Source organism: Glycine max, chromosome 9, assembly GCF_000004515.6.
Source record: "Glycine max cultivar Williams 82 chromosome 9, Glycine_max_v4.0, whole genome shotgun sequence".
Classification (NCBI taxonomy): Eukaryota; Viridiplantae; Streptophyta; class Magnoliopsida; order Fabales; family Fabaceae; genus Glycine; species Glycine max.
The window spans coordinates 6,958,731-7,096,484 of record NC_038245.2 but is presented as its reverse complement, the minus strand read 5'-3'; the positions used below and the strand labels follow the sequence as shown (position 1 = coordinate 7,096,484).

The following is a 137,754-nucleotide window of genomic DNA, read 5'->3' as shown; positions in this document are numbered from 1 at the left end:
TATATATATATAAGTAAAAGATAACTAAATATAATTATTAAAATAGTATTTAATTAATGTTATTAATGTAATATATATATATATATATGTAAATAAACTGATATTTTTTTTATATTATTAATTATTATATTTATTGAATATAATTTATATTTACCTTTAATAACATTATCAAATATTATATTTATTAAATATATAATTATTGAATTTCATAAAATTAATAATAATATATGAATGTTAAATGTATAACTTTTTAAATGAATTTATAAACTACAAAATTAATATTAAATCAAATTTAATTATTAAAATTAAATTTATATATTCTAGAATTATATTAGTTAAACATATATTCTAGAGTCTTTTAAAGATTTTTTTTTCATGGTATTAACTAAATGGAGGTAAACTATATATTTCAATGTAAGAGAGGAAAAACAGTGTAATACTCACATTTTAAGGGATAAATATGTAATTTAATTTATATTTGAACATAAAGAGGGAGAGCATTCTAATACATGCATCTCTAAGCGAGGGGATAATAATTTACTTTTACAATGTTAATTCAAATGAAATAAATTATATATTTTAACATAAGAGGGAAGGATAGTGTAATATTCACATTTTTCTGGAGATGAGTATATATATATATATATATATATATATATATATATATATATATATATATATATATATATATATATATATAAATTTGAGACATATTTATATTATTATACATATTTCTTTAAAAAATTAAATTATTATAATTAGTCAATGGAAAGAAATGTAAGTGTGTTTGTTTTGACTTCTAGGAGTGTTTAACATAAGATAATTTTTTATGTAAGTGAATCATGATTCTTAAAGATCACAAATCTTAGATATATTAATTTATTGGAATAATTAAAATATGTTTGATTGATCATAAATATTTTTAGAAATATTTATATAATTTCTTAGAAATTAAATAATAAATTTATATTTTTAAAAAAAACTTTAGTTATTTACCTATCTAATAAAAGTAACATGTCATTTTTACTACAATAAGAGTTTTTTTTCTAACTTGAGAAAGTTAAATTTCCACCCTTTTCCTATCGGAACAATTTTGTGGAAAACATAACTAAAAACATTCTTACGAACACATTGTGCAATAGAAATATTTTTTTAAAAAAAAATAATTAAACATGAAAAACAAACATTTCTAACTTTAAATTCTCGGTAAACTATAAAAAATCTTATACCTAACTCCCCTTTAAGTTAGTTTCTTACTTATTTAATTTGATTAGTTTAATTAAGCTTGTTTAACTAAATTAACTTATTTTGTAAATGAATTTATTTTAGTTGCTTGTGTGGTGTTTTGTAGCTTTCTTTGAAAATTTATCTTATGCAATGGTTTCTTTTATAGAAATTAAATTTAGATATAAAAAATTTATAATAATTACTTAATTAACCCAATTATATATATATATATATATATATATATATATATATATATATATATATATATATATATATATATATATATATATATATATCTTTATTCTTATGAAGTATATATATATATATATATATATATTTTCATTTTTATGTTCACTGTCTTGTTATAATTCGTTCGTTTATGCCTTTTATATTATTTTACCCTTATCAATTAATTTTCTCAAGCATTTCTGATTTAATATGTTAACTTGTCATCTTTTAGCTTTTAAATAGTATGGCCATAATAATAAACTAAATAATATCTTTAATAAAAATATAACATTAGTTATTATTTTTAATCTCTATACCATAATCTTAAACAATATTTTAAAAATCAGGTAATTAATATATAAAAATTAAGATTATTTCATTTGAGTATTATTTGAATTTAATTTTCGATAAAAATAATTTTTTATTAAATTTTATTTATCTTTTAATCAAACTCTTTGAATTAGTCAATATCTTTTTCAGCTGGTCTAATGAACTAAAAGCTTAAGATGAAAAAAAATACTATTTAAAACAGTAAAATAATTATTAAAGATGCATTAAGCAATGTATTAAAGAATGTGGTATTTAACATTTCACTTAAGCCGATTAATCAAAGTGAGCTGTAAACATGTTCCAACAAGGGCAGGAGGCCCAATCAAGCTCCGAAATGACATATACTTTTCAAACATATTTCAGCCAACAATTTCATTTCAGCGATTAGACATCACCTAAATACTTTTCTTAACCCTCTCTCAAAAAAAAAAAAAAAACCTTGTCTTAACAGCTTTGATTCAGTTTGATTTATGACAATTAATTAATTTTTCATATAATTGTATTCGTCTTAATAAAAAAATTGTGGCTGAAATCACAGTTACAAATTATATAACTTGTTTATAAGTTTATTTAATAAAAATAGTTATTATATTTGTTGAATCAACTTATTTTACTAGTTTTAACATTTTTCAAACGTTAATTACTCGGAATAACATTTAAACTTGTAACTTATACCTCATTATAACATTTTCTATTTATACCCTAAATTCCCAATTTACTGCGTTCATTAATATGCCATTATTTACTTTAATAATTTTTTTGTTATATCGCATTATTTTTATTTTTAATCAAATACTAAAAGACTTCAAAAATTAAAATTATATTTACATAAAATATACTTTTATCTATAAAAAATATATAAACATACCAATTTATAAAAAAAAGTATTCATATTTAAAACAAACGAATACTTAATCTCTAAAATTTAGTTTTGTTTGACTAATTACTTTAACAATATATTTTTTTTAACTCTTTAAGATCTAACTAATTCAAATTTCAGTAAAAAAAGAAAATAAAATCTGAAAAAAAAAAAATTTCTGTTAACTATTAAATTTAAATACTATTTAAATGATTTAATTTTAACTTAACACATATTAATGATTGATGTTCAATTATTTCACTTAACCGTACATTGGATGTATATTTACATAGAATCGTGGAGCGGTGATAGTGGCGCAATTCGAGCAGCCAATTACTTTGTTAAAAACATATTCTCCTACCACCGCCATCCAAGCTTCAACTTTTATTTCACCTTTTCATATTGGCCATGCCACCTTTCATCTCCCTCATATGCACACATTATCTCTCTAAAACCTAGAAAAATATTACTAATATACTTATCATGCTATCTTTTTTATGAGATCGATACTTATACACGCGGATCAGAAATTTTTTAGTAGGTAAAAAATAGTTTAATGGTTACATAAATTGTGATCTTTTTATTTATTACACCCAAAGTTTCTTAAAAATATCTAATAGGGGCAATTCTTTTTTACACATTAACAAACAAACAAAATATCTTGCAAGGATAACTGCCCTCACAAGTCATAACCTGCATCCGCCATTGCTTACACACACGTACATGTATGAATATAATGATTATACAATAAAAACTTTTATACTATTAATTAAGTAATTATTGTAAAATTTAACATATATATATAAGTTAATTTTAATTTATGAACAAAATATTTAATTTATTTTCTTTTTTTTACTTTAGAAGTATTTATAAAGAAGTTTAAACTTGTAATATATATATATATATATAATGACCAATATTAGGTTAAATGGCATGCTGTCGTGATTTTATACCGTTGCCTTTTATTTGTCGGCTTTTGTACCTCACTGTTTATTTTAATATTTTTACTGTATTTTTTTGGTTTTTTTGTATTTTATTATACTTTTTTCTTTCCCTTTTTTTAGATACAAGTTTTTTTTTTCCTGTTCGGGCATATGCATGGAACACTACATCTGGTGTATATATATATATATATATGATCATTCATGCAATATACAATTTGTAAAGAGACTTATAATAAGTATTTCTTTGAGAGCTTATAACAATTATTGATATAAACTTTTCAGAAGATTCTTATAAAAGGGCATATCCAGTAGTATTTCTTAAACACAACGGCACGACTAATTAATTTGGGTATTACTATCATCTTATCAACAACCCATAATGTTATGATTTATGGAAGAGCCTATGAAAGCAACAAAAATCAATATTTTGTCACACGCATGCATGTGCTCATCAAACTTTTTGCTCCATTTATGTAATACTAGGATTTATGTACCGCTGGCATAGTCTTGTGCAACCTTCCTCACTGCTTCAGAATATAGAAGCTATTAACATATCTTTGGCAACATTAATTTGTGGCACTACCATATATCTAACTCATTCCTATTGTACCCTTGTTTTTAGTTAAGGTTAAAAGAGTTTATTTCAGTTAGTTAAATAATATATTTGAGTTATTATAAACTCTCTATTTGAGTAATTGAGCACAAGTCATCGAGTAGAAGACTTGAAGGAATAATCCCCACATATAACAGTTTGGCCAAACTCTGGTCAAGATTTTGAGAGAATAATGACTGTGCAAAACAACTTGCAGTTCAATCGCTTGCAAATAATTAATTAATAAAAGCTCGAGTTTAGATTGATACCATGGTGCAAGTTAGCGTAGCAACAGAGAAAATCTACCAGCTGTGAGATAAGCTAAAGATGTGCATAATCTTCAACGACCTATCTGAACTTAATGAATATATATATGCTCAGGTTCATAAAAAAATGAAAACCAAGCCTGAAGCAAACAAAGTTCATACTTGTGTTCATTATAGAAAATTGTAAACCAATGCTCGAGAAGAGAGAGTGAAGTTTAATATTCCCTAACTTTTGGCTGGAAAATAGCCGCATAGCATGGGACATATTTAAAACTGTTTCTTCCAAAATTTCTTGGAAGTTACTACTGTATCTAGGATGAATCGTCAATTTATTAAATATCAATTTTTTAATAGAGAATTTAGTTACAAGAGTTCAATAGGCATACACACTTTTTGGGAAAAAGTTGATATAATTATCAATATGCTCACCATGTTATTTTAAACGATTCAATTTAATTTCTAAATCTTTAAAATATTCATTTTAATTCTCAAATTTATGAAAATAAATTAATTTAACCCCATTTTTTTTAAATGTTAAATTTAATTCTCAAAATTTTAAAAACAAATTAATTTGGTCTCTAAATTATTTTAAATGGTTCAATTTGATCTCAAGTTCTTAATTTTTTTAAAAAAATTAAAAACTAAATTAATTCATTTAAAACTATTAATTTGAGGAGCAGATTGATAATTAATTAATCAGCAAAATTTCTAACAATGTGAATTAATTAGAAATGATTTTTAGTATTAACTTTTATGATAATTATTATAATAATCAATATATTTATTATATATAATAATTTGTAAATAAATAATAACAGAATAAAATCTTTACATTGGATATATTATTTATTCTAATTAGAATATCTTAACAATATAAAATCATTCTAATCATTATCTAATTATATATTATCATATATTATTTATAACACTATTGACTTCTATAATAATTATTTAAAAAACTATCCATACAGGAAAATTGTTTTTTAATAAATCTTTATGAATACATTAAATATAAATAACAATTAAGAAACATTTAACAACTTAAATAAATATTTATGTTTTTTTTAAAAAAGTAAGATTTAATAATTTAAGAGAAAAAAAATAAGGGCATCAAAGCAATCCAATTTCTTCACAAAAAACACAAAAAAGCATCCAACTTCATATGCAAGTTACGGGACATCTGCCTGACTTGTTACCTATTGAAGATGTGAGGAGAGATATTAGGCTGAGAAAAACAAAAAACAAAAACAAACAACTCTAATATAAGTTTAGAACTCTTTTCTTTTCTTTTTTCTTTTGGACTAGAAGAGTCCAAGTTCAACAGAAAAACAATTTACTCAACTGGTTGTCTAATCTCTATTATATGATGAATTACCTTGTATGAAAATGTTAAATAAAAGTAAACTATGCAGTACTGCAAAGTAATATTAGACGAGAATTTTATATAACTTGAAAAAATATAGGTTTAACAAGAAATTTAAAACAGATTAAAACTTTTCAAATGTTAATTATTTTAGAATAAGAATACTTAATTAAAAATTTTGAAGCATCAATTAGAGAACCGATCTTGTTCATGCAATCACGCAACAATATTATCATTATGTGTCTGCTCATTTGAAGGCGTGATAAAAGATTCAATGGCCTCAATGAGTGTGCCTTAAAGGGAAAATAAAAGTACTTTAAAGAATAAAGAGTGTTTGATTGAGGGCGCAAGGGTACAAAACTACAAATCAGAAAGTTCCGTGCATCTGTTTCTTAGCTGCACTACTGCTCATGCTCATTTGCAGTCTACTATTCCAGCAAAAGCATGGGTAATTGCACAATAAAACTGTTCATTGCCCTGACCCCATTGTTTGCGTCCTTTTATTTAAACAATAATTTCAAATTTATAATAATTCACATATACATATAATTAACTTAACTGAGTTAGCTTCGTGAGTAGTTGGATCTCTTAAAAATGTTGAATAGTTTTAATTCTTATTGCGTGTGTAAAAAATGCTTCATTATTAAAGATAGACTTTATTTTGATAATCCTTCCTTATGTTTTAAAAGGGATCATTTCTAACTATTAGTTAGATGATATATTATTTTATGCAAAAAAAGACTTAACTCTCTTTTAATTAAATTTTAGATTCAAGTTTTGTGAATAAAAAAACATATTTACAAGAGATTTGTTTGTTTAAGGGGTCTTCTCTTTCAGTTTCTAATTAAATAACACGAGTTATAATATTATTTTTGGTTATCACGTTAAAAATCACGTTATAATTTATACTATAGTATTTGATTCATTATTCCGGCCATTGAATGATTTGTCCCTTGTCACGGGTCTAGCCTAAGCCGAGTAATGCATGACCTATCCACGTAAAATAAAACTTAGGTGATTGACTTGCAATATGAAAAACGCGTCCTAGATTTTATCGAATCGTACCATGCATGTAGCTACCATAGCAAGGGTTTTGGGCACTATCATAGCCCACACAATAACATGATGCAGTGCAAAATAGAGAAAAGGGAAGAATGAATCAAGTTAATAATACATTATAATTATTTCACACCTAACGTCCATCCTTGGTGTTTCACATCTCAGCATGGGGCTTGCAATTGTACAAATGGAATATGTTGGTGTATATATAAGTGTGAATTAATTTTTTTTATTGGATATAAATAAAAAAAGTTGAATAATATATAAGTAAATAAAAAATTCATAAATGTTGCTTTGGTTTAATGTACAAAACTGCATGGGGCTTTCCCCTCAGAATTAGAGTCCTAGTGTTGATGACATAACTTGCTACTTTATTTGCCACGTTAGATGGCATGAAGAGATCCGAGACAAACGCAATAGGGCAAAGGAATCTTTTCATCATGCTAGTTTATTAGAGATCATGATCTGTGCATCATGTGTACTACCAACAATGGCGGAACTATAAATACAAAAAATGAATTAATCGCCCTTTCAAATGTGATTTATAATAACTTATACGGTTTATCTTGTGTAGTTTGGCCTTTAAACGTAGAATAGTCGCAATGAAGTTTTTAATTAGAATTTCATCTAAACTCCATATTAATTACCAGGGAAGGACCTAGCTAGGTTAAGAGCTGTGGGGGCAGTAGTTCCTACAAGCTTTGCAACTTGTCTTAATATAATATATAGGCTTAATTATGTTTTGATCTCTTAAATTTAGGTTATCATTGTTTTTTTCTTGAAATGTAAATATGTTTTCTTAGTCCCTTAATTTCAAAAACATATTTCTTTTTAGTTTCTCTTGTCTGATTTTTGGTGATTTAAATATATAATTAATTTGTGACAATTTTTTTTATCACAAGAGGAACTACAAAGAATAATTTTTGAAATTAAAGTACTCTAAAAAACAGATTTAAACCCGATAGAAAAAAAATTAAACCCGACAGTTACTCCAATTTAAGTAAAAAAATCATATTTAAGCCTTAAAATATATAAATTGTCCTTATAATTTAAAATGTATTAAGTATAATCAGTGCACAATATGAGGTTTCGTGAAATTATTAGGGCCTTAATGCGTGTTTGGAATGGTGTTGATTGAAAACGCACGTATTGTTTGATTTCCATGTCCAATTCTTGTTTTGATGCAAAATTAATACTAGCTGTTTCACAAAATTCACGTCACATCTGACCCAAAATTTTATCCAAATGTGCTATTAGTGACTTTATCTCATGGCCAAACCTGTTAACATATTTTTAGATTATTTTTTTAGAATAAATTACAGTAATTACTTCTTGGATTTGGAGTTATAAGGTGATTTGGTGGTTGGAGACACATAAGAGTTTGAGCGATAAGGTTAGCTGTTTAAATTTTTCCACTAACATTGTATATTAACGCCGATAAGAAAAATTCAATCATAAAGTTACACAAATACTTTTTTTCAATATTTACAGTAATCTCCTTTATTGGAGAGCATGGTGTAATGTTTTTAAAAATAATTAAGGAAAATTAGTGTAATGTATAAAGGAGTGTCAATGTATATTTCTAAAAAATTAATGAGGGTTATCGTATAAGTAGATAAAAACATAAAGAATTTGTATAATTTCATAAAATCTCATGCATGATTAGTCTACTTTTTTTTTCATTTAAGGAATTCTTTTTGAGAATACTAAGATATTTTTATAAAATTTATTTTAAATATAAATAAACTAGTTTAAACGTATATTTAGTTTTTTTTTTCATGATCAATGTAGCTAGTGAAAAATTTTGTTTGAGTCCATGATGCCATTGTGCATTTGGGAACTGCTATTGACACTCCTACTTTTGCTAATGGCACTACTCATGTGAATGCTTTTTACTAATATTCCAAAACTGTCATCTCAAAAATTACACATCGGAAACATGTTGTTGTATAATTGAAGGTGAAAAAAATACACAATGGAAGTACATTTTCGTCATGTAAGTTGTGTATTTTTTTTTCACCCCCAATTACACAATGAAAGCACATTTTTGTTCTACATTGGTAATAACAATGAAAATGTGTTTACATTGTGTTTTTTTCTCACACCCATTTTCTCAATGGAAACACGTTTCTATTGTGTAACTATCAATGTACAATGGAAATGTGTTTCCATTGTTATTTTTTTTCTGATAAACTTTACAAAATGGAAACATGCTTCCGTTGTATACCTACACAACAAAAACACATTTTCATTTTGTAAATTATTTTGCAAAAGAAAAAACAACAAAAACATGTTTTTGTGATATTATAGAAAATTTTAAAAATACAAAAATATGATTTCATTGTGTAAAAAAATTACCAATGGTCTAAGGGAATGAGAGAGAAGAGAAGTGATGGAGAAATAAGAGAGGGACGAATAAGGGTTGGGTGTGTTATGAAAGAGGAAGGGGAAAGTGAGAGGAAGGGAGAAGAGTTGGGGGTGTAGGAAAAAGGAAGAAGGGTAGAATGGTCAAATTGCAATGGTTGATAATGTCAATAGCAAAATAGGTAGTGAGAATAGTTGTTTCCTATGCATTTTTAAAAGGGCCTTTTCAGCCTAATATCTAATAATGAGTTGCTATTGACCCCAATGACTTTGCTATTGGCCCCTACAATCATTCAAAAAATTTAGAATTATCCTTCCATAAAATGTACAACAAAATCATGATTTTGTTACATTAGAGGGGATGCAAAAAACTTTGTAAAAGGAAATGGTGATTCCATTGTACATGAAAAAATGGATAAAATGAATGAAAAAAGGAAAGGAAAGGATACATAGGGTGGAGTGAGAGAGTATATTTTGATATTTGCTCTTGGCTGGAGCAAGAGCAGTTTAATTGGGACCAATATCTGATCAAATACCCACCCCGTTCGTTAACAGCTGTTATGTACCACAAGAGCAGTCCGTTGGGCCACTAACTGTTTTTGCCTTGAAGGGACTACTTAAAGAAACATGCATAATAATCCGCCCTTGCCTATATAGAGTATTTTTAGATTTTAAAATATAAAATAAATGAGCAAAAAGTTATAATATCTTGTTTTCTTATTTCAAATATCTTCAAAAGGAGATATTTCAATAAAAATAAAGAATACAACTTGTCTTATATTTTTTTTTTATATGTTTAGATTGTCTATTAAGAAAGTCTAACTCAGTTGTTTAAACAAAAATACATAATTTATTATAAATTTCTTGATACATGTTTTTAATTCTTACAGATAAACAAATACATTAAGCTTGCCTTTTATTTTAATCCAAAGATACATGATTCCTATTTTTCAATGAACCAAAATTGAAATATGGGAAACACTAAAAGAAAAATATATAATAAGGAGAAAATGATGGCCACGAGAAGGAAATAAAGAGGCCTTTTAAAAAACAATTGTTCCTTTGTGTTTGGGTAGGGTACATTCTATTCGCTCGTTTTTTTTTCCTTTACGTTCCTTACTTGTATTTTGAAAATTATTTTTTGGAATGTAAAATATACTGCGAAAACTAATTTCAGAAAAATTAAAAAAAAAGGGAGAGGCGCAATGAGTAAAACAAATGTAAAAAGAATTTTCCTTGTATTTTAGTGCCCAAGGCCTTTTAGCTTCTGCAATTTGATTGGTTTATGTTGGACCTTAGTCTTTTTGTTGGAAAATAGGATGTTATGATGGGAAATATGATTTTTTTTATCACTAGTAATTTTGTTAACAAAAGCTTTTAAGTCGATTTTATGCGAAGAACTTTTATATAAAAAAAGAAAGCAATTGTTACATAAAAGATGGAAAAAAGTAACAGATGTTTTTTTTTTTCTCAGAAAACCCTTATACTTTTAGTTGGTTTGAAATCAACTTGAAGGATTGAGGTAAAAAAAATATTTTATAAAAGCCATAATAGTTTGATCCCTTTGATTTTATATCTGTGCAATTTTGGAGTTTGAAGTTTAAATTGTGTGAATTTAGTCTTTCTATATAAAAATTATATGATTTTAGTCTGCGTCAATTCTCCATCAAATATTTAATAGATTTTGTTGACATAATTATTGATATGTTGCTCAACATATCTGACTAACAACACTTTAATTATAACACACATTTTTATCTAGTGTCATGTTAGTAAAATTTGTTAAATATTTAATAGAAGATTAATGGAGAGACTAAAATTTCATTATTACAACAGTACTCAATTTGTGCCATTAAAATCTAAGGACCAAAGTCACACAATTGTGATACAAGAAAAAAAATGTATTTAAATACTACTTATTAAGTATAACCGGTAAATTCTAGTCATCCTTTCATTCCTTTGATAAAATTATAATCTATTTTTCAAACATAAACCGTATAACAACACTAGAGAGAGAGAGAGTAGAGATTTGTTTATCTATACTTCTTTGAGTTCTTTCTATCTCAAGAAAAGAAACATACACCATGCTTCAAGTCAATGACATACATTATAAATATCTCATACACTAAAATATCTATTACTTTTTTTTCGTCAAGAAAATCTATTACCTTAGTCTCTCCCTTATGGCGTTGCTTGTTTGAGTTTTAAATAAATTCTCGCATTTTTTAAATAAGAATACATATTTCATCTAAATTCTCGCATTTTTTACCAAATTCGAAACCAAAGGTCCACTTTACCCTTTTGTTTTTCTGTAGCCAGTTCCTGCAATAGTACTCTCTAGGCAAATTTACATTAGAGAGTCTTTTTTATAAACTATTTACGTAATAAGGTTTGTTTCAAAAGTTTTTTCGAAGGAGATCGGTTTTGCATGGAAGGCGCTAGTGTCAACCGTCATTGTCATTGACAAAAAAGGAGATGACATGGACGGTCCCGTCATCGCGGTTGGCGAGACAGGCTAACGTGGTTGTCCCGTCATTGCTCTTGGCGAGTCTGATGACGTGGAGCGTATCGCCCTTCCCATTGGCGAGACAAGCACAACACGGGCATACTAGGGTTGCAGTTGCAGCAGCAGGTTGCAGAGGCAACAGTAGAAGACCAGCTTTTTTGAACATATATTGCCATTACTAATGGTGAGAATAATGTGACCGTTGCACCACCTTTCTTCCATAAAAAAACTCTCCCATTAGAACGCGTATAATTCTTCTAGACATTAAAAATTATTACTCCAATTAAATAATTTTTGGATAATTCCTTAACTTCAAAAATTGGAAGGGAATCACGTAAATATTTTTAAGGCAGAAAAAACATCAACTAAGGCTTATAAATAATTAATCTAATAAAAATAAATTAAAAATAAAAATTCTAATTACAAAAATTAATACACTTAAATTTCAGCTTAAAATTTTATTCTAACAAAAAAATTATTACTTCAAATAAATAATTTGTGAATGATAAAAATAAAAAAATCTATTTGCTTACTCTATTAAACTTAAACTAGAGATTAAAACTTCATTCTAACAAAAAAATTATTACTCCAATCAAATAATTTGTGAATAATTCTTTAACTTAAAAAACTGGAAGGGTCACACATAAAAATTTCTAAGGCATAAAAACCATCAACAAAGACTTATAAATAATTACTCGTAATAATTTTAAAATAAAAAATCTAATTCCAAAAATTACTACACTTAAACTTCAGCTTCAAATTTGATTCTAACCACACAAATTATTACTTCAAAATAAATAATTTGTAAATGATAAAAATTATTCAAAAACTTAACTTGAAAGAGAATGAATGCAAGACTTGTAAATTATTGACTGAACAACAATAACAATTGTTACTTCAAATAAATACAATTGTGAAGGATGAAATCAGAAACTTCAACGCAAAACTGGCTATTTAAAGAGAATGAATGCAAGATTTATAAATTATTGACTCAACACGCTTTGTGCTTTCTTTCTTTCTCTCTTCGGTAATCACTACAAATTTTCAAGGCAAAAACTATCTATTTAAAGGAAACCAGAATCCCCGACACCAGCCTCACCATTTCAAGTGGTGAGAAACCACTAGCTTGCAACCTATATCGCAAGAAGCATTGGCGCTCCACATCACCAGACTCGCCAGTAGCAATGGTGGGACGGCAACATCAGCCTGTCTCGTCAAGGTGGGACTATCCATGCCATCTCCTTTCTCGCCAATGACAATGACGATTCCTTGTTATCGCTAATGACACTGACGACTTCCATGCAAAACAGACCCCGTTCGTAAAAACTTTCAAAATAGACCCTATTATATAAATAGTTTATAAAAAGGACCTTCTGACGTAAATTTGTCTACTTTCTACTTATCATCATAAGCCTAAAATGAGATAAAAGACAAAAAAAAAAAAAAAAAAACTAAGGACAATAGTACGATTACAAGAAGAAAGCAACAAAAACCAGCCACTTGACTATGATGGCAGCGAACTCCATTCATTGTTTCTTCTTTGGTGACGATGCCTTCGCAATTTGATTGCTTTATCTATACTTTTGTCTCGGTCCATTATTTTTCCTTCAGAAAGGAAAAATCTTCTAATTTTGTTTTGTGAACACTACACAACCCTGAATGAAAATCCCACGTAGGTTTTCTAACTACTAAATAGGTATACAGTAGTGGAGACAAATGTAGGAATTAATAGAGCGCACACATATATATATATATTAATGGGAAAATGGTAGCTTGAATTTTTTATATATATAGATCATCATGAAAACCATTTAATGGGGCAAAACCCCTGATGGTTGTTTCGGTGGCAACAACATAAGAAGTTTCAGGAAGTGATGAAACCACTTAAATCTTCGTTTCTACATAAACCATTTTTGGTTTCACGTTTGAAGAACATACTAGTTTTTGCTGGGGTTTTGGTTCGAACATTTTAAACGGCTCATCCTTTTTATTTATTTAATTCAGACACATAGTAATTTGAATAATCATGTTACATATACCAATTATCTATCAATTTTATTGATGATTAATATCTATCCCAAAAATTAATTAACTCAGTTCTTTTGACAAAGTTTTTCTTTTTAATTATTTTTTTTCTTTTTTCACAATATTCGAATTCAAGATTTTGTTTTAAAAAATCCAAATCCAAAAACATGTTAAACACGGTCTTTAATTGGTATGCAACAAAGTGTTGATAATTTCAATAGGGTAAAGAAGGGTTTGACCGTAGACATTCTAGTTTGTTTGGATGGCTAACACATTTGTTAATACCTGCAAGAAGGATCACTCTAGTTTTGTGCCTTTTGCGTTTGTTCTTTGTAATTTTTCTGAAGATTTTTTTTTTCTGTTAAAAAGTGGGTATAAAAAAATTATAATGATTATATAAATTTGAAAAAGCAAAAATATTAAAATATTTATTTTAATATTTTGAGAAAGCTAAAATATTATTTATTTATTTAAATAGTTTCTAATTTGTAACATTAAATAAACGGAACATTAATATCTATCTTATTTCATTAATTTCTTTTGCATTGGTCGATCGAATACCTTTGTAGGCAATAGAAACTGATACACAAGAAATAAAAATTTAAAATAATATTTGTTAAAGGTATTTCTCACCTTTTTTTTTTTTTTATCATTATTCTTCTTTCTTTCCCGTTTGTATAGCTGGCAAAAGGATTTAGGCCCCGCCCCACTTTTGGTTTAGAAGATATCAAACTTTGAAGGCACACCCTTTGGTTTAGAAAATGTCTAACTTAATTTGAAGGTACATTAAATGCTATAAGAAAATACTCTAAACATGCCTTTTAGTAAGGTTTTGTCGCATTTTATGATACTGTGAGGATTTGTGAATAAATGCATTTCATGATATTAGCACTGTAGAAATTTGCTTATGTATAATGCCACCACAATTGCGGCATTGTGGTTGCCCGCATTTTAAAAAATCTTGACATTCTGGTTGAAATTGTAGTGGTGAACTATTTTTAAAACTTGACCTATAGTAGTGTGTTTGTTTCCTTTTTCTCAACTAAGCATTTTTTTTAAGAAATCAGAAAGATATATTAAAGAAAGGCAAAAAGGGAATACAATAAAACATCTACACAAAGCAGCTAATTTTATGTTCTTATATTAATTTGAGATGAAAAATGACTCTTATGTGTATTTCCAAAGCTGATGCAAACATGTTGATGTAGTGCATATAAGATGAGGTTAATATAAACATAATTATATATTCTTTTTTTTTTTTCCATCTTATTTATATTTCCCTTTTGTGTTCTCTCTTTTATAGCAGCACTAGACCTCCTGCTAAATTATTAAACCGCTAGTCCATCCTTAAAATTGATCATAAACACATTTTAAATAAAAGTATCGCTAGAGCTAAATTGCCATATTATAACTTGGGTGCTGTGATGAATTGTGATCTGAGATACGAACAACCTAAAAGTCATATATAGGTAAAGGGAAAAATAAATGTGTAACCAAATGTACATTCCATTGACGTTCTCTTGGTCTAAAAGAGTTGAGACTAATAGCCTTGAGTCACCAAATCCATTTGGATTAGTTGCCCTAAACATCCATGCAGGCTTTAGAATCCATGGATCACTGATCTAAACACCAATTCGAACCTAGCTAGTTCCGTATTCTCCATCGTTACATAATTTATCTTTTAGAAAATTTTGTGCTTTCAATCTCAAATTTGCATAATATGATGGTTTTGATTAGGACTTGATTCTAACTAGAGAGGCAGTTTTCATAATCAGAGACCAGTCCTTGGAGATATAGCCTTGATGTTAAAACTTTTCTATCTAGATCTATTTCTCTTTATTGGATGTTAAATCACTATTATGGAAAATGGACCGGCTGATTAATTAGAGTGTAAAACTAGTGAACCAATTAAGTATTATTATTATTATTATTATTATTATTATTATTATTATTATTACAAGCAGATTCGATTACACTATTAAAGTTTGAACCAATGCCTTGAATTGTTAAATTAACAATCCAATTTTAAAATTCTTGTGTCGAATAGACTAGTAGGGTACTCCAATTACTTTTGTTTTTCTAAGCATTCCCCCCAACCCCATCATCATCATCATACGTAATGATTATCTTTCTTTTGACGAAAGAGATAATCATAGGTTTAGTTATTTAATCATCAAGTGCGCATACGAGGGAGGCTTTCCTTTCTGTCTCCACTTTGATAAATATTAGTATTAGTACTAGTATATCTAGAATTAGCTTACGTAGTGGCATGTTACTCACCATCATATTCAATATTACGTGTTGTTTGGTCAAATCTCTTAGCTGTAACCCCCTCTCTTGTTGAAAGATCATATCTAAATTTGTTCAACAACTCGTAGTTGGTAATTGTCCAATTATTGAACCAGTCTTTTGATTCGTCCAGAAGAAAACCTCATCACAATATTTATATACACAACTTAAAATAATCGAAGAACTTTCCCTAATCCTTTCCTAATTAATTGAAGAAATTAAATTACTATAGAAAAAAATTAACTCAAGCATGTTTTCCATGTGTGGACCATATATATTCTATATATACTTGCACGCTCACTCTCCTCTTGTGTCTTTGTCTGTTTTTTCTTGGCATGATATATGTATGCATCATTACACGGGGCCTAGTAGCTAGCTAGTTGGTATACAGTACACAAAACTAACCAATTTAGAGGGAAAATATCTCTATGTATGTATATGTACAAAATATAATAAGTTATCAATTTATGCCTCCTAACAAGCAATAACTCCTGGCCTAATTATTTTCACATGTGATGGAGGAGAATTTGGTCCACTTCCTCTTCCATTTCTGTGTTTGTGGTCATTTGGACGTAAATGTGACTGTGATTGTGATTGTGATTGTGACCTTGGGGCCTTGGGGGATTTAAGTGGATGATGCCTGTGGCCATTCCTATGAATATTGTGACCATTATTATTATTTTCCCTCCTCTTAGGTGTCTCACATTGATCCTTATGCTGCACTTCATTATTATTATCTGGTGGAGCTGTGTACACAAATGTTCCAATTGGAATGTCATCAAAATCTTGAAGTGGCTCAAGGGTCTTGACCACTGTGCTCATTGAGGGTCTGCTCCTTGGCCTGTGGCTGAGGCATTGGTATGCCAATGCTGCTGCTTTTTTTGTTCCCATTTCTGAATATTGGCCTTCAAGTCTAGGATCCATTATTCTGCTGAGTTTCCTTGAATCGTTTAGCATTGGCCTTGCCCACTCCACTAGGTTTTGCTCCCTTGGAGGCCGGTTTTTGTCCACTGACCTTCTTCCTGTTAACAGCTCCAATAGCACTACTCCAAAACTATACACATCACTCATTGCTGTCAAGTGACCTATAAAAAAAAAGTATTGTAAATTTGAGTTAGCTACAAGAATTCTAGCTCATCAAGTGCATGATTAACTACTAATTATATATTATATTATTATTTGGATAAAATATATTTTTAATCTTTGTATTTTCAGTAAAAATTAATATTAGTTTTCATACTTTAATCTTGATAAATTTAATTCCTAAATTTCATAAAAGTAATGATTTTTGTCTCTTATCAAATATGATTTTTTATCGTGAATGAAGAATGATAAAAACCATTATTTCTTATAAAATTTAGGTACTAAATTGATTAAAGTTTAAATTCAGGAAAAAAAAATTTCACTAAAAGTACAAACCGAAAGCATATTTGACCTTTATTAATTAATATTACGGCTTTACTTGAGTTAAGAAATAGTTATAAAATTTTATTGGAAATTAGTACATTGTTAAGATTAAATGTTACACTTTTTTTTTTTTATAAGAAAATGACTTATAAATCTTTAATTATCATGATTATGTTATCTTTTGGTATTATTACTATTATTATATGGAAATTGGATTAATTGAAAATTTAAAGTTGTAAGGTTACCTGTCATGACATATTCTGGAGCTGCGTAGCCGTGTGTACCCATAACTCGGGTTGAAACGTGGGTGTCATCTCCTTCGGGACCGTCTTTTGCCAACCCAAAATCAGATAACTTTGCATTGTAATCCTGAAAGAATATTAAATGAGAAGAGTGAGTATTAAGAACAACATTATATCCCATATAAGAGCAATCCTTGAAGAATATAAGAATATCTTATATCTATTTCACATTATTTTTTTTAAAATTCCTTTACACTCCTTATAAGATGTTAAATCAAATGAACACATATAGAAAGGTGATATGAACTTCTCTATACAATGGAACAGTAGAAGTAAAAGTGACACTTACAGAGTCTAACAAGATGTTGGAAGCTTTGAAATCTCTATAGATGACTGGCTTCTCAGCCTCATGAAGAAAGGCTAGGCCCTTCGCAGCTCCAACAGCAATTTTCATTCTCGTTGACCATGGAAGTGATGCTGAGAATCCTGAATTAATTGCCACAATAAAGAATAATATGAGGTTAATTAATTAGTTCTTCAAGAATAATTTAGGCTTATTGCATGAATACATTAATAAGGAGTATTGGGTACTTATTGTCATAACAAAAATCTTACTTCTAAATAATTGATTCTCCAAGCTTCCTCTTGGTAAATATTCATACACCAAAACCCTGTGTTCTTCTTCACAACAGTATCCTATCAGCTTCACGAGATGTGGATGCCTAAGTTGCCCCAGAAAAACAACCTCAGTCTGTCGTCAGCACAAAACCAAAAGGTCAGAACCGATCAAATTAAAGGCGCGTAATCTTAAAGACCTTATTATATAAATTTATAAAATAATCCGTGACATGCATTCATATAAAATATTGTTAACTTATTATTAGTTTAGGGAAAATTATAAAATATAAAATTTATTTCAATAAATTTTACCTTCAACTTGATAGAGTTGTTTCATTTAATGATTGCCTCATCCAATTAAACACTTAATCAAACTATCTATTAAAATATGCATGCCACGTTAATTATTTTAGTAAGCAACTTAATTAAGTGTTTCTACAATAATAACTTGTTGTATGAGAACTTATGCGGTAAACATTTAATTTAATAAAGTATTTGTAATATAAGCTTTACCATTTTTTTGTCACAAGTATTTTTTTTAGTAGACAATTTTGATAAAGGCAAACCTAATTAAATGAAGTAAAAAAAAATGCAAGTATTTCTCTTTACGAAAATTTGAATAGCCAACCCTCTACCTAACCTCCATTTGTTTTTAATAAGCTTTATCATGAATTTATCGAAACATTTTAAAAAATCATGAAAGAATAAGAAGCCACTTTCATCAACTTAACTATGCACGTTCTAATTAAGCAAATGTCTCTAAAGGCACTCATTATTAGACCATGTCTGCATATTTTTGATTAAGACCACAAATATGCTGCACGATCGAAATAGATAGGACCATGATAGTTACGAGAAAGAAAGCAAAGGAGCATACATACCAACCACTCTTTGTGGCCCTGCGAGCCATCCAAGTTCAAGAGCTTAACAGCCACGGGTTGAGCCTTGAGGCCATGCCTAAGCTTGTCATCAATGAACCCCTTATGAACCGGTCCGAACCCACCTTCTCCAAGAAAATTGCTAGAAGAGAATTGTTGAGTGATAATCTTGAGCTCAGCGATTGAGAAAACATGGAGGTTGGTCCCCGCTAGAGAAATAGAGAGATCCTCCGAAAGAGTCGTGCTTGGATAACTCAAATCCGTCACAGAAATCCTGTGTGAAGAATTTGGCTTTGTAGCCACCACTTTCTTTGGCTTTGGAGAGGGATATTCACCCTTGTAACAACCGGGGAAGAGTGATTTCCATAGGATTTTCATAAGGGTCATTGTTGATGAATACTGAGAAAAGAATGAAATGAATGAATTCAAACTTGAAATGGTTCTTTATGATATAGTAATTAGCCTACAATCTCATAGCTATACTTTGCTCCCAAAGTGTTTGTATAGAGATATATACGTACTTGAGGAAGGTTGGACACTTGGTGAGATATTTGTATGTATTAGGTATGAAGAGAGATAGGGTTTGTAGAAATGGAAAATGGGTTTAAGACTTTTGTGGGAATGGTAGAGAGGTTGTATTCAAAATCTTCAACTATGTTTAGAGAGAAAAGAGGCTTTCAGCTCCTTTTTATATACTAACCCAATGTTGATTTTTTTCCTATAAAGTTGTTTTTGATTAATTGTCTAGGTCCTATATGCCATGGATTTTCTTCTTTTTTGTATATAATATATATAGACATAGGAATGAAGGGGTTGTAATTGTTTGGCCAAAGATCTGAACCAATTGTTTAATATTATTTGATTATTTGATAACGGGGAAGCGAGTATCCCAAGTCTAAGGTGTTGGTTAAACGCAAATGACGTAACTACCCCTCTTGACTTTTATGCATTTTTTTGACGTGTTCATGCATTTGTTAAATGGTGACAAATTGGGCAAAGAAACTTTGACTTGTCATATTTCGATCTTTTCAATTGCGAAAGCACCTCAACATTTCCTTTCATTTTCTAATTTCTACTATTTGGTAAAGAATTACACACTGTCACGGTTCCGGAAGCTGCTATGATTTCATACTGCTCTCTTAATTGAACCATATTTTCTTCTTTGTTTTGTTCGGTTTTCGTTGACCTTAATTTCTGAAACTCAAATTAATGTTTGGGTATGCCCTTCTGCTTTTCTCCATTGATCTAGACTACTTTTCGTAGTGCCAGCTGTTTATTTGAAAGCTGAATAAAATTGATTTTGATAGAACTAAATTTGAATTATTTAATATATATAGAGGGCGTTTGTGTTCAAATAAATTGCGATCGATCTTAAATTTTATCATTGAAATTTGTGTCGCTTTAGATGAAAAAAAAAAAGCACGTACGACGTGTTTGTGCACATATAAAATGTTTTACTATGAAGATAGTACAAAAGAGTAATATGTCCCATTCCCGAGTGATCTAGTCAGAGGACAATTCTGTCACACGTACGACGTGTTTGTAGTTGTACTATTTCTTTTTTAGGGAAAAGGTGTGTAAGCAAGTAATTTGTACTTTTTTTATTGTTTTTTCCTGCGTGTTTGTTCTTCAGATATTGAAAATCATACTTGGTTGGCATGCTTACGACCTTAATTGGATTGGTTTCTAGAAGATGTAGATCTTACATGAATTAATTCATCTTGTTGTTTATAAAATGGCAAAACATCATTTAAATGAATTGGACGGATATGCATATTATTAACAACCAACACAAGGACTTATAATATATAGGCCTGGCATATCTATGGGGTTACCATCTGAAAATGCTAGTGAAGGGAAATTGGAATGAAAATATTAGAGGGTCCACCAAATAAAAAAAGCCTAAATAGATATTGCAATTTGAAAGATGATACAATTCTATAAGAGATATATACTAGTCATACTTTTAATAATATATGATTTAGAATTGATGAAGTTAAGGAAATTTCAAATCTTCTAGGACAAACCTCATTCCTATGTTTCTGACTTTTTGGTTTATAGTGTACCAAGAGGGGATTTTATATATCCCTTCCAAATATTTTTTATTAGCAAAATATATATATATATATATATATATATATATATATATATATATATATATATAATAGGGGTATAAGGAATATCCAACCACATACGAAATAAGAAACACTACCCAAGAATAGGTGCAGTGGTTACAGTATATTTGTTTCATCACAGAATAAATATCGTGTAACCACCTTTGTCAAGTTCAAAATACCCATAAGATTACATGGCATAACACCCCAAGACCTTCAAAACAAGCACGAAAACAGATGCAGAAACCCAGCTAAGAATTCTCGAAGAAGCAGATAGAAGAAATTCTATATATCCCTTCCAAATGAAATTTCCATATGTATAGTAAATTTCCCCCTTTTACATTGTTGTTGGAGAGTGGAAACTACAAATAAGTCAACTAATATGGAGGCTAGGAGAAAAAATGTTGAAAATAAAACACTCGTGTGTATCTCTCTCTAGGCTAATACCACCTAGCGCGTAGAGCGGTTGGTATAACCGTACGAAGCAAATTCTTATAATTTAATAAGTGGTTTTGAGTTTACATTTAGAAAATAAAACTACATAAACAGAAATTTTTTGTTCTTGATGGACGATGGTCCAAACTAGTAACTATCTTAACTTAAATAGGTTAATCAGACATAGAAGAGAGCTCGCATCTACTAAGCCTTTTAATTTTAGTTACACACAACATTGCTTTTTTTTTTTTTTTTCCTTCTGTTTTTACACTAATCTTTCTTTATATTTAAAAATATCACATTGACGTTTTCTTATATGTTTTACTAACACTCTTTTAATATTCAAAAAACATTATACTGACATTCTATTAATTTATACGTTACATTAACATCTTCTACAAAAGAAAGTTTTGTAATAATTAAAAAATAAAAAATATTTATGTAATTTTACAAAACCTAACAATATAATTTTATAAAAAAAATGTCTTCGTACGTGGCCAATTGTAAATATAAAAGTACAAAAATAGGATTAATCTCAAATAAGTGGATAACCTTGTTAATTGCATGTGTGGAGATAAACAACTAGATTAGGGTGGGACCAACATGTAAATGGAGGAATCCGTTTTCTATTACTCTTTCCATTGTTTGGTTGAAAAATAAGTAACGAGGTTGGCATCTTCCAAATAACTTGGGCTCTCAAACTTTGTGTGCGTTGCAAGAGAAAATTTAGGTGATGGTGAAAACCGCGGTGTTACATAATACCAATCAAAACGGTGTGCCAAACGAGGACAATTCCGTAAACACGGGGAGTACGTTACGTGGGGCCATTCCACGTGTCATCATTCTGTGCATTATAAAGTCAATGAACATGTTGTGTGGTCGTTTCCTTAAAAATAATATATATAAAAAAAATTGATTAATTAATTAATTCCATAAAAAAAATAAAAAATTGACGACTTTGTCGACACTGACAATTCAGCGTATCACTTGGCATGCAAGGGAAAGTAAACTGAGCGGCGGAATCACAATAACATTAAAGAAGTCCAGAAAAATGGATAATAATATGCCCTAATAATGTCACTGTGTTATTCTATGAAGTAATTAACATCTGATGTGGACAGTTAAACAAACTGTCGCAGAAGCTGAACATCAATTAAACGAGGGTTAATTTAATTAAGCTAGCTTGGATAATGAAAGTATCTAGAAGCCTTTTTCTTTTTTATGAAAATTAAAGTATCTAGAAGCTGAAATTTCCCTATAATGCAATTTGATCTTATGTACCTTTCATAGAAAAAAAATATAGGCAGTGTGTGTATGGATGTATATAATTGATTAACAATTTAAATTTTAAAATTAGTCCAAGATTATACTAATTAGCGGTAATGATCACATTGCGGATTATGATGCATTGGTTTATCTTAATTTTTATTTGATTCAATTAAAACTCATAAATATATATATGAGACCAGATTAACTTGATTTGTTAATGCAATATATACATGTTAATATTATTTATAATTAAATTATAAAATTAAAGAATATAAATTAAATTATAAAATTAAAGAATATAAATTAAATTAGAATATATTTTATACCTTATAGTACTATCTTTATTTTTATTTATAAAACCCAAATTAAAAACAATGTCTTTTTGTATTCCTTTTTCATGAGAATCAAACCATAATGACTTTTTCATTAATTATTTTTAATTTAAAATACTCATATACTAACAAACAATTAGACTACATAAAAAAAAACAATTAGACTGAAGAAACCGGTAATAATGAAAAGAATAGTTTTAAAAAAATAAAATAAAAATTTAAGACAAATTTATTGATCTATAAACTAAATTAAGTATTTCCTTTAATCCTGATAAATAATGTAATTGAATCTTAAAAATAAAAATAAATGTAACATTTTTAAAAAAAATATATCAATATATATCATGTTATACGTAGATTATTATCTATATATATATATATTAACTCGAGAAGTATTCTTATTAACAAATAATTATTAAAAAAGTATAAATTCATCAATATATGCATATAAAGGGGCATACCCCTGCTAGTGCATGATGGGTTATTACTTTTCCCATTTACATATTTTGCTTTCCTTATTTTTTACTGTGACAAATCACTATATAAAGTGGCATACCCCTGCATGATCATCCAACTTTTATGATGAACCTCATAACTTCTAATTGAATATTTATGTATCTGAATGTTGGTTTACATGTGAGACATCAGTATCTTATCATTCGAAAATCCATCCATCGACTACAATTAAGATTAATAGAAGAGGTTCGAGCCATAGTAATAGCTAGTTAGAGCAGTATTTTTTTTTTTATTCCTTTTGGTTTTTATTTATTTTGATTCGTTAATGACACGAGCAGCATGATTCACTAGGTTTCTGATCTACCAATTTCATTTGAGAATAATTTCCAGCTTTTAATAATAAAAAATTATATAACTTTACTTCTTTGTTTTCATTTCTTTACCCTTTGTTCCTTGTTTAAAAACAGATAATAATTTTTCCTTTTAACTTTTATCTTGAAATGAGCCTTTGTTTAATCCCGTTTCTAGGTTCGTTTACGATTTTTTAGGTTTATAATTTAATTTAATATAGGAAGACACATAATATAATAATGAAAATAGTGAAATCATTAAGTAAAAATTAAGAAAAGTCAAAGATATCATAATTTTCTTTTATAAGTATTGTTAAGAAATTAATAAAGCATTTTTATGATCAAGTAAAATAAAATAACATGTTTGATCCATAGATGCTATTCCTCAATGCTCATCGATCAAACAATTTGATTTTCTTTTAATATATAATTAATCTTATAAATAAAAACAAAACAAATATGCAAACAAAATTACCTACTTATGAAGTATCTGTCTTATCTTGACGACTAAGAGGAGAGTAACTTTTGAACATTTTTAAGAGTAATTTTTGAAGACTAATGTATCATAAAATTAAAACAACAATATTATAAGATTTGTTTTCTCATGAGATCAACCACACTTGTAAGATCACCTTCATTTTAATATGGCACACCCTTCACATCATATTTCTTCACCCTTCCTAGATTTGAGCCACCCCTCCCCTCTGACGGCGACAATATTTTTTCTCATTTTTTCATCTCCTTTCCTTATCAACTCATCATTTCCCTTCATTTTCTCCTCTTAATAATTAATAGCACCATAATATATGAAGGAAAGTGTGTGCGGGAGATAGTGTGTTATGAGCAGAGGAAAGAGAGATAACTACACTAAGCTAATATTGGGAAATGATTTCTCTGCATTTTATTCATGAATGAACTTTCCTTTTATACACGGGTCTTACATTGCTAAGGCCTACAATGCCAGCAACTATCTTGCGATAACAGAATAACGACCTAACATAACTGTCTAACGGTCCCTAACTAATTGGTATTCATGCATGCATCTGAAGAGTCTTCCTCCTTCTTCCTGCTGCTGATGCTATCATTATCCCACCCTGGGAAAATCACCTTGTCCTCAAGGTGATGGGATGCAGAAAATAAAACTTGAATCCCAAATGAAAATGGGTGAAGGAATGAGTGGCTGAAAATTGTTACGGAGACAGAGCCATTTGGCAGTTACGAGAATGACGAAGATGATGAGGAGGAAGGGGTGGTCGAGCTCTTTGCAGCAGCTGGAGTGCTCCTTGTGGGCTCGATGATGGTAATCCTGCGGCGGTCAGAGGACACGTGGGAGTTGCTGTTAACAAGGAGGGAAATAATCACAATGGGAAGCGGACCCGACAAGGTTGTGGGGGACGACTGTATGGGTGTAAAAAGTGGAGGTGGCGGCGGAGGCGTCGTGGCTGGTGGAGGTGGCGACGGAGGCATCATGATTGGCGGAGGTGGTACGGTCGTGAATGCGGTGCACATGTGTGATGGAGTTGGCTTGAGCAGGGGAGTCTGCGGCGGAGGCGGCGACGGAAAGGAAGATGAAAAATGTGGAGTGAGATTGCAAGGCAGTCGCTGAAGAAGGTTGTCGATGGTGGTGGCCAGGGTGTCGATGGAAGCGGCGAGGTTGTGTTGGCTGAGGGTAAGTTTGGCTAAGGCAGCCTCAAGGCGGTCCTCGGTGGTGGACAAAAATTCAAGGTGGTGTTGTGGGTGGTAGTGGAGGGTGGTCTTGCAGTTGTGGAGGGCAGCCATGGAGGCTTCGTACGACAGGTAGTGTGGATGGTGGTAGGCGGCCATGGGCGCTTCGTATGGTGAGTGGTATGGGTTGAGGTAGTGGAGGGTGGTATGGCAGCCATGGAAGGAAGTCATGGGCGACAGGTCGGACCAATTGTTATGAGCAGAGGAGAGAGAGAGATAACTACACTAAGCTAATACTGGGAAATGATTTCTCTGCGTTTTATTCATGAATGAGCTTTCCTTTTATACACGGGTCTTACATTGCTAAGGCCTGCAATGGCAGCAACTATCTTGCGATAACAGAATAACGGCCTAGCGTAACTGTCTAACGGTCCCTAACTAACTGGTATCCATGCATGCATCCGAAGAGTCTTCCTCCTTCTTCTTGCTGCTGAAGCTAACTAACTGTCTAACGGCTATTAGTTAGTTAGTTACGAGATGTTAGTTTGTTGTAATGGCACTGCAAAGTAGTTACGCATTGTAGCAGTTCAAGCACAATTGTATATAAAGGCTTGGCTTACATGAATAAAAAGCAGAGAAATATTCCAAGAAAGCTTAGTTTAGTAGGAGGGACCTTGACCTCGAACCAAGGCATTTCATCTTCTTCCTCTCGCTCATAACATAGTGATGAGCAACACCACACTGGATTTTGTGTGCAATCTTCGCTGCAATGAGATGCATAAAATGGTGGTGTCTTTGTACTATCGACTAGGGTGTCTGGTGAATGTGGGGGAGTAGGCAACTCTAAGCATTAGGGGCGGAGTTTCAGGATTTGATTGTGGAGACTGTGAAACTTGTAGGATCAAATGTGAAAGTGAACTAACCAATCGTAAGCCCAACGAAGAATGTGACCTGAATCAATTGATGTGTAAAATATGTTTGCTATGAACAAGTGTAGCTTATGCACTAGTATCGTGAATTTTAAAAGTTCAAATATTGTATCCTAGAGACTAATTATGTTCTCAAATAATTTAATTTACATAAAACTAAACATTTTGGATTTTATGAAAAGTTGAAGGATTTGTGTCAATTATTTTGGCATAAAGCAATATTCTAGAGCAATTAGAGATAGTATAATGAATTTATCAAATAAAAAGGCTTATGGTTATGATAAAATCTTACAATTGAATTCCCTCAATTTTACGTTAATTGAATTCTTAATGTTTATCCATTACTTGTTGAAATTTTAGAGAATCCTTATAAAATATCAATAACTGTTAAGAACACATTACGTTAGATTAGCACGAAGAGTTTTAGGAATACCTGGATTCATAATGATTAATCAACAAACGCAGTGGAATCTGAATTCGTAGGTAACCGGTGGCTTCATGGTTCTTCCTCAATCGAAACTTTATTCCTTAATAGGACTTTCGTAACTCTTCAGATGGGGAGAAGAGAAAAACCATATGTGTTAGCTCGGTATATTGGGGACCATAGCCTTTTTATAGCGTATTAACCTAATAGGATTTTCATTATCTCCTAATGGGCCAACATTGACATCTACTGATTTAAGTTCATATCATCTGATTTGGTTGTCTAACGGACTCACTTAATTTGATCACATAAAATAAAACTCACTAATGATAAATATCTAATATAATTATCTTATAATATTAGCCCACATTAATTGTTGGAATAGAAAATTCCAACATTACTTACTTCTCTTAAGGTTGTTAAAGAGATTTTGGCTAAACACTTTCAAGAGTCTTTCTCTTACTTTAGTTATAATTTGATAAATTAAGAAATAAATTACTAGGAAACATAAGCCCATAGAGAATGATAATAAAAAAATCTCTAAAATGTGTTTGATGAATCATCATTCTAAAAGAATTCATTTGTTCTATAATATTTCATTATGCATACAAAGCTTATCACAAACACACAAATAACTAAAACATAGATTGACAAATTCTAATGAGAAATTAAGCACAATAGAGCAACATAATTGATTAAATAAAGACAATTTCAATTACGTAAATTTGTGATTCATCCGAGAATTATATCATAACCCTAGAAAAGAGAGATTTAGCCAACAATCGGCACAAACAAACAAAATAATAACCTCCAACAATCAGAAGCCCCCACAATTTTTCTCACATTCTTTCCAACCCAAAAGTGCTCTCACTCTATGCCTAGGCCACCGCTGTGTATAATTTTCATGAACAGGACAAAAAAGATCTTGAGAAACTTAATTTCTCTATTTAAGCGCGCCACATGGAGACAAAATTACAACCCATACAAAATAACTGCGCGTGTACAAAGTTGGGATGTGTAAAAAAATACCATGCGCCTACAAAATTACTTAAGTTGTGACAATAATACTCTTTTGTTCCTCCAAAAAATTGAGTTGCTTAAGTCATCCCTGCAAAGGCTCGCTTAAGCCAACTTTGCATCTTCCCAAATCCATCTTTAGAGCTTGAATGACGACTTTAATGCTTTTGAAACATCTCTCCAAATTGTTTTAATTCACATTCTCGATCTTCTCTTAATGATTTTTAGCTCTTTTTCACATGAAACCTCTTAAACACCTCTTGCCTTAGACAAGCCAACCACAATCAATGATTTTTGCCAATAAAAGTGTGCTACAATGAATCAAATTGACATGAAAAATCATTCAAAAACACCATCGAATCTCGATTTATCAGCAATCCAAACTTAAACTTATCTCCACCAATCAAACTCTAATCGAACGCGGTGGAGTCGCGACAACCACCAACCCACTCCCACAACTTTAGGGAGAGCTCCTCTAGTTAGGCTTGCATAGGAAGATGGTGCGCAAGGTGTGGAAGACCAAGTTCCCAAGTTAGGCTCGTGAGGATGAAGTGTTTCAGCTATCATTACTTGGACTCTCTACAATACTTTTGTAGCATATAGAGGATACACAATTTCCTTGTCAATTTACAATAATTATTTTCAAAGAAGAAGAAGATGAAGTTGTTGGAGAGGATGGAGTTGATAAATAATGGATAGGAAAAAAACCTTGAAATCTTGAAGCCGAAATATGACTTGGAAAGAGGGATTATGGAAAGAGGTTAGGAGAAATATGACTTGGAAGGACATATAGTTACAAGATTAATCTAGACGTTTAATATTGTGCTTCATCGTGGACCGCTTGTTAAGATGGTCCATCGTAACATTGCTCTATCATCTATTATACACAAATTAATTTCTTTTCTATCTTTATTTCTAATGAGATGTTAACTAAATAGGTGCTGGGGGTGTCCAAATGAACGGTAGAGATGAAAAATAACTCTATCATTTTGGATTAACTTGATCCCTCATCTTATAAATGAATGGTGAAGATTCCCCTCTTTCACACACACACTTTTACTTAGTTTATGGTAGTTTAAAATTGCTACAAATAATATTTTTGATTAGGGTCCATATTATGATCCATTCATAGAGTGAAAGAATTGAAAAAAAAGAATGAATTGAAATGAAAGTTTTGAATTAAAATAAAGTATAAAAATATGAATTTCACATTATTTTATTATTCATTTCTCTTGTTTTTTACTCGTACAAAAGAATGCACTTTGGATATCACAATTCAACACAACCAAGGACTCTAGCTAGCATCTCTCTAGCAGCAAGGCACTATCTATACAGTCAACTCGTTTACACGTTACCCACATGAGAGAGTGACGAATAAGGCTTGCTACCTCCAAATATGAAATGTCACTGCATCATCTAGGGGTCCATACTGAAATAATTTTCCTTTTTTCCCCAAGTAATATATTCGAGGTTGAAAACTAACAAATACGTAAAGTAAGAAAGTAATATACTCACCATTAATTCTTTTAAAATTAGTTAAGATTATATCAATCGTAAATATATATATATATATATATATATATATATATATATATATATATATATATATATATATAACAATAGATAAATATAAATTGTTATAACCGTTCCTTATTTTTATTTGTCCATTTTCCTCTAAAATGTTTTTACATGTTTAAAAAAAATAACAATAATCATATACAAATGGAGAATTAAAAAATGAAAAATCTTTAATGTGATTTCCATTTTCATCTAATCAATTTTATCTTTTTCTTTCACTTCTACACACTCTCTTTTTTATGCACACTATCTATAAGCATAATTTCATTAGTCCTCAAAGTTCTCATTCAATTTTCGTTTTTAGTTGCTTTCAATTTTTCTCTCTCATGATCCATATTTGTGTTTTTTTCTTTTTCCTATTATTTTAGTGTTGTTGCATTCTCCATTTTTTCTACAATTTTGATCAAAGGTGCTTTCCTTAATGACAATTTTTTTGGTACTAGCACATTTTTCTGTGGTCCTTCTTCTCTTGTCCTTCTCATCACTTTACGTATTTATACTTATTTTTCTTATTCTAACTCATTCTTACACATCTTTCTATATTTTATTTCTTTTGCTTGTTACTAATTATTTTTTTAATTAATTTAACAAGCCTTTCATGGGATATGCAGTTGAAAACTATCATTGTCAACGAGGAGACAATTTATGGAAAAAGGAGAGGGAAAACATTTTTTTAAAGCCCAGATTATTGTGGTTTTCCTATGACCAATTAATTATTTTTATTTTTAGTTGTGCTATTTAGTTTGTTTTTAATTTTTTTCATATGGAGTGTATCATTCATTGAATAGAATTCAAAAATTGTAATTAAATTATTGTAGTATATTAATTTTTGACACAATAGAACAATAAAAATGTGAGCACAAAGACGTGATAGGGCATGTGTTTCCATTAGTATATATAAGAGGAATCTACTTCAAGAGTAACTCTTAGAGTTACTCCTCATCCTCATTATTCATTTTCTTGAGATCTAATGGTTAAAATTAGTTACTTATTATAATTATTAGATCATGGGAAGATGAATGGTGAGGTTGGAATAAGTGAATCCTTCATCTTTCTCATTTTATATATTTACATATTAGTTAAATTTTATTATAATTAAATAATTAATTATCCAAATATTTTATAACTAATGCACTATTTCATATTTGTTATCCCATGCTTTTTAGGGAGATCCCAAACAAGATTAACCTAAGTCCTATTTTGATAAAATTTTCCATAGACATTTACAAGAGAAAGAGAAGAGAACAAAAACATAAAATAAATTGACCTTCTTTCCCAAGCTAAATAAACTTATGCACTTCAATTCTTAGAAAAGTTAAATAAAAGAGTTTTCTTAAAAATTAAATGTATAAATTAATTTTACCTTGAGATAAACTTAATTCATTTTATATTTATATTACTTTGACATTATTACTTATAGAAAAATTTATATAATCTATATGACTGGTACTTCCCAGTACACTTAATTTGGTGAATATTATAGTGGAAGTTATATATCCGGTATTGTATCTTCAATTTCTATGCAATTGTTCATAAATGAAAATGTTGGAGGCTATAACCCACTAAAGGTTTTTCTGTTATGGTTATTAAGGGTTTTTTATTTTTTGGAAACAACATATTCTCATAGTAAAAAATTATGAGATTAATCATCAAGCAGTAAAGATGATCGAAGTGGATTTTGTCTCACCCATCAAAATATTCTTCATATATACAATCAAAAAGTCAAACCTGTGTGAACATACTTAAGAAATTCGGTTAACTGGAGTGATGTTGTTACTAAGGTATTATTAATACCAGGCAAGAAAATCCATTTCAGCATGCACTATTGCGCTTTGCATATTTGCATAAGCCATCAAGTCTCTGGCACCTTATTGCACCGCAGTTGATAAATTTCCGAAGCCTATCCAAGTTGCAAAGGGGGACAACACACTCTTTTTCAACAACTCTTTGTCAATAAATTATAGTCCACTTTGCCGAAGCATTGTTTGAAAAGACATATAACTAAATGTTCCCTATAAATTTTCTATAGAAGCTTTGACCAGAAAGTCAATGTATATTTTTTTACTAGGAAAAAGTCAAAGTTGATATATAAGACCAACGTTTGCTTCTTTCAGAACGCCCATCATTATGTGAGGAATTGGAGAAGACTCGTAGGATAAACAGTTGCTCTTAATTAGGAAAGATATTTGTAGTCTATATAAAAAACTTATTTATTTTTAAAGGAAAATATCATCCACTAATCTTAAATTTAGTCTATATAAAAAACTTATTTATTTTTAATCTCTATAATTAATAAAATCACATTTAACAGTCCCTAGTAAAGGATAGTTGTAGTCTTTTGTAAAAGGCTAAATTAACGTTATTTTTGTAAAATATGGACACTAAAAAAATAAAATCAATACCCGTGATATTTTCAAAAGTCAGACACATATAAACATAGAATTTTTCTTCAAATTCATTGGAAAATTAATTTAATTTAATTTAAATTGGACGAAATTTATTTAAAAGTTAAATTCATTTAAGTCCATTTAATTTCGTTTTATCAAATCTTGTATAAAAGTTAATATAATATCTAGCATCCGACGAATTAGAAATAGAGTGGACCCTTTGCTTGAAGTCCTTGCTCTACCAAGATTCAGCCCAAAACGGGTAGCCCATTAACAACCCACACCACCCAGCAGCTCAGGACCTAAAAGGCTAAAACTAAATGAAAATATTAGGGTTTAGTCTTTGCAAATTTTTAAGTAATTTTTTCGTCCTCGGATGTAATTTAAGTGATTTTTATACCTACTTTCACTTTCTCATTGGCCCATTAGTGAGTTATTATCTTCTTAAGATTTTTAGGGGCTAAAACCCCCATAAAATATAAAAAAAAAATGTCACAAATTTTGCATCTCTTTCCTAACCTTCTTCATCTTCTTTCAAACTCTTAAACCCAATAGCCAAAACATGAAGAGAGGGAGAAACAGTGCGTGGATCTTGAGAGAGAGACCTCTGACCAAGGGCGGAACCATAAATTTGGTTTATGGGGGCCAAAAAAATTTATATAATTTTATTTAAAAAATGAAATTTTTGCATGCAGAAAATGTTAAAGAAATTAATATATTATTATATATATCGAATTTCTTTCATAAATAAAAAATATATATATAACTACATTAAGTACAAAGGTAAAAAAATTAGACAGATAAAATAATATATTTTAATTAATTATATATAGGTACCTCAACATTATTAACATTTTTATTAACACTTATAATTTCTCTTTATCCCTTTTGAAAACATTAGATTATGTTAGGGTGTGTTTGGTTTGCATTTTCATTTTCTGAAAACTGTTTTCATTTTTAAAAGATTAGAATTCTGAAAACATGTTTGGTTTGATTTCTTGTTTTCTGTTTTCATGAAATAAAAATACTAAAAATTTATGATATATTGACTTCTTGTCATTTTTTATTTTTAAATTTTCTTAAAACTACATTTATTGTCATCGCAATTTCATTTTACCCGAAATGAGATTTTTGTTTTTAACACGAGATTTTATTATTTTCATTTTCTGGTTGTTTCCTGTTTTCATTTTCACTGAAAATGTTTTCACAAATCTAACCAAACATATTTTCATCGCCATTTTCTGTTTTCAGTAAAAAAATAAAAACGGAAAACATCCAAACCAAACACCCCTTTAATTATCATACGTATTTCTCTTTTTTTTTTTTTTTTATCTTTCTAGTATCTTCTAACATAGTATTTTTTGCATATCATTTTTCTATAATCTTATTATAAATTTTAGGGGATCATTTTTATGTGGGGTCTGCTTTGCACATCTCACCAAATTACCAATCTTGTTTCACATGGAGTCACCTTTGTTGATGGATACAATGGGTATAGAGAGGAAAAGGGCGAACCGGTGAAGAAAAGGATTGGATTTCAATTGGTCACTTCCGGTGCATTAACTTTGGAGCGTACTATTACGGATTGTTATTCAATCAATAGTAGGTTTTTCATTTTTTGCATTTTGTGGTGGACTAGGGATTTTTAATCCCCAAAAATGTTTTTGAAATTTAAATTAAACAACATAGGTTCAAGATATTTGAACATGTGTCTGACTAAAAAATAATAAATTTTATAATTATCACATCACTATCACTATCATGTTATTATCGAATGTCAATTAATAATATTTATTAAATATTTAACAAAAGACTGAAATAAATTTTTTTAAAACGAGAATACCTAAAAAAAATCTATGCGGAATTGGGATTACACCTATTAATAAATATTTCTTTTATAATTATTAAATATTTAATTATTTTTTCGGCCCTGATCTCTTAACATATTTCTTTTGTTTATATTAGGAGCCAATTTGAGAGCTAATTGACAATAATTTTTTATATAAAGCTATTTTGGTGGAGCATATAAATGAAGGGCAAAAAATCCTCTCTTGAATTTCCACATACTTGTTAATCAATTTAATTTGCAGCGGTTTGCTGATTTAGCTGAGAAACACGGTGATAAATTTACTGGTCTCGAGACATGGAACTGTATGGTTGAGTTTCTATGATTTGATGGATCATGAAAATTATCAAACAGAGGACTGATTTTTTGTTTTACTTTAATTATTTAAGTATCTACAGTGAATTCTAAAAAAAAATTAATAAATAATAACTTTTATATAATTATTTGTTAGTTTCACAAATAAAATTAATTTTTTTATTTATTTCAAATGATACAACAAAGAAATACATGTGTTTATATTTTATAACTCAAACATTTTTTTTATCAAGTTTTGAAAAAAAAATTGATCTCATAAGCATAGAAACAATTAAACGAATCACATAGCAATAATCTCACAATTCAAAAATAAACATATTAAATATAATAATAATTAAAAGTCATCAAATTTCTCAACAATTATATATAATATATATAAATATATTTATAATATAATATTAATAATTAGATATATAGATAAATGAGACTTATAATAATTCACAAACTATAATTAGTAATAATTGATCGAAAGTCATACAAAAATATCATTCTTATTATTATTATCAGAAGAGTTAATTGTGCATCAACATTGCTTTCTTTAACTTGATTTTATATATATATATATATATATATATATATATATATATATATATATATATATATATATATTTCTGGTTTAGTTAGCAGATATTCAACTGGCAAGCAAGCAGAAGACTCTCTTTGAAAGTTTGCAGGCAGGTAATGATGCATTGAAAACCGTACAAAGATGTTAAAAATTTTATTATATGGATGAAACTGCTAAATTTAAAGCTTATCAAGATTTGAGCATGACTTTACCATTGTGTGCTTACTCTTGCTGCTTTTGAAAAATGATTTTCATGTCTAGATTCATTGTACCAAGATTCCAAACGAAAGGGACATAAATTGTTATATATGCTATTCAATTTAACCCTTTTTCAAATAATATTGTACCTATTTGCTGGAGGAATAGCATTGACATATCGAACTATTACGAAAGCTGAACTTCAATTGGTACACTTGGGTGGTCCAAGCATAGGTTATATCTTTTATAATTCCACAAATCTTCGTTATCCTTTAGAGTTGCTTGTACGACTATAACGCTTAGAAGAATCAATACAACTTATGATTCACAGTTATGATACGTGTATGCAATAGATATATAGATAAATAACCTATATATGTAAAATACATACCTAAATCGATATGCACAAAAAATCGTAAAACACCGATAAGTATAAATTGCAATTTTACAAATTCAAATTAAGAATATACCTCTTAAATATTACTAGCTAAAAGCAAAATAAAAATTAGATAAATCATTGTCATCATAAATTACTTCTAATTACCTATAAATATAAATAATATGAATTTTATTCCTTGCATAAATTTATGAAAAATAATACTTCTATATTTCTATATTATACATGTTTCTATACACGTGCTTCAATGTTTGATATGTAACTCTATTGTATTTTCAAAAGTTTTTATTAAAGGTTTTTGAATATTTCACTGACACATCTACATATTAGTTTGGATGCAGCAGGGACTATGACGGCAAGATAATATCGCGAATGAAAAATTATATTTGGACACTTGATTTAAAATTTTTTTGAGTGTGGTTGGACGAGTGAATTTAAAATATTAAGAAATTTTAAATTTTAATAATTTTAAATATTATAATTGCATTTTTTTTATTTTCAAAATTTGTGTTTTGATAATAAAAAATTAAAATTGTGAGGATAAAAGAAAATGAGTCACTGAGAACTTAGATTATAAAGGAAATACTTGAATATTTTGAAAGGTTCTTTTATGAAGAGAATTTTAATTTTTTATATTTTATAAGAAAATTAAAATTTCATATTTTTAGTTCTTTAAAATTCTGTTTTAAAATTTTAAAAATTTAAATTCTTTATAAAAAAATTCATTTTAGATTAAAAAAAATTAAATTTGATAACTTAGTTTCCTTAGTTAAAATTTTATATCCAAACGCACTCTGAGAAAAACAAGGAGATAAAGAGAGAAATAATTGAAATAATACATAATGAGTCAGTTTATTTAAACTTATTTATTAAAATAAGTATTTATTTTAATAAAATAAATAATTTTCTGTTTTGTTAGTTATTTGTCTAAATTATTTTTGTTTAAAAAAGTCCAATGATCTATTAAATAATTTTATCTTATTTTTTGGTTCAGTTTAGTCCTTTAATTTTTTAAAAAATATTTTGATTATTTTTCTGTTTAAAAAAATTTAAAATAGTCCCTTTGTTCGCATAATGTTAATATCATTAATAGAATAAACATATTAATGGTTAAAATCACCACAAAATGTAGGTTTCTTCTTTCTTCTCTTCCTCTACACCTCCACCACCACCCACAACCACCGTGCACCCATTATCACCACCCACAACCATCGCACACCTAACCACGACAACCAAGCCATACATCACCACCATCAACTAGCATGACACCATCTTCTCCCAAAATGTTGACACCACCACCATCAACTAGTGTGTCACCATCTCCTCCTAAAACGCCAACACACACCCAACGGCCACCATAGCAACCCAAACTATGCAACCTCCAAGCACCATCAAAACCACCACATCGGTGCACCATCAACCTTAGTCGCCTAGATCTGTCCAAAACAACTTAGATTTGCAACCTCCAAGCCATTGTGCCACCTTCAAGAAGCCCAACAATGCCAATCATGACCCAACCATCCCCAAAAACACCATCACCACCTAGATCCAGCCAAAACAACCACTAAAAGAAAAATCGTTATTACTGACGAAATATTTCCCATAGAATGTATTTTGTCGGAAATGTTTGAATTACCAACGGAATTTACCAAAGAAATGTCTTCCGTTGGAAAATGTTTGAATTACCGACATGATTTACCCACAGACAAGTTTCCCATCAGAAAGTATAAAGTATCGACGAATTTTTACCCATTTATTTAATTTTGTCGAAAATTTAAATATTACTGACGGAATAAGTGTTTTTCGGAAACTAAAATTTTACCCAAAATTAAAAGAATCCAACCCTAACCAAACCCTCAATCACTTCCTTTTGGCAAATTTTGAAAGCTTTCACACTCATGGTCACACCGCTGTCACACGAGCTCCACCACTGTCACACCGTCGTCACACGAGGTGCCCAGGCCTCCATCATAGTCATCCTCTCACGTCACACCTAGGTTGCAGTCGCACGCTCACTACCGTCGCACATCGTCGCGCCATTCTCTCACCCACATTGTTGTGCCCTCACCGTCGTCGCCTACATCGTCGCGCCCATGCCAGCTGATTAGTGCTCTTATTTTTAATTATATGTCAAACTCTTTACTTTGCCTTTATATGACAATCGATGAAGGTTCTCATTGTGAATGTATGAATACATGATTTTGATGATGCCAAAGAATAATCAAACAAGGTTGCGTTCAAGATTACTTCAACAAACATTCAAAGGTTAAACATTGCTTCAAGATTAATACAAGGTTGCTTCAACAAACAAGCATTGCTTCAAGATTAATTCAAGATCAAGTTTTGCCTCAAAACAAAGTGTTTTCAAGACATTCAAGACTGTGGTAATTGATTACAAGCAACGGAACTCTTAAAATTCAATTTGAAAAGTCATGACCCTTCGAAATATAACCGTGTAATCAATTACCAGAGTCCTGTAATCGGTTTACTAGTGAAGAATTTTAGAAAAAACTTATATACTAATTAGTATATATTATAATTAATATGTACTAATTATATGTACTAATTAGTATATATTATTATATACCAATTAATAATATACATACTACTTCCAACAAGAAAATAACATATACTAATTAATAAATCTTATAAATAATATATGTTATATCACTTATTATATACTGATTTTTTTGTACTGAAAAAAATACTAATCTTTTCAATAATAAATACTGTCACTAATTACTACTATAATTTAACCGAAAGTGATATATATACTAATTAATAGATATAATAAGAATAATATTTTTAACATCTTTGTACGATTTAAATTTAGCAGTTTCATCCATATAATAAAATTTTTAACATCTTTTAATTTGAAAAGTCATGACCCTTCAAGATATAATTGTGTAATCAATTGTCAGAATTCTGTAATCGATTACCAGTGAAGAATTTTAGAAAAGACTTTTTGAAAATACACATATCTTCAAACCATTTTGAAAAGACACGAATGACCTATATATATGTGTGTCTGACTTCGAAAAGCAAGAGAGAGATATTCGAAGAGAATTTCATTGCCAAATGCTCTCTCAACAACTCTTGGGCAAACACTTACAAATCTATTGAGAGTTCATCCAGGAATTTTAAATTGTATTATCATCTCTAAAAGAGAGAAATTTCTCTAAGTTCTTTAACTTGTATCATTCTTCTCTAAAAGAGAGAGAAACATTCTTCTGTACTTCAAAGCAAACTATTGTTAATCAAGAGACAGTGAGTCTCTTGATTTGTAAAGTTTCCTGAACACAAGGGAAGGGTATCCCTGGGTGGTTCAGAAGTTGTAAAGGGATTTACAAAGTTAGTGAAAATATCAAGTGGGTTACTGAGTACTGGACATAGGCACAGGGCGTGGCCGAACCAGTATAAAACTGAGTTTGCATTTCTCTCTTTTCTTATCTCAGTTATTTTACTGTTGTTTACTTTGTCTTGCATATTTAAAAGAATATTGTTAAATTGATTGTTTCTTCTTTTTCTTCTATATTCTAAGCCTATCATTTAGAAGGGAGTTAAAAGTTTGTTAGTGAAAAATTTTGAAACTCAATTCATCCCCTCTTAAGTTATTGAGTCTACTTGTCCAACACTCATTTTAGTCTATTATGTGTGCCATGAAGAAAATGGAGTATTACCTAGTCAGTATATCTATTTTTTCATATTTATACTTCTTTAGTTTAAATTTTTGTTTTGGATGGGGTCAAGGCTTAATCTCTATGTAAATGGAGCTTAAGAAATGTTTGCTAGTACATAGAAAAGATTTTTTTTTTCTTTTTAAGTTTGAACAGTCAAGAACGAAATTTATACATAACAATATTGGTTACTTATTACTACAGTCATGTTACTTATTTAATTTTCAATATATATATACATGTTAAGATTTGCAGTGTCATTCTTTGGCCACACTTATTGGATGTTTCTTAATCTATAAAATGGTGGAAAATGACGCACGTTTTAGGTTCAACATGCAAGGCGATCTTGATTGGCATATTACTATGTGCTAGCAAACATTTCTCTTTGATACATTCTACATTGTCCACTGTCACTAAACTGATCTAATAACTCACTACAACCTATAATCATAGGTAGAAATATGGTTTTAAGCTATTGCTAATGCAATTGTTGCCCCTTCCCCCCTCTTCTATGCTCTTGTTCTCCTTAATGAAATCGCGATTGATCTTGCTATTACCGATTGCAACTATTTCAAGACTACACGTGGCTGAAAATAAAACTAGCTAGCAGCGAAATCCTAATATCAATCACCCGCATCTGTATCTTTGACTGAGACTGAAAATAATTTCTTGCAAAATTAAAAAATAATGACAAGTTCAGGACCTAATTGAAACAAAAAAAATGTTTAGAAACTCAATTAATTAAAAATTCTGTAAAAGTTCATGGACCAACAGATTAATTGAACCTTAAAATTACAGGCACTTTGATTAATCTATCAAAGAGATATATTAATTGAAAACAGATATGATGCGTGTGTGAGAGAGGAGAATGAACTGCACTTTGATGAAAAAGTGAAGAAAGCATGAAAAATATGAAATTTATGAAATGCTCTAAAGTTATAATAATAATAATAATAATAATAATAATAATAATAATAATAATAAAATTAAGTAATTACACAATTTACTATTTTGACAAGAACAGAGACAGAAAGTCACTCACACTGCTATCGTCATTCCCATCCTTACTTTATTTAGTTTCATGACCCTACATTTATGTCTGTGTAAATTTACACACTCATTTACTTAAGGAGTGGAAAGTGGAAACTAACATACTTGTTTGCGGGAAATGGAAAACAATAAAGTACTTCTATGTTATAAATTAGAATATATAATTTGAACACCGGAACTTTCATTTTTTTAGTCCTCCATTTAGGTTCTCCCATTTGGATGTGCATTTCGGTTCATATGTTACTTTTGATACAAAATTTAATCTCTCAATTATCTTCATTTGATCTTTTTAATTATACCTTTAAATCTATAAATTTTTATCTCTATCTTTAAATTAAATTTTAATAATTTCTTAAAGAAATTGTTAAAATTTAATTTCTATTATGAGAGGATGGAAGATGACAATCAAGTTTAATAAAGATAGAGGGAACCATTCTTTCTTTTTTTTGACGTTCAACCATTCTTTATTCTTCAATGAAAACCTTTTTAGGCGTTTTTCTTCAACAATAGAGTTTTTAGGAATTTTCTTAACCTTTAATATTTTTTAATATAACAATTTCTTCTTTTATTTTTAAGTTGAATTTTAATATTTTTAAAAAAATATCAATAGTTAAAAATAATCATGTATCACAATATAAATTATATATCATAAATTTAAAATATAATTTATATATTAAAAATAATTATTTTTTATGATTTATAGTTTATATTTTAAAAAATGTTTACGTGTGATTTTGAATCAACGTATCATTCTCTTGACTTATATGATAAACACAGATTTTAAGGAAAACGGTGAATATCAACTTACCCTCACTAGATTCAAGCTCCATTTCAATTATTCTTAAGCTCCACTTCAACTATTCTTATACCTCTAATTGTTCTTTAATTATTATGTCATTTGATTCTTTTTAGCCTCAAATTGATTTTTAAACTTTTCCACATTCTTATCAATTTTTTAATTTAAGGTAGACATGGAACTTGGTTTGCTATATATATCTTCCTAAGGATATTTCTTTGATAATATTTTTAGCTTCCTATGCAGTAACGATGCTTGAAAGAAAGTGGAGGTGAATATTATGCATGTGGATCAAATTGTAAGGGACGCCTTTATGGTATCAGAGATCTTGCTCATACTTATAAATGTGGAGATAACAGTTTCATGCAGCATATGCAAGGATCTTGCAGTCACGCTCAAGATTCAATGAAAATCAATCGACTATGGAAGGAATTTCGTCAATCAAATGAGAAGATGCATGTATTTCAATCACTTATATTTCAGTTCCTATTACCTGAAGCGTGGAACATTATTCATCAACGTCAACAACCTGACCAACAACAATAAGAGAATGACCAACAACAAGAAGTCGATCACCAACCAGATGGCCAATAGCAACAAGACGATGACTAGCTAGATGACCAATAAAGGCACTCTAACACCAAATATTTTAATTAATGACTTAGCAACACTTGTTACAATTGACATATTAGACATTGTGCTATCATTTTGGATTTATTTTGAATTTAAGTGAAATTTTTTTATCATTTGTTTTGGATTTATGAATGAGTATTTCATTAATTACATGTATGTGTTAATTTAAATATAGATGTTGAATTATATAAATGAAAAAAATATTCTTAATTTACCCATGTTAAATGATAAAAATAAAATAATAAATTTTTAAGAAAAAAAGGAATTATCAACAAATTTTATCAGTGAAATATATTCGTCGAAAATATGGAAATGGACAACACCGACAAATATATCCATTAGAAACTTTCCACGGATATTTTTGTGGGTAATTATCGACAGATATTTCTGTCAAAAAGTTTTCACAGATAAATTTGTTGGTAATTTCCTATGGATATTTTTCGTCGGAAAAAGGTTGTTAGTATTTCCGATAGATATATTCATCGGAAATTAACGATGGACATAACTTTCCATCAGCTGATATTTCCTATGACTATTTTATCGATGAATTTTGTTTCTTCAAAAATCCATCAAAAATATTAAATTATCGATGAATTTTGGGAGTTACCGGCGAATTTGTGCCGTCGAAAATACCTTTTTTATAGTGTACTATGCAACCATTGATAATGGTTACTTAAGTTACCCACCTAAATTTGGGTCGAGTGTGAGCAATCCCAAATTAGAAGATGAAACAAAACAAAAACTAATGAAAAAGAAAGAGGTTTCGTTGAAGAAGGAGAATAAAAAGATGGGAGGGGAAAATGGTTTTGCTATTGATGTTACGGATTTTGGGGAGGGGCGGCCTTTGAACTCCAAACGGTGTCGTTGCAACAAGTGAGTAGCAGCGAGCGGATTTCCAAAACCGTGAGATTCCATGATGGCAACAATAACAATTTTGATGAGAAAGAAATTAAGAGCAAGTTTCGATGAGAAAGAGATTAAGAGCCACCCTACTACTATTGCTTCCAAAGAGTGTGGTGTGAAGAAAATGATGAGTTTCCAAGGTTGCTGGGGTGAAAGGGAAAAAAAATTACTTTTTAATGACGTTAATATTAAATGAATAGAAGGTATATTTTGAACTTTTTTTTTTAAAAAAATAAAGAATCAAAATAAACTTTCTAAAAGATAAAAGATTAAATTGAATAAAAAATAAGATAAAAGATTAAATAGGTGATTTGACTTAGAAAATAATTTTATTTGTTTAAAAAAAATTAGAAGAAAGAAAAAATAAATTAAATGAAGTGTTTTTTTTATGGAATGAAATGGAGTGTTAATATAATATTATTGGAATGCCTAAATATCATAACTCAATCAGAAATACCACGTCATTGAACACATCAGCAAGACAGCGACCTCTTAAAAATATCAAAACCAAGAAGACAGGATGGTTACTGTGGTCCCGAGACAAGTAATATTTAATCAATACAATGCTATCATACAAACATAACATAACCCCATTGAAGATTCCACAACAGTGGGAGGGAGATCCAAAAAGAGAGAGTGGAAAAGATGGCGCGGTTGATCACAGTGGTGTGGTGCGCGGTGGCGGTGCTATTATGCGCCGCGGCCGGTGCGTCGTGGGTGGAGGAGGCGGCGAACCCGATACGAATGGTGTCTGGCGTGGAGGCGGAGGTGGTTCGGGTGATCGGGGAGTGCCGGCGTGCGTTGAAGTTTGCTAGGTTCGTGAGCAGGTTCGGGAAGAGTTACCAAAGCGAGGAAGAGATGAAGGAGAGGTACGAGATATTCTCGCAGAATCTCAGGTTCATCCGCTCCCACAACAAGAAGCGTTTGCCCTATACTCTCTCTGTTAATCGTATGTCTTACTTACTCTTTCTCTTCTTATTGTTTCTTTCTTTTCCATTTTCTGGACTTAGATTTTTATCTGACTGTGTGATCGGATTCTCATAGCTAATCGAGCTTGTGACTCAAAGTGTTGACCCTTCACCTACTTTTTCTTTAAATGGAGTATCCTCTAGTTAAGAGATTGAGAAATCCTCTACTAACATTTTATTTAAGGCACAAACATGAAAATGGAGCATGCATCTAATCCTGTGCTTAAGAGATAATATAATTATATGAGAATCATACCATTCGATCTTATCTTAGTTACCGTTGACCTACCATGTGCTTTGGGTGTTGAGAGAAATAATAAAAAAAAATTGGACAAATGTTAAACTTGTTGATTTTTTACACTGTGATATAATTTCTTTTACACTGTGATATATAATCATTAAAGTCATAAAAATAATAATGTTTTATATTGTTTAGAGAATGAAAGAAAAAAGACAATAATTATTTCTTTTAATTATTTGACGGAGAAGTTAAAAGATTAAAAAAATGTAATTATGTTAAATAATATTTGTATTTTTCAAATATAATAATATATAGATAGGTATATGAAGAAAATTATTTTTCAATATTTATTTTATCTCTGCATAATAAGAGAAAATTTTCTTGTATACATACTCACTAGACCGCAATCCGCAGTTTAAAATCTTGAATTTCATTATCGTTATTGAATTAAAGAGTACTATTTCATTACGAGAGTTTTTTTATTTTAAGAAAATAAAAATCTCTGCTTATTTTTATCAACAGTTTCCAAATCAAATAAGTCATTTCTCACATAACCAAAATGAAAATATAAAGCACTTACTTTATTTAATGGGAAATTTCAATAGTTTTTATTCTATCTTTTTAGTTTAACTTTTTTGATTGATTTTCTCGAAATCAGTAATCAGAAATCATCATGAAGGAAAAGAAAAGAAAAGAAAAGAAAAAATAAAAAGCGTGAACTTTACATTTGTGAGTTGAGTGCTCAAGTTTGGTTTTGGTGTTCTAGAAAAAACAGAGAGAGGGAGAGAAGAGGGGAAAGGTTTTTGGTTTGAAACAGGTTTTGACATTATTTATTTATCTTATGAAACAGATTTTGCTGATTGGACTTGGGAGGAGTTCAAAAGACACAGACTAGGAGCTGCCCAAAATTGCTCTGCCACTCTTAACGGCAACCACAAGCTCACCGATGCTGTTCTTCCTCCAACGGTATGCCACATTTTCAAAATTCTACTTTAACTGTATTGTTCCATGCAACAAAAATTTAAAAAACTTGTAAATGATCAAAATAGCAACATCTCATGTTCACTGTCAACCCCTTTTATCACAACACATAAATGTTTGACTTTTGACACAAGTTTAGCAGTTACTTCACACCCTTACAAATTTGTTCCCAACGTCATTTCAATGGTTCCACTCGATAGAAATTGTGTGTTCCTCGTGGAATATTGGAAATTAGGGTGCAGTTGTTGGGTAACTCAACCCAGGCAAGTGTAAGTGTAAATGTGAAGGTCCACGTTGAATTGAAATGATGGTCTTCTCGTGTAGTGTCTAGTTCACTTGTACTGTGTTCGTGACAGAAATCTTCTAGTGTTTTACCTCCTCTTATTCCCAACACAGCACTATCTTTTGTGTGATCTCATTTTATTTTTGATAAGAAAATGATGCTCATTTAATAATGTTAGAAACTAAAATAACATATTTGTAACGTTAAGGACTAATTGATACTTGTGAGTTGAGACCAATTTTTGTCTGACTAATTGATGGTCATTTAATAATGTTATAAGCAAAAAGCACAAGCATTCTAAAAATAACATATTTGTAATGTTAAGGACTAAAAGTGATGCTTGTGACCAATTCTATGTCTGATATTAAGTATTTTTTTCTATTCAATACTTTTTTCTACAAATTATTGATAGGTATTATAGAAGACTATAGCATTACTCAAATTTGTATTTCATTGACCATGTGTACAGAAAGACTGGAGAAAAGAAGGTATAGTGAGTTCAGTTAAAGATCAAGGCAGCTGCGGATCATGCTGGACATTCAGGTTATTTTGGACCCTGAAAAATTCTTTGGAATGAATGAGTAAGGGACAGTGTCTAATTTTTCATGATTCTAACCGTGATATCTTCGTAATGCAGCACAACTGGGGCTTTAGAAGCAGCCTATGCACAAGCATTTGGGAAGAGTATCTCTCTTTCTGAGCAGCAGCTAGTGGACTGTGCTGGCCCTTTCAACAACTTTGGCTGCCATGGTGGGTTGCCATCACAAGCCTTTGAGTACATTAAATACAATGGTGGACTAGAGACAGAGGAAGCATATCCCTACACAGGAAAAGATGGTGTCTGCAAATTCTCAGCTGAAAATGTTGCTGTTCAAGTCCTTGACTCTGTGAATATCACCTTGGTACTGAATTATCTGATTTCTACTCTAAATGAGTTGGGGTTTTCTGCTTTATGTATTCATAGTTTTTTTTGTTACCATGATATTGGTGTGGAGTATCCACCGATTTCGTTGATGATTAATTTTCGCTGGAAAACCCGGATGATCACTTTTAGTGGTATCTTCTCTCCCAATTACGTTTTTGTTTCATCCAAATGACTCGAACCTCAAAACTTGCTTAAGGGGATTAAGTCCAATACCACTCGGACCAACGACTTGTTGGTTTATGTATTCATAGTTTAACATCAGCGACAAAATAACTTGTACTTTATCTTTAAAAAAATGGTCACTAAATTTTGTTACTAATACAATGATTTATTGTAGTGAGACATAGCAGAATCAAATCTTTCTTGGTCTCACTCTGACACCTTGATGACATTACATGAGATTTTCTAATTCTTTTTTATTCTATGTTTTGTGTACAGGGTGCTGAAGATGAACTAAAACATGCAGTTGCATTTGTTCGGCCAGTTAGTGTGGCCTTTCAGGTGGTGAATGGGTTCCATTTCTACGAGAATGGAGTTTTCACTAGTGACACTTGTGGTAGCACTTCCCAGGTGAGTTCTACAAATAATTACCTGGCTTTTGATAATCAAGTCTAGTGTCTAATAGAATTTTCAAAACAAAATAGTTTTCTACAAGTTTATGCTTTGTGACAATTTATATGGAAGAGGAATGTTGTGACAAACACTTTTTAAGAGACTACTACGGGTTAATATTTATTAAAACTACAAAAGCATGAGAGAGACTCCTTATATAAGAAATGGAACCCAATAAAACGGCTTTGTTTCTTTTTAAAAAAAAAACAGTTAATAAGAAAGAGTGTGTCGCTAGCATTTCTGTTACATCAAATATATGTGGTATTTTTTTTTTAATACATCATATGCTTACAACTATTAGCATCTCAAATGTTAGTTAATTGTTTGGATGTGCTCGAAATGTCCTAGTTCCTTGTATTTTGCATGTTTATTTTGGTAATTGAAGAGACATTAAATTCCGAATTTGTTTGGCAGGATGTGAACCATGCCGTTCTTGCTGTTGGATATGGAGTTGAAAATGGTGTCCCATATTGGCTCATAAAAAATTCATGGGGAGAAAGCTGGGGTGAAAATGGCTACTTCAAGATGGAATTGGGGAAGAACATGTGTGGTATGTATACATATACAACCTCCCACTTACCCGAGAAATTATTAGGTGATCCTGTTCCAATCAATGATTATGCAACACATTTAAATTTCTCCTACAGAACCCTGCCCCCAACAAATACCAAACCTAAAAATAACTTCAATCAATTTCCCTTTACAGGTTTGATGATTGGCATAGTAAAGGGCTTCAGATTTTAAAACAAATGAACAATTGAAAATTCTAAATCTTTAGTATCTTGGCTCAACTTTGGCTTGCTAGAGTTGTTGATAGCAAAGTTGAAATTATGGGTTTGTAAAGCTTAGATGAACCAATTGCATTTTGCAGTATTGATTTTGGTAATTGTTTATTTTCAGGTGTTGCAACTTGTGCATCTTATCCAATTGTGGCATAAATTGCATAACAATATGGTCCCTGGTGACTACCACCTTGTCATGCTTCAGAGTTTAGAGCGTATTGCTGATGCCAGTATTGATGAATGATGATTAAAGATAAGTGTAATTGTATGATGAAAATTGCTCCTAGTTGGGTTGGCATGATGTATAAAATAAGCTAGAAGTTGTTGTAAATCACATAAGTATATTATGGCCTTAATTGTGTGTATCACAGACATAATAACGATCATATATTGATAGTTCATAGTTACATATTGTATTGTATTGATGCTCCCGCTTCAAATATCAGTTATAAGATAGCATTGTCTTTGCTACTTTGCACTATGCAACATTATTACTTCTTTCGGTTTAATTTATTTGTCACTTGTAAAATATGTTAGCATCTCAAATTATTGTGCTTTTAAAGTATTAAAAAAACATTAACTTTTATTATAATAATACCCTCAAGAAAAAAATATACTGATTGATGTATAGTTGTAACTGTACAGTGCAATTAATAAAGATATTTTAGTAAGAGAAAATGATTATTTTACCATAAAAATTGATACAATATTTTTTTTAAAAAAATGTGTGCATTACTTTAAACGACAAATAAAATGAGAGGGTGGAAGAGAAACATGTAATATTAACACTTAAAAGGAAACTGAACTTTTTGCTCGTTTGCTAGTATCGATAGTCAATTTTCTTATTAGGTTAGGCAATTTCAATTAGGTTTTCAGACTCTTTTTTCAATTGGATTATTAAATTTTATTTGTTTTTTAATTAAATCCTTTTTGTTTAATTACTAAAAATTAATCACTAGAATCTAATTAAAGAATAAATACAAAATCAATATTCTAATTGAAAAAAATTGATCACAGACCTAATTAAAAATTTCCAAACAATTTAGAGATCTATGGAATAACTTAAAAGTAAAATAAAAATCATAAAAATATCACTTGCTTATAAATACTAACAAAGAGTGCATTTGATACACACTAATGTACAACATAAGCAGATCAATATAGAACAAATACTTGAGTAACAAAACCTTATCTATATATCTATATATATATATATATCTATATCTATATATATATATATATATATTATTAGGTGGGCAATGAATAACACAAACAAAATAATTTTGAAATTATTAAAATATCTTTTTAATATTAATTATCTTAATAAAATTATAATATATATATATATATATAGTATAATTTTCCAATTGATGATACAAGAGCATGAAGAGTTCGGGTTGACTACTTCTAGTCATGGAAAAATATCACAAAATGTTATGACCCAAAGGTCACAAAAGGTTCAAGGGGTTCAAATCAGTAATCACCTACTCTCCCTGACATGCCATTTTCTAATTTCCCAGTTAAAATATAACAACACAACAAAAACAACTAAGAAAAGGTTGAAAAAGAGACTCCATAGTCTTGTAAACATAAAAAGACTCCATAGTTTATGCTATAAACACAAATAGTTGATCCAACCCACCCAAGGAAAAATATGATAACAACATTGATAGCTTAATAAAATGGTGAGATCAATGGCTTTCGTAAGGTAAAAAAGGGAAATAATAATAAATGGGGCTTGTAGTTGTTAAAGGAATCATAGCATGAAATATGTTTACGGATATGTTTTTTTTTAATTTGATTTACTATGTTGAGTAAAAGAGAATTTCATTTTAATCAAACAACTCAATTAAAACCTCAATACAACTTTCCAACATAACATTTAAAACAAACAACTACAATTTCAGTCCACTCTTACAAGGAAAATAGTTGTCACTACAACAATATGAATATAACACTAATAGAATCATTTGTGAGAAGTGAGAACAATGCTACAATCTTTGAATGTTCAATAACTGGTGCACATGCTCGATGCTCGATATGTGAATTTAGGAGTAGATCATCTAGTGTCCATTATCATGTATACAAACTTTTCTTTTATTAAGTGACCTAAAACAAAAGAAAATTCTTATTTATGTGACATGATAAAATGGTGACACGTGACCTCAAGTGACATGACCAATAAAGAGTTTCTCACTTAATACACTCAACTTAATAACAAAGACAAAAAAACACAAAAGAAAAGAAATCAAGAAACAATTTCAAAAGAACAATAAAAAAATCTATAAATATTATAAAAATAATGATCCCATTTTGTGTCAATTTTTTTTAACATTTGTATCCCCAACTATTAGAAACCATCACCATTTTACTTAAATTTCCAACGGAAGTTACATTCTTTTAAAACAAATCATTATGTAAAAAAAAATTATACATACAATTAATTTTCAAGTCCAGTCTATAAGCATGAAATGGTTATTTTACACTAATATAAATAAAAAAAAACACAAAATTGTAAAGACCAAAAGTTTATTTGTCATAAAAAAAAATAATGCAAACGAAATGAAAATAGTCAACAATTAATTATTTTTTTAAAAAAATTAGTATTAGGTAAACCAGACATCGTTACAGTTTTGGCGAGGGATCGAAGAACCTCCGTTCCGTGACTGAACCCTCTCTTCTCTTCTCTTGTGCGATGGCAACCGACAGATACGCTTCTCCGCCAGCTACATCGCCGGAGGAGAACGCTCTGTGAGTCACACACAACACAACGCTCTTCAAATTTCTGTTAATGCCGCGATGCATAACATAATTCATAATTCACCTTTCGTTTTTTTCGTAGCTTTCTCGATATACTACACGAAGCTCCTCTTTTCGCTCATCGCAAAGCCGCGAGGGTTATCGGGAGCGTTTTCTACTGCATACTACTGGCAAGTTCAAATAATTCTAATTCTGCTCCTTTGGCAAAACATGTTATCATGATGATTTTGATTGCATTCGAATTTGACATTGATTGTGGTGTGAATTGGTTTTTTTTTTTTTTTTTGGTTTCCATTTTAGGCAGGTTATGCTACTTTGGCCATTGGAGCTCACTGGATATTTCGTCCAGTGCAAGGACTCATCTCTCCCGTGCTTTGTAGTTGTGATGTTCTGCTTTTGCTGTTGACAGGTTTGGAACTGTCCTCAATTAGGGTTTTCTTGATTGTTATCTCTAGATAAGCTAGCGTGTTTACTGAATGTGTAAAATAAATCAATGCCTTTTAAGCTTGTTTAAACACTCTTTCTTTACTTATTGTGCTAAGTTTTGCTGCTGTTGTCTCCACTGAGATCTTCAGAAGAATGCTAAAATTTCCTTGTTATGTCATGGCTACTAACCAGTGCCTAGTTGTAATTTAGCTTTTTTCCTAATGAGTGATTTTATATGGTGTAAAATTGTATTTCTGGCTTTTTGGAAATATAATGGTGAAAATCAAACTTTAAACACTATGGATTTTTTGAGAGAGGAGTTAGTGATAAGGAGAAAAATTATATGACTTCACAAGTAATTTTCACTACAGCCATTTTTTCTGGGATGAATTTGATGACTACTTTAGAGGATGGCTTGGCAAAGTGGAAATAAATATGAGAACTACAACTTAACTTCCCTTTGTGCCCCCTCCCCCAAGGAAAGAATAGTTAGGCCAAGATCCATCACTGCTTGCTGCATGCTTCACTTTGAGTCCCTTGATGTTTTAGGAAGCCCAAATCAGATCTCTATAGAATACTGGAAATTTTTATGTATTAACACAGCATTAGTAGTTAAAATTAATTTTCAATTTAGCCATCTTGAGGTTTGTTAATAGAATCCAAACTCGAGTGCAGACATTATTATTATGTATGTATAAAGTTAACAATACTTCGTGTAGCTAAATAAATATTAGTTTACTTTTACTAAGCATTATTATAACCTATAAGCTTCTGCTACTTATACTTAATATTCAGTGCCTACAGTTTTATTATGTTTAAATGCCATATTTTTACTGTTTCAGGAATCTTTCAACAATACCTGGTTTATCAAGTGCAGAAGATACGCTTGCAGGTAATTCTCTTAATGACAAGTACTTCATTTTCACAGCTGTTTCTGAAAGCTCTGCAATGGCATTGGACCTATAAAATAATATAATTACCAATAAATTTTTGTTGCAAAGATTGTTGAAAGCTTTGGTTTGGTGGTGATTTATTGTTTGATTGTATTTTCTTTTATCACCAACGTTATTTTTCAGGGCTATTATAGTTTCAGTCAGAAGTTGAAATTTATTGTCCGCATACCCTTTGCTATTACAGCCTATGGTATGTATTTCAGTGTTTAGACTTTTCTTTCAAATCATACTTAATATATGAAGTCAGTTGATATATATGTCATAATATCAAGAACCAACTCAAGCCCAAAACATAAATTGTTAGGTGGAGGCACGTGAATGTTTTGATATTTTAACAATGTGGATAGTTTATATTATTTGAGTTGTTAATTATAATCTGAATGTTCTCAATAATGTCAGGAACTGCTGCAATGCTACTTGTTATAGTCTGGAAACCTTACACTGGTTTTCTGTCTATCTCTGCAATATTGAGGTATATTCTCCATTTGGTTATACTTGTCCATTTTAGAAATTTTTCTAGTATAAATTAACTTGAATTAAAAAATGGTATACTAACAGGAGTATGCCACTTCTAAATATGAACTACATCCTTAATCTGAATCATGTTATCAATAATAGGTGTCAACTATAGGGAACAGACATTGAGGCCTTTTGTATGTTTGGTCAAATGAATATACTAAACCTAAACCCTTGCCATTTTAAAAGTGATTTATCTAGTAGATAGGGAGGTTCAATATATTTCAATTTATTGAGTTTCTAGCTGCAGTATATATGCTTAGTAGGAGACAGAGAGCTTGATTGACACCTTGACATTTTACAGCTTATAGAATGTCTTTACCTCCATGTCCCCTTCCTCTTGTCTAGATGTGTTAACAGTTGAACTTCTGACATGGCCATGATTTAATGAAATTATGTTATTCACAACTCGCAATAATTTCCTCAAAGATTATTTTATTGTAATTTAAAAAAAAAAATGCTATAACTCTGTTATGCTTATAATCTTCCACCTAATGATAAATTGTTCACTATCATGTGACATATTTCTTTCCTATGCTATTTTTCTTTAGAGAAGGACTGGAAATTAGTTGTTCACGTTTTTACTCTACCAAGATAATTGTCTCATTTTGGTTATTTAAAACTGCAGGATTATTATGGTAGTTGAAGCAGTATCTGCCGTATGTTTTATGAGTCTTTACATTGGTGAGTTTAATATTTTATTTTTGGTAGGGGGGAGGAGGAGACGGAGCTACAAATTCCATTTATGATTTGTTTATACTTTATATTGATGGAGCTAAAATATCGCAACAAATTTAAGAACATTTAAAGGGATATCTTGAATCTTCAGGTGCTACAGCCCCTATTTGGATTAAAAACCTGGGCAAAATGTATTGATAGATAGTACTTTTGGTATAGATAGTTAGATACTATTATATTCAAAATTTAAAAGAATTTTAAGAAATCTGTTTAGAAAGAATTATAGGGATGACTTATGCCTTGTGGGGACTGTGGCCCCCACCTATCCCCCATTGGATGAAAAAACACTAGAAAAATGTATTGCATTCTACCAATATACCCTTTTAATTTAAAGTTATTATTGATATGTTTTGCTTAAATTCACCACTTTTATAATTATAAGATCTCTTCTTCGTATATAGTAGTAATAGAAGTAGTTTAACCTTGTCCTTTCTAACTACATTTTTGGTGCAAACAGGTTACATACACCAGTACAATTCATTAAACTCACATCCAGATGTTCTGAAGTCCTTATACTCACCACTACAACCATCAAGTTCTCTGGAGGGTCTAAGGCAAACATTTTGTAATTTAGTTTCTTTTTTTTTAATTTACTTCATGACATAATATCCATGTTTGATTTTCAAACCCAAAAATGAAAAAGAAAAAAAAAACTGTTCTGCAAACTAGTATTTCTGAATGCATGATGGTCTACCTTTATGCATGCCATTTATTAGATTACATTATGCCAATAGCACAAATCAAACTGTGTGTTCTTTGATTGTGAAGAAAAAGCTTTGATGCAATAGGTACCATGATGGTAGGCTCTCTGATCAGCAAATGGCTTTGCTGCAATATCAGCGTGAAAATCTTCATTTTTTGAGTGAGGAGGTATACAAAGATTTGAAGCACTCATTTACTGTTGATTATATAACTTATAAATGATACTTATAGTGTAGACATTCCACTAATTATATTTCATTTAATTAGTTCTCCATCAATATTTGGTCTTGCAGATTCTTCGATTGCAAGAGTGTCTAAGCAAATATGAGGGAACTGATGATCGGAGCACACCACAGGTAATAGTTAACACGGATAATAATGCTTACTATTTTTTTTTGGGTGAATATGGTACTTAGTATTTTATTCCTTTCTGTTACTTCAACAGTGATCCGAAGGTAGGTTTTTTCTTCTTTTTTTTATCGTACCAAAATTCTTGAGTCAATGGCCTGAGGCAAGCTTCAATTCTGTTCCACTTTTTTTAGGCTAAATTACAAGGAACTGGGCTTGAATTTTAACCAAATAACATTTACATAATTATAAAGCAGTTTGGCTAAACCGTAAGAAACTCATGAACTAGCTTGACTTGTCAAAACTCCTAGACTCAATATTGGTGTCGGTAAATATTAGTTGTTCCCTCTTCATTCTTTCCTTTTTTCGGTAATAAATTGCTTACATTGCAGGTTGACCTTGCCCATCTACTAGCTGCTCGTGATCAAGAGTTACGGACACTTTCTGCAGAGGTAATTACTGTCTATTCTAGTGTTAAATGTCTGTGCAGGCAACTAAATGCGGTCATCTTAATGTGCCTTTATCTTGTAAATAACAATTCCAAATGAACATTTCTGTAATGCCTCGTATAATGAGTCATTTTATCCTTTTGGCAAAATGTTGCTGGTTAGTAACCCCAAGTTTAGGAAATCATCAGATATCATTCAACTCCATCTTCACAAACCAAAACGATTCGCTTAAAATTTTTCAGATGAACCAAGTGCAATCTGAGTTGAGGCTTGCCCGTTCCTTGATTGCTGAAAGGGACTCAGAGATCCAACATGTTCGCACGACCAACAACCAGGTATCTCACTGGATTTACTAATACTGAAAAGTGTATGTGCTTTGACTGCAAGGTGCTTACAGTAAACATCCTAACAGTATGTAGAAGAGAATGAAAGACTAAGAGCTATCTTAGGGGAATGGAGCACCCGGGCTGCCAAGGTATTTATTATTCATATCTGCAATAAATGCGAACAGCTACCAACTGTTACAATATATACTCCATCCGGTCTTAATTTATAAGCAAAAAAGACATGTTTCACACTTATTAAGAAAATTAGTTAATTTTATTAAATTGTGTCATTTTCAATTAAAAAATAAACATTTTCTAAACTATATTTCATTGAAACTTGATATCAAGCATAAAAAAAAGTCTTTGACCTTAATAAATGAAGAATATTTTAGAGAGAATCTCATTAAATAAGACATAGGTAATTAAGATTTGTTTATATTTAAGACACAAAAATAAGAAACATGCCCAGTTCGTGTTGAGCATTTAACACTACAGTATTATATTCGAGACCAGAGGTTGAGTACTTCGGTTGGGTTTTGTTGTTGTGAAAGTATATTCTGCTTAAACCTTTTATTATCAATGATTAAAGCTTGAGCGAGCACTGGAGGCTGAGCGGATGTCAACTCTTGAATTACAAAGGAAACTTTCAACGCTTAGAAGTCAATCATATACAGCAGATGAAGCAAACGAACTTGGAGCTTAACTCACTTGCAGGCAAATATGGAACATGCCCAGTTCGTGTTGTTGAGCATTTAACCTTGTTCTCACAATTTAAAAAGAACACTTAGACGTGTGTCCAAGGTACCGTCACTATTGTGGAGAGATTCAATGTACATATTAGCTTCAAATAGGGTTTTATTTTTGTTAAGAGAAATTCAAATTGATGTAATTTAATTGAGTTATCGTGCGCCATTGTTCTCCATTTTTTGCATCTGCCTTCAAAAAAATTATAATTTTAATCTTCCTATAATTTCTAATATATAATTTTGGTCTTCTATTTTAAATTTTTTAAATTTTGGTTCAATTTTTAGTTTTGCATTTTTTGTTGAATCCTAAATCTAATATATTCACTTAAGATATGATAAAAAGTAATTTATTTAATTAAAATAAAAAATTATAAAAATAAATTTATACAAAATCAAAGAATGATCTAAAATTATGGATTTTAAAATAAAGAATCAAAATCATAAAAAAAAACTAAAATTATGAATTAAAAATTATTGAAAGACCAAAATTACAATTTACTAAAAAAATATATTGTGTTTCATTAAAGGAAGTTAATATACAATTTGACTCATTTCATAAATCAAAAACCAAACGAGATGCAACAAAAATTATAAACCTTGTTTAAAGAAATGGTTAATGGAGGCGATTCGATTACGTAATCAGAATGGTCCAACCTTATGGGTCGTGATGGTAATTATGCCTATATCAAAATGATTATTAACATAGATATAAATGCCATCAAAATACATAGTAATTTTAATGCGTGAAAATAAAGATAATAGTTACATAATTGATTACAGGGTTATAAATTACAAATACTATTAAACGTGATTTTTTAATGAAAAAAACAAGTTCAATTAGATTCTCCATGTTATGCTACTAAATAGACAATATAAGTTATCTCACATTTGTTATTGTAGCTACATATTTAATTAATATAAGATATTTTTTAATTTATATGATAATGTAATATTTATTCCATATAAATATTTTTAATTTGTATAATAATGTGGTATTATATATTTGTCCTTAACACATTTACTCTTAATATATAATTATACGAATTAAAAAGTGTAATATAAAAAAATTCCAAGTGATTTGAGTGTATAATACATGTACAATAATTTAATAATGAGATATGATACATGTACAATCATTCATACATTATTTTATGTGTATCTTTCTCTACCATATCATTTGCTATATTTCAAAATTTTCTCTCTTCTCACTTTTCTCCCGTTCTCCCTCTCTTTGTTGTAAGATTTTGTTGTACAAGTATAATTTCTCTTTAATAATTTATAAATTCAATAGTATTTATGTTCCCATAAACAGAATAAATGAAAAAACAAACGGGAGGCGACATAATTTATAAACCTTGTTCAAATTTGAAAATGGTTACTGGGAGCGATTCAATGAGGCAACGAGAATGGTCGTTGCTGAATGGTGCTCAAAATTGTTTACTTTTAAATTTTACCATCAATAAACAAGGGAAACTATGGCACCTGCGACATTACAAAAACCACTTGGTCCATGAGAAAAAAGGCATTACACAAAGAATGCTGGTGCACCCAACATTAACAATGAAAAGATAAAAATATCCCTTATGGATCAAATTGATCCGTAAGTTAATTTTTAAGACTTACGGATCAATTTGATCCGTAAATATTTTACGGATCAGGTTGATCCATAAGTTGATTTTTAAGACTTATGGATCAAGTTAATCTATAAGGGGAGAAATTAGCAGGAATATTTTTGTCATTTTCAAAGAATGTTGGATGCACCTAACAATACTCTTACACAAACCACTCGATTATATGGCCCAAGCACCTAGATTTGCAATTGTTTATGAAGACTGGATTACAATGGGCTAACCTGTGGAATTTCATTCAAAAAGAGACACATTGTTGAAGAAATCACTAGCTTTGGCAACGCCTCCCTCTCCAACCACAATATCCATGTCATATTTGCAAGCTCTTGTACAATCCGGGCAGTAAGTCACCTGCATAAAAGGAAATACATGTAACAAATAATTCTTTAACGAGGAATGCTGAACTCTCTCTGGTATTCTCAATGATTGGTTAGAAATTATTAAAAATCATTAATTTTAATAAGTTTTGCTTCTCATTTAATACAAATCAAGAGAAAAAATCATTAAATAAAGAACAAAACATATCAAAAATGGTAATTTCTAATTAATTATAACTAATCATAGAAAGAATCTTAGAAACAGAGTTATGCAAGTATTTCTCTTCCAAAATTAACACAGGAAACACATCCTTAACAACAAATCACTCAATATATGACAAGTGGGACTCAAAAAAAATTTGGTATTAAAAAAGGTGCATCAGAAGAAGAGCATTGCTTCATTTACAAACCTCTAGTAACTTAGGTTGAAAAGAGCTGTCCAACATGACATCTACACCATACATTGCCCGAGATGTTGGACTCTGCATCTCAGGATGAGTGCCAGCAGCTGCCTCAAACACTGATCGAATCATTTTCCTTACTCTTGTGTGTATATCCAACCATTTAACTGAAAGAGATACAGGGACAGGAATTTGCATCAAGAACTCATTAGAAATGTAATCCGTGATCTGGAAAGCACTAAGCACTCATCTTAAATGTGGCAGAGGATAAACATGATCCAGTCCCCATTACCTTGATGTTCTTCCTCAAATTCCCTCACAAAATCATTCGCATTCTTATGATTTATTGTTCCGCGATAATTCTGTAATCCATGAAGTGACTTATGTTAAAACTTGTTGACAAAAGGAAACACTGAAATAAATATTTCAATCAAGTTTTCATCCGAATATCTGGCTGCTAAATAAAATGATACTCAAGACATACCATAACAGTGAAGTGAGTTTCATATTCAAACAAACTACTTCTGTCCAAAGAATATTGGTTGTTGGCTATCCTAGCCTGAAAATGAAATGTAAAACCTAAGTCTAGACATATTAAGTTACAAATAGTTAGAAACACAGAACTCAAAAGAAGAAGCAGTATACCCAGAAACAATCTGACAGGAATAACTCCAGAGGATGCATGCTCCGAACCAGTACTATGTAACGGAGATCAAACTTTCTCCCCTGGAACAAAGCAGGTTGTTCAATATACTTCTGACAAATCTTTGGACCAGTCTACATGAGCCGGATTATTGCAGGCAAATTATCAGTCACAGTGGTATCAATAGTTCGGGCCATGTTCCAGGGTTTCAAGATCCAAAGATTGTCTAGTCCTTCCTTTTTGCGTACACAATAGTCACCAATAAGTTGAGATAGGTGTGTTTCAAGATTATAAGTAGGCTGCAACCATTGAGGAGATCCATGTGCCTGTAATGAGGTAAACCAACACCACCACCCAAAAGAAAAGGCCAAGGTTATCAAAAAAGCCTCACTTGGAAAAGAAAATAAATGTTGCATGCCAGTGACACAAGTCAGTCATTTAGATGTTAGTTAACTATTATCACCTTCTGAATTGTCTCTGCTAAATGATGCTTCATAACAAGACTTGCCTCAAAAGGAAATTGATTAATGTATTGCTGTTCTGTAATTCCCACGGCCTTCTTCATATCCTCATCTACCTGCACACTTGTCCATACTATATCTGCATCTTTCGGTTCCTTTGCTGTAGGCAAGAGAGAAGGAGAAGGTCAGCAATACAAAGTATAATTTTGTAGGCAAGATGACAACCATAAAATAAAAACTAACAGAACAAAGAACAAAGAAAAAATTGAGATAAAGTTCAAGCCTGCATGCATTAAACTTGCTGATTGCAAACTTCAGATGTGTCAAGTATTCCTCTACATGAGGTATATTTGTGTAAACACGTAACGGACGCCCACCAGGTTGATGAATAATACTTCTAGTCTCAGAAGACTGAATGGTGGGAGGTATTAAGCTTGGGGACAACAATTTCTGATGGTGCTTCTCATATGCCTGAAAGCAGTGAACTAATTAGCTCCAAAACTTCCTGATATTCTTGTATAATAGATCATTAACCACAAAACAGAATCATAAACTATCTTAGCAATAAGAGAAATACATGGATAATTCTCTGGAGTGTGGAACCAGGCTGTAAGCCTGGCAGAACGTTGTTTATCCTCCCCAATACCAAGAAGAAAATCGCGTGTGCACCTATCACCTTTCTGAACATTCTGTGTTGGCCATAGAATAGAAAAACTGGAGAAAATGGGAGAGTTAATACTTGTATGTGATTAATTTTGACTTATAACAAATCCAGAGGTCAGTGCATAACAAATGCATAAGTCCATTATTTTTATGGGGAGGGGAGGGAGGCAAAGAGAAGTTTCAGATACAGAATTCTCTATCATTAGACATATAGGTAATGAAGGCAGGATACATTAATGAGCCAGCAATAAGAATCAAAACTTACAACAGAATCTTTTATTTATCATAAAAAAGGTGTTAAATATTAAGTACAATTAACTATTAAAGCAGAAGATACATTCGTAGAGCATGGAAATATGACTTTCACATCAAAGCAAAAATCTGAAAATGAAAAATATAGAAGATAACCTCACAGCTGATGATAGATTGCCTTTTGGCATGAACAGAAAGGGTGCCACTCTGAAATTTGGTTCATCACTATGCCGCAAAGCTGAACCTAGCTCATCCATCACATAGCTGAAAAATATCAACAAAAAATGTGCAGTGAGTTCAAGTGGAGGTGTATCATTGGGAAAAACTGATGATTCATGTGACACTTCAATTTTGTTTTTATCCCATTTAAAGTACTAAACCCAACAATTAAGTAGTCAAACATTGATCCAAAGATTAAAGTTGTTATTAACAGATTGGGAAGTCCAAGTGTCGAATCCACAAGGACTTTGGTTATACTTAAGTAAGGCAAATCCAATTATTAAGCAATGAGAAGAAAGAGATAAGAAATTGTAAGTGTGAAATTTAGAGTAAAAGAAAAGAAGAAAGATAGCAAGAAAAATAAACAGTGGACAAAATAAATGTCAACCTATTTCTAGCAATGAATTTATTAAGATACTCTTCTCCAGTTCTTTAGAAAATAATCATTTTTCAATGCGTTACCCTCTAAACATTATATGGATGATCAGATTGTAATAATAAATGAGCACAGAGAAGAATAATGGAAACATAATAACATTAATTAGATAATAGACAGAGAATCACATTACAAGCATTTTGGCCTCCAGGCGCCCAACAATGGGGGGTTTAACCTCTCATAGTCATGAGAGGCTTTACATTGCAAGGGTTAATGGAAGAAAGTGATGGATGACTAATAACAAGAAAATGGGGAATGACTAAGGAAAGAGGGTTTCCCCTAAGGGAGAGGTTCAGGCTTTGGATTTCTGCACTGGAGAGCTCTGAGACAGACTCAATGTGTCTTTTCTTTCTGCCTCTTACTCTTTTTATAGGCCCGAGTTAGCTTAATTTCCAGGTTGACTTCACGCTGAGCGCGCCCTGGGCTTTTCCTCGTGGGCCTTCTTGCGCTAAGCCTGACCTTCGCGCTGAGCGAGACTGCACGGTAAGCGAGAGTTGCACATTGAGCGAGACCTAGCGTAGAGCCTGACTTTGCCCACTGAGTGAGAGTTGTGCTGAGCCTGGTTTGCACGCTGAGCGAGCTGTCCATTTCTTCCAACTTTTCTACAATGTTTTTTCTTCCACATTTCTCATCAATTTCTCTCTAAAGCACTTCAGTTGCCAAAATTGACTATCAATTTAGCTCAGATTTTGCAGTTATCAACTCTCCCAAATTAAAACATTTGTTTGTCTTAAAGCAAAAGACAAGTTCTGAGTGTCTCAACACATGAGATAATTGCGAATCCTTTCAAACCTTTCATTGCTTGATCCAGAACTTGCATTAGTCTTGATCTTGAGTTGGAAACATGAAGAAATAAACATGGAGATGAAAAAGGTTAGCAAATAAGAATTTCCTTAAGGCAAAATACAACACTTCATTCCTCACAAGGTTAGTGTTTCTCTTAGCACACAAGTGTCTCAGCTCAAAATTGTTCTAATTCTAACAATTGAACTAATGTTCCCAACTTTGTACTTCTTCTCAGTTAGAGCAATCATAAATACATATTGTGGATCACTAAGGACTTTTTAGGCTTGTAACGTGGTTGGGCTAACAAAGAACTCATGGTTTTTCTTGGGAAAACTAAGTTAGATTCTAAGAGAGCACCTACCTGATAACCCATGACTTGTATTCCAACGCTCCCACTTTCCTGTCCTTTTTCCTAACAACACTTAAAATTTATTTACATTTAGTTGCTATCAACTTTTTATTTGCACACAAGTTTTTTTTTTTTGGAAACAGATACTACAGCAAATTATCCTACTTTACGTTTGAGGGTGTGCTGCTAGTGATGTTCTTGAAACACAATTTTTCACCTAGAACCAAACATCTAACTCCCCTAAATTAAGGGTAAATTTATCTTGACCTGTGCTCTCCTACAACCTAAAACTTGTGTAGAACCTCTTCGTAAGAGGTTTTTTTTTTTTTTTTTTTTTTTTTTTTTTTTTTTTATGGAAGAACCTCTTCCGTAGAAATCTTACGGAAGAGGTTTCTTCCGTAAGAGTTTTTTTTTATAATTTTTTTGAAAAATAGTTGTGATGAATTAATTTAAAATTAATGGTCCAATGAGCTAATTACATTATAAAATAAATAATGTTGTTATGTATAACACTAAAATTTCTAATGTATATTTAATGCGCATGTAAATTTAAATAATAAATTTTGTGACAATTAATTTTGATATAAATCATATGAATTATTTAATCCGTATATTTTTTTAAAAATAAAAGATATTTACGATTACAAAATTTAATATATATTATTGATGTGTCATTAATTATTTAATATATATTTAAATTTTGTAATAGTAAAAAAAATTAATGACACATCAATAATATATATTAAATTTTGTAATAGTAAATATTTTTTATTTTTTAAAAAATATACAGATTAAATAATCTGTATGATTTATATCAAAATTAATTGCAACAAAATTTATTATTTAAATTTACATGCGCATTAAATATACATTAGAAATTTTAGTGTTATGTATAATAACATTATTTATTTTATAATGTAATTGACTTATTAGTTCAATTGGTTAGAGCGTTGTGCTAATAACTAAAGTCATATATAATAGTAAAAGTGCAAGATATAAATGCTTATAAATCCAGGAAGTTTTGTCCCTTTTAGCTCACACTTCTTAGTGTTTTTTTTTTGTTTTGTATTTTCAAAAACTCATTTTCATAATATAATTCTATATTAAAAAAATAAAATTTTTATAATGTGACTTTTTTTTATACATTACAAAAACTAGTTTCAAAATATACGTTTTTGCATTATAGAAACTAGTGTTTTGGTAAGCTATAAAGTTTTACATTATGAAAATTAGTTTATATATATATATATATATATATATATATATATATATATATATATATATATATATATATATATATATATATATATATATATGAGGAAAATCAAAATTATACTGATGTAACTTAACCAATTATTACATTATTTTACAACTTGATATAAAATGTAATTTTTATCGATCCAACCGTTGAATTATATCTACATATTTTTAAGATTGTTTGTGTCAAATTTTATAAAAATTAAACAATAATAAAAAGGTAATCAAATGATTCATATTTTAGTATATTTTAAAAAGTTTATATTACGTAAATTTTTTTAATTTGTATAAACGAGATAACAAATAATTTTAAATTAATATGAAATTTTGTATATATGATTTATGTGAAATGAACTTTTAATCCAATAGTGAATTTTAAGAAAACATTACCCAATTAAAAACTACTAAACACTGTAATAGTTTATCAAAATTACACCGATGTAATTTGATCATTCTTTTATAAGTGTGTGTAAATCTCCCTAATTGATATACTATAACATAATACATCATGGAAAGTAATTTTCCTAAGAAGACTTTTTAATCTAAAAATTATTTAAGAAAACAAACAATGCAAAAAAACAAAATAAAAAACTAAAAAGGAGTGTAAATAGCATATTCCCATTGATTTTACTATTAACATTGGCCTATGATATATGCATCTAAATGATGAGAAATGATAAGGTGTAAACAAGAGAAATCAAGCCAAAACACACAAAAAGGAATTGTGAGGGAAGTGATAGTGTGTGTTTGGGAAGCAATTGAGTTCAACACCAAAAAAATTTCATGAAAGTTATAACATAATTACTTTGAAAGTTTTGCATTGGAACATGTAATTTTTTTATTCAGCGTGGTTTCAACGTTAATTTAAACACACTCGTAGTTGTTGTTTTCATTTCTCTTTCTCCCTTTCTTAATTCTTCTCTTCTCCTGTCCTTCTATATTTTCTTCTTTTCTTTTTGAGGTGTTCTCTTTCTTCTCTCTTTCTCGCTCTTCCCCTTTCCTTTTAGGCTTAGGTTGATTGATGTCACCATCATCAATCATGACTACATCTCATTTTTTTCCTCTCTGGTTGTTTTCTCTCTTACTCTTTCATCATCTCTCTCCCTTTTCCTCTCCTCTATTTCCTCTATTCCTCTTCGTGTCGTCATAGATAGGGTTTTAGCTTGTGTTTTATTTTGGGACTAAGATATGATGGTGACTTATGAATGAATATGTAAACATGTTTGAATTGGAAAACACAATGATTTTTTTTTCTTTTTTCTTTTGTTTTATTGTATTTTGGGGCTTAAAAATATCATAAAATATATTTTAAAACATTATTCATTTATCTTATTTTTTTGAGGATTTAAGGAAACAAAAAATATTTAAGAAAAAAAAACATATTTTCAAGAGGCATGTCATAACGTAAATGTCGTTAACTATGCCAGTAAAGATGAAAAATAAATTTGTCTCAAAACATATTTAAGCTTTTATTTTATATCTTTCCCTTATAGGGTATATTTAATTAAACATTTTAGTAGTTTATAATTTACTTTGATTAACTTATATATTAGTTTAACTATTATTATCGTATTTTTTGCTAACATATAAGATTCTTATGCGTAAATAAAAATAACACATGTTTAGTAAAAAACAAACATATAGGTCCCTTATCTCTATGACGTATAGATTTCCATAAATGCTAAATAGTTATAAAGATATGAATATACAGATATATAATAGCAGACATGTGTTCCATCTTATCCTCTATTCCTTACTTTGTTTTCGAGTTGTGAACATCAGTCAAATTCAATATCAAATTTGTAACATCAAAACAATATCCACTATTAGTTAAATCCGTTAGAGTATGAAATTAAAGTCAACTTGAAATTATTCTCGTTAGTCCATCTTTCTTCCGTTCATTTATGGGTTAGTTTGTGCATGTTTATTTTTAAAATAAGTATTTTTTAAAATAAAATAAGTAATTTTATGATTTTCTGATATATTTGTCTAAATTGATTTTACTTAAAATAAGTTTCTTTTTAATTTTTCTAAAAAAATAATTTTATTTTTTTAAAAAAATAAATCTTATCAGCTTCTTAAAAAAATTCTTATTTAGCAAAATGTTTTATTTTAAAGTTATTTTTACAGTTTAAACAAATTTACCATATATCTTTTGAGCCACTGATTCACTAACACAATATATATGTATATAAGATTTGGAGATATAAAATTGTCTAAGTGGTTAAAAAGAAGAAAATAAAAAAAAAATCATGAATTCAATCTCTCCTACTAACAAAAACAATATTAATAATTACCGATAACATATGGGATGAAATTGAGAAAAAAAAAAGAGTTGGATATCATCAACAAGTACATATTTTAAATGTTATTTCAACTAATTTTAAAATGACTTCCTTGAATTCTCTACTATATCAGCATTATACTTCATACTAATAATATTGTAATAAAAATAATCTTCTACATCATAAAATTCACCAAAAAAAAAATATATCTTCTCCATTATAAATCATGTAAAAGCATTAATCGATTAACTAGTAAAAGATACAAAACCCTTGGAAATTATAACGTGTAAAAAAATAAAATAAAAAAAAGCATCCAACATGGTTTTTAATATTTCTAATTTAACGTTCAAACTTTTCCAGCATATATAGGATGATGGTGTATCTTTAAAAAATATTATCAAATATCAGTGGTTAAAAAAATCTATTATAAACCTCCAAGTTTTGTTTTAAACTATCTCATATATTAAATTTGATCTGTGGAATAATTTGTCAAAGAGCATCCTTCCTCATAAACATTTTATTAAAATAAAAGGGTATGTCAAAAAGTTACACATGACACCAAAGCGAATAATACCTCAAATGAGATGATCCTAACGGTACTTGAGAATTTGATATCAGAACATTAACACTAGAAAAAGGGTCTAAGCCATTATTGTCCCTTAACCTCGACTAGGAGGTTTATTTTGGTATTGTTGAAGTTCCACATCGACTAAAGATGGTGTCGAGATAAACTATATAAGTGGAAAGTAATTTTCAACTTACAAGCCAATTTTATAAGATTTAGTTAGGCCCAAACTCAATCTCTAACATGATATCATGGCCTACCTTAGATGGGTCCCTGTGTCTATCACCCTCTAGGGTGTACATAGGTTGGGTTGGATTAAAGTTAATAATTTGTTATTAAAGTTTTTAATAATTAATAATTTTTAATTAACTTAATAACTCTATTAATTAAAATTATTTGTTAATAATCTATCAAGGGGACCAAAATCATGGATTTAAAAAACTAAGAAAACCAAAATTACAATTTACTCTTTATTATATTCTTATTAATAACATTAACATTTTTTTATTATATGATCAGGTCGGGTTGGGTCACGACTCACAAGGTGACAATTCGCAACCCATTGCCCAACCTAATATAATTGTGTCTATATTGGGTCAGATTGGGTCTGATCCAAATACTTTTAAAACCTAACCAATATAATTGGGTCAAGTTGGGTCACGGGTCAACCCAAACTCGTGAACACCGCTAGGCAAAAATGGACATGCTGAAGTTCCATATCAACTAAAGATGGTATTGAGATAAATTATGTAAGTGGGGAACAATCCTCACCTTACAAGCCAATTTTGTAAGGTTTGGTTAAGCCTAAATCCACTTGCTAGCATGTATGCCACAAAGTCTCGCATCACTTGAAAATCGAAGCCAAGAGTAATTTACTTTGTGTATTTCTAAGTATTTTTTCCTAACAAAAACAAATATAGGTAGGCGACTTTACTTTTTCAAAGCTTATTATCGTTTTTCTAAGTATTTCATTATGTAAAGTAAGTACTACAAACAACAACTACGAAACAAAGTAGGCAATGCAAACTCACAATGACATAATGTTAAAGCATTAAACACTGACATAGCACACCACGAGAAAACCTCAAAGCAGAAACAACTAACACACGAATCATCCCCAGCTTACCAACCTCGTTTGAATATTGGTTAGTGGGAAGGAGATATGTTACTTCCTTCCGGCTCGGAAGAGGAGTCATTATGACTACCATGGTCTTTGACCCAACAACTCTCATATTCATCTAATAGGTCTTCAAGATTAGAGGTTGAGTCATGTTGGTTGTTTGGTGGGTTATTGTTGTCACAAATTGTGGCAAATTACTCCACAAATGGTAGTGTTAGGTTGTTGTAAAAAATGTGTAACATTCGTCGAACATCAGGATCATCTCCCAGAATAAAACATGTGTACATATATGGTTGTCCTAACTCAAATATGTTAGTGTGGTTCAATGTTTATTTTTTGGTGAACAAGTTCAAGCAATGTGTAAGGGTTATGGTCTAGTTGACCATAAAAGTTTTTGTATTATTACTAATGAAGGTGGTGCCCTCATTAGTGTTGCAGATTTGACATTGTAGTAAACACAAACATAAGCAGTTGGGTGACATATTGTGGTAGGGATTGAGATGAATATTTGAAAGTTCTACGAATGTCTTTAGCTGGTAGTGGTATTTATAGAATTTGTCGGTTGCAAGCAGGTGTTCACTATGCAGTCACACGCACTAGTCCTTATTGATGAATTTGTCAAAAACTCATTTTTTACTTTTTACTCTTAATTTGAGGTCATTGTTGATGAAATAGTTACACGATATATATTTTTTGGATTCTTTGACGTGAAAACTATGATATAAATTTGTCATGGATTTTTTTTAATGTATTGGAGATAAATTAAAAAATTGCATAACATGGTCACTTAAACATTGTTTTAAGGGTTAAAAACATCATTTTTTTTAATTTTTTAGTCTTGATTTGAGGTCCTTGTTGATGAAATTGTTACACGATATATATATTTTTTGGATTCTTTGACGTGAAAACTATGAAATAAATTTGCCACAGATTTCTTTAGTGTATTGGAGATAAATTTAAAAAATTACATAACATGACCACTTAAACATTATTTTTTTGGACTCTTTTTCGGTTGCGTGTAGTTGTTCATTATGCAGTCACATGCACTGATAATTGACATGTGAGACTGAGCAACACATGGCCTCGAGATGCAGTAAAGGGTCTGTGCAATGAGGAATAACAATAAAAAATAGCTTTAATCGTTTGCACAGGCTTTGTCGGTTGGGTGCAGTTGTTCACTATGCGATCACATGCACTAATAATTGGCATGTGAAGTTGCACAACACATGGCTTTTGTCTAAATGTAAGGCCTCAAAATTACAAAGCACGTTAAAACGACTATCTTACTATCATGCCTTGAGATTGCAAAGCATGTCAACCATGAACTTGTGATTGATTATATATTTAAGGGCATCATATCACCCCATACTTTGCATATAGTCGAAACGCAGTTTTCACCAGTGACAACACAAAATCGATGTTGTTGAATGCAACAATGGTGCTGCCAGACATAATCACTGTAATACAGTCATCAATCAAAACTGGTGATGTTTCGTCTGCAATTACTTCACTTTGATCGTTGTCCTATATACAAAATGAATGGACATGTTGAGTATAGGGCATGTTGAATTGTTGACGAGGGTGTTTGGTGCATGTTTAATACATTCACAAATATGCCAAGTGTAATATGTATGGAACTTAGAGTTGAAGTTCATACTTCACCATCACCTTTTCAAGCTATGAGCTAATATGGACAAAGATGGAGCATAAGCTGCATAATTCCATGAAATTAGAATAAACTATGTAACATATTTTGTTGTTGTATTGCTTTTAATTACTTGTTAGTATTTATTATGTATTTGGCGTTTGTACCATGCTTTTCAGTTGTTATTTTCATTTGTCATGAGGGTGCTTAAATAAATTGCAAAGATTAAAGCACTTGAACATGAACATAAGGTAAGTGGATAAGTTGAACATAAAGTAAATGGAAAATAATATTGTCCTACTACAACAAATTTGACTAATTAATCCCCATAATGGTGTTCTATTCCACAAGGAGGACGTCTCCTATTACGTCCTGGATTTTGACGTGGGCGTTGATCTGGTATATCATGCAATGATGGATTATTCTTGTCAACATCTTGGCTAAACATCAAATTGAAACTTGGTGGAGTAAAGTGACCCATTTTGTTTTGTAGGCTATGCATGTATTCACGAGCTGATGCTAGTGTGCCACAATCAGTTCCAAAAACATTGCTCAAGAATTCATCAGATTAGACAATTGGTGGAGTGTAGTCCATGTTCAAAGGACTAGGTGGAACATAATCCGTGATCGGGAGAATTGGTGTGTATATAGGATTACATTATGTTTGCATCATGTTTGTTGTCCTTGAGGATTTGCAAGTTTCTACATTCATTGACGCTCCACTTGGTGGTTGCATATATATAAAAAAATAATAGAATTACTTTGATACCACGCCAGGTATTCTATAGAATGCTTTGCACGGACTATAATCGGTTGTCCCTCTAAAAACATTGATTAGCATTGTCACCAATATCCTATCCATTTTGCATGTTTTTTAGCCCAATTTATGTTAGTTCGACCTCGCATGTCAATTTTGTGAAGTTTGTCCATGTTTTTTTGGGGGATCTAGTATGCCTTGTTGTAGCCGAAATTAAAGTTTAACTCTATCCACTTGTTGTCATTCTACTATTAAGAAACAAATTAGTGTGGTGCAGGATGACCATATGGAGGAGTCTTCAAAAGCTCTCGACTTAATAAGCTCCAAAAAGTGGAGATATGGATTCCACAAAACTGAAATAATACATTTAAATAATTAGTTAATTATTAAAAACACAAACCTCAATGAATTTTTTACGTAATCCATAGTTTAGTATTTATTACCTGTTCAGGCATTATGTTGTCTAATCTTATTCTATAATATCATTTAATTTGTACTTACCATATTTTGTATCTATGAAGATCGATGACAATCTTGTTTTCATAATAACGTTGTTGACTCCATTCTCCCTTTGCACAATGAAAGTTGTTATTAACAAATTTTTTTGCCATGATTCTAAATAAGCTGGTGTAGGGTATTTATAGGCATCAAGAAGTGTTATATGCATGAAGAGGTGTCAGTGCAATCAGTGCGAAATATTGTGCAAACACTGTGTGCATCAGGAATCCTGCAGAGACACTGTGTGCATCAGGAATCCTGTCGGATCATTGGGCAAAGAATAAAGACAATGTGCACTTTAGGAATCATGCAGAGACACTATGCAGCGACATTATACGCGTCAGAAATCCTATAGAGACATTGTGCGTGTCACTGTGTGCGTTAGGAATCCTATTGGATCACTGTGTAGAGACACTGTGCGCGTTAGGAATCCTGTAGAGACATTGGGCAGTGCCACTGTGCGTCAGGAGTCCTACAGAGACACTACGTGTCACTGTGTGCATCTGGAATCCTACCAGATCACCGTGCAAAGACACCATCTGCATTAGGAATCATGCAAAGACACTGTGCGTGTCAGAAATCTTCCAGAGACTCTATGCTCATTAGGAATATTGTTGAATCACGGTGCATAGACATTGTACACGTCATGAATCCTACAGAGATACTGTGTAGCGACATTGTGCATGTCAGGAATCCTATCGGATCATTGTGCAGAGACATTGTGCGCATTAGGAATCCAACAGAAACATTGTGCAAACATTGTTCATGGTATTGTGTATCATAGATTCTAGTGCAGACGTGGTACAAACATTATTCATGGTATTGTAGTTGTAATTGTCGATGTAATCTCGACCGCTAAAAGTGTTGGTGTGATGAATATCATTAGATCTATTAGTACAACATTCTCATATCATCACATTATAAATTACACTCATAACATATTCTTCATAACACATCAAACCCTTCACCAGATAACTTTCAATTCACTATCAAATATATAACTTATTCACATACATCACACCTTAGTATAATCGTGTCAAGCATAAACCAAAAAGTCTTTTGTCGTAGTCCACTATAATGTCTATGTAGCCGATTGTAACATTAGCATAGAGTTTAAGAGTGAAAAAAATGTACTTGTTTCTATGAAGAGAGACATGACCTTGAATGCCTTGAAAAGACAAATCCAACAAAAGATGGGCCTAAACCAAGGTCAAAGCATAATGACAGTAATTTATCGATACACCGTAACTGTCGGGTCAAGCATGTTCATTTACCAGGCTGTTACCATCAATGAGGATGAGGATATTGACAGCATGTTCGACGTCGATAACCGACATGAATGCATAAGTTTCTTTGAGTTGCTCATACAATACGAACAACAATCTTCATCTACCACTAATGTTGAAACAACTAATCCATCATCACAAATTCAGCAAACACAATATACTGACTACCATACTGAAAGCCAACATGAAGGCCTATCTTCTTAAACCCCAAACCCATGCATGCCCACAAATGATTGTTACATCCCTTATTTTGAACCTGCTGAATTTGGTGCACACATTAGCTCATATACACAGCTACTTAGTGGATCATCAGACTATTGTGTGACGGCACCCCAACTTTTGAACCTAAATAAGCCATCCAACCTAAATGTCCAACCAACTACTAGAATCCATGTTGCTCAATCTTAAAGAAACGAAATGTCACACAACTATCATGATGAAAACGGGTTGCCGGATGAAGTAGTTGGTGACTTCAGTGACAATGAAGATGAAATTTTGACAGTCAATGATGAAAACAACATCAACGACAATGATGATAATGACATCCAATTTCTTTTCCAACCAACAACAACTGAAAATGTCTATCGTCCATATCCAAATTGCACTGATGTTGGCGACAACCAAGTGGTTGAGAACCCCTATTATGGGCATTTTTTGGACTTACTACAACAATCTGAATCATAGGATGGCGAGCTATATGTTGGTCAACGATTTCGTCAATTGGAGGACCTTAAACACGCAGTAAAAATGTGGCACATTAAGAACCATGTCACTTTCAAACACAAGAGGTGTACGAAGGATTCATGAGTCTTGTGTTGTCAAGCTGAGGAGTGCCAATGGAAACTTAGAGTGTCAGAACACAAAAATTTAAAACTTTGGGAAATTAGAATGATTGAAGGGCCTTACACATGCGTCATGCCCACCATTTCACAAGATCACAATAAGATGAATTCCAAACTCGATCATAGGCAAAAATATCCTTACAATGGTTGAAGAAAATGAGCAACTAATCATTCCAACATTCATCGCATTCATTAGACAAGAATTCGACTACACCATAACATATCGAAAAACATGGCTAGCAAAACAATAGGCCTTAAGAAGGTATATGATAGTTGGGAAGAGTCATATAACATACTTCCCAAATGTCTACAAGCATTGCAACTAATCGTTCTTGGAACAATTGTCAAAATTCAACCAAAACCTGCACTAGACGAGTCAAACCAACCAATTCCAAACAAGGTTATATTCCATTTACTTTTTTTGGTCATTCAAGGCATGCATTGATGCGTTTGCATTCTTTAAACCCATGGTGCAAATTGATGGAACATGACTTTATGGACGATACAAAGGGACACTATTAATTTCAATTGCATAGGATGGGACAAACAATATATTTCCATTAGCATTTGCCATTGACAAGGGTGAGACAACAGATGGTTGACACTTTTTTTTGGCAAAACTTGAGAACACACGTCACACCATAACATGGTATATGCCTAATCTCTGATGGGCACGAGTCAATCAAAAGTGCATGCAGACACCTAGAAAGTGGGTGGACAACAGACAACTCATCGCATGTGTTCTGCATTTGACACATTGGGAAAAATTACAAAAAAACAATTTAAAAGTGAGCACAAAAGAAAAAACATCTTGAGTATGGGTAAGATATTTTTTAAAATTTTAATTCACATTATTTTATTATTTAAAATATAACTGACAATCAGATTTACATTTTTTTAAACAATAGGGTATGCAATGACCCAACCAGAGTTTTTTCGTTACTACTAGTTGTTACAAGAAGACAACCCACACGACACTGCTTGGCTTGATCAAATTCCAAGGGAACAGTGGACTTTGGCATGGGATGATGGAAAGCGGTGTGGACACATGACCACTAATTTGGTAGAGTCACTTAACTCAGTTCTAAAAAAATGAGAAATTTTCCAATCATTGCCTTGGTGAAAGCCATGTATGAGAAGTTGAACAAATATTTCATTGATCGTGGGACTCAAGTTAATGCAATGATTACCTCCAGATAAGTTTACACACTCATTGCGGTAGAGACACATGACCACTAATTTGGCAAAGTCACTGAACTCGGTCCTAAAAAAAATGAGAAATTTTCCAATCACTACCTTGGTCAAAGCCAAGTATGAGAAGTTAAACAAATATTTTGTCGACCGTGGAACTCAAGCTGATGCAATGATTGCCTCCGGACAAGTTTACACACTCATTGCGGCCACGTTCATCAATGAAGAAGAAACTAGGTCTAACACTCATTTTGTTCGACAATTTGACCGCCAAAGATTTGAGTTTCAAGTTGAGGAAAAAGTGAACTCGAGAGAGAAGCACCACATGAGAAAATTCACTGAGGCTGAATCAAAGAACATGTGATTGTAGGAAGCCTTAAAAGTTACACATGTCATTGCTGCATGTAAGCACATCAATATACATTACTTGTAATATGTACATCCAATGTACACATTGGACTACTGTTAAGTGTGTACAGAGTCCTGTTAACAGGCATGTGTTATCACGGTTATTGGTAATCATATGAACGATCATAATTATTTGTCAATCCAACCATGAGGAAAAATAAAAAAGGTCAACCAAAATCAATTAAAATATAAACTAATATGGATGAGAGAGAAAGAGGTTAACCAAAACGTTGCTTAATTTGGGGTTTTAGTCAAGCAATTTATTTTTTCCTTTTTTTGTTTACTATTTATGTTATCAATGTATTTAATTTCACTATATATAAATTAAAAAAAAAATTCTTCAACATGAGTGTTTTTAACTATTTTTGAATTAATTTTTTTTATTTATATTATTTTTTTCTTTTAAAAAAATTTAATTTTTTCTTAAAAATAAAAAATTACATGTTGAGAATTCGGGTTGGGAGACCTGAATTCTCAACGTAAATTTGCAAATATTTTAAGAATCACCATGTAAATTCAGGTCTCTCCAACTTAAATCTATACAATAAATAATAACGTTGTATATATGTGTTAATAAATGGGGGTATGTATGTATGTATTTAATTGTTTTTTTATGTATGTTTAAACCCCAACTTGTTTGACTTTTTTATTTAGTCGGTTTGGTCCAACTCATCAATTAGGATAGGTGGCTTGCCACTTGCATGTTGGTTGTTGGCGCCCGCGGGAAATGATTAATTATAATCATAAAATACTAAATAATTAGTTTCTTTAAAGATCTAGATGTGAATATTCTTTCTTGAAGATTAATTTGGAATCACTCACGATATAAAACAAATGTTGCATATACAATCATTAATACTGTATAACAGTATTTTTTATGTTTATCTTTGGTATGCATCATTAATTACATTACATATCATAATAATAAAGACAAACACAAAAATAATAATATTGTACAAACTATTTTATAAATTAACTGATAATTCATTAGTTTAAGTTAATTCAATCCTTTTAAATAAGATTTTATATTTAAATTTTATAAATAAAAAATATAATTAAAAAAATCTTATTAAAAGTGATTAAGAAATTGTATAATAAAAAATTAAATGTCATATTAATAACACAATAATAAAAAGAAATCTGTTTTATAAATTATTGTAAAAAAAAAAAAAGTGTAACCCGAATCATAAAAGTGAAACAAAATAAAACGGATAGACATATAACATATCCATTGTCGTGACTCATGACTCAAGTCATAGCATGCCCCACCACATCAATACCATCAATCCAGAACTCAAGTCCTGGCGTACAACTACCATGAAATGAAGTGCCTTCACCATCAACACCAATTCTCAATCTTATGAAGAACAACAAAATAGAGGGTAATTTTCCACCTTCTTCGCTACAAACCATACCATAAGGGCCCCCTTTCAACGCATGCTTTCCCTCCCAAATTCTTCACCTTTCTCCCCTCTTTCCCTTCATTTTTCTATTTTCTTACATGTTGTTGCATCCGTGCCAAAAGGGGTTTGTTCCTGCACAATTAAATTCAACCCCTTAGGCTATAAAAAAAAAAGATTTTTCATTTTCATTTCTTTGGAAGGTTTCAATAATAAGAAGCCCTTGATTCTAGAAGAAAAACATGCCTCCCATGTCCACGATTCCAATTCACAGACCTGAATTTTGTACCTTATTCTTCAATGGGTCTCCAAGCCCTTATAAATGCCCCAGAATTACTGCCTCATGGATCATGTGAGTTTCAATTTTCATTTTCATTTCTTTGGGAACTTTTTTTTTTTTTTTGGTTAGGTGGTTTTTCTTAGCTTGTTTCTGTTCTATTTTTGACATGAACAGGGCCATGGATTCGAAATTTTCTTCAACCATCAAGAATAATAGTGATAATGATTATAATCTGAAGAAGAAGAAGGATGAAGAACTCTCTGTGCAGATTTCAACCCCACCCATTTCCAAAGTTGAAACTTTAAACTCCAATGACCTCCAATTTGATCGATTGCAGCCATCGGATCAAGAATTGGGTCGAGTCAAAAGGTTTGAGTTTGGGCAATTTGTCGCACGAGAAACTGTGCTTGATGAAGAGTATTGGGTATGCTATGATAAATTGTTGGATAAAGAAAAAGAAAGAAAAAAAAAATGAAGTGTGTGTATTATCATGTACTATAATTTATGATGCTGGCATCTTTTTTTCTTGTATTTATTTATTTGTTTTTTTTTTAAAATTTTGTGGTAGACAGCAGCATGGTTAAGGGCAGAAAGTCACTGGGAGGATCGACCATTCGAAAGGTATAAAATGACACATATTCATAGATATCTTTTGGTAGTGATAAACAAGGAAATGTGAGGAATGAATGTGAAACAATTTATTGCTTTCATTGTGGTTCAGCTTTTACTTAATAGCATGGTGTATTATGTAAACACGTATAGCAGATTACATTTGAATTCAGAGGGGACAATTAATCAGATCAAGAGGTATTATGTCAAAAATTGATTGAGCAGGGTGCGTGAGTTATTGAAAAACTTCCTGTCACTGTCTTCGATTCCCGCTGATAAAAAAGAGATAGGGGACAATTAATCAGATCAAGAGGTATTATGTCAATAATTGATTAAATGATTGCAGTAGATTACAGGAAGAGGTCTATATAACCTGCTAACGGTGGGTCTAAATCATTTGCTTTGGTTCACAATAGATGATGAGTGCAACTGATTCTCCTTATGTTTTGTCCAGATATGTTGATAACTACAAAAGGAAATTTGCGGAGCAGGTAGGAGTTGATGTAGTTGCTGTGTGTGTGTGTGCACTGTATAAACAGTGTTGTTCATGAAAAATCTTAACAAGAATTCCAATTGTGTAGGAATTTAATGCATTAAAAAGGCGGTGCAAGGTGCAAAATGGTGATAGCTGCGCATGCATCATCACGGTAAATTGATCTCATCTTAGATTCTGGTTTACTCGAGAATTTCAGGTTTATAATATATACTTTAAAGCTCTGATTTGATGATTAAAAATGAGAAGGAACCTGGCAAATAGTTTGATAGTTGATTGTCCTTAATGTTTCAACTTATGGTGTTTGGAGTCAAGTTTAACAGGTGAGGAAGGAGCAGAAAAATGCAAAGCACTCAATATTAAAAAGTGTTGTAGGAACCCTTGATTTGAATATCCGATATTTGCTGCAAGGGGAGACTTATCCCGGGGTATTACTATTACACATTCTATCTCATTTGTTGCTTTGTCTTCTATACATTGATGGTGTTGATACATTTTGCAACTCGATCATTTCTGCAGGAACGGGTAAAGGCCCCTCTTTTTTGCAGCATCAACAGAACACCACCAAGCAGATATGGCTACATTGCAAACTTATGCGTTATCAAATCAGCTAGGCGACAGGGAATTGCAAGTAACATGATGTCTTTTGCTATTGAAGCTGCAAAATCTAATGGTAATATGAACAATGAAGTGAGAGTAACTTTTCTTTGTCTGATATAACTTATGAAATAAGAGACTAAAATTTCACATATTCATGAATTCATTTAGCAGGTTTGACACAGGTGTATGTGCATGTAGACAGAAATAATAGGCCTGCACAGATATTGTACCAAAAGATGGGCTTTGAGGTAACATTGTTAGTTCATGTGTATTTCTCATTGTCTATGATGGATTGAATAAACCATCAATTTGATCCTCAAAGTATTACCGTCTCCTAAGTAATCCTTAAAGTCATTCGAGAAATACTAGGAACACTCTTTTGAACACAGTCTATCCTATTGGTTGAAATTTATTGGAAATCACAAATTTTTGTGGGTCTCACATCCTATTTAATTACTCTCTCCTTATTTTGTAGTTTTTAATAAATTTTAACCAATGAGTGAGAGTGTGTTTGAAGGAATGTGTTAGAGAGTGTGTTGTAAGGAATGTGTTAGAGGTGTGTTCCTAGCACTCCTCAAGTCATAAAACTATGTAAGTAACTCCCCAAATATTGAATGTCTATCAGTTTAGTTCCTATGTTGATATATTTACTAATGTTCAGAGATCAATTTGAAGGGCTTTCCAATATTTGGAGAACTATTTGACATAATTTCTTATACTTAAAAGAATTACTTATATAATTTTTTATTTTTAAAAAATTTTTAGGGACCATTTAGGAGAGAGAATCCTTTAAGGATGAAACTAAATTGATGGTTTATTCATAATGTATTATTTCTACTCGTGTTCCTCTTCCTTCTCAGATGGTTGAAATGGCAAACTCCCGGTTGGTAGAAGAAACATACTTACTACGTTTACAGACATAAAATACGAAAGATTACTTACGCTTCAATTGGATAGCTTTGGAACAATTGCGAATTTCAAAATTTGAATACGTTCCTGTAATCTTAGAGGTATAAGCTTTTAGTTTATGTACATGCATGTAGGTGTCCAGGCTTGTACCTATGGTATCAAGTTTCCATTATTTCTCCCTTTTCATTTTCAATGCATGGGTATTTAATTCTGCAGTTTTTTTAGGTGTCCTGTATTCTTCCTGAAATTATATTTAACGGAAAAAATTGTCATCTGAAAAACAAACTCTGATTGTATTGGATTTGAAGAAAGTCAAGTTATTTTTTATTGCAACATTTTTGTCTTTTTTATTTGTCCAAGATTTAATTTCGAGGTCAAATGATCATATTCCTCGATTAAAATGTCTTCTTTTCCTATGATTTACTTAATCTGTGTCAAGCTGTTTCCATTTGACATGGGTCTAACGAGGTACAGAATTCGAACCAACACAATAAGTAACTGTCCGCTTTTCACTAGACCGCTGTTAAATATGAAAACAATACAACTATTTTTAATGTTATACTACTACTAGATTGCAATGCCAATTAATGCCGTACCTAATTATTTAGGTGTCTTCGCTTAGTTGATGAATTTAACCAATATATACTGTAAAATAATTTTATACTGAAATTTTTTAATTAATTTATAAAATCTATTATTAAACTTCCAATTCTAAATTGAGTTTCGTGTTAACAATTGGGAAACATTATGAGCCGGTTAACTGAGAAGAAATTCAACAGCCAAAATCGCTTGTATCATTCTAAAATTAATTAATTAGTATTAGTAATAGTGAATGCCTGATAATCTGAATACGTACAATTACCAAAATTTGATGCTCGGTACACAAAAGACGATAAAATAGCAAGGCTATATATATATATATATATATATATATATATATATATATATATATATATATATATATATCTTTGTACGAAGGCTGAAAATTAGTTGGTACATATACTCTAAATGTTTGTAAAGGAAAAATGTAATATTCACTATTAGTTAAGAAAGATTCCTTTAACAGGCATCACAGAACGGGCAACTCAGAGACGACAATAGTTAAAACCCCTTTCAATTAAAGGCCACGTTTGTAGAAGGCTTTCGTCTGATCTAGGATTACTGGAAATATCTTCGTAGACATAGTTATGCTAAATGCCGCTACAAATTTAGATTCTGATCCTAATTTATACCAAATCTATGGAGACTGATGAATAATTCAAAGCACCTTGATGAGGATATGGCACTTTAACATGTTCCAACACAAGAGACATTTTCAAACCAATTATCTGGATCTATAGGTTTGAGTGGCCATTGAGAAAAGCATATGTTACCTTAAAAAATACATAGCATTTCTTGTATATACTCGGATGAATCATAAAATTATGTAAAGTTTTAAGTCAAAAGATAAGGTGCATGCATATTGAAAATTGAATTTTTATCATTAAGGTTTAGGTGACTTAAATGCAAAGTAAAAGATTGAATTTTACTAGATGAACCTTAGTTGAATAGATACATTAAAAATTGTTTTTATTTCAACTTCCAAGATAACTTATTTATCATAATTGGTAATATTCTTCACTATAAATAGAAAAAAGAATTAGTGGAGAAATACAACACATGAAGAGAGAGAGTGCGTGAGGAGAGAGATTATGAAACAAAGTTAGTTTGTTGAGAGAAAAGTGTCTTTGTGTAAGAGTGTTATCATTTCTTGTAATCATTAAGTGAGATATTCGGGTTTGTAAAGTGATATTATTTGGGGTGAGTTTTAATCTTGTAATCATTTTTGTGACAGTAAAATACCCTTTTGAGATGGTTTGTGAATGTAGACACGATGTGTCAAACCACGTTAAATTCTTATATTTATTATTATTTCTCTACGGTGTATTTCCACGATCTCTTTGATGAATGTAAGTAATCTTATTTGAAGAAATGTTAATTAGCCAACAATAATATTAGAATATTGATTTCCCAACACATTACAATATACACACAACCATAACAAAAATAAACAAAGATAAAAATAAGTGAACTACATATTTTTATACGACCACAAATGTTTTTGAGGTGAGGTTTAATGATAGATATATACCTGACTGCATCCAAAAAAGTTTAAGTGACCTCAGCGCCAAGCAGCTATCCACAATCAAACCCAACGCATTGTCTGTCAAATTTCTGCACGAAGATAAATTTAGAGAATGCAAGTTTTTCGCATGATTTGCAAGTGACAAGGTTGTGAGGTAACCAACCTGGATCAAACACAAGGTACTCGATAAAACAATATACCAAAGAAGACGATGTCTAAGGTGGGAAAGTCGGATAGATGGATATATTAGTTAAATATTCAAAGATCAGGATTGTTTAGTTGTTACTGATTGCTTCAGTTTTTAACATTTAATTTTATTTTGCATATTATTTTTCATATTATTCACCGCCAAACAACATTATTGGGGTTCAACTCCTGTCCACCACGGTCAATAAGGCTAATGAACCAATCCAAAGAAAAAGCAAGAGCCCCACCAGATTTCAAAGCAATGTAAAGCCCAAAACACAACAATTTGTAATACTAATCAGGAGGCAAAAAAACATGGTAGAAGAAACAAAAATCTGTCACCAGAAGATTCGCCGAACGCCAGTGTCGGAAGCCATTTCTTTCTCCGATAGTCACACCCTAGAAGACACTGAAGTTGTTGCCCGGTGCTTCCTCCATTTTGATCTACAGATTTGATTCTCAATCAAATCCAATTTGCACTCAGAAGTTAGAAGAATATTGAGCAAGAAATTAAGGATAGTTTGCTGATACTTCAAGTTTTTTACAAGCTATTGATAAGCTCAAAATAGGTTAGTTAATCTCTTTCCAATCACGGAGCAGCTCTTCCAGCATGCCACAATGTTAAAGTTCTATCGACCCGAGCATGTCTAGCTGTTTATATAGAATATGCGCCCATAGTATATACCCCAGCAAACAAATTGTGATAAAATCATGAGGCCGAAAAACAACGTACCCTCTTAATGTTGTTAAGTGACAATTCTTTTAAGGACCCTCCAGTGGTCTCCACAAATGCAGCAATTGCTTCATCACTACAACAAAATAGTAAGGTAATTTATTCATCAGTTGGAAGATATCATCATGATTATATCCAATAAGCACCATCCAAGCATACCATACATACATGACAATATCATGGAATACTAATTCTCAAATCCAGAATATGATAGGGCACTAGAGATTAATTGATAAAATATATTACTGAACACATGATACATAATACAACAATTTGCTTGTTAATCTCCTATAAAGAGTAATCTCTGTCCACAAACTGCAGGTAACAAATAATCTGTCAGTTGTTTTCAACATATAACTGCTACTAGCAGTTTCCTACTATCGCATGTATCCTTGGGTGGCTTGGCGGGTTTGTGAACCAATGAATCTACCTGGTTTCCATCAGAAAACAAAAGTAATATTGGTATCCAATACTTGTATTCAAGTAGGGAATCATTCATCAAGAGAGAATGAATCCTCTTTGTAAGTTTTTTCATATGACAGGTAATTTATATAGAGATAGCCAGACTCTTAATGCCCTGCCAACAAAATTTTGGGATTCTATTTAGGGTTTGTGTCTATCTCTTTAAATGACCCTACCATGTGGAAATCTTTCATGCATGGATCAATTCCCATTAATTGCTTTGTGCAAAGATCAGATTGATCATAGACGAACAAGCAAGTGCAAGATAGAAAGTGAGGGTAACACAAGTGTCATATGTTAAGGAAAAAACAAAGTAGAGAACAGGAAAAACACCTGAATGGGTTACGGCAAAGTTTCAGTGTATGAAGTGCACAACAACCATTTGTAAGATGTCCTATAGATAAATCTGTTAATTTGTGCAGGTTCATAAGATCAAGCACAGATAATCTTGGACAGTGCTCAACAATGGCTTTGATTGATGCATTAGTCAAGTTTCTGCACAATAGGAAATATAAATCAACAAATTTAAAGGACTAATAACTTTTAAAAATGAAGGAAAATAAGGAAATTGCAATTTCAAAAGAAATAACCAAATTCACAATTAAACCATGTTCAAAGAATGATTAACAATTAGCCAAACACTCATGCACTAAATTGATTAGCCATAAATCCTAACTTGGATTAAATTTTCCTTCAATTGGAAATTTGTTCACCAAACTTTCTAAAATGGAGTTCTCAATGAAAATGCTTCTGTGAAAGTAATCAATCATAGATTAAGGAGACAGTCATACTTACATACAGTCCTTCAAAACAAGCTCTTTCATATTTTGCCCACGAGCAACAATGTAGTTCTTGACAAATTCATCACAAACAATTTGAATACCAGCTACTGACAACACTTCTAAATGTTCAAGCTCAATTAATGCTGGCAAAATTAGTGCAGCATCAATGCCTTGGCAATCATCAAGGTGCAACTCTTTCAGAAGAGATTTTGATGATTCAGCCAAAATATATATACTAGCAGAAGTGAGAAGGGAGCACTGGCTGAGATTTATCGATCTAAGAGCTGGAGCAGAAGAAACAAGTGCGAGCAAACCTCCATCTGAGAGTCAACATGCACCACTGAGGGATAGAGTAGTTAACCTAAATAATGCCTAGGTGACTGTGCCAAAGTAGCAACTATTACATAATCAGGCAAACAGCGCCCACATTGGTCAAGTTGCAGTACCTAAAACACAAACTTGTTATTATAGGATTTTGAAAACAGAAGCTGACAAGAAGCTAATCAAATATTCAAAAAGCAAAACAGTAAATACAAGGGAAAAAATAGCCAGCAAAGCAAGAAAAACACACTGAAAAAAAACAAAACAAGTCAACAAACACCAAAGCTTTTCCCACTAGGTAAATGCCAGTTAAATGTATGAAACAGAACCATAATGTCAGTTTTGCTTAATGTTTGACTTAGTCTCTCTAACTCTAGCAATCGGACTAATCTTCTCCTTAATGGCCTTTTCAACAGCTCTTCTTAACACGTGCTCTTCTTAAAGCATGCTCAAATCACCTTATGCAAGTTTCTACTTTCTACCATCTTTTCTATACATTAGCACCCATCCGAACGTTCTCCTTAATGCTTTTAATCTTAAACCTATCTTGTCCAATATACCCACTCATCTAACACAGCACATGACCAAAATATACAAGTATTGCACACAATGCTAATAAAGATTTTAAAAGGAAAGCAAAAATAATAGAAACTATGCAGTTAAATTCAAAATATAAGCCCTAATCTAGGTTCTCCATGGGAAGAATAATGTTTTACTAGGTGCGAGACACTGTCACCCTCTCTTTTTGCTCTATGTAGTGGTTGCTTAAAATGCTAAAAGCCTAAGCATGATATTTAAATGCAGTAGAAGTAATCAAGGTCACAGGAAGAGGTAGTCATTTCAGCCATTAAATGAAATTCAATATCCAGCAAATATGCTAAATTATATACGCACACATTAAGTACCATGCCTAGGGGGTGTCAACGAAAAAAATAAAATGAACAATAGACAATGCAGTCCAAACAATGAACAAAATGCTGCAAAGCTAAATACCAGATCCTTTTAATCAGAATCACAATCATAAAAAAACCAAAGTAATTATCTCAGTGTATATAACATAAAACCATCCTTAAAATAGAAATATAATGTTATGTTACATAAGCATACATATTCTAATTTATGCAAAAATAGAATTTAATCTTATATATTATATTTTAAAAGATAATATATAAAATTATAAAAATATAATAAATTAAAAAAGAATAAAATTTTAATTCAGAACTATTTTCGTATATAACTGATATAAATATTATATTTTGCATAAAATATTCAAATTGTTATGTTAGTATAGTGGTAAAAACTGTCATTCAATTTAAGGATCATGCTTGGGTGAATTTTGAAATATAAGAAGACTCAAATAGTGAATTAAAAAAATAGGAGGATCGATTTGGTGAAATAGGCAAAATAGGAGAACGGATTTTACAATTAAGTCTTAAAATTATGGATAGAATCATCCACACATAACATAAGTACAACACAAGCCACACATGAGATTGTTAACTCGTTGGCAAGTATACTAATTTATCACAAGTAGTAAAGTTTAAAACGGAAGTCTGAGTGTCTAATCTACGGGAACTTTGTTTGTACTTACGTTGATAAATACCCAATTTGTAAGCAAGAGATAAAGAATTGCAATGGATTAGAAGAAAGAAAGAATTTGAAATTAAAAAAGACAAGAGTAATAAAATAAACAAGATTAATGCAAAAGATAACTTCAAAATTTAAATATGTTGGGGCCTAGCATGCCTAACTATCCTTGATGCAATATTAATGTTTTTCTCTATTAAATGTTTTCCTAATTTCCACTCACATTTACTAAGACACTCAACTTTGATCCCTTACGGTGAAGAGCCTAATTTATCTATTCTTTCTCCCAAATCCCTTTGCAAAGATTGAATAATAAATCGCATTAAGCATGAAGATGTATGCAGAGGCAAAACAAAGTCACTCTATCCCTATAAATGAATTGTTTAGATTTCATTTTCCAGTTCTTTAGAAATTACCATTTCCCAATGTATAATCCCTAAAGCTAATGCATGGGTGATCAAACCATACAATAAAGATGAAGAGCAGAAAAGAAGCAATAGAAATAGAATTTACATTCAATAGATAATAAGAACAGTTACATTACAAGAGTGTTGGCTTGCCAGACTCCCAACAATAGGGCTTAACCTCTAATTGTCATGAGAGACTTTAGACTTTAGAGGATGATGTGGATAGAAGAAGAGGGATGGATAAAGGAAGAGAAGGAGATAATGGACATAGAAAGATGATTTTTCCAATTAGAAATACTCAGACTTAAGATGTATTTATTAGAGAGCTCTGAGTCTCCGGGGTGGTGTCTTTTCCTTCTACTTCCTACTCCTTTTATAGGCCTAAGGTATCTTACTTTTCATGTTGACTTCGCACTTAACTTGGGTTTTCACGCTAAGCGTGCCTTTGGGCTTCGCTGTGGGTTGTCTGTGTGCTAAGCCTAGAGTGCACGCTGAGCAAGCTGTCCAATTCTTCCAACTTTTCTTCAAGGCTTTTTCTTTCAGTTTTTACATTAATTTTCCTTTAAAGTACTTGAAATCTTCTTCTTTTGACTTCTGCTTATCAAAAATTACAAAGATGTTAATTTCTTCATTATTTCATTAAAAACAATATTAAAGTGAAGAAATTGCAATCATTATTAGCTAAAGTTGACTATCAAATTAACTCAAATTCCACAGTTATCAAAGATCCACTTCATAAATCACACAAGTTAGACAATTCACAAAAATGCACATATGCAATGTGATGTTAATTTCTCTTTCCTCATATGCATGTTGTACCAATAAAACATTTGCAAAAGAAGCTCGAAAGGACATGTAGTAACGAACCCACAGGATTCCATTAGTACACTATCATCGAGACGATACTCCCAAAGGACAAAGCATACTTCAACTCATTCATGCCCTGCTCGGTTAAACTCGACCACTTCCCTCAACTTAAAAACAATGCACATTTATGATGCAGGATCACATTGGATGCACATGGTTTCACTTATCAAATCACATGGAGACTCATATCCCATAGGGACTAGGTTGTCTAAAAATTCAAATCTTACTCATGTACCATGGCATCCACATCTCATACACATTACACGTCACTCATTTCAATATACATAAAATCATGTTGATAATCAAAAGAAACAATGTTCTCAAACATAATTCAATCACAATAATCCTTAAGCACACATGGCTAAGTAGTACATTATTCAATCCATCCAAATTCTATATCATTTTCCTATTATAGTAATTATCTATTAACACCTATAGTCTGTATATCATTCCTTAAGTTCTTGGAGTATTACCTCCTTTATTTACTTTTATGTTCCTATGACCTTTGTACGATGTACATGATATTATATTTGGAGTTATACTAACTTAATAAAGTTTATTCCTATCATGTTTGAAAGATAAGACAATTATCTACAACTTTTATGTTTAGCTCAAAAGCTAGTTCAATCATCTACTGTGCCTAAAATTAGGAAGAACATGAACTGATTGCATAAGTCCAAATTACATGAAACCAACATTATTAGTTAGCTAACATATAGGTTTATATTTCTTATAAAGACAAGTCTAGTTTGATCATCTTTTTAACTCATTTTTTCACATTAATATCACGTTTCTAGTTACTCTTTTCACATCTCTTAGTTTCCATATCATTCTCCTAAACTAAGATAAGATAAAATACTTACATCAAAAGCTAAAGAAGAAAATAACTTATAAAGGATAGGAAAACACTCACTTGGAAAGCATAGAGACAAATTCTGACTAACCTTTACTATTTTGATGGTGTTGTCCACCATGACCCCCCAATTCTTACTAAGGCTAAAACATAGTTATGGTTTAAAACATAACCCCATGTTGCCTATATGCCCTAAATTTTGAAACTCTAAAGGGAATATAAAAAATATTAACTATGAGGGGCTTCACATTTAACGCTAAGCCTACTTTAATCTATGGTGCTCCTAAGGTTGGGTCGTCTTCTCTATATATAGGGAAAGAAAGGAATTCAAGAGGTTATTTTGCCCGATGTGAGACCTAAGGTGTTTTTCATGATCAAGTGGCCTATTTGAGATCCAATTTTCTCTAAGATTAAAGCTTATTTTGGTTTATAAGGTGTAGGGATGAACTATAATTTTTTCAGCAAGCTTTCCAATGACACAAATAATAAGGAAGTTTCATGTGTATTAGACAATAAAATTAAGGTATTTATTAATATCACAAATATATTTTACCTTAAATTCAAATTCAATTGTATTATTTTTTAAAAATATTGTACTTTCTTTCCTATTATACCTATTTTTTTCAGCTTTTTTTCTCTTTAAATGTCAACTACCATAGTACTAAGAATATCTACATCATTTTCCTATAAATAGTGAGGCAACTCGCAACTAGCAGCTAGAAGCATCCCACCATGTGCGTAGTTGATAATTGTATGTGATTTGTCGATCTCAAGCGAAATCATTACTAACCACATAATTACAAACCATAATTGTTATATACTATCATCTCAAATAAGTTGGAATATTTCTTTACTTTTTTGTCTTTTTTTTTTTTTGTCTTTAAAAAAAGTAGAACAAGACAAACAAACAAAAAGTAACCGTAAAGCAAGAACACTTGACTAAGCACCGCATAAGTCATAACATTCAGATTCAGGACACGGAGAAGGAAGAGAAAAGAGAAAAAGTTGGAATAAACAGATGGATCAAGTGTCTTGAGTTTAAATTTTAGATATATATATATAGTTGTATTAAATATTCATACAAAAGTTTTCTCGTTAGTATTTTATCTGATTTCAACATGAATGATAGGAATGGAAAACATTGAGCCGCACCTACAATCACTGCAACTTTAATTGCTACAATACCTGAACTCAATATTCAGTAGCAGCAGCATAAAGAGACGTGATGAACTGATGATGTGTGAATTATGATGACATTAATTTTTTTTATTGACAATTATTAATTATTAGTTTTTGTTAGCAAAGATGGAACCACATTGTTTTTCCTTCTTCCCTCCACCACTACGGATGGCGTTCCTCACCGAGTTAACAGCCCGCGTTACACTGGGTCGATGACTCGTCCAGCTCACTCATTCAAACGCAACAACAACAACAGTGAGATTGAGCTTCAAATCAACTCACCCAGATCACCCTTGGTTTCTGCTGAAGGGTCTGTTTCAAAAAGGAATCAGCATCATCAAAAGGAGAAAAAGAACAAATTTGGTTGTTGGGTGTTCTTGCTCTTCTGTGGGGTGTGCTTGTTTCTGGGTCTTCTCATGATTTGTGCTTCTGCCTGGTGGTTCCGATCTAAAGTACATAGTACACATGAATCCATTATTCAGGTTTCAATCATGCCATAATTTTCATATTGTTATTATTATTGGGTTAAAGTATCATTTTGTCTTTTCATTTTAAGTTTTAGCTCCTATGCCAAAAAAAAGAACTATTAAGTTGTAGTTCCTATACAATTTTTGTAGCGGTTTTATACTTCTAGATATTGTTGTCTGGTGTTAGCGACAAGGATCAAGGCTTAACTTTTATGTATGTGCAGTGACTAAAATTTACAGTTTTCTAGTATAGGGACTAAAACTTAAAATTAAGACGACTATAAGGACAAGTGATTAGTTTAACCTTATTATTATGATGATGTTGTTGTTATTGTTATCATCTAAATGTTTATTGAAAGGAGAACTTATAAATGGGAGCGTTTTGTTTTCATTTTTCATGTACTACTATTTATTGATGATAGATATTGCACCAAATTGTGAAACCCCAGGACAAAACTTAGGTGCTTCTAATGTTTTTCTTCAATCAAAATTAGAGTTCATCTCGATGACAACCTATGTCAAGTTTAATTTAAACCTTTATCATGTAGATTATTGAGATAAAACTTCAATAGTGCAGTTCTTAAGCGCATCTAGTTTTGTTCTTCAATCAAAATTAGAGTTTCACTTCAATGATAACCTATGTCAATGTTTAATTTAAGAGGAGTGTTAGCAATTCATTTTCTAATACACTCCTTCTAAGACTCTCATTAGTTAAAATTTATTGAAAACTACAAATTCATGAGTTAAGGAAAGGGGCCCTGTTATGAGCAAAAACCAAAATGCAGCAAATACAGAGCAAGATACAAAACTGAACAAAGAAAAGGATAAAAGGCCAAAAAGGGAAATTAATAGACCATGATACCTTGAGGACTATGTGTAGCTAATTGAGAAAGTAGTGGCTAAGCTGACAATTGAGTAGTGATATTCTAGAAACCTTATCGACCAAATATTCCTTGTCGTTAAGGATTGTCTCCCTTGTCGTTGCATTTGAATTCCTCTAAGGCATAGAATGCCAAAATCTGTTAGAATTTTTCTAGAATTTGTTAGTAGAACATCTATATATAGGAATGATGTAATTCTAATGGATAAGCAGAAATAAAATCTCTTTTCTCCTCACCTTATTCTGGAGGCCCGAGATCTCGAATACTAGGAATTTGCTTTGTAGTTCACAACAACTTGTTGCTTTCACTAAGAGAAGCCCCATGGCTGAATCAACCCGATCCAAATCTAACACGGAACGTTCTGAAGAAGATATGGCCAAATTAGCCTCTAATCAGCTTCACGTCATAGAGAATCTTGACGAACTCATTCATCGAGTAGTAGTTCTTGAAAACACCTCTCACCACTTAGCCTCACCTTCATCATCATCAGCCATACCCACACCAACTAACCATACAGCCAACCCACCCAGAATGAAACTCAAAGTGCCGCGATTTGATGGCTCAGATCCCTCGGGCTGGGTATTCAAAATTACGTAGTTTTTCGAATACCATTCAACCCCTGAGTCATAATGGCTCACCATTGCCTCTTTTTACATAGAGGGCCCAACTTAGCGTGGTTCCAGTGGATGATTCGAAACCACCAACTCACCACATGACCCAGCTTCTTGCAAGCAATAAAAGCTCGATTTATGCACTCGTCGTACGAGGATCCTACCAGAATACTCTTCAAACTAACACAGAAGGGTTCAGTGAAGGATTACCTGACCCAATTTGAAGCGCTTGCCAATCAGATTGTGGGGTTGCCGCCACCATTTCTTCTGAGTTGTTTCGTATCTGGACTGGATCTTGATATCAGACACGAAGTGCAGGCTCTTTAGCCTCTAACCTTGGTGCATGCATCCGACTTAGCTCGCCTCCAGGAAGAAAAACTCCTGGAAAATCGAAGGGGCCTTCGCGGTCGAACGCTTACTGGACCCAATTTCGTTCCACAAACACCTTCAACCACAATGTCACCTCCCCCGAATCTACCACTATTACCTTCACCAGCGAAACCCCCTCCCTTACCATTAAAACGACTCACACCATAGGAACTAACGAGTCGAAGAGAGAGAAAGAGAGAGAGAGAGAGAGAGAGAGCTATGCTTTAATTACGATGAGAAGTTCACCAGGGGACATCGTTGTGCCTCATAATTCTTCCTTTTCATCGCAGATGAAGAGCAAGGAGATGAAGTTCTGAACCCTAAAATAGCTAGCCATTACCCACAAATAGATGATCTGACCCGAACTAACCCACAAACTAACCCACCCCAAACTGAACCACCCCAGGCCTAAATCAGTTTGCACGCTCTCTTGGGAAAGTCATCCCCGAAAACCTTGCGAATGATGGGCCGGATTCCAAACTAGAATGTGATGATCCTGATTGACGGAGGAAGCACGCACAACTTTGTGCAAGAATGCTTAATCAAGTCCTTGGGCTTGAACGCTCAGCCCACACCAACCTTGACAGTGCTTGTTGGAAATGGCAATGAAGTTGAATGTTGTCAATTATGCATGGGTTTCGCGGTGCATGTGCAAGGACGCATGTTCACGGTGGACCTCCATGTACTTCCACTGTGTGGTGTTGATATTGTTCTAGGGGTCCAATGGCTTAAATCGCTTGGGTCGGTGTTAATAGATTACAACGACTTGACCATGAAGTTCGTTCATGAAGGAAAACTAATTGAACTAAAAGGAAACTTAGACATGGCTCTGCAGGCAGTCACTCCTCCACAACTTCATCGTCTGATCCAGACCAGAAGCGCTAGTGAATATTTTCATATCAGGGTCTGTTCCCAAGCTTTACCTTCCCAAAACACTCACCCAGATATCATCACCTTGACCACTCAATTCGCCTCTCTGTTCCAGTCTCCTACGACCTTACCCCCTTCGCAAACAACCATCCACCCTATCCACCTTTTACCCAACTCTACCCCGGTAAATATACAACCCTATCGATACCCTCATTTCCAGAAGCAGGAAATTGAAATGCAAGACACAACGATGCTCCAAAATGGAATTATTAGGCCAAGTACTAGCTCATTCTCATCGCCAATATTACTAGTCAAAAAGAGGGATAGCTCTTGGCGCTTTTGTGTGGACTATAGAGCTCTAAATGCAATCACTATTAAAGACCGGTTTCCAATTCCGACGATTGATGAACTACTGGATGAATTGGGAGGAGCAAGCTAGTTTTCAAAATTGGACCTACTACAGGGATATCATCAAATTTTAATGGCGGCTGCTAATGTGAGCAAAATTGCTTTTCAAACCCATCATGGACATTATGAATTCCTTGTAATGCTTTTCGGCCTCTACAATGCACCATCATCTTTCCAAGCCACTATGAACAATACCTTTGGGCCCTATTTGTGTAAATTCATCATTGTCTTCTTCGACGATATTCTAATTTATAGTAGATCCTTCTCAGAACATCTCGAGCACTTAAAGACAGCTTTTCAGATTCTCAGAGATAACAACTTCTTCCTCAAATTACCAAAATGCTCGTTTGTAACCCAACAAGTAGAATATCTGGGTCATGTCGTCTCCAAATGCGAAGTGGAACCAGTACCTACGAAAGTCGATGCCATTCAACAATGGCCTACACCACAATCTGTTGAACTTTGCGAGGTTTCCTAGGTCTATCAGGATTTTATCGTCGTTTCACAAAAGGGTATGCTACGATGGCAGCACCTCTCACGGCACTGTTGACGAAGGATCAATTCCAATGGACTAGCGAGGCTGACCAGGCTTTCACCAAGTTGAAGGATGCTCTGTGTCAGGCCCCGTTCTAGGGACTACCGGACTTTTACTTGCCATTCGTGGTGGAGACAGACGCGTCGAGGGTAGGCATCTGGGCGATTTTATCACAACAAAATCACCATATTGCCTTCTTTAGTAAACCCTTTTGCACGAAATTGCTTCACGCATCCACGTATGTGAGGGAACTTGCCGCAATCACGGTAGCGGTCAAGAAATGGCGACAATACTTGTTGGGTCACCATTTCACGATCTTAACAGATCACCGAAGCCTCAAGGAACTCATGGTGCAAGCAATTCAAACTCCAGAGCAGCAGATATACCTCGCACGATTACTGGGATACGACTATATTATCCAGTATCACACCGGCAAGTCAAACCTAACGGTAGATGCCTTGTCGCGACGATTGGAAAATTCCCCGAGAGAATTCTTTGTACTAACAACTCCCAATTATATTTTTTTGCAGGAATTAAAAGCAAATTTATTGACCAATCAGGAACTTTTGGGGTATCGACAGAAGATAAAGGATGAACCCCATAATCATCTTGACTATGTTCTCCGACATGACTTAATTCTACAGAAGGGTTGCATTTGGTTGCCACATGGAGCTCATTCAATACCAACTAACCTCGCAGAGTTCCATTCAATGCCCACCGGCGGTCACATGGGAATTGTGAAGACACTGGCACTGGTCGGGGAAAATTTTGTTTGGGCAACCATGAAAAAGGATGTCCATCAATATGTCACCAGCTATATCACCTACCAACAGACAAAGTACAATCATCATCGACAACCAGGGCTACTATGTCCCTTACCTATTCCGGCACGACCATGGGAAGATCTCTCATTAGATTTCATTGTGGGCTCACCAGTTTTTTGAGGTCATTCAGTCATTCTGGTAGTGGTGGACCGCTTCTTGAAAGGAGTACACTTAGGGTTGTTGCTGCCACATTACACAGCCTCCGGCATGGCAAGAACCTTCATTGACATTTCGGGGAAAATTCATGGCATGCCCTGCAGTCTAGTATCGGACCGTGATCCTCTCTTGGTCAGTAGATTCTGGCAAGAATTGTTTAAGCTGAGTGGCACGAAGCTCCATATGAGCTCAATCAATAGTATGTTAGTATGTTGATAATATTTCTCTTAATTTAAACCTTTATTACATAGATTACCAAGATGAAACTTCAATTTTGATTGAAAAACATCAAAAGTGCCTAAGGAACTATATCTAAGTTCTACTATTTTTCAAGGATTTAGGTAGATTAAGAATCAGATAGGTCACACTAAGTAAATTATTTCACCCTTTTATCAGGAACTATCTGACTCCATTACTAGTCAAAATCTAATGGATCAAAGCTCCCATGGTTATGCATATAGGGAGGGAGCAAATGAGGTTGACCAAACTCTAAAGTTGGTAACTACAGGGGTGATTGACGGCTAGGCTGGCATGACTGAAGAAAGCCTCTAATCATTGTCTCATGTGTTTAGCTATATTATTCTGTTATTTTTTGTTTGGTTGTCAAATAAAATGACAAGGTATATGGAATGAACAACAAAAGGTGATTTATTGGTGTATAAATTCAAAGATGTTTTAATCTTTTTATTTATCAACATTTGCTTTGTATTTAGGAATCAGGTGTCTGGTCTAGACCTAACTATGAAAATTTCACCCAATGTATAGACCTGCCAAGAAATCATAAAAGTATGAAATTTTATTATCAATTGTACTCCTTTCTCCTACTCATATTCCGAAATTTATCTCCGCTAAACTTCTGAATTCTTTTTTGTCAAGCAAGATGAGAAGACCAATGGCTACATTCTTGTAAATTCTAATGGTGGCCTGAATCAAATGAGATTTGGGGTCTGGTTTTGTGGTTTTCTAATGAAATATTTGAGAAAGTTAGGCAGCTAGCATAATCTAACGTGTTGATATATTTTGAATGTAGATATATGTGATATGGTTGTTGTTGCTAAGATTATGAAGGCAACACTTGTTCTTCCTTCTCTTGATAACACCTCTTATTGGGGTGATGCAAGGTTGGTTTATTTTTACCTTCTCTCGTATTGTGGTATTGGAAAATTGGATTGACTGGTGTAAGCATAATTTCCTTGTTTCTTGCAAGCCCAAAACTTCATTTAGTTTAACTTGAGGCAATGCAAACAACAAAACTAAAGATGATCAAATTTCTGTAAGAAATGAAGTTGGGGTAAATTTAGCCTGTTGGAACTTCTGCTACACTTTTGAGAAATGGCCATCAATTGCAATCTTACAACCATCATCTTTTTATAGACAATTTTCATTACTTTTACCTTAAATGACAGAAGTGAAGATGCAAGAAAGATCTAGATGGTCCTTTGAATCTCTCCCTCCCATATATTTTCCCTTGAGCTATCATTTTTTTACGTTAACAGATCAATTGACGGGTTTCCAATTTAACAATTGCCCCTCAGATGATGTTTTAAGTTGCAAATAAGCTTCAATATTCAATACTTTTACTCTGTAGTTAATTTGTTTTGATATATTTGCAGTGGCTTCAAGGATTTATTTGATTGGAAATATTTTATTGAGACACTGAAGGATGATGATATCCACGTAGTTGAGACATTACCACCTACCTATGCTGAAATTGAACCTTTCTCAAAAACTTCAATATCTTGGTCAAAGGTCAACATAAATTGCCTATCTCCAATTACATCTTTTTTAAATCCAAAATGATGCTTCTTTAATCAATTTATTGTATTCTTGGGAAAGGTTAGCAACCCATATGATCCATTTTAGGTAACTAGCTATAGTTTATAAGAAAATGGGAGTATCAAATGATAGACATATACATTTGTCATCATATTCGTTTTGAGTTGCTTTGTGTCATATAATGACAATGTTTTTTTCGACCTTTTTTCATAATGTTTTATTAATAGTCAATTTACATGCTTTTTCACAAGCCAGTTATTACAAGACTGAGGTTCTTTCTGTAATGTGAAAAATGTAATGTTCAAAACTGTGCACCAAATGAAATGTGCAAAAATGAAGAGACGGAGAAGAGTACGTATATTGACTGAAATTAAGACTCACTTCGAGCTAGAGTTCTGGAAGGAAATTACACATATGCAAATTCTAGGAACAAGAGAGTATGGGAGAGAGAATAGAATCGAGATAATTCTCACAACTTGCTTAAAAAAACAATACTATCAATTATTCTTTATATACTAGCTCAATTGCATACGTAGTCCCTCAACTTGGTGCTAGTCATGCGATTCCTCATTCTTTTCCTTTGCCTCATCATTTCCCGACCAATGCTAACAACATTATTCCCTTTTTCTCCATGTGGGTCCCCTTTAGCTGACTTGGTTGAGAACGTGCCTTCCCTATTTTCCTTCATTGCAATACCATCCCCATTTATGACAACCTTGTCCTCAAGGTTGAAGTTAGGGAAGCTGTCTAACATCTCATTAAAACCTCCCATGTGGCTTCAGCTGGAGTCGTGTTGTCCCATTGCACAAGCACCTGTGGTATAAAATTTGAGCCTTTCTTGATGGACCTAGTTTGCAGAATGGCAATTAGGGCAATTACTGGACCTGTATCGGTTGTGATTAGAGGCAAAGGCATGTACTGTTCTTGTGGAATTCCTTTGAAAGGCTTCAGTTGAGAGATGTGAAAAACTGGATGTATTTTGGCCGCATGTAGTTGTAACTTGTAAGGCACGCTACCTATTTTGGCCACAATAGGAAATGGCCCAAAATATCTCATTCTTCTGATTTCTTCAAAGTGACAGAGTGTTGCCTATATGGTTGGAGCTTCACTAGAACTAAATCTCCCATTGCGAAGGTGATGTGCCATCACTTTCCTCTTATTTCTTAACCCTTTTTGTCACCATTTTAATTACTGATTAGTCTTAATTGTCAAATTAATTATGCAATTTTATCATTTGGGCCTACTGGACTAATTTTGTGTTTTTAATTTAATTTCAGGAGAATTATAAGTAATTGGGCTTGGACTTGAAGAGAGCAGACAATTTTATTCTACCAAATCTTATCTTATCCATATTTTATCTAATCTAGATATTATTTCATCTAGATTTTATCTTATCTTATCTTATCTAGATTTTATTTCATCCAGATTTTATTTTATCAAATCTTATCTTGTCCAGATTTTATCTTATTAATGGGCTTGGACTTAAAATAGATTTGTAAGCTTTGGGGGCTGAGAACCTATATAACAGCACCAAGGTTTTAGTTTATGGAGTTTTTTTCGTTTTGTGAGAAAGAATAATTTTAGGTTTTGCAATTCCAGTTTTTACTATTCACGTAGCAATGTAATTTCGTTGTCTGCTTCAATCTGCAATTTCATTTTCTACTGATTAATGGAAGGTTAAGTCTCCAGCGTTGTTTTCTCTTGAGGATCAAGCACAACTCTCTTTGAGGTTTTATTATTACTATTGAATTCTGATCAAGTTTTCCTCTTCACCAATTACTCTGTATTTGTTGCTATTAATCCATGCATGCTTAGTGCTTGATTAATTGTATTTGCGCTTAATTTAAGTCATGCTTAATGATCAATTTCGTTCATGATTAATTGGTGTATGTGTTGCTTAATCACATAATGACAGCCTTATGTTAATTTTCGCTTAGTAATTTAATTTAAGGTTGGATTAAGTGGTTAAACTGATTAAGGATAAATTCTCGTAACCTAGGATAAGAGACTTGTTTGTGAATCAAGGGGAAACAACATATTTTTAATTCTGTTATTTTCTAATTCAAATTTGCTTGCTGTTTAATTTACAAAAACAAACAACCCCCCCCCCAATTCGTTACTGTTTTATTACTATCTGTTATGAACGTTTGGTTGACCATTGCTCGTTGGGAGACGACCTAGGATCACTTCCTAGATACTGCATTTTTAATATTTATTTGATTCGGGTACGGCCTCGATCAGAAGGACACATCAGTTCTCTTCTTATCAGCTTGGTTCTTCATGTATACTTGAGCTCTTTCCAATTGTTGTTTCAATTGCTGTAAAATGCTATCCATGTTGATCAATTGTTCCTGTAGAGTAACAGGGTCTGATGCCTGTGGATTGTATCGAGTCAGAGTAGGTGGATCTCTCCCATATAATGCTTTAAATGGTGCCATACCAATGCTGGTGTGAAATGATGTGTTGTACCAAAACTCTGCCCAGTTTAAAGCCTTGTACCAAGCTTTTGGATTGTGAAAAGTGAAACACCTGAGAAACATCTCCAAGCACTTGTTCACTACTTCTGATAGGCCATCGGATTGAGGATGGTAGGCTGAGGACATGGCCAATGTGGTACCCTGCAATTGAAATAAGTTCTTCCAGAAATTGCTAGTAAAAACCTTATCCCTGTCAGACACTATTGACTTAGGCATGACCACATAAGTCATGAATAACTCAGCTACAGACCTACTCGTGTAATCCCCTTCGAGTGCTATGAAATGACCATATTTTGATAAATGGTCTACTACTACCAGAATAGTATTGAAGCCATACGAATTTGGTAGGCCAGTGATAAAATCCATTGTTATATCCTCCCATACTTGAGATGGTATAGGCAGTGGTTACAGCAGTCCAGCAGGTTTGGTATGTAAAGTTTTTTCCTATTGACAAATTGCACAAGATTGAACAAATTATTGCACATCATGCTTCAAATCTGGCCAGTGAAACTATTGTGTCACCCTTGCCAAAGTTCTTTTTAACCTGGAATGTCCCCCAATTGGTGAGCTATGAAATTCCTGTAAGAGTTGTTGTATCAAGTCCACATCCTTATGAACAACAATTTTGTTTTTCCAATATAATAATTCACCTTTCATTGAGTAATGGGGATGCAATAAGGGTTGTTCCACACATTGGTGCATAATAACTTGTAACTTGGGATCTCTCTGCAGTGCTTTTTTCAATTTCCTAACAATGGAATGCTCCGGCTCAGACCATGATAATGACATTACTCTAGAGAGGGCATCAGCTGCCAAATTATCTTTTCCTGGCTTATACTCTATTGTGAAATCATATCCCAAAAATCTATGCAACCACTCTTGTTGCTTTGGGGTTTGCAAACTTTGATCCATCAAGCTTCTCAAACTTTTCTGATCAATTCTAATAATAAATCTATGGCCCAATAAATAGTGTCTAAACTTAGAAATTTCTTCTGCCATGGCCAACATCTCTCTAAAATAAGCGGACTTCTTTTGAGTGTGTGGTGCAAGTTTTTTTGGAGAAATAGGCATTTGGGTGACCATTTTGATGTAACATTGCACCTATACCAATCCCTGATGCATCCGTTTCTAAGATAAAGGGTTGTTGGAAATTAGGTAACCCCAGAACAGGTGTTGTCATCATAGCTTCTTTGAGTCTAAGGAATGTTGTTTCAGTTTCCTCAGTCCATAAATAACCATCTTTCTTGAGTAATTCAGTCAAAGGGGCATCAATTTTGGCATATGCTTTGATGAAACGCCTATAGTAGCCTGTGAGACCTAGAAATCCTCTTAATTGTGTCACATTTGTGGGTGGTGGCCACTCATAGATTGCCTGAACCTTACTACTATCCATAGATACTCCTTGTCCGGAAACTATGTGTCCCAAGTATTCAATTTTCAATACTCCAAATGAACACTTGGACAACTTCACAAATAGTACATGTTGTTGAAGGACTCATAGCACATTTTCCAAATGTGTCAAATGTTCCAGCCAAGTAGAGTTGTATATAAGGATATCATCAAAGAAAACTAGCACATACTTTCTCAAGGCATCATGAAAATTTTGATTCATTAAATTCTGAAAAGTTGTTGGGGCATTGGTTAATCCAAAAGGCATGACTAACCATTCATAGTATCCATGATGTGTCCTAAAAGTTGTTTTGTGCCGCTCTTCAGGTTGTACCAAAATCTGATGGTAACCTAATCTTAAGTCCAGTTTTGAAAAAAGAAATTGCACCAAATAAATCATCTAGTAATTCATCAACAGTTGGCATAGGAAAACTATCCTTTATTGTCACAACATAGGCCCTATAATCAGTACAAAACCTCCAACTATCATCTTTCTTTTTCACCGGTACAATTGGTGAAGAAAAAGGACTAGTACTAGGTTGTATAATACCTTGGTCTAGCATTTCATGCACCATCTTCTCAATTTGTTCTTTTTGGCTATGAGGATATCTATACGATTTGACTTTAACTGGTTGTGTACCCTCCAGAAGTGGAATAGCATGATTCTGACTTCTAGGAGGTGGTAATGATGTTGGAGTTTGGAACACTGAACTATAAGTGTGCAGCAACAGGGCAATCTCTGGAGCTATATGTTGTGGTAAATATTTCAAAGCATCATCCTCAGTGTGGAACTGAAATAGCTGAACGGTAAATGAATCAGCAATAGCATCAGTATTTCGCATCATTCTATAATGATTGAATTGAGCCAGTTTAGGTGGTGTGCCTCTCTCTCCTTGTAATGCCATAAATTTTCCTTTGTTGAAAAATTTTAGTGTCAAAGCTGCATAGTCTGCCACATGTGGGCCTAAAGTAGCCAACCATGAAGATCCCAAAATAATGTCAGCTCCTACCACAGGCAATAAGAATACAGGTATTGTCAACTCATGTCCTTGTAATGTGATGGACAAATTAGGGATCACTCCCTCAGCAATCATAGATTGGCCATTTCCCACCAAAACTTTGAAACAAGGACCTGGTTCCACTGGGAGTTTAATAAATTCAGCAATTCGGGGTTGTAAAAAATTGTCTGAACTTCCTCCATCAACTAAGACTTGTACACTGATTTGCCCAATTTGGCTTGTGAATCGCAAAATACCCATGCTATCGGTCCCTTTCATTGCATTTAGAGAAAGATGATGGTCATTTGTGGCTAGGTCAGGTTCAAGGTAGGTCATATCTAGTTGGGTTTTTCTGGTTCAGGTTGGGTATCCTCTTCAGGGTCATCAAATTGTAGCATCATGATTTGACGGTTGGGACATTTGTGGGTTAGAGAAAATTGGTCATCACACCAATAACATGATTTGATGTTTGGGTTTCGTTGAGCAGGGTTCATGGGTCGTGTTGGTGGGGTTTGGAGTATAGGAGTAGGATTGGTTTTGTGGTTATTTTCTAGCTTAATTGAATTGAAGGGTGCTCTGTGGTTGTAATAATTGGATGAGGTGAATTCATGTGGTGTAATGGTGGATGTATATTTTTCTTCATAAACTTTAGCAAGGGACACAACTTTAACAATAGAAATAGGTGAGTGAATCATCACCTCTCGTCAGATCTCAGGAATTAAACCACTAATGAAACAGTCTATCAATGCATCATTACTCAAGCCATAAACTTTGTTAGCTAATGACATAAATTGCAGATAATAATCAGCTACAATACCAATCTGACTTAATTTGAATAATGTAGCTCTTTGACACTCATAAATGGAAGGTCCAAAATCCAGCTCTAAAGCTCGAGTGAACTCGACCCAAGAGTGAAATGGGTGAGAGCACTGCATCATCTAGAACTAAGGGACTACCTCCTTGTCCAAGTGCACAAAAGCAATGGTTAATCGATCTGGGTCTAGTGTACCATAATAATCAAAAAATTGTTCCGCACGAAATATCCATTCCAAGACATTTTTGCCATTGAAATGAGGGAATTCGAGTTTAATGTTCCTCACCCGAAATGATTGTTTGCTTGAGTTATTGTCACCGTGGGAAGATTTCTTGGGGCTTTGGTTCAGAAGCAAATCAAGTGCATTGTGGATCTGAGCAAATTTGTTGTTTGTCTCTGTCTGCATCGCTTCCATCCGTGCAAATCGAGATGCATTCGCGACTTCCATTTTGTCAATCTGCTCATGGAAATCGTTGTACATCTTCTGGATAGTGTCAGCGTTGCGCTTGACATCGGCAATGAGCTCCTTCATCCGGGTATTCTCTGCCATGGTGAGATGAAAGCACCAAATGTAATGAGCAAAATTGTGCACCAAATGTAATGTGCAAAAATGAAGAGACGGAGAAGAGTACGTATATTGACTGAAATTAAGACTCACTTCCAGCTAGAGTTCTGGAAGGAAATTACACAGATGCAAATTCTGGGAACAAGAGAGTATGAGAGAGAGAATAGAATCGAGATAATTCTCACAACTTGCATAAAAAAACAATACTATTAATTATTCTTTATATACTAGCTCAATTGCGTACGTAGTCCCTCAGTTTGGTGCTAGTCATGCGATTCCTCATTCTTTTCCTTTGCCCCATCATTTCCGGACCAATGCTAACAGCATTATTCCCTTTTTCTCCATGTGGGTCCCCTTTAGCTAACTTGGCCGAGAACGTGTCTTCCCTATTTTCCTTCATTGCACTTTCCCTGCTAAAGCATCACACAGTGATCTATTTCACCCATACCGATTCTAGACTTGCTAATAATGGAATTCCTAGTTCCATACAAAAGCTAAGATGTCGTGTAAATTATAGAGCATTGAAATATTCAGCTCTCATTGAAGAATTTGGAAACAAATTAATATCTAGAATGCGACAGAATGAAAATCCTTATCTCACGCTTCATTTGAGGCAAGTTACAACTCTAATATTTTAGTACAAGAGGAAAAGTGGATCTTCTTCTCTTATCTTTCATCCCCCCACTTTTTACTCTTTTTCATTTGTCTCTAAGTCCATCTGTAGTTTTAAAGTTGAAAGACTAGTTACTATGGCGATATTCTGTTCTTGAAAGAAAATAATAAGTAATGTGAAAGAAAGTCAAATAAACAGAACTCATTCCATTCTGGCTCTTTTTCTCTATCAAACCAGCGAATTTCTAAACTTTCACAGGCAGAGGAAAAAATACGAGGTACTTTATTGCTTAGTCTGGCTTGCATAGCTCAATTACCACCAAGTTCTTTTGGGGATTAGATCATAAATTATTCATTTATAGTTTAACTGTATGATTGAATCATGCTTAGAAATAGTTTTCTGGTGGAGTAAGACTATAAGAGTCCCAACTATTAGGCTGGTGTTAATATTTATCCTGTCAAGAACTTTTAAATTATATATTTTGCTTTAAATCACCTTGCTCTATTTTCTTTTGTAACAGGTATGAGAAGGATATGCTTGCATTTACAGGTTGCAGTCACAATTTGACCGCAGAAGAAGATGAAGAGCTACGACAGATGCGAAATGAAGTTGGTCACTGGAAGGAGGAGATTAATGGGACTGAGAGGAGATTGACTGGAGGTTGCCCATTAACTCCGAGGGAAACTTCCCTATTGCTTAGAGCACTAGGTTTTCCATCACAAACCAGGATTTATCTGGTAGCTGGAGAAGCATATGGTAGAGGAAGTATGAAATATCTTGAGGATGATTTCCCCAACATTTTCTCTCATTCCTCTCTCTCTTCTGAAGAAGAGTTGAATACTTTCAGGAATCACCAGAACATGTTAGCTGGCATAGAATATATTGTTGCACTTCAGAGTGATGTATTTCTCTATACTTAATGATGGAAATATGGCAAAGGCAGTACAAGGCCATAGGGGCTTCAAAAACTTCAAGAAGACTATCAACCAAGACAAGTAACATATTCTTAACCTAATCTTCTGCATCACTTCTTGCTTGACTGTTTGATCATATTCATTCTGCTGTGCAGGGTAAATTTTGTTAAACTCGTTGATAAGTTGGATGAAGGAAAAATTTCTTGGAAGAAGTTCAGCTCCAAGGTAAAAAGGCTCCATGAAGACCGAATCGGTGCTCCATATCCTAGGGAGCACGGAGAAATACCTAAGCTAGAGGAAAGTTTTTATTCAAATCCTCTGCCAGGATGTATATGTGAAAGAAGGTTAGATACTTCATAGTAGGTTGTCTTTCATATGATTGATGCCATGGTGAGGGTTACACGTACAGAACATTGTGGCTGTGCTACCTTCAGTATTTCTGTTTTGAGAAGGTGGGAATGTGAGTCTACAAAAGCTTGGTTGTTTGATAAGTGTTATGTGTTGGCCTGGATGATGGACATGTTTACATGGGGCCAAGAAAAAGGGGTTAAGAAATAAGCCACTCAGCTTCATCACAATTTACAAATTGAAGGATCAAGCACAGGCAGGTCAAGTATACTACTATACTATATACCATTCACAACACATGATAATCATTAATGATTAAACACCATACCTTGAGGGGCAAACCTCATCCTTAATCACACTACTAGTGAAGTTTTTTTTTTTCATTTATATAGATTTAAAATTATTCAATATCTTTTCATGCCAAGAAAAGATGGCGAGACTGAATAAGCTGTATTGTATTGTATTGTTATAGTTCATTATTCAATAATACAAAATATTCTGGCTTTTGTGCATTATCAATTCTTTTAAGCAAGTGTCCTTAGATAAGACATTCATTTTGGTCATTTTAATTAATCTTTAGATATGTCCCCTTAAGATGTGAGTCTTCATACAATTTGGCTGCTTTAAAAGTCAGATTTTTCACAATTTGTTTGATGAAAAATTAAGAGTTAGGTCAAATAGACAGAAAATTACTCAAAATATAATCGTGATTGAAGGGCAGTTAGAGGTCAAAATTTGAGGAGTTATTAGTCTATTTAAAAGCTATTAAGCATATCAACTCATTAATAGAGAACTAATTGTTAGGAAAAGAGTTAGGTTTAGTTCTTTAGTTATCCAATAACAATTGAGGTCAAGCTTTACCTTTTTCGCTGAAGACACTTTTTTTTTTTTTTTGCTGAAGAAGCTTTATCCTTTTTGTTAACCATTCCTTCCATTTTAAGTATTCTATCATCTTAATTTCTTTTATTTGTTTCAAAATATGTTATTTTAGACTATTAAGAGAGTATTATTCTTTTCCAACAATGGCATTATTTATTACTATCTCACCTAAATACTAATTAATTCACATGTATACTTGAACTCTTTTAGTAAAAGAAGTGAAAGAAAATAATTTCATCATAGTAACTAGTGCGATTAATAATTTTCTGAAGATATATGTGTATCGCCTTTATAAGTTAGAAGCCAGATGATTTGAATCAGTTTGGGAATAGGTTAAATAAAAAAAAAAAGTGGATATTTTAATTAAAAAATGTATTATTTAAAGTTTGAAATGCATTTCTATTGTGATACTTGATAATAATAATAAAAAATAACCAATATTTTATCCTATGCAATGCATAGTATAAATATTCATTTTATATAAATAAAGTTTATAATAAATAAATACTTTTAATACATAAATTATATTATGGTTAAAATTTACAATAAATAAGTATTTTTAAATAAGCAAAATTGCATTTTTTTTAGTCCTCCTAGTTGTCTTTAATTTAGATTTCAGTCTCTTTTTAAATTTATTCACAAATTTAGTCCTCCAATTATGTTAAATCTCGTGAATGTGATCTCCAAGTCCAAATTTAAACGTTAATTGTCACAAAAAAACTTTGACTACAACATATCACATCTTGATTGAACATGAAAAGGTGCGTCCAAGAGCTAATTCTATTTTTTTTTCTGTTCACTGTCCAATCAGAACGTGACACGTGACCGTCAACGTTCAAATATTAATTTGGAGATCATATTTACAGGATTTAACATAATTGGAGAACTAAATTCATAAATAAATTTAAAGGAGAACTAAAATTGAAATTAGAGACAACGGAGACCAAAAATATAATTTTACCTTTTAAATATATAAATCATATTTTAATATCTAGCTAGTCAACTTGATATTAAACCACCTTGGTATTTTACATATACTGTTTTAGCTTTCATGGTTTTATTGATGACATGAAAGCAGTTCTCAAGATCAATACAGACAATCCAAAGAAATTGAATAGTGAATGCGATATCTTGGTGAAGAAATTGGATAAAATCTCCAATTGCTTGTTCTTTTCAGAAAGCCATTATGTGCCCCTAGCCTTTATTAATTTAGGGGGAGGGGAGAAAAAAAAAATAAGGACTTTATAACATTTGCCAGAATATATAAAGCGTCAATTGCATCTATTATTTCCCTTGCCTCACAAGGAGGTTTTCGCTAGATTCACACGATTATTATTGTTATTGAGCAACCATCACAACAATTAAGAGCCAAATACATAAGGGGTTGATAAAGATTTTTCATTTAGCAAGTATTTTACAAGGGGTCACAAAAATGTATAGCCAACATTTCCAATGTTTAATCTCTCCTAAAAATTAGGGAAAGAAAACACCAACAGCACTATAACTGAACAATAGATTCAACAAGGTCCTCAAGAGGTGCCAACTCTGCTTTGTCGATCAAACGGAATTCCTGCAACACAAGATAGCAGCATATCAGCAAGAAAATAAAAAAGATGGCAGCAGTCAAGTTGGATAGAAAAGCATACTTCCCATATTTGCATTTGAATGAGATTTGAACTGGCAACATCTAGGTCACAAGGCAAAATGACCTTACTGTTGCACCAGGACTCACCCTCATGAGAAATTATTGTATAGTCCAAAATCATCATGTGTTCATGATCCCGACTAATCTTCACTTGACACATAACACAATTTTATTAACTCTTGTAAATTAAAAAACTAGACTACGTGTCACGTGGAGATTGACAAGATCATAGTGGTGGTCTAGATCATGCAATAATTTCTCCACCCTAGCACAACCAACCCAATACAAAACCAAAAGATGAAGAAACAAATGCATCATTGAACTTCTTTTTTTAATCTTTATAACTCACTTACCCAAGTAAATAAAACAAAATGCTTGAAGCAAGTATTAAGGTGAGCTTCTTCCTTCAAACTCACTATTTTCTGAAAATGTGAGTGGTAAATGTGAGCATATACACGGAATAATCGCTTGAAAATTGTCTTGACAACATCTCGGAAATTGGTTGGAAAGGGAGCCCCTATAGCAATGCAGCAATTAATTAAAATAGTGCTATGATGCATATTATTAGCAAATAACAATCCAGAAAATTCAGCTAACTGGCCAACTAGCTTTATCAATATGTCAAACATACCCAATCTTTGAGGGAAAATCGTTTCATCATCTAGCTGAGATTCAATCCAGTCCATCAAATACTCAACATATTTTGGAGCAGACACCTCTATTGGTTTCTTTATAGTAACACCATCAGCCCATCGATACTCATACCTGTAGAGTTTAATATGTTAAATACTTGTCTCATATATGTATAATGTTGTTTACAATGATTTAGTTTGTCATTTAAGAATATGAAGCTACAGATAATTGACTCACGGACAATGAAAAAGAAAAGGAAAATTGGCACAAAAAAGGTGAAAAAGGGTGATACAACCTCAAGGGACTTGGTATGCCCTCTTACTCACAATGTTTTGTGTAAAATAAATTTTCCCAGTTTTATAGTTATAGTCGAAATCTGTTTTCCTTTTACCACTCCCTATGCATTTAGCTCTCCTAATCATCTTAGAATATTTATTTAGCAACACAAAGTCAATTGCTGTAAATACATTGCAGACAAGCCAAAAAGAGAAAAGATACATATAATAGCCAATCTAATCTAGCTGCAACAATACTATGTAAGTAAAATAAGAGGAGTTGGTTGAAGGATCAAACAATACTTTGGTCCTGCAGTCATTGAAGGGCAGTTACTTGGCGTGCAGAATTCTGTAAGAGTACCAAACAGGATATTCACTTGATTAAAGAAGTCCACGGCTGCACATAAAAAACAAAATATAAATGTTAATGTGCAAATTTTTTTATAAGCAATTTTGCAGTGAAATATCATTTACCAATGACTAAAAGTTACCAGGCAGTGTAAATACAACACCAAACAATGTCAATTATATAGAAGAGGTTAAGAAGATAAGTCTTGTGAATATGGAAGAGAGACAGGGCAGAACACAAATTTAAGTAGGAAACTCAAGCACTGTATTCAAAAAGCAAAATACTAAAGATACTTACTGTTTACAGCTAGCCATTCATTAATATCTTCACCGGGAGGCAGTTTAACAGCCTCCCTCAAGTTCCCACTACCCAACGTGGCATCGATGTGTTTTTGAAGTTGAGCACCCTGCATTTCATAATCAAAATGCATAGAAGGCTCAGTTGGTTGAATATAAACCATAAAGAAAAAATAGAAAAGAATCCAGTAACCAATCCACAAGTAAAAAAGACCACCAACCTTACTTCCAGATGGAGCACTCTTTTTTGGACGAAATGTTTTTTGGTTTCTGCATGGATCAAAGTTTGATAATGTATGAGTAGTCATCGACAAAAACAAAAGTATACCAAACTATCAACCAAAAAATAAAAAATAAAAAAAAATAAAGGGGATTAACATATCAGACAATTCATTTTACTAGAGGAAAAAATTGCAGACTAGAGCAATTGGGCTCATATAATTGTTTCTACCAATGATCTATGCCCTATAAATGGTACATACGGATTCAACTTTTGTCTACTAGTTTTGAAGCATTTATTGTTGAAGGTAGCTTTACATGCTCATAAAACGTTACAAAACTGGTTTCTATCTCCCATTTCACATAACAAAAAAGTTCTGAAAAATTCAATAGCACAATTAAACTTTGATGGCATAATATTTATTATTCAACTTTTGTAAGCCACCTATACAGCGCAGAAGCAGCTAAAACTCATCAAAAGCATCATTGTAACATCAAGTCAAGTATGACCAGCTGAGAATCATACATGCATACACAAGATCATAGCACTACCCAGCCAACAGAGTATCCTTCAAAGACCCAAAATTCCATTCTTGGCATGACCAAACCCATTAGTAACATCACACGCAGTTTAAAAACATTTAACATACTGTTTGGTTGGAAGAGAATAGAAGAAGGGATGAAAGGAATTTCGACCCTTGCTCGGTTCAAAAGTTGAAAAGGGTCAAAATTCCTTCCTTCCAATTTTTGCCTCTCCCCCAATATTGGGAGATTATATTTTCCTCCTCCCCCATCCTTTGATCCAAACATCACTTATTACATTATTAGATGTCTATTTGAATTCTCGGTCATGAATCACTTGATCAATTCCTATTAGCCGCTTCAGAATGAGACAAATTCTCATTGCCATAACACAAAGTAATAATTAAATTAAAGCATACAAATTTCACAGCCATATTAGCAACACAGGTTCAGATAACCGTTATGTCTGTTATAGTTCTATCATATGATGATCAACCGTCTCATTTAACAGAACACAAAAGACAACTATGTAACAAACATATCAAGAAAACATTAAGATCAAACAAAGGGGATAAAAATTCATCCAAAAACAAATCAAGGGCAGCCTCAAAATCAAAATCCCAGCTCACCCTCAAAAGGGTAACACAAAAAGACATTTTTTTTACATAAAAAAAACACAGAATCTAAAAAGAAAAGATGAAGCGGAAGAAAAGGAGAGAAATTTGGATGAAGAACCTGTTTCCAAGACCGAAGAGACTCATGGTGACGAAATCCCAAGGGTCTCTCTTTCTTGAAGATCCAAACACCAAAGGGTCGTCCTATCAAAATCACAAAAACCAAAAATTTGAAGAATGACCAAAACGACTTTATATAAATATATATAGAGAGAGACAGAGAATGCTTAACCTCCTTAATGCCAGTCTGTCACTTCCTCCGTCTCTCTCTCTCTCTCTCCTCCCAGTGAGGAGAGAGAAAGGCAAAAACTCCATTTGCCAACCTGCATATGCTTACCTGGCTGGCTATGCCTGATGCTTTCTTTTTCTTTTCTTTCATTTTCTTAATTTTCTGACTTGTTCTTATCTTTTTAATTTATTTTTAGCGTATATTCTTATCCTCTTCCTACTATTATTTTCCTTTTCCTTTTTTTAATCCTCTTCTCTCTCCTTTTAATTTTAAGAGTTTAATGAATGATAGTCTTAAAAAGGATATTGTAACAGTTGTATGTGAAGGATTTAGGCATCAAATTAATGGTGAATGGAAGCATTAAGATGAGATATACTTTTTTATTCTTTAAGAAAATTCTATGGTGGTGGTGGCCTTTTTTAAATAAAAAATTGGTTTTTTTTTTTTGGTTGAGTGGTCTGCTTAAATTTGAAATGTTCTGCTAGAGATACGTTAATAAAAATAAGATTCTGTGTTTAACTAAGAATTGTACAGATCGTCATTTTTTTAATGTTCAATGTACACTCTATTAGTATAACACAAAAATGGAAGGAAGCAAAAGATAGGAAGAAAATAAAAGAAAAAAAAATTAGAAATGTGATAAATAACATAATAAAAAAGAAAGAAAAAAAATAATGAAATATATGTGAGATACAAAAGAAACTTAATAAATAAATAATAACAATAATTCTAAATCTTTTATTTTAACTGTTTTTGGAAAAAACAATTATACGTACAATTAAGATTACAGTCGTATACTCAAATTAGATAAGTTCGACATCACGGCAGGAAAAAGAAATTGACTAATTTGTAAGTGGCATCGACAACTTTCTTAATTTATATGTACTTAAATTAGAAAATGCATTGCGTTGTTTTTTATTTTTTTTGGCAAAATATAATTGTCAAAAACATGTTGAAGGTTCTCTGTCATCCAATCCTTTACAGCTTGATGCCAACTTTATATAGTACTATACATTTAATTTAAGTATTAATTGGAATGAGAACATTCATAATAATATATGTTTATTGCATTTTCTATATGAAAAATCATGCGCCTTTTGATTTTCATTATATGATTTTATCCTGAGTCCTATTTAATTTTAATTTTAAGGATGCAAGTTAAGAAATTTTTCATGCTTTTTTTGCTGACTAGAAATTTTTCATACTCTTATAACATCTCTAAATTTCTCAAAAACTTAAATTTGGATCGGCAACATTTTTACAAATAATTAAATTAAACAAATTTCATTGAAATTTCAAAGCCCAATAATAATCATAAACGTGATGGAAAAAGTGGTAGAAGAGGCTGGGGGGAAGAGTTGAGCTAAAATGTTTGAGGACTTTCGTTTGTTTTCCACTCTAAAATATCACTGTTATTTGTTGTGCTAATCGGCTAAGGCACCGTTTACATTGTGGTGAGGGAAACTGTTTATTGTTGTGCAAAAGCCAAACCAAATTTCGCATTTAGATAATAGGCCCAAGAAATAAATTGATGCAGTAACTCAAAAGGTCGTAGAAATAATTAATTTGTTTGTATTGTTAGTACTTTGTGGTGATTTTGTATCACATTCACACATTCTGTTACTGTTTATTATAATATTATATAAAGCCTTGTAATCGTTGGTGCAACCAAAGCATCGGTAATTAAGTTTTTAATTCCTCAAAATTTTCAAATTCTAATCTTTCTTTCTTTTGTTTTTACAATTTTTAGTTAACATTTTTAGTCTTTTTAGAACTTCTTGTCCACTTTTAGTTTCTCTTTTATTTTTATTGATTAAAATTAGTTCTTATTTTGTCCATTTTTAATCCCTTATTTATTTTATATTTGAATATAATTTTGAACAATAAAAATAAAATAAAAACATGAAATAGGCAAAAAAATATTAAAGAGACTAAAAATATTGATGAATTTTTTTAACAACCTTTTTTATTAAAAAAAAAAAGAGAGATTGTAAAAAAAATTAGAGAATAAAAAATAAAATCTAAGAAAGTTAAAGAAATACAAATTTAATGAAAAATTCTAATCATTATCCTAGAATACATAACATAACCCATAGGGCCAATAACATCTCGGTGCTTTGGTTGAGCATTAACAACCCTTGAGGGTACACCATGACATCACCTTTTTCTAGGGTTTTGAGGTACACAGTGTTGTCCGAAGCAATGAAGCCGGTGCAGATTTTTCCCTTCACAACAACAGTAGTTCTGAGGCTCCAGGGTGAGTGTGGAGTGGGATGACTCCACCAGGTGCTAGGTCTAGGCGCGCAATGGAGATTCCCAGGCCTTTTACGCCGGAGAATTGCGCGTCGTCGAAGGCCGGCGTCACCGCGACCTTGATGATGTTTGAGGTGTTGCCGGTACGCAGAAATCTACCACGGAGGCGTGGGAGAGGGAGAGGAGGGATGAGATGATGAAGAAGAGGGTTAGAATCATCCTCATTTTTGTTGATAGGTTTTTTTTAAGTGTGTGTTTTTTCTCAATTTATCACAGTGACTAAGGTTGGGGTTTAGTTCTATTATATATATATATATATATATATATATATATATATATATATATATATATAAATGTGTGTGTGTGTGAGGATGGTGAATAACTTGATGGATTATTTTTTTAAAAAAACCACGTAATTAAAAATCTTTTGGCTAATAAGTAAAATCTTAAGATATTTTCATAAGGTTTAATTGTTTTTTGATCAACTATAAGATTAATTATCTTTTAAGACTTAATTAATTACATTTAAAATTTATAATTCATCTTAAAAATTATATTCTGCGGAAATTAAACTCAAAAAAGTTTTTCTTACTAATTCAGCATATATTGTTAGATGTGCTGCACTCATGAACTGCTTGATGGATAACTAGATACCCTATATTCACCTTTTGCATTTGAGTTGCTTCGATGTGGTTAGACATATGTGGATAGAATTTTCTTACCCTGTGCTGTACGTGGAAACAGATTTTGAGCTAAGTTTGGTGCCATTGAATATCAATTTTTTTCTTCCCGGATAACAACAAGAAGTGTATTTTGGTTTGAATGGATGAGAAATACAGGATCTTCTGCGTATCTTCTATAAAAGAAAACATAGTTTCTTTGGAGTAGCCCGCAGCGTTACTCAAGTGTGTAACCCAACTAGGGGTGGAAAAAAAATGGAAGACTCAAGATAAATTTTAATTGGGATCAAAATAATTTATTAATTCATTTTGACCCATTAAAAATTTATTTGAAAAATTTGATCCATGAATGATTCATTTGATAAAATTTCATCCTGTTCATCCATTGATAACAAACCCAACTTACACTAACAGGGGGTCGTATACTGTGGATTTCAATTGAGACTAATTTTTTGTCAATATCAGTCAGTTATTATTTTTTTATTGACATGAACTCAGGTCGCTTGTGTTGGTTGAAAAATTGTCTCGACCAAAAACTTTCTCCACTTAGGTCAGCGCCAAACATAGTCCCAAGTCTCAATCAAGGTTAGTAAAAAAAAATTCCATGCTAATGTTGGTCAAAAAAATAATCTTGATTAATGTTGATAAAAAATTTATCCAAATTCTTTAACTATATATTAAGTTAGATCAATTTTAATACATTAAGTATTCCTTGAAAAATATGTTGGATTTTGAAAATAATAGATAGATCATTAATCATTCATAAAATAAATGATTGGATTAATCCATTTTATTTTTTATTTTGTTAGTAATGGATGGATAGATGAATTTATTTATAGATAGATCGGATGAATGATAGATAATTGAATTAATATCACAAATGTTAACAACACACTTTTTACTGTACTTTTTTATTATATCGTAGTTGAAATTTATTAGAGATATATTTAATGAAGAGTCTTTTATGCGAGAGCCAGCGAGAGAGATAAATGTTGACTATTATATATTATCTATATTTGATCTTAGCTATGCAAGAATACCAATTTTAAAGTATCAGATACAGATCCATATGAAACAAATGAAAAAGATTGGTGCATCATCATAGTTTAATTAATTCCACAATACAAAAGAGCACAGCTGGCCACTTGGCAACACGTACGAACCTGTGCATAATATTCCAGTAAAATTCTTCATGGAATTTCAGGGGTGCAAAGGTAAAGAAGATGAGGATCGTATGGTCCATGCACAAGAACATGGCATGGGCAAGAAATGACGGGCATAAGAAGACGTTTTGACAGCTAGTAGAAGGACCCCTATATGCAAGTCACGCTGACTTGCATGGGCACATATATTTGTGGTCATCTTAAATTCCCCATTTTTTAGGGAACCTTATTTTTACTGTACTAAGTTAGAGAGACCATAAAATGGGTCTCAATATTTTTTTTTCTCTTGACATGAATTAGGATCATTCTGTATTATGCTTCTGGCGCTTACCATTGGTTCTTCTCTATAACATATAAATTCTGTTGGATGTTCACTCTGCAGCGAAGGATAAGATTTTCATTGGCCATTCATTCCATTTAGAGCCAAAAAGGGTGTGTCATTGATGTCATTATCTTTGCCATAACGTTGGTGTTTATATTGTTTGTCTCTGAGGTACCAAAAGTCATCAGAGTTACTCGTTGCATAATTCTTGGATTCCTAGATATTTTTGAAGCTGAAACCGACATCTCTGGAATAAGGGGCAGATTGTGATTGAGATATATGTACAAATTACTGTTGCCATGCGCTTTCCTAATTTGTTAACTTTCTGAATCCATATGGTAAGTTTTCAAATTTGAACATGCAAACAATGAGTTTTGGTCATTGTGTTTTTTAAGTGGTATTAGTGCGTGTTTGGAATATTTCCGGTCGCAATATATGTTTAAGTCAATCTCCATTTTTAAGAAGCATCACATTTCTTGCTTTTGCAGTGAATGTGCATCGGATTTTATACGTCACTGCATTTCAACCGACAAAGTAAACATACTCTAAGAAATCGATGTAATTATACTTTCAACCATAAGTATGGAGTGAACTAGATTCGTTTCTAACATTATTATTTGTTGCCGTCTAAATATATTTTTTGGTAATAATTTAAAATTCCCAAAAGTTGTATTCACAAAATTAGTTTGATTTTAACAACTATTTGCGGTTTCTAATCCCACAAATGGCAAACATAATGATCCCAACTTCACAAATTGAATTAATAGACTAGGAGGGATTTAAACTTTAATGTTACAGGTACAAAACACCTGAGAGACTCAATATTATAAATTGCAAATGTAATGACCTAAATTGCACATAATTATCAAATCCTATCAATTCACTAACCCTACAATCGGACACTCCTAAATCACCCCCAATTAGACACCTAGAACCCATTACAATCATCAACCATAAACTCCTCTCACTTTTAAGCATTGATGCCGAACAATCAAATTCACAGCATCTTTCACTACTACAAAATTGGTTTTTTACATCGGTTAAATTCGCATTTTTACATCAGTTTTCACGCGTCATTGTAACCGGCGTTGTTGAAACAACCGCGTCTTTCTACATCGGTTGAATGACCGTCTTAGAATGATGCAGTTCAAAGACGAGTCATGAGCCACACCAGTCTTAGAATTTTGATCATTCTACATCGATTGTCAGGACAACCGATATAAAATGTTTGGTGTTCTACATCGGTTGTGGTTGTCAAACGTCGTAGATTGCTACCCATGGTAATGCATTCTACATTGGTTTTGCGTAATAACCGATGTAGAGTATCCACCAATACTACATTGGTTGACCTAACAACCGATGTAGAATTATTAATTTTTTTCTTTTTTCTTCATGAATGGCAATAACAATGCAAATATAATTAAATTTTTCAGAATTGAAAGACGTATACAAGATAGAAAGCACACATTCACATAGACAAAAGCACACATTGACATGTCCATTACCAATTTTCCATTTGGCTCCAGCTTAATTACATACAAGACAGAAAGCAAATATGCAATTACACATTATATATTTGCAATAAGAAGTGAGACTAAAATTGAAAGCACCTTTGTAATTATAAGGGAAAATATTACTTATATAAAAGAGTTCAGAAGGATGGATCAATAAAGCATTACACACTATATATTGCATACATCAAATATGCAATTCGATCCAAGGTATGTCCTCCAAGGTGCGGCCATTTCCTTCTTCAGCTGGGTCAGTATGTCCTCCATAGCTAACTGTGCCATCTCCAATGAGTTGTTCACCACGTTCAAGCTCCTCCAGCAATCTAAACTTCCAAGGAACTGCATTTAAACATACAAATATTTAAGACAAAATGGGCCAAATTGTAGCTTAATTGTTTGTTGGGATGAACTACAATCCTATTGGGGAAGGGAAGGGGGGGTGCTAAACAAAATTTTAGTTTATATATAGTTTAGTCAAAATGATAAACTAAACTTCAGAATAATTGTAACTAAGTATATGTCAAAATATACAAAACTTAACTAACAAATCTAAAATCTTAGCTAAGAGCCTAAGAACATAGTTTGTCCAAAGCCTCATTAGAGCAGGAACATCTTCATGATGAAACTTGATCAATATTCAACAGCAAAAGAATACGACAACAAGAATAGCATAGCAAAACATGTAGAATATATGTAATTCAAATGCCCAAATCATCTTCAAGATACTTGCATGATGATTTGTAAATCCATTCCCCAATTCCCGTTAGTCTACAACAATAAATAAGCAACTATAAGTCTGAGATCATTTGGCAACAGTCTGGCAAGACTTTAGTTGAAAGAAAAATGTAGAGATTAATAATTATTTACAAGCTGCAAGTAAAAGATATGCAAAGAAAAATGAACCAAGAGTTAGCAATTAACTAAGAGAAAATTAACAATATAAATTTGTCTCAATCTTAAATAAGAAATAAAAATGTTAGTCTTCCATAGCTAGTCACTTTAAATCACAACTCAAATGTGCTTTAAGACAAAAGTCAGCAGAGATTTCAAATAACCACAAATGTTTTAAGTGGTATTAAAGCATACTCCAATTGATCTAGCCTGTGCAATCAAAAATGATATTTAAAGACGATATATCATCCAAATGTTAGCAGAGATGTCCCCTCTTAGAGTATACCATCCAAATGAGATTATTAGACTCTCTAGTCCCATCAATGGACTTTAAAAGCACTAACCTGTAGCTATGATTTAAATTGAAAATAAAATGCTTTATCTTATTTCACAAACAACAAGAAGAAATCAAATTTTCAATAAAAGTGGGATAAGAATAGCAAGGAGTAAAGGACAATTTTATTTTTTTTCTTACATATTGTAATGTCGATAACAGGGAGCATATGTTTCCTTCTTTCCCTTTAGACCATTGTTTTATCTTGTTAATCATCTACATTGTATGCAGAGATATATACTGGTAGCTTTAAAATTTTCAATTCCTTTAAGTTAATACTACTAGCACTTACGTATAGTAGGAGTTTGGCTTAAATAAGCTCTATTAAGATTAATTATGATTTCTTATATTTATCTTGTATTTTATATATCACATTACTTATCAAATTTTTTGGCTTATTTTTCTCCTTTTTTTACTTCAGGTTTAAACACCGCAAGGAATTAATGTTACCTCAATCCGCTGATCATTATTCCTACTAAATAAAAGAGCAGACAGTAGTCGGAAGCCCTTACAGCAAGGGAAGGAAAGCTTGTTGTGTGTCACTGCAATTGCAGTGTAGGTATGCTAAACTATGACTTGTTACTTTCTCTTTTATTAATAATTAGAACCAAGATGAGGTGGCCGATGATTCTTTACTTTCTTTGAATGAGCTTGTAAATGATAGAGGTGAAGTGATTGGGTTTTCATGCACCATACCAAAGTTTTCATATGCTAATAATAAATTCCTACATAGCTAGATTCACCTAGGAGAACTGCAAAACATCAAATAAATAATTCAACTATTTAATTGTTGATTTAATTGTTACATGACAAACAATTGCTAACAAAATTTGTTAATGTAAAATTATTTGTGCCTGATATGGTCACAACTAATTCTTGGAGAAATAATGTTGTGATTCATATAACTTTGGAAAAACTATTTGGTGGTTACTTATAATTTTGTCTTGATTGATTTAATTAGGTGGGAGCATGATTCCATAACCTTTAACCATAAATTTCTTCTACCCCACCATTCTTGGGCAGTTTGGGCTTTTGCTGATAAGATTTTTAAAGGTTCTTCTAGTTCTGGGCTTCCAGTATGTATTGGGCTGCTCTTTTGAGTTGATGTGCAGCCTAAAATATTTTATCCATCCAAGAATATCTTAATCCTCCTACTGTTTTTTTCTTTGTTCTACGTGAACTCTATTATAAAAAATGGAGAAAACAAAAAGCGACAACCTACAATATTTTATCCATCCAAATGATAATGGTGTATCATCCCAATGTGTCAGAAAAGTGATTTAAGTAAACAAAATGGAAAGTACCTCTTTACAGCAAGGTAAAATCACTACTTTAAAAAGATCATATAATGATTTTCGAACCACTTTATCATCATCACCAATACGCTCACGAAGTTTTTCTACAGCAGCATATTTGTGCAACTTCTATTCAGTTGGATATCTGGTGAATAAATCCTTAATACCAATCAATGCATCTGTAATTTAAAGGGTGGAAAAGAAATAGTATTAATATGAGGATTACCAAATTTAAATGAAAATTTGAATGCTTAACTAGATTAAATAACGCAATGACATTAATATGTGATATTACAATTCAAAAAGAATAAGAGTACATTAGGAATAGAAACCAAGCCAAGACATTAAATCAATCAAGACATGCCATTAGATTAACTTTCATAAAATCCAAGTAATATAATTAATGGCTGCTTAATTTTATTTTTGACAGATTTGGAAATAATGATTAATATTGACACAGTGCCCATGGTACTGATTTTTTGGCTTCAAGCTTAAACTCGAACCAACTTGAGCTATCATTCCTCAAAAATTTAAAACTAATCCAGAACCAAGGTTTTTGTTTGGTGTTTCAGCTCCAAACCAAGGTTCATTGTTATTTGAATTCATAAAATTTTGTTCAACTCAGCTTATCAAGAATAATATTTTTGAAGATTTTCTGGGTTTAAAACATACAAAATTTGTTCTATGGTTCTGTAGAGGATTAATGACACTAATAAGTACATTTAAAGGCAATTAGATGATTACAATATATTATAAAAAATAAATATACCTCTACGAACTTTTGGATTGTGATGAGATGTTTGCTGGAGAAGTTCTTTTAAAGTCAAACCTTTCTTGTTTATAGCCAAACCTGCCTTCTCTACCGCACTTTGAACATACAAGTCATAGATGAAGAGCTATACCTTCACTACTATCAAAGTAGCAGTCAAATACCTTAGGTTTTCAATGACATTTATAGCATGTATTGGCATGTCCATATGGGGATAATTTGAGTTATCTTTTCTCATAAAACAAGTATAGGTCAGGTTAACGATAAATGAAGGTGGTTCTACCTGATTATCTGGCAACAAGTCACATGGAAAAAAAATCAAGAAAGAGCCACAATCGATGGTGATCATTTCTATAGGCCTAAAACTAAATGTACATTGATCAGAGGGTGATATTACAAAAGCATAAAGAGGATTGCAGATAAATCCCATCCCAGGACACATTTATATTAAATAATCAATCAAACTGGTTCTCACCTAATATTGACAAACTCAACCATAACCTTTCACTGTCCTAATTACTAGCCAACTATAAAAATGATGACTAGTCGTCTAGTCCATAATTCTACAAAATCATACTACACTCTTTCAGTAATTCACTGCATACGGTTGACAATCCTTTACTTTTAACTATTTTCTCATAAACAAAACAGCATGAAAATTCCAAGTTAACCTGATCAAAATTACCATAAACAAGGAAAGAATATAAATATGCCAAAGAAATGGCTAAAGAGGATTTCACCAATAGAAGCTGTTAACCTAAAGAGGTTGCTGCTAATCTGAACTTTGGTGTCATAAGTTGCTCCAGCTTCCAATTAGCAGGGTTCCCATAGGACCTCAAGAGGATTTCACCACTGGGTGGGTTAGCAAAGTCAAACATTGCCCCATAGGACCTGCGCAGTGGTTCCCATCTTTGTTGACTCTTCTGCACAACATTCCAATAACCAAATTAATTGCAACTAAAGAAGGTTTTATTTAAATATTGAACTTGAACTATCAAGTCAAATTAATAAACGAATTTGTAAATATAGCCTATATATATACATACCGAAATTGCTATTTCAATCTAATAATTTAGAAATTGTTACATTAAAAATTGTAGGTATGACTATAAGGTCAACCAAATATATATAATGCTTAGCAAAAGTATACTTAGACATGATCAGACTCCAAATACTAGTCTAGCACATATGATTTTTTTCCAACAATTTTACTAAAAATATCTTCACTTCCCCGCATTAATTTTGACTATGGGATAATAAATAGTATTGATTCTAAAAAAATTATTAAAATTAGTAAAAAAATCACAAAATCAATAAAATTTATATAGGAAAAAATTAGTAAAAATCACAATTCTTACCCTTTAATTTCCCTTTCTCAACACCAGCCAGTGAGAAACTCCATGGCTTTGTAAGTCCTTCATTCTGACAAGCAGTGTCAGCTAACTGTTACAATTTGCTCAGAGACTCTTTGATGCCGAAATCCTAAACATCGTTCTTGCACTCAACGCCTACGAGGTACGCTTTTTCTTCAAAGACCTGAAAATGCCAAATAATGATAAAATTGAAGAAGGAAACCGAAAAACGAAGAAAGAGAGAGAGAGTAGAGACCTCTCTTTCGTTGTGGAGCTTGAAGCGGTTATCAGAAAGGATGTCGTCTTCTTTCTTCTTTCGAAGCTTCGTTGTTGCTTTGTTTTTTTTTTGTGGCAGAGAGTGACGGAACGGGAAGCGGTTCTTCGTAGAAGAATGTTCCAGTTCCACTCATCTCTTTCTTCAACCTTCCACCATAAGCTCTTCTCTTTTTCTATGTCGAAAACAGAAGACAACAAAATCCAAAAAATGCATATTCAAATAAAAATGATTAAAACAAGTAGCCTGTGAAATGGAATAGAGAAAGAACCTGCAAGCCTTGGGGAGAAAGCATGTGAATCTCGATGCACGTGTATTTCTTGGAAAAAAAAATGAAGTGAAAGAGTAAATAAATGGTGATGAAAATGAAAGAGAAGAAAGGAACCCTAGGAAAAGAGAAATGAATGCGCAGTGAATGCTATTAATTAGCACTGGTAGCGGCGGGGAGTAAAGAGTGAGAGGGGAAGTCTAAGAGTCTGAGTATATGAAACAGTGGAGAGAGAAATGAATTTTTTAAAATAATGAAAAATATTCTAAAACGGTTTTTAAAAAACCGTCTTAGAATGATAGTCTTTTAAGGCGGTTTTATAAAACTGTCCTAGAATGACAGTTTTCTAAAGCAGTTTTCGTACGACAGTCATAAAACTTTTGCATTTATTTACGAAAGTGTCATCGTGTTTCTTTCTAAGTCGATTGTTGATCAATGATGTAAAATCAACGTCGTAAAATGCGCTTTTCCTAGTAGTGCTTGGAACTCGAAACCACTTTGTCGATCCTAATTCTCGCATCGTTCACTAAATTATTATGTTTCACATTGCAAATATTGATCATAAAATGTAATCAACTTATTTCCTATTACAATAATTTTCTTTTTCTATTTTTAAGTAAAAAAATCCAACCTCTTTTTTTTTCTTGATTTCTTCTTCACATGAAATGTCATTTGCAAGGTGGGGAAAAACATTACTCAAAAAAGAACTTTCGACAATAATTTTTTGACACATTTAAAGACGGTTCAAAAATGTCTTTGAAGCCAACAAATACTTTTCACGACAGTTCCTAAAAAATTATCTTAGAAAAACTATTATTCTAAGACAACTTTTTAGACAAATAATTGTCTTAAAATGGTGAAATTTTAAGTTGGTTTTCATTAAAAAAAATTGAGAATTCTAAGACAGTTTTTGGAAAACCGTCTTAGAATATTTATAATCTAAGACGGTTTTTCAAGTAACCGTCTTAGAATGTCTTTTTCAAAATAAAAAGTAAAAATAAAAAAAATTATGATTCTAAGACAATTTTTCCAAAAATTGAATTAGAATGTCTTTTTAAAAAAAAAATTGTTGCCATATAAACAAACTCTAAATCAAAAAATGAGATTTAGTTACATAATATTCTCAAGCAGAAATAGTTATTCGTGATTTTCATAAATAATTTAAAAATATGAGATATCATGTCATATAATTTTCCCAAGCATAAATAGTTCTTCATCATTTTCACAATATGATTCAATACCAAATTTACATACTTTTTCTATCAGATGCTAAAATTAATACTAAATTTTGTATGTAAATTAATGTGATAAAACTTCAATTCAGATTAAAGAATAACACAAAAAATCATAGAAAAACTAATATTATAAAATCTCAATTAGCTTGATAAAATTAATATTAATACAACATTGGCAAATGATAAAAACACATTCGTAAGCATTTTTACAAAATGATTCATGCAAAGTGTAGAATTATCCTGAAAAACAAAAACAAAATGTAGATTTTTTTATATAGGGAGATCAGAATAAAAAGTAGTGTTAGGAAATAAAAGCCAAAATATTTAACATTTTTTTAGAACTAACTGGTCATTCTCATTACGCTAGTTTGCAACCAGACAAAAAAAATGGGGTTTTGTGATCCTTATGAACCTGTAGAACATTATTTTCTTAAAAGTCATAAGAATTAATTAGTGAAAATTTGGTCAATAGAAAGTATATAAAACATACGATCTTGTTTTCACCAGTCATACTAGATTCATCAATTGCAAGTGAATGGCCCATGATTAATACTCTATCATCAGGAACCTAAGTATGCCCATAGAGCTTTGGGGCTTAAAATCAATTTCGCAAAGAGTAGTTTTGGGGCAATCGGGAAGTCGAAACAATCGAAAAGGTTGCTGCAAATTACTTGAACCATAGATTGTTGTTTATATCGTTCCTATACTTGGGTATCCTGATCGGGGCAAACCCAAGGTGTAGTGAGTTATGGGATTCTATTATCAAGAAGTGTGAGAGAAAGTTAGCAAAATGGAAACAAAAACACATTTCATTCAGGGGGAGAGTGACTCTTATAAAGTCAGTTTTAACATCCATTCTCATTTATTTCTTTTTGTTTTTCAGGGTCCCCAATAGAGTTGCAAATACGTTGGTGAGTTTACAATGTCGGTTCCTGTGGGGAAGAGGACTTAAGAAGAAGAAGATTGCATGAGTCAAGTGGGATATAATGTGTCTACCAAAGGAAAAAAGGGGGTTAGGGATCAAGGATATCAAGAGTTTCAATTTAGCTTTGCTTGGAAAATTAAGATGGAATCTATTTCATCACCAAGGGGAACTTTAGGCTCAGGTGTTGGATTCAAAATACGACAGATGGAGGATTATGGATGACAAAAGAAGAGGCAGCAACAAATCATTATGGTGGCAGGACCTAAAGTAAATGTTTTGACCATCGCAGGAGGGTAATTTTTTTCAAAATGGAATAGTTTGGAGGGTGGGGTGCGGAGATAAGGTGAGTTTTTGGGAGGATTGATGGAATGATGATGACATTTCGTTAATGCTAAAATACCCTAGGCTATACCACATTTCCTGTAAGCAAAAACAGCTTATTCAACAGATGGGAAACCCCACAGTTGCAGGTAGGGAGTGGAATTTTATATGGAGGCAATCTATGTTTGACAATGAAATTGACATGGCTGCTAGATTTTTGGGGGATATAGAAGGCAGCTTTATTCACCCAGATCAACAAGACAAGCGCATATAATCTACTATTGGGAGAATCGATAGATGAGAATCAAGATGGAGTATCTAAGGAGCTATGGAATCTAAAGATCCCAACCAAAACATCCTTCTTCGCTTGGAGATTAATCAGAGACGGCCTGCCAACAAAATTAAACTTGTGAAGGAAGAACTTCGAAATCAATGACCTCCTTTGCCCATTCTGCAGAAACAATGATGAGGATGCAACTCATTTATTCTTCAACTACAGCAAAATCCTCCCTATTTGGTGGGAATCAATGTCTTGGTTAAACATTTTGGGTGCTTTCCCCCAAAACTCAAGACATCACTTTCTCCAACATGCTCATGGGGGGTATGCTGGCCTAAGGGTTCACAGATGGCAGTGCTAGTGGATAGCATTAACCTGGACTATATGGAAGGATAGAAATGAGATAGTTTCTCAAATGATAGCTTTAATGCTAGCAAACCGATGGATGATGCAATCTTTTTGTGTTGGTCATGGTTTAAGAACATGGAAAAGGGTTTTGGAATGCATTTTAATCAATGGTCGAGTAATCTGAGAGAGGGATCTTGTAATCAGGGGAGGGAAGCATACATAAGATCTGGGTAGCTTATAGCTTACAATATGAGTAGCTTATGGTTAGTTAATTCAACTTTTCAAGCTTGTATTAGGAAACCCTATGTCTACTAAACTTGAAAATTTTGTATTCTCGGTATCCCTGATACTTTATATATATATATATATATACTACCTTATAATTTGCTGGAAAAAAAAGTATGCCCATAAAGTAATTGGTGAACAAAGAAAATACTCAATTAATTTACAGACAAACTCAAATAACCTGTAACAAGTTCATTAGTATTTACTTCATTAAATATTTAAAAATTAAATTCATGTGAGACTTAAAAATTATCTAAGATTCTAAAATGAGATATAGAAGTTTAAGAGTTAAATTCCAAAGCATTGTAACCGTTGTGCCTTGTGGGGGAGGAAAATGGAGGATGGTGACGTTCGGCATTCAGTGTTGGAGTACATTCTCCGGACTGATGACCCACTCCTTCCTAGTACCCTAATCAAGAAAACCCTTCTTCTCGGAACCCTTCAAGACCACTTGTACTCCGGTGCCGGTGCTGGGGAGGGAACCTTTCTGCTCTCGTTGGAGTTGGAGCAGTGGAGGAGCAACATTGAAGCTTCCCTTTCGGACTTGCAAGTGAGAGAGAGGTTTGCCTTCGTTGATACCAGAAGGGAGGCCGCCGTCAAGCTTGAGCTAGCAGCGTCGGAGCAAATAAACAACAATGTCGTAGCCGAGAACCGATTGGAGGCCCAACACCAGGAGAGAGGAGGTCAATTTTGTTAAACTGTGATGATGCCAAACTGTTTTGATCATAATGGATTTCATTTTGTTGTTTAATGCTTAAGTAAACAGTGTATCTATTGATTTTTAACCTCACCCAGGGGAGTAAGGGTATATGTGACTTTTAATCATAAACAACCATGTGTGATAAAATTGAGAATCATAAACATCCATGTGATAAAATGGAGATATAAGGTTGGTTGGGGGTTAAGAAAGAAGGAAAGCGAGAAAAGCTAGAAAAGATCGTGGGTTCGATCCCTATTGCTAACAAAAACTAACATACTAACAATTAACATTCGCCAATAAAAAAAACATGTGATGAATTCGTTGACTGTAACAATTATTTTAAAAGTCAGGTGTTTGGTAGTTTCATGTTGAAATTGAAATAATTTTAGGTACATTTTCACATGTTTGAATTGATTCTAGTCTAGAATTGACTAGGGGTTTAAGCAACTCTAGGAGGTTTGTGCTTTGAATTTAAAAAATGTTATTATATTGAGTAAACTCTTAATATTTTTAGTGTGTACAACAGAAACTGAGAAGTGCATCCCTCAACAGCTGTTGAGTTTCAAAAGGTTAGGGAATATGATTCTGCGGAGTTACAAAAGTTGGCTGATGATTCTCTACTCAATTCATTGGAAGTGAATGAGGAGGCACCTACTCAAAGTAGAGATGCAGATGTACCTTTTCCACATGTTACTAATAACAATGAGGAATGATGATCATAGGCCAAGTTTAATGGAAAGAAATAGCACCGCTTGTATTTACGGGGTAATTATGTTTTGTAATTATAATTTCTTATTTTGATTGACTGATGATTCCTTTTGACTCCTTAGAAGGGACTAGCTGTTAATTTAAAAGCTCAACTCTTGGACATTTTTTTATTGTCTCTTTCTCCCTTTATAATTTTTTGATAATCATTCTTTATTTAGATGTGTCTTTAAATTAATATATTAGTTATTGGTTCTTGTTTCAGTGGGATGATTCGATAGACGGCTTGGAGGATGGAACATCAAATCATGCAACTAGATTTCATTTGCCTAGCCCCAAGGGGACAAAAGTTTCTCCATTGGAAATGTATAAACCAGAAAGCATTACATAGAGTAGAAAAGTGAAAAAATGGAGTCAGTTGGAAGAGGAGACTCTAAAGACTGCCATAGACAAGTATGTCCTTGTTCTAAATTAGTCAAATAATAATTTTTACTGTGCATTTTGATTATACAAGTATTTTGTTTTTCTGCTGTTTTACCTCTGCAAGTATTTTGAGTTGCTTGCTGCTATCCTTTCCACTTCATTGAGAGTGTAAATAGAATTAATTATGGTTTCAATACAATTTCCTATTCTTGTTAAAGTTTGTTTTATATGTACAGGTTTGGCAGGGGAAATTGGAATTTAATCCTATATTCTCACAAAGATATATTTGAAGAGAGAACTGAAGTTTCTAAAAAGTTGTTGATATTTATTTTTCGTTTTGAACTCATGCTTTTGATTCTGATGAAATTATTTTTTTCAGGTTGATTTGAAGGACAAGTGGAGAAACATGATGCAGTGAAAATGAATCAGAATGTTCATATCTCTTTGAGTGTTTTAGAGAGGTATTTCCTTGTTTTATTTGTTGTTGCTTGAGATTGTATAGACTGTTAAGCAGTGTGAACAGTAGAGGAGGTTATGCATCATTGAAACTGAATGGTATTATTACTAGAAACTAGAAAGGAATAAGGAAGGTCATGGGAATTTAGTTGCTAGATTTTTTAAGATTATTAGCTTTTGTAGAAGGAAGTGCATTTTGTAAAATCTATTTTTGTTTCATTGGTTGTACTGCAACATGGGGATCACTTGTGCAGTTGTGCCTACTTAAAAGATCATCTAAATTTGTTATCTTTTTTAACGTTTGAATAGCTTAAGAAATAAGTTTCAGAATTTGTTTTAAAGGAAAAACCTGAGTTTGAAAAAAAAAGTATTTGAATTGGCCTTGGTGACTTCACAATAACTTAGTAATGAAAAAATTGACCCTTGTGACTTCGAAGTATAACATTCATTTCTTTGAAAGGGAAAAAAAGGTAGAGATTAAAGCAAGGAAACATATTGACAAAGGAGAGATTGTTGTTAGTTTAATATATATATGTTCATTATCATGCACTGACTAAACAGAATGTGTTTTGATGATGTTAAAGATGATAGATTGATCTTATATGGATAGCAGATTGGATCCAAATTATTATGATGGAATTTCAATTTGTCAGTTTTTCTCTATTCTAAATTTGCCCCAGTTTACAGCTTCTTGACTTAACTGGTTGTGAGGGTGGAGAATGTATTGCTGAGGTTTTAAAGAGATGTTGTGAGATAAAGCACTTGAACCTGGCTTATACAGGAATTGACGCGTTTGAGATAGGAAACTACAGGGCGTTCATATAGCCGAATCTAAAGAATTGTAGGTTTGTTGATTGTTTATTCAATGATAATTAGAGAGTTGGTTGGGAGCTAAGATAATTCGAATTTGCTTATTGTGTAATGTTTTTGGCAGTACACTATTGTGTTTGTGACTTTATCTGATATTTAGTATGTAGCTATCGCAGTTTCAGAAAGCCAAATACTACAATTGTGTTAAAGCCTAATAGAACTTAATGCAGTTTTTTGGTTGGTTACTATTAGCCTTTTTTTCAGTCTTTGTCTTCTACCTCTTAACCTATAATTCCAACATGGTGTTAGTCTGTTAGATCTGTACCATCCTTCTTGATAAGGATCTGTCTTTTTTGCTTTGTTTAACTCTTCAAAACTGTGTTTTCTGATCTATGCTTTTTTATTTTAATCATTAATCTAATCCTTATGTTCAAGTGACCGGGGGTGGTTGCTGGAGTTTGCAAGTCACTTTAGGTCAGCTTGTATGAGACAACAACCTGCTGACTATGTGTAATCAAACTTAGTAATAGATTTCTGTCTTATCAAATCAAACACATGACTATATGTAATATTCTATATTCTAATTTGTACTTTGTAGGATGAAAACTCTATACTAGTCAATAATTCCATCTAGTGTTGATACTATAATTTTTTTCCTTGAATATAACCCTGTTTAATTTTTATTTTTTTTCTGATGGTTAATTATGTTTCTAGGTTTGAAAACACTTGAATACATGAAAACTATACTAGTCATTACTGATACAATGGCTTTTTGTTGATGCAGGGATAGATTATGAGAATGACATTTTGCTTATATAGGGATTACTTTTCTTTAAAAAAAAATATCTTTTCAAACTATTATCTCTTATTTTGATATCTTGGGTTGTATTATGGATTCAGTGATATTCAAACTATTCTCACCTTTATACTTTTTAATGTCACTTAATGATGGTAAAATGATAGGAATTACTTTGTGTATGCTTTTTTTTAGTTTTTCTTTCTTGTTGGAATATATATATATATTGGATTTTTTTTGTCAGCATATGCTGGCAATCCCAACATAAAAAAGGTCACATTATCCAGTACTATTTTTATCCTGATATATTACTCAATTTTATCTATTTTGATCGATCTAAATAGTGCTTAAAGTAATTAAAGGGACTCTAGATTTTTATTTTAATTATAGTTTGGATGCTCATATAAAAAAGAAAAACTAACTGGATACGATTTTCATTTTTTAATTTTTATATTAAAGTTAATTTGACAAAAATATTCCTACACAGAAAAATATATATATTTTCACCATAACCGGTACCTGGATTTTCTTGATGCCATCATCCATATTTAGCTTCAACCATCCCGAGGACCAGCATATGTAAGAAAATGATGGTCCTCCCTGCCATTTAGCTTCAACCATATATTTTAAATTTTTATATTAAAGTCATGCATTTACAAGTGTTTGTAATAATGGTTAAAAATAGGTTAAGCTAGTATGTTGATCTTTCAACTATTCAGAAATTTTCAAATAGGTGTCTAAATATTTTTTTAATTGAGTCCATCACGTAAATTTGTTAGTTGAGTCCTGAAGTTTTTAAAATCATCACAAATTTTTTTTTTAACAATTTCAAGCTATCAAAAAATAATTCAATGACCTGCTTTTTTAATTTAGGAATTCAATTAAAAAAAATAGTTTAAAGACCTATTTAAAAACTCTCAAAATAGTTCAGGAACTTGTTAATAATTTAACCTTAAAATATTTATTTGCCTCATAAGCATAAGAAAGAAAGACATTTCACTTCTATATTTATTTGCCTAGTAGGAGGCCTGCCCAAGTCTCAAATTTCACGCGCGTCCAATCCATTTAGCTGTCACGTGAGTTTCTATATGGGCAATCACTTAACACACCCATTTTTTGCTTGATGTACTCCCAAAATTTATAAAGTTCTCATCTTACCCTTTTCATCTCACTCACTCTCTTATTCTCTTTATCTTCCTCTTCATTGTTGCAGCCACCATCACTGAGCAGAACCTGTCCTATGAGCATCAACATTGGACTCAATAGAAACACAGAAGGAAGGAAAAATGGTCTTAGCACACATAGCAAGAACACATGACTTGAGGTTGTTCTCAACCACGTCCTTGGATTCATGGAGAATGGTGGAGGTTGATCGTCGACTTAACCCCAAGAAACTTGGAGTGGTAGTGGTCAAAGTCAAAAATAGTATTCAAGCAAAAAATTGTGTCTATTACATATTGAACAATATGTAATATATTTGTTTTTATTATGGATTGTTCAATCTATAATACATTTGTATTATGGATTTTTTAATCCATAATACATTTGGTTTCTATTACAAATTGCTCAATATACACAAACAAATGCAATATAAATTGAGCAATTTGTAATAAAAATAAATGCATTTTGGATTGAAATATTGATAATACATTTGTATTATAGATTACTTAATGCATAATGCATTTGTTTGTATTACTAATTGAACAATTCATAATACAAATTTTGGGAGTGCACCAAACAATAAATGAGATGTGTTATGTAATTTCCTTCTATGTAACAAACGACTACAAGCTAGCATTAATACAATCAAAGCCTTAACTCCTCTTTTTGTGTGAAGGTACTCCTAATTAATTTCGGGGCCTATCGAACAGGCAAATATGGGAAAGAGGGTAATAGTTTCGTTTGATTTTATGAGAAAAAAAGTTCAAAATTAAAAAAAAAAAAATGAATGTGTTTGGTTTGGTAATGGTTTGATTGCATAATATATTTTTTCATCAAATTCAACTGAAATCGACTCGGTGAATAATGAGTTAATTTGATTTGAGAAAAAAAATGTAATATGCTGGAAGTCTAAAATGATTTTACACAGTTAATAAGAAACTATCATTTATAGTGAATTTGTTAATGTTTACAAAATTATATTAAAAGTTATATCAATAGTAGTTAAACTCATTTGATTTAGTTTATGGGATTTGAAATATATTTTTATTTTTAGAAATCAGAGAATATGTTTTAAGTTGATTAGTTCAAATAATTATCTACATTAAAAATGATGTCATATAAAAATTTAAATTAAATTCAAGAAAAAGACTCAAGTTTATTTTGATAACTATCTCGTTTAATCACAGTAAAGTTATAATAGTGTAAATGTAAGGAAAAAAGAAGAGAAGAAGACGAACAAAGCAAATGGGATTGTGAATCTATTTGTATTATGAAAAATTAGCACCAAGAAACTTTAGATTTAGTCCACCACTATCCTCTAATTTTGATCAATTCTAATCCCTTATTCAGGTCAACTATATATACATGAATTAATATTTATTTTATTTTATTTAAAGTATGATAATTTTTTAATATTAAACTAAAAATTTGTCAATGTTTAAATTATTTAAAATTTTATAAACAAGACTATTATGTTAAAATAATGTGATTTAACTATTAAATTGATAAATTTAATGGTTATCAAGATCTTCTTTGACCCTAATCCATTTTTCGTTAATCCGCAAAATTGTAAATATTTCTCTTTAATAGTTTAAATGATCAGTTTTCAAAACATTTAAAGAAAAGTTATAATTTGTCAACTGTGTCGTTAAATGAAGATAAAAAATTGTTCCAAGAGGCAAATTCTAATATGGTGCAAGAAAAGAGAATCACATGAACTAGCAATTGAATTTTTCCAAAGAGCAACTACTAAAGTTGACTTGATATATATCTTATTTTCAACCTTGTACAGTTACCTCTCTATTTTGATGCTCATGTAGAAATTTCATGAAAGTCTGTAACACTAAGATGCATCATTGGGACTAAAAGGATCTAACTTTTCTCAATGTGGACCACAAATCATGTGGATAGGTATGAGGCATGGTGGTATAACAGTGAAAAAATAAAACACCACCTTATTTTATTTATTTATTTGTTTGTTTTTCTTCTTATTTGACTCGGGTTCAATTATGGAGCCCTTAAAAAGGTGACACGTTCATAATTATTCGATGCACCGCATGTCGCAGAAAGTGGTTAGTTTCATGCCATTTTTCAACGCAATGTGCCTAACACTGCATGCTCTTGATAAAAGGAATTGACATTGAAACAGTATTGGTCGGAGTGGGAGGTTCAGACTTTCTTTTAAAACAAGTGGTAAGGATATATGTCTTTGATTTAATTATGAGATTCATGTGAAGGAAAAAATATTATTATTATTATTATTATTAAGAGGAATTCCTATTTTACGTTTCATAGTATTCCGAAAAACTAATGTGATGGTATCTAATGAAATACCATCTCTATTATCTCTAAGCATGGAGCGTTATTAATAAGTGGTTGGTTTGAGATGTATTTAAGTTTGATTTTCTTAAACTATATATCGAATTCAAGTTTTGTATGTAAAAGATGTATTAGAAAAAAAGATCTTATTAAAAGTGATTGCCAAAGTTACACGACAAAAATTAATTTATCAATAAAATTAGTAAATATTTCATATCAACCATATATCAATAATATGATAATTAAAAAAAAAAATAAGCATTGAGGGTTTGAGGAGGCTCTGTTATGTGTCTAAAAACCTGTTGACATGGGTTTGCTCATGGGGACGAAATGAGCGCATGATGCCCCCCACTGGGATGATACGGTTTCACAAGTAAATTAATTAAAGGTTAAACTCTAGTTTTTATAGTAGTTGTTTTTTTTATAGTATATAAGAAAAAATTATAAGTTTTAGTTATTATATACAAATCAAAGTTAAGCTTTAGCCTCTCTCGAAAACACTCGATCGAGAAATTTATTTTACAGTATCAAATTGTTACAAAAACTTTCTGACAGTGATAATTACTATTAAAAAATTGTGTAAAGAATGAAACTTATGATTTTATCATATAGAAAATAAAACTTAAAATAAAACAACTACTGGATCAAATGAACAATTAACCTAAATTAAAGATCGAGAGAGATCATTCCTCCCCTAGAAGAATTTATTTTTTCCTATTTTTATTCTTAAGTAAGATAATAATTAAGACTGTAATTTTTAATAGTTTACTAATATACATAATTAAATTAATAATAATTTGAAAATTTTAAATTGAGTGTAGCCCAAATATATTTCTTTAAATAATAAGTTTAACCTACTCCTATATTATAAATCTAAATCCTCATTTTTTTTAATGGAAGTGTTTTTAGGATTATTCTCAAATAAATGAGAGTTAGTGAGAAATATTCTTGAACGAGCTCATTTTTAAGAGTTATTCTCATGTTCAGTAAATCACGTGTCTTATTGGTTGGGGATCAATCCGCATGTCTTATCCAAATTTTATATATGAAGCATGTAGTTTTATGGAGAGAAAAAAAATTATTCTTTTCAAATACATTTCTTGATGTAAATTTCTAGTTTAATTTGATTTATTAATGAGAATTATTTTTTCAACAATCTCAAACTGATTTCCTTTTATCTTTATCCATATACTTAATTTTTAAAAGAATTTGCCAATGATTAAAAATAACCTTGTATAATTGTACCAAAATATATTGTTTATCGTAAATACAAATATAACTATTATTTTAGCATGTATATAATAATTGTTTTTAAATAACTAAATACGTACTTCTAAATATATAAATTATATTTTATATTTATGATTTATATTGTGATACAATCTTATTTTTAATATTGTTAATTTCTTTTATAAAAATATTAAAATTCAAGTTAAAAATAAAAATATTAAAAATGTTAGATTGAACAAGATGAGATGTTAAAAAAAAAATCTAAACATGATTTCATAAAAGAAAAACTTCTAAAAATACTTTTGTTGAAGAATAATAACAAAAAACACTCTCGTTCAAATAGTTATTCCAATTTAAATAAAGAAAATGATTTATATGTTAAAAATGTTTTTCATTAAAAAATTAATTATAATATAATTTATATTAATATTTATTTTTATAAATTTTAGTTAATAAAAAATAATCATTTATGTTGTATATTATATAGACTACAAGTCTACAATACTAACTTAATCCTAAGTATTAGTAAAAGTTTTCAAATTAATATCCGAAATATTTGACAATTACTCAAGTCAACAACGCAGTTGCTAAGAATTCCTAGTTTGTTAAATTCCCACTAGGACGCTTCATTTGACCGTGGAAGAAACAAAACAGGATTGAAGGCATTGAAAATCGGATCAATACTTGTTTGTTATAAAAATATATGAGCATACTAAGAAGATTATAGTTTTTTTTTTTAACAGATTTGAGAAAATGACTAGAGCAATATTTGTAAAAGCAAATAAGATTCTCAAGTATGGGAGTTTTTGAGAGATTGAGAACCTAAACCTTGTCATTTGGACAAAATGGACATAGCATTTATTATAGACATTGTGGAAAGACTCAGGGTGTCTAAGATCTTGACCACTCTCACTTGAAGGGGGCAAAATATGATGTTATTTTAGTGAGAAACTATTTTTTTAATGATTTTCTTTTTACATTAGTGAAGAAATAATGGAAGAGATGGAAGAAGAAAACAGTTCCTCATTTTATTATGTACACTTATCTCTTCTTTTTTTTTTGGTTTTCTTTTCTTTTAGTTAAGTTAAATGATTTCTAAAATAAGCTCTTAAAAAATAAGTAAAATGCGAGGAGTGTGTTTGTTTTTTAAGAGAAAAATAATATTGGATGGAAAATTTGTATTTTTTTAAAATGAGATTCATACTTTTTACATTTTACTTTAATTAAAAAATTATTTTTTATTTTCATTTTTTTTATTTCCATCCTCTAAACCAAACACTCCTTCAAATAATGTGTTTGATTTAACTTTTTTGAGTCACTATTTAAAAACAAATAAATAGATAATAAGAAAGTTATTTTACTAACTTTAGGGTCACAAAAAATTAGTTGACAAATTTTTTAATAAACTATATATAATTTTTCTGTTATTAATTTTAATTTTTCTTGTAATAAGCTTATATCCTCCTTAAAAGAAAAGTTGAATTAAAAAAATTATAAAAAGAACTCTTAAAATAAAAGTTGTAAAAAAACTTTTTTAATTAAATGAGTAGGGGAAGCCTTTTTTGCAGCCTATGAAATTTATTCACCCAGTTCCCTCTTTAAATCTTAACTCATCCTGAAATGTCATTTTTTATTTATTATTTATCTCTGAATTCCCAATTTAAGATATTGATTTATTTTAAATTATTTATTTTAAAAAATAAGGTTACTATTTTCTCTTTTTTTAAATTTTTTTTATTACATGTTATAGAAGAATATTATTGAAATAAGAAAATAGTATTGTTAAATAAAATTTTTATATTTCAAAATATTTATAATTTTATTCTAAATTTTTTATATTTTCGGTTAGTTTTTTTATAACAAATTTGTGGTTATTTTTTAAATTCTTAATTACATACTTTTATTTATTAAATGATTTTAACATTATAAATTAAGTACTTTTTAAATATTTACATTATTGTTATTTAAAAAAAAACAATTTCTTTTAACATATGCTTGGTTAACGAGAGTCTGAGTTCTATGTTGCTCTTCTTTATGTTGATGGACCTTTTGGTTTTGGATATTTTGGTGTCTTAATGATATTTTTCCATTTAGTTTAAGTTTAATTATATATGTATATCGAATGTTGAATTGTTAAAGTTTGATGTCGTTGGGACCACATTATGCTCATGGTTATTGCTTTGATGGAGTTGAGGCATGTTGGTTTTGATATAACCATGGAATTTCATTGGCTATCAAGCATATGAAAGAATGACGGTATGTTATTAGCCTGGGATTCATTTTTTGAAATGCTTTCTACAAAATTAGAAACTACACAACTGATTTTATCTATCTACTTAAGAGAATGTTAGAATATTTCAATAATTCTTAAGGGTTTTAATCAATTGTTAGAATTTGTAGCCAGCTGATAACCAAAATCTTACACCATGGATTTTGATACGTTACCGCAAGTGCACAATATTGTTCTAGTAATAAATTTATCATTTTTTTACAGGTATCCCACTTTTGACTTTACAATTATTACAATTAAAATAGAAATTAAATAATAGGAAAAATATTTAAAATTTTGATTAAAGAGATAAAGATATGATAAGATATGATTCAATAATGAAAAACTTTCAAGATTAGGGTTTTCGCATAATAGATTTCAATTTACTTAATCGACTAACCAATTTCTTTATTTGATTCTTAATAAAAACAAATCAACAAAAATTAAATTACCTTATCTTTCAAGATATAAAGATGTGCCTAATTGAATTTATTCTTATTTTTGTAATAACTATATTTAATTAGACCCTTTATGATCGGTGTTAATTTGTTAAATCCTCAAAGGATCAAACCTTCTTTTGTGGTTTAAAGTCTAAGTCTTTATCAAGGGTTTCAAACAATTAGGTTGACCTTTTAGTTCTTTCCCAATTGTTTAAAGTTATGAAAAATGTTGATCAAGTGTTTTACATTCAATAAATCAACAATATAAAGATCAAGATAGGAACACAAATAAAAGTCAAAATTTTAGTTAAGCCAAATTGGTTCCCAAGGGCTGAGCCCCAATCCTAGAAAACAGGATTCTACTCACACATAGTTATGATAGAAACTCCAAAAGAAAATGAAAATTTGAGAATGAACAAATCAGAAGAATAAAGAGGAAGACAATCTTTGATAATAAAATTAATGCGACATCGTCATTTAACGCCAAATTTTGATGATAAGGATCAAAATCATTGACCAACAAAAAATATCATAAACTAAGACTAGACAATATTTTGTTTAAGAAAGTAAAATTTTGAAAAATGAAATTTTATTTTCTCTCAATTAAGTTTTTCTATCTAGCATTCGTCTATTCAATTTAACTATGTAGGTACATGAATCATGAATAATGAGGTCCAGTGATACTATATTTAATTGAAAAAAAATACTCTTGACGTGCCTTTGTGACTTCACCCCTTCGCACATGATTTCTTACATACATGTTTTGTTTTGTCCCGTAAATGCTCATTTTCCCAAAGGTACACAAAATGTTTACGACACTTCTCTTGAACTTAAAATGGCAGTATATCTCATCTCAAGCAAGCACTAATGAAACAACGTAGAAGCTCAGTTTTATTTATAGATATATTTTGTGCTTAAAATCGGGAACAACATATCTCATCTCATAGAAAAGAAAGATTCAAACGTAAGAAAAATAAATAAAAAAATAAAAAAGGAGTATGCCAAATGCGCTATTACCAATGCAGATTACTCGATTCACAGAGTCCTAGGCAAAATTTTGACTCATAATCTTTGGCGTCAACCATGGCATGAAATTTATGCAGAAGTATTCACGTCATATCATATACTCCCATCTTATGTTTCTTTTTACAAATTTTAATTATTTTGACTTTTCATCTTTTAAATGATTTTTCTTTTTATGTTGCTTAAGTAAGCAGCATTTAATTTTGGACTTCTTTTATTTTTACTTTTAAATTATAGACTAAGTAATGAAACTTAAAATAAAATATATAACTTTTGTTATATAATAATCTATAGTTTTAAGTTTTAACCATTCTTAATTTTAATTATTTATTTTATAATTTTTACTATGGGATTCATGATAATAATTTCAATAAAATCGAAGAGTTTTTTTTAATATATACTTTTTTGAAGAAAATCCTAAGTCACTAGAATCGATCATTAAAGACAATATGACTTTATATACACGAGAGAACCGTTCCATTTCAAGTGCTTGTTTATTATAGTGGTTGGAGATGAACATTTCAGTTGTCTTTGATTTGATCCCTTTGCATCATAAGATCATTCAATTCAGTGAATTCACCACTAATTAATTTACTAAGACCTTAGACCCCCACCAGAAAAAGAAAAAAAAAGGCCCACAAGCCACCATGCATACCAATACACAATACAATTATTAAAGATGACGATGATGATTCGATATTATTATTTTATAGATTCCCACAAGCCACCATGCATACCAATACACAATACAATCATTAAAGATGACGATGATGATTCGATATTATTATTTTATAGATTATATTTTATCCTAATTAAAATTTTCAACTATTCATAATATAAAAAATAAAATAAACTATTATTTCGGTAAAATTTATAAATTCGAGGATAATTATTTATTGTAAAATTTATTATTTTGTCTAAATAATTTGGATTTTTGGAGTGATAAACAACAACAAAATAAATTATATTGCTTATTTTTGGAACAAAATGTAAGCATATATATTCTGCTTGCTGAAACATGTGTAATTTAAACTTAATCGTATTACACTTTGTATAGAAATAAATTAGAAGACCAAATCTCAATTGCTTATGTATTAATTTAACTCAATATGGCAAGTGACAGAATCATTTGTAAACAATGCATTTAATTTTTTTTTTAATAAAAATGATATTAATATAATTTTGCGATATATACAAGATACTTGTGGAAATGACAAGCATAAAATTAGATGATAGGCCAAACTTAGTTAAGTTTTTTTTTTTATATGATGAGAGGCCAAATTCCTTCATTTGAAAGTTATTCTCTGAATATTTTATGGGACAGAAGAGAGCATCTGTTTGGTTCACTTAGCTAAAACAGCTAGAGAAGTTCATAACGTTAATTATTGTACGCATATGCATTTCCTTTAATATTATAGTGCCATGCCTAAGATGCTGAAACACCCTTTAAAATAAATGAAACAAAGGAACAGTTATAACTGGGTCTAGTACGAGGGAAAGTCAGGCTTCTCGTAACATAACAAATTTGTGTCTGTTGATGTGTTTATGCACTACTACAAAAATATTATTCAACGATTATTAAAACGCTCTTTTACGAAGGTTGTTAAACATCGTTATAACCAACATCGTAGAAGTCTTAAATCTCTACTATGGTTCTAAAAAAACCATTTTAGAATGTAATGTTTTTTTTTTAAAAATAAATATATTTATAGATTCTAAAACAATTTTTGTAAAAGGCCGTCTTAGAATGCCTATATTCTATGACGGTTTTCCATTGAACCGTTTTAGAATGTGTTTTTTTTAAGATAAAATATATTCTGAGAATTCTAAGATAATTTTTTCAAAATTAAAATATATTTTGAAGGAAACGTAGTGATGAGTGCATGAGAATATGATGATGAGTGCAATTGGTCTTCTCACCTTTCTTTGAGTTTTTGGAAAGGGGGCAAAAGAAGCGGAATCGACGGAAATTGGAAGAAATAAGGGCACGAGAAGCAAAATGACAAAGTGAAGAACACGAGATCTAAAAATTTAATTTTTACCTTAAAATCAAAGACAGTTAAAAAAAAGCTCGTCCTAGTAACCTCCAAATCAAATATGATTTTACAAAAACCATTGTTACCTTCTTTAAAAAGTTGGACTTAATTTTAAAAATGCTACCATTTATTTTTTTATATCGGTCTTCCAAGAACCGATTTAAATTCAACGTCGAGGAAACATGCTTTTATAGTAGTGATGCAATCATGTTGGGGAAGGATAACACTACGTGGGCCATCATGAACAATTGAACATCACCAGTAGAACAAGTTTGGTCACTCTCATCCCCTTCATGGTACGTCATCTCTCTCATCTTTATCCAACTTTTGGTAGAGAGAACAAATTTAAGACAAAGAAACATTGCTCATGCCAAAATTTCGACATTAAAGGTGCATTTGTAAAGGGTTCAAAATGGATCAAGATTCACCCATAAGTCATTGGTTTGAATAATAATAGACTTAATCCTCTTAAATAAAATTTTGAGTTCAAATCTTATAAATAAATAAAAACATAATTGAAAATAGAAAATTCACCAAAAAATATCAATCAAATTCTTTGTTAAAGATCAATTACCTACTTTAATGTTTTATATTAATAATATGGTAGCAAAACATAATGGATCAAGATGCTATAGTTAAAATATTTTTCTTTCATTAATTTGTTTAAATAAATTACATTAATACTTCATGAGATTTTTTTTAGATTACACGTAATTTCCCTGTGTTTTTTAATGTCTGTACTAATCTTTCTTACTAGCTAGGGAACACAATTTATTTATTTTTAAACAATTAAGTTGAGTTAGGATAATATTTTCTAAATAATTAACGAGTTAGTATAGGAACTTTAAAAAAAAAAGAGGTATCTTATCTGAAAAAAATCATGAAATACTAGTACAATTTACTCTATTTTTTTATAACTACTTGTCAACTTGTTTTCCAATATTACTCGTGTTAAATTTAAGTAAAACTCTACTAGTACAAAATAAGGGATATTTTATTAATAATAATAAATAAAAAAATTTCTATTAAATAAGAGTAAATTAAAAAAATAAGTAA

The 137,754-nt window shown here is 31.6% G+C and overlaps 6 protein-coding genes and 4 pseudogenes across 10 annotated transcripts; 5 read left to right on the top strand and 5 right to left on the bottom strand.

Annotated features, from left to right (window-relative positions):
• Positions 1 to 16,225: 16,225 nt before the first annotated feature.
• LOC100797003 (serine/threonine-protein kinase RIPK) lies at positions 16,226 to 19,960 on the bottom strand. Its single transcript, XM_003533738.4, has 5 exons — positions 19,201 to 19,960; positions 18,317 to 18,452; positions 18,051 to 18,187; positions 17,705 to 17,828; positions 16,226 to 17,137 (listed from the first exon to the last, which is right to left on the bottom strand). Exons 1-5 carry the CDS (start codon positions 19,582 to 19,584, stop codon positions 16,527 to 16,529), a joined length of 1,392 nt encoding a protein of 463 aa, XP_003533786.2. The 5' UTR covers positions 19,585 to 19,960; the 3' UTR covers positions 16,226 to 16,526.
• Positions 19,961 to 43,109: 23,149 nt separating this feature from the next.
• On the top strand, positions 43,110 to 47,796 carry LOC547734 (pro-cathepsin H). 2 transcript variants are annotated; one of them, XM_041005408.1, is made up of 7 exons: positions 43,110 to 43,482; positions 44,593 to 44,708; positions 45,476 to 45,549; positions 45,644 to 45,908; positions 46,370 to 46,501; positions 46,958 to 47,090; positions 47,443 to 47,537. In XM_041005408.1, the coding sequence occupies exons 1-7, from the start codon at positions 43,179 to 43,181 to the stop codon at positions 47,535 to 47,537; spliced, it is 1,119 nt and encodes a 372-aa protein (XP_040861342.1). In that variant the 5' UTR covers positions 43,110 to 43,178. The 2 variants fall into 2 exon arrangements, with proteins under 2 accessions (XP_040861342.1, XP_003533785.1); XM_003533737.3 differs by having other exon boundaries at positions 43,111 to 43,482; positions 46,958 to 47,093; positions 47,444 to 47,796.
• A 2,135-nt stretch (positions 47,797 to 49,931) lies between these two features.
• On the top strand, positions 49,932 to 55,465 carry LOC100795952 (protein FIP1). The gene is made up of 14 exons (XM_003533736.5): positions 49,932 to 50,076; positions 50,168 to 50,255; positions 50,386 to 50,494; positions 51,354 to 51,403; positions 51,588 to 51,654; positions 51,864 to 51,936; positions 52,609 to 52,664; positions 53,176 to 53,272; positions 53,507 to 53,588; positions 53,714 to 53,776; positions 54,161 to 54,220; positions 54,460 to 54,552; positions 54,630 to 54,692; positions 55,133 to 55,465. Exons 1-14 carry the CDS (start codon positions 50,021 to 50,023, stop codon positions 55,244 to 55,246), a joined length of 1,071 nt encoding a protein of 356 aa, XP_003533784.1. The 5' UTR covers positions 49,932 to 50,020; the 3' UTR covers positions 55,247 to 55,465.
• Positions 55,466 to 57,006: 1,541 nt separating this feature from the next.
• On the bottom strand, positions 57,007 to 60,897 carry LOC100816923 (tubulin--tyrosine ligase-like protein 12; annotated as a pseudogene).
• Positions 60,898 to 74,520: 13,623 nt separating this feature from the next.
• On the top strand, positions 74,521 to 77,922 carry LOC100795426 (uncharacterized). Of its 2 annotated transcripts, none has more exons than XM_003533735.5 (9): positions 74,521 to 75,050; positions 75,153 to 75,402; positions 75,547 to 75,599; positions 76,042 to 76,078; positions 76,169 to 76,234; positions 76,404 to 76,508; positions 76,600 to 76,753; positions 76,852 to 76,928; positions 77,541 to 77,922. In XM_003533735.5, the coding sequence occupies exons 1-9, from the start codon at positions 74,941 to 74,943 to the stop codon at positions 77,601 to 77,603; spliced, it is 915 nt and encodes a 304-aa protein (XP_003533783.1). In that variant the 5' UTR covers positions 74,521 to 74,940; the 3' UTR covers positions 77,604 to 77,922. The 2 variants fall into 2 exon arrangements, with proteins under 2 accessions (XP_003533783.1, XP_014617461.1); XM_014761975.3 differs by having other exon boundaries at positions 76,849 to 76,928.
• A 698-nt stretch (positions 77,923 to 78,620) lies between these two features.
• Positions 78,621 to 82,766, bottom strand: LOC100816399 (dynein regulatory complex subunit 6-like; annotated as a pseudogene).
• A 4,124-nt stretch (positions 82,767 to 86,890) lies between these two features.
• LOC121172822 (O-fucosyltransferase 35) lies at positions 86,891 to 92,979 on the top strand. The gene is made up of 2 exons (XM_041005411.1): positions 86,891 to 87,573; positions 92,609 to 92,979. Exons 1-2 carry the CDS (start codon positions 87,304 to 87,306, stop codon positions 92,735 to 92,737), a joined length of 399 nt encoding a protein of 132 aa, XP_040861345.1. The 5' UTR covers positions 86,891 to 87,303; the 3' UTR covers positions 92,738 to 92,979.
• LOC100815861 (O-fucosyltransferase 35-like) lies at positions 92,825 to 102,684 on the top strand (annotated as a pseudogene).
• Positions 102,685 to 104,369: 1,685 nt separating this feature from the next.
• Positions 104,370 to 107,986, bottom strand: LOC100794894 (MOB kinase activator-like 1A). 3 transcript variants are annotated; one of them, XM_006586979.3, is made up of 8 exons: positions 107,831 to 107,986; positions 107,660 to 107,742; positions 106,405 to 106,453; positions 106,185 to 106,293; positions 105,842 to 105,935; positions 105,262 to 105,395; positions 104,984 to 105,147; positions 104,370 to 104,555 (listed from the first exon to the last, which is right to left on the bottom strand). In XM_006586979.3, exons 2-8 carry the CDS (start codon positions 107,683 to 107,685, stop codon positions 104,484 to 104,486), a joined length of 648 nt encoding a protein of 215 aa, XP_006587042.1. In that variant the 5' UTR covers positions 107,686 to 107,742; positions 107,831 to 107,986; the 3' UTR covers positions 104,370 to 104,483. The 3 variants fall into 3 exon arrangements, with proteins under 3 accessions (XP_006587042.1, XP_040861343.1, XP_040861344.1); XM_041005409.1 differs by having other exon boundaries at positions 104,984 to 105,395; XM_041005410.1 differs by having other exon boundaries at positions 106,405 to 107,742; positions 107,831 to 107,926.
• A 1,787-nt stretch (positions 107,987 to 109,773) lies between these two features.
• Positions 109,774 to 110,305, bottom strand: LOC112997750 (auxin-binding protein ABP19a-like; annotated as a pseudogene).
• Between the last annotated feature and the right edge of the window lie 27,449 nt (positions 110,306 to 137,754).

What these genes read in the sequence shown, in the direction of transcription:
- LOC100797003 (XM_003533738.4), bottom strand. Translation starts at nt 19,584, where the DNA reads ATGACCCTTATGAAAATCCTATGGAAATCACTCTTCCCCGGTTGTTAC. An exon ending in CCAACATCTTGTTAGACTCT is followed by an intron (nt 17,829 to 18,050) that starts GTAAGTGTCACT and finishes ATATTCTTTCAG; the next exon opens with GATTACAATGCAAAGTTATC. An exon ending in TCCAGAATATGTCATGACAG is followed by an intron (nt 17,138 to 17,704) that starts GTAACCTTACAA and finishes TTTTTTTTATAG; the next exon opens with GTCACTTGACAGCAATGAGT.
- LOC547734 (XM_041005408.1), top strand. Translation starts at nt 43,179, where the DNA reads ATGGCGCGGTTGATCACAGTGGTGTGGTGCGCGGTGGCGGTGCTATTA. An exon ending in CTATACTCTCTCTGTTAATC is followed by an intron (nt 43,483 to 44,592) that starts GTATGTCTTACT and finishes CTTATGAAACAG; the next exon opens with ATTTTGCTGATTGGACTTGG. An exon ending in GGATCATGCTGGACATTCAG is followed by an intron (nt 45,550 to 45,643) that starts GTTATTTTGGAC and finishes TTCGTAATGCAG; the next exon opens with CACAACTGGGGCTTTAGAAG.
- LOC100795952 (XM_003533736.5), top strand. Translation starts at nt 50,021, where the DNA reads ATGGCAACCGACAGATACGCTTCTCCGCCAGCTACATCGCCGGAGGAG. An exon ending in TTCATTTTTTGAGTGAGGAG is followed by an intron (nt 53,589 to 53,713) that starts GTATACAAAGAT and finishes TTGGTCTTGCAG; the next exon opens with ATTCTTCGATTGCAAGAGTG. An exon ending in GGAGCACCCGGGCTGCCAAG is followed by an intron (nt 54,693 to 55,132) that starts GTATTTATTATT and finishes CAATGATTAAAG; the next exon opens with CTTGAGCGAGCACTGGAGGC.
- LOC100795426 (XM_014761975.3), top strand. Translation starts at nt 74,941, where the DNA reads ATGCCTCCCATGTCCACGATTCCAATTCACAGACCTGAATTTTGTACC. An exon ending in ATTACTGCCTCATGGATCAT is followed by an intron (nt 75,051 to 75,152) that starts GTGAGTTTCAAT and finishes TGACATGAACAG; the next exon opens with GGCCATGGATTCGAAATTTT. An exon ending in ACCAAAAGATGGGCTTTGAG is followed by an intron (nt 76,929 to 77,540) that starts GTAACATTGTTA and finishes CTTCCTTCTCAG; the next exon opens with ATGGTTGAAATGGCAAACTC.
- LOC121172822 (XM_041005411.1), top strand. Translation starts at nt 87,304, where the DNA reads ATGACTCGTCCAGCTCACTCATTCAAACGCAACAACAACAACAGTGAG. An exon ending in CACATGAATCCATTATTCAG is followed by an intron (nt 87,574 to 92,608) that starts GTTTCAATCATG and finishes CCCTTTTATCAG; the next exon opens with GAACTATCTGACTCCATTAC.
- LOC100794894 (XM_041005409.1), bottom strand. Translation starts at nt 107,685, where the DNA reads ATGAGTCTCTTCGGTCTTGGAAACAG. An exon ending in TGAATGGCTAGCTGTAAACA is followed by an intron (nt 105,936 to 106,184) that starts GTAAGTATCTTT and finishes TTTTATGTGCAG; the next exon opens with CCGTGGACTTCTTTAATCAA. An exon ending in ATTTTGTTTTATTTACTTGG is followed by an intron (nt 104,556 to 104,983) that starts GTAAGTGAGTTA and finishes CTTGTGTTGCAG; the next exon opens with GAATTCCGTTTGATCGACAA.